This window comes from Elephas maximus, chromosome 21, assembly GCF_024166365.1.
Source record: "Elephas maximus indicus isolate mEleMax1 chromosome 21, mEleMax1 primary haplotype, whole genome shotgun sequence".
Classification (NCBI taxonomy): Eukaryota; Metazoa; Chordata; class Mammalia; order Proboscidea; family Elephantidae; genus Elephas; species Elephas maximus.
In genome coordinates this window covers 22,797,991-22,942,169 of record NC_064839.1, presented here as the reverse complement: position 1 = coordinate 22,942,169, position 144,179 = coordinate 22,797,991, and the positions used below count along the sequence as shown (strand labels likewise).

At 42.8% G+C, this 144,179-nt stretch overlaps 1 protein-coding gene and 1 pseudogene across 2 annotated transcripts; both read left to right on the top strand.

Moving 5' to 3' along the window:
• Positions 1–24,953: 24,953 nt before the first annotated feature.
• On the top strand, positions 24,954–51,079 carry CES5A (carboxylesterase 5A). 2 transcript variants are annotated; one of them, XM_049863830.1, is made up of 13 exons: positions 24,954–25,026; positions 26,616–26,820; positions 28,925–29,063; positions 31,022–31,155; positions 33,543–33,696; positions 35,717–35,821; positions 37,647–37,751; positions 39,459–39,599; positions 41,471–41,539; positions 45,950–46,097; positions 47,363–47,512; positions 50,697–50,769; positions 50,848–51,079. In XM_049863830.1, the coding sequence occupies exons 1-13, from the start codon at positions 24,954–24,956 to the stop codon at positions 51,077–51,079; spliced, it is 1,728 nt and encodes a 575-aa protein (XP_049719787.1). The 2 variants fall into 2 exon arrangements, with proteins under 2 accessions (XP_049719787.1, XP_049719788.1); XM_049863831.1 differs by lacking the exon at positions 47,363–47,512.
• Positions 51,080–77,421: 26,342 nt separating this feature from the next.
• On the top strand, positions 77,422–119,590 carry LOC126065082 (liver carboxylesterase 1-like; annotated as a pseudogene).
• The last annotated feature ends 24,589 nt before the right edge of the window (positions 119,591–144,179 follow it).

The following is a 144,179-nucleotide window of genomic DNA, read 5'->3' as shown; positions in this document are numbered from 1 at the left end:
GTTCATACACACTTTCTATATACACTTTATGAAGTCACATGTATACTTAGGTAGGACTCTTCTCGAATGGTTCTTTTCTAGTGAAAATCAGAGGCTTTACCTGGACTGATGACACAAGCTTGTGCTGCAGGCAGAGAGCTGTGCAGTTCCTGGAATGGCCCAGTGGGTTTTCAGGGCTGTGCTCTGATCTGGGAATTCAGCCACTGGGCATGAGTTATGAAAAGCTGACCAAATCCAATAGCTGGCATTTGGAACGTGTGTTCAAAAGGCAGATGTAGAAGTCAGCATTGTATTCTGCTTAGCCTGGGTGTGAGGGACAAATTAGAGCAGTAGTGATAGAGGCCTTGACTGTCGAGTGAGTACAGGAGTGGTCTTGACTCCAACACCCTGGGAATGATGGTCCCAGCAAAAGCCATCCTTAGAAATGAGACATCACTTATTTGCCTTTTGGCAAGTTACTAGAGTAGAATTCATCTAGAATAAAACAAACAAATATTAAGTGTACAGTTTCATAAATCTTTACATATGCTTATACCCGTGTGATCACCAGGTCAAGATACAGAACATTTGTATAATTACAAAAAGTTTCCTTGTGCCACTTTCTCCTTAACAATTCCCACCCTTGTAACTATTATTCTGACTTTTATCACTGTAGACTAGTTTTAGATTTTGGTGTCTAACTTCTTTCAATGACGACTGTTTCTGAGAATCATCATATTGTTGTGTGTTTTAGTAGCTGTTTTAAAGTTGTTTTGAGTAATATTTAGTTGCATGAATGCACCTCAATTTTTTTTATCCACTCTCTTGTTGATGAACATTTGTATGTCTCCAGTTTAAAGCTGTTATGAATAAAGTTGCTATGAACATCCTTGTACAATTCTTTCTGTGGACCTATGCATTGACTTCTCTTGGTTATCTATCTAGGGGTAGAATTGCTCAGTCATAAAGAAGGTTAATGTTTAACTTCATTAGAAACTGCTAAGCAGTTTTACCAAGTGGCTTTACCATTTTAAGTCCTACCAACAATTTATATTGCACATCCTTGCTGATATTCAACATAGTCAGTTTTTAGTTTTTAATTTTAGCCTTTCTGGTGGGTGCTTAGTGGTATCATCATGCTTTTAATCTCATTACCCCGATGACTAATGATACTGAGCACTTTTTCATGTACTTATTAGCCACTTGGACAGCTTTTTTTATAAAATGCCCCCTCAAGTCTTTTGCCCACTTTTAATTAGGTTGTTTGTCTTTTTATTACTGAGTTGTAGGAGCTCCAGATATAATTCCCTTGCTAGATGTATGTATTGCAAAAGGTTTTTTCCCAGTCTGTGGCTTGCTTTTTCAGTTTTTTAATGGTGCCTTCTAATTTTGATGAAGTCTAATTTATCATTTTTCTTTTCTAGTTAGTGTCTTTTGTACTCTGGCTTGGAAATTTTTGCCTACCCTAATATCAGGAAAATATTCTTTTATGTTTTCTTCTAGTTGCTTCATGGTTTTGCTTCCACACTTAAATCTATAATCTACCTTGAGTTAATTTTTGTGTACCTGTAAGGTAGGGCTCAAGGTACATTTATAGTAAGTCTTGATATCTGGCAGTGTCAGTCCTCCAAAAATTTTCAAGATCCTTTGCTTTTCCATATAAATTTTCAAATTTTCCATTTCTACCATAAAAGTCTTCTGGCGTTTTCATTTGGATTGCATTCATTTTATAGATTAATTTGAGTAGAATTGACATCTTAACAATATTGAGTCCTCAAATCCATGAACATAGTTTATCTTCCCATTTATTTAGGCCTTTGTTCATTTCACTTAGCAATCTTTTGTAGTTTCAATTGTCTTTCAAATCTTCTGTTAAACATATTCCTAGGTATTTGACATTTTTTGATGCTATCATAATTAATTAGCATTTAAGGTTTTTTTTTAAATTCTGATTTTTTGTTAGAAAAGAAATAATTTTTTTTTCTTTTCATTTTGAGAAATTGAGAATAAACAAGTTCTCACAAACTCTGTAACAGGCTGATTGTTCCATAGCCATGGTAACAAATAAAAGTAAAATCCACCATCAATTCATCAATGATAAATTGCTTCAGTGAACATGCTTTTGCAAATCAACAAATTGGTGTGAGCACCTTACTTCTGAAAATCAGGCAATCAGGAGCAAACTCACTTCTATAAACATGCCTCTGAGTGACAACAAATCAACGGCAGTTTCATCTGAGTAACCAGGCTTCTACAGATGATGTCAACCCACTTATGCATCTAAAATCTGTTGCCTAATTTCTCAGGTGATTTTTTTTCTTTGATTTTTTTATGGTAATTTGGAAATTTTTAAGCATTTGAACATTTTTTAATTACCATTTTGTTTTTACTTCTAGTTTATTTCTATTGTGGTCAGAATAGAAATACAGAATATAATCTGTATGATTTTAATTCTTTGCAATTTATACTGTCTATGTTGGCAAATGTTCCATGTGCACTTGAAAAGAATGTATAATCTGCAGTTGTTAGTGTAGTGTTCTATGTATGTTGGCTAGGTCAAATTGCTTCTGTTGTTAAAATTTATGTCTTTTTTTTTTTTATCCTGCTTATTCTATTAATTGGAAAGGAAGAGCTGAGTTAAAACTTTTAATTGAAGATTAATATCCTAGACATTAGTGAGCTGAGATGGACTGATATCGACCATTTTGAGTCAGACAATCATATGGTGTTCCATGCTGGGAATGACAAATTGAAGAGGAACAGCATAGCCTTCATCATCAAAAAGAACATTTCAAGGTTTATGCTAAAATACAAGGATGTCAGTGATAGGTTAATTTCTATACACCTACATGGAAGACCAGTTAATACAAATATTACTCAAATTTACACACTAACCACTAATGCCAAAGATGAAAAAATTGAAGATTTTTACCAACTTCTGCAGTCTGAAATTGATCAAACATGAAACTAAGATGCATTGATAATTACTGGTGATTGGAATTCAAAAACTTGGAAACAAAGAAGGATCAGTAGTTGGAAAATATGGCCTCAGTGATAAAAACAATGCCAGAGACTGCATGATAGAATTTTGCAACACTAACAGCTTATTCATTGGAAATATCTTTCTTCGACAATGTAAATGGCAACAATACACATAGACCTCACTGGGTGGAATACACAGGAATCAAATCTCAAATCGGTAATATCTGTGGAAAAAGACAATGAAGAAGCTTAATATCACCATTTAGAACAAGGCCAGAGGCCAACTGCCGAAGAGACTATCAATTGCTCACGTGCAAGTTCAAGCTGAAGCTGAAGAGGCATAAAACAAGTCCATGAGGGCCAAAGAACGACCTTGAGCAAATCTCACCTGAATTTAGAGGCCATCTCAAGAACAGATTTGATGCATTGAATACCAATGACTGAAAATTGGATGAGTTGTGGGATGACATCAAGGACATCATACATGAGAAAAGTAAAAGGTCATTTGAATCAGATGCATGAGACCAAATGGGCGGCTCCTGTTCAGAGGCAGAATGAGAAGGCAGGAAGGGACAGGAACTGGCTGAATGGACATAGGGAACCCTGGGGTGGAAAGGGGAAGTGTGCTGTCACATTGTGGGGATTGTAATTAATGTCACAAAACAATATGTGTATAAATTTTTTGTGAGAAATTAACTTGAGCTAAAAACTTTCACCTAAAGCACAATTTAAAAAAAAAAAAAAAGGAAAGAACAAAAAGGATGTCTGAAGAGACTCTGAAACTTGCTCTTGAAGTAGAGTAGCTACAGTGAAAAAGGCTGAGCAAGAGATTTTATAGGGTGGCTCGAGAAGACAAAGTAAAGTATGTATATAAAGTATAATGAAATGTGCAAAGACCTGGAGTTAGAAAACCAAAAGGGAAGAACATGCTCCACGTTTCTGAGCTGAAAGAATTGAAGAAAATATTCAAGCCTCGAGTTGCAATATTGAAGGATTCTAGCGGCAAAAAAATAAACGACACAGGAAGTATCAAAGAAGATGAAAGGAACACACAGAGTTACCGTACCAAAAAGAATTGGTCGACATTCAACTATTTCAGGAGGAACCATATGATCAAGAACTGATGGTACTGACAGAAGAAGTCCAAGCTGCACTGAAAGCATTGGCAAAAACAAGGCTCCAGGAATTGACTGAAATACCAATTGAGATGTTTCAACAAATGGATGTAATGCTGGAAGTGCTCACTCGTCTATGCCAAGAAATTTGTAAGACAGCTACCTGGCCAATCAACTATTCCCAAGGAAGATGATCCAATGTAAGTGGAAATTATCTAAATATCATTAATATCACATGCAAATAAAATTATGCTGAAGATAATTCAAACAACAGTATATCAACAGAGAACTGCCAGCAATTCAAGCCAGATTCAGAAGAGCATGTAGAACAAGGGATATCATGGTTGATATCAGGTGGCTCTTGGCTGAAAGCAGAGAATACCAGAAAGATGTTTACTTGTGTTTTATTGACTATGCAAAGGCACTCAACTGTGTGGATCATAACAAATTATGATAACATTGTAAAGAATGGGAATTCCAGAACATTTAATTTTGCTCATGAGAAACCTGTACATAGATAAAAAGGGAGTCATTCGAACAGAACAAGGGGATACTACATGGTTTAAAATAAGGAAGGGTATTCATTAGGGATGCAGTCTCACCATCCTTGCCTCTAAGGAGCATTCTGGCGAGACTGCGTCTTACATACTTTGGACATGTTGTCAGGAGGGATCAGTTCCTGGAGAAGGACATCATGCTTGGCAGAGTACAGGGTCAGTGGGAAAGAGGAAGACCCTCAACAAGGTGGATTGACACAGTGGCTGCAACAATGAGCTCAAGCATAACAATGATTGTAAGTATGGCTCAGGACGGGGCAGTGTTTCGTTCTGTTGCGCATAGGGTCGTTATGAGTCGGAACCAACTCGACAGCACCCAACAACAACAAATTCATTAGGGTTGTACCCTTTCACCACACTTATTCAATCTGTATGCTGAGTAAATAATCTGGGAATCTGTACTATATGAAGAAGAAAGTGGCATCAGGATTGGAGAAAGACTCATTAACAACCTGCGATATGCAGATGACACAACCTTGCTTGCTGAAAGTGAAGAGGACTTGAAGCATTTACTGATGAAGATCAAAGACTACAGTCTTCAGTATGGATTACACCTCAACATAAAGAAAACAAAAATCTTCACAACTAGACGAATAAGCTGCATCATGATAAACGGAGAAAATATTGAAGTTGTCAAGGATTTCATTTTACTTGGTTCCACAATCAGAAATCAAATGAAGTATTGCATTGGGGAAATCTGCTGCAAAAGACTTCTTTAAAATGTTCAGAAACGAAGATGTCACCTTGAGAACTAAGGTGCACCTGACCCAAGTCATAGTATTTTTGATCACCTCTTATGCATATGAAAGCTGGACAATGAATAACAAAGACTGAAGAAGAATTGATGCATTTGAATTTTGGAGTTGGTGAAGAATGTTGAATATACCATGGATTTCCAGAAGAACAAACAAATCTGTCTTGGAAGAAGTACATCCAGAATGCTCCTTAGAAGCAAGAATGGCGATACTTAGTTTGACTTACTTTGGACATGTTATCAGGAGGGACCAGTCTCTGGAGAAGGGGGACCCTCGAGGAGCTGGACTGACACAGTGGCTGCAACAAAGGGTTCAAACATAGCAATGATTGTGAAGATGGCACAGGACAGTGCAGTATTTTCATTCTCTTACACATACATAGGGTTGCTCTGGGTTGGAACCAACTAGATGGCACCTAACAACAACAACAACAACAACCATGATTCAGTTCTATGATTTCTATTTGCTTTCTTGTAGGGTTTCCACTTCTCTACTGAAATTCTCGATCTTTTCACCCATTTTTTTCTATTTTTCCTCCAAATTCTGTAATATATGTATACTAGTTATTTAAAAGTTATTATCTGTTAATTCCAGAATCTGGGTCATTCATGGTAATGCTTCCATTGGATTCATTTTTCTTTCAATTATGGATCACATTTTCTGTTTTTTCATGACTCAGAGTTTTAGTTATTTTATATCAGACATTGTGATTGTGGTTGATCTGATTGATTTAATCAGAAATTGAGCTGAGGCAGGATTGGGAGTTTGGTTAGCTACAATTGACTTTTGGTTTCAAATGTCTTGAAGGTGAATCAGATCCCTTCCTCCTGATGGCTTTTGTCATCCAAGCCCTGTGAAGACATGAGAAGTCTCTATTTTATAGCCTTTCCCCCGGCTTCTTGGTGCTGCTGCTTACTCAGCACAATTCCTGTGTGGGAGAGTTGGCAGACAGGGAGCACTAGCTCTGTGTTTGAAACTTTTCCAGATTTCAGTCTTCAAGGGTAGACCACATTTGGCTTGAGTGGGTTCTCCTTGTCTCTAAAATATTCTTTGCCTGTGGCAGGCTCACTCTTCTACCTATTTGTGATCTTGGCAACTTCTCCCAAAGATGGAACTGTCCTCATCTGTACTTATTTAGGAAGCATTTGTCCCTCTGTGGAATTTAGTTCGATAAAACTTCTTTGTGTCCACAGCTTTTTGATGTTTTTAAGAAAATATACAATTTTTTTTTTAGTTCATCCAGTATTTTCTTCTTGTTATAGCAGGAGTTAAAACTAGCTTCTATGTCCTAATCAGAATCCCGTGAAAGCTTTTATAAACAGAACTATGTTTTGAAAAAATATTTCAAAGTTGGAAAAACACAAAATAATAATTGCATATGTTTATGATACCATGCTAGAGCATTTTCTAATTTGGTGAATCACACTGATTGACTTTCGAATATTAAACCAAACTTGCATACCAGGAATAAACCTTGGTTGTGTTTATGCTTTTATATATCACTGAATTTGAATTGCTAATATTTTAAATGATTTCTAAAATGCGTGTTAATAAGAGATTTTAATATTTAATTTTTTTGTTTTCTCATAAGGTCCCTGGAAATTTGAAATCAAGGTTATGTAGACCTCATTTAAAAAGTTTGGAAGTGTTCCCTACGTTTTTATTCTCTAGAATAATTCCTGCAAGATTGGCATTAATTCATCCTTAAATCTGCGCCCAGAATTCTCTTCCACACTTAGCTCTTCAAATTCTACAAGCAGTCAACTGAAAAAAAAACCATTTAACCCAAGTCAGTGCCTGGAACATTATGGTGTCTCGAGCATCTGAGTGTTCTTTGAAATTTGAAATTAGGTGATCAGATTTTCATTTTATAAACTTGGTCTTTCCTACAGTCAAAAAGTTCAGGTTCTTTCTTTTTTTCATGCTGTCTATGATGCTGTTCAAAGCTTTCTGTCCCTTGCCCTCCTTTACCTTCCTGTAAATCTTCTCCCTTCTCATTTCAATGAAATATGTACAGAGGAGTCTCAGTCTACTCAAGTCCTTGTAGGACCCTCATAGACTCAGCTAACACTAATACCAGTGGCGCTCAAGCCAATTTCCTTTCAGTAAGTGGATTATACTCCATTCTTGGCTCCTCCATTCCTGCTCCATTCTCTGAACCATGACCTGTTCCATAGGTCCCTGTTACTTGGTTCTGAGATCTGGTTGGTAAGTTTAGTATGTAAGGAGCTTTTCTTTTAGAATAAGCCTTCCAAAATCCACTTCAGACTCTTTAGAGTCCTAGTAGGTTCCAGGATCAAATGTTTTCCTGGGTTTGGATTATCCCAAGCCATGTTTGAGTAAAGCTCTCCTTTATCTATCAAACTGGAGATAAACACATTCATAATTTTAATCTTAACATTTATCAACCTGCTCCTCAGTATTAGGCTCTGAGCTGATCGCTGAGGGCAGAAGGTGGGTCAGAAAATGTTCCTACCCTCATGTAGCCCATACTGTGGTGAAACAGACAGAATAGCACGGTGTTAAAAATCTAGAGTCAGATTCGAAGACCAGCTTCACCACTGACTATTTGTGTGACCTTCAACAAGTAACTTAGCCCCTCTGTGTCTTGGTTCCCTCATCTGTAAATAGAATAACAATAGAATCAACTCTATAGCATTTTGTAAGATTCTGTATGACAATGGTTGCAAAATGCTTAGCACAGTGACTGACACAACCAATAAATGGAAATGGGAGTCTTAGTTTGGGTTCCCCTGAAAGCAAAGCCTGAGACAAAGAGTTAGGTGCAGGTAATTTGCTAGGGACGTGATCCCAGGAAGCAGGAGTAAGGGAGCATGAGTAAGGGAGCATGAGATAGGACATGGAGGAAAATCCAGTATAAGAACATATTATTAAGATTTCTACTGTTGTCAGCAGGGTCTTGATGCCACTAAGACCTATTGTGAAATGAACAGAAGCTTCCTATAATCGTATACTTGAAAGATAGGAAGCTGGAGCATTTATCCATCGGCTTCTATGCCCCAATGGCTACAGATTGCTCCTGAGGGTGTTACTCACTTCTGGGCTACACTGTGCATGGGCCATACAGGCTTTCACAGCATCAGAGAAAACCCTGGGAGAGTAAGTGGAGAGTTGTCCCAACACATGCTTAAGGTGGAACTTGTCAACATGTGGTAAGCCTGTGCTCTCATTGAACAGTCTACTACAACTGCAGCTGAAACCAGAGGTATTCTAAGGGAATGTGATGTGGAGCTCCTGAGGCACCTGCTACAGTCCACCCCTTGCTTCACTCAGATCTGCTCATATACCACATTGTGTTTACACTGCCACGGAGATCCAATCTCTACAAAAGACCAAATACAGGAGATTTAGAGGGACGATCCCAGTACCAACTGCTGCAATAGGCCCCAAGGTCAAGTGTACCAGGTAAAGTGATCCAGACCCTCATCCCAGATGAATCTGAGCTCCTAGTCGACTTGACTTGCCATGCTGAATTTTCGGTAACTTGGAAGCACCCGGTGTACCATCATTATACAGCAGCAGTACAGTGGCTGTGACAATGGGCTTAAACATAGTAACAGTTGTAAGGCTGGCTCAGGACCAGGCAGTGTTTTGTTCTGTTGTACATAGGGTCACTATGAGTTGGAACCAACTCGACGGCACCCAACAACAGCAACGACAGCCTTAGTTCTTCATGATCATCAGTGTAGTAACTTGCAGTTAACACACTTGGCTGCTAACCAAAAGGTTGGAGGTTCGAGTCCACCCAGAGATGCCTCAGAAGAAAGTCCTGGTGGTCTACTTCCGAAAAATCAGCCCCTGAAAACCCTATGGAGCACAGTTCTACTCTGACACATGTGAAGTTGCCATGAGTCAGAATCGACTCAACAGCATGTGGTTTTCCTGGTTAACTCCTTTCTTTGCCTGCTAGTTCACTGTTATTAGGAGCCCAGAGTAACCAGGCAGTAGTTGTAGTTTCAGGTTCAGTGGAATCCTTACCGTGTGGACTGCTAGAAACATCTCTCCAGCCCTGGAAATCAGGACCTATAATTCCTTAGCCTCGCATGCATGCAAAAGCTGGATGGTGGATAAGGGAGACCGAAGAAGAGTTGATGCCTTTGAATTGTGGTGTTGGCGAAGAATACTTAATATACCGTGGACTGCCAAAAGAATGAACAAACCTGTCCTGGAAGAAGTACAACAAGAATGCTGCCTAGAACCAAGGATGCAGAGACTACATCTCACATACCTTGGACATGCTCTTGGGAGGAATCAGTTCCTAGAGAAGGACATCATGTTTGGTAAAGTACAGGGTCAGCAAAAAAGAGGAAGACCCTCAATGAGATGGATAGACACAGTGGCTGCAACAGTGGGCTCAAGCATAACAACAATTGTGAGGGTGGTGCAGGACCCAGCAGTGTTTTGTTCTGATGTACATAGTGTCGCTATGAGTTGGAACCAACTCGATGGCACCTAACAACAACAACAGTTCTGCTGAGCCTACAGTTTTGGGGAACAGGAAGTACATATTTTGCAAGTGAGTCATTAGAAGTATTGCTGACAAGAGTTTATATTCTTCTACCCCTTGATTCTTAGGCTGGTACTGGGACACATCATCACACCTCAGCCACTGTAGAACATATACCACCATATCCCGGAGTACAACACCCCAACCCTGCAGGGTGTCATGCCCAATTGGTGCCTTAGCTTATCTCTTCATAGACCATTCTATTATTTTACTGGGCTGATGCTCCCAGTTGATGCAGCATGTGGTAGAACCAGTGGATCCTGTGGCTCACTGTCTCATTCTTAAATGTAAAATGGATCTCTTTTGCTGAGGTGATGTTACATGAGATCCTATGTTAGTAAATTAGCCACTCTGTAAGTCCTTAGAGAGTGGTGCTGGCAAAGGCACAGTGGGGAGGGAAGGCTAACCCATATCCTGAGTAGACGCCAATTCTGGTACAGATGAATAACTGCCCCCTCTGGAGTAAAAGTGGTCTGACATAATCAATTTGTTACCAAATAGTTTTTGATACCACACTGAGCAGCTGTACCATACTGAGGGCTCACATTAGTCTCTAAAGCTGACTGTTGGACATTCAGCATCAGTATTACTTATATTAGCCTTGGTGAATGGGAGCTTCCATCTCTGTCACCATAGCTATTCTGCCCATTGCCCATTATGCAAGCGCCGCATATGAGGAGAGATGCTGATTGACATCCATTAGATGAGTTACCAGTCTAGCTTTGCTCATATTGCTTCGAAGGAGAAATGGCCAGATGCACGATTATATACTGATTCTGCTGCAGTCACTCTTTGGTGAGCATTCACACAAGACGCAAATATCTTCACATCTTTTGTTCATTCAGTGAGGTCTATCCACATACCTCTCCCCAGATCTCCTTGTCACAAACTTTCCAGTCACGTCCCTTCCAGGTCTCTGACCATCTAGCCAAACCATTAGCCATAGCCCATTAATTGGTATACAATCACATATCTGGCCATTTCTCCTTCCAAGGAAAATGAACAACCAGGTGCATAGCTTGAAGTTCTGATATTTCCATAGGATCTTGAATGACAAGCATGATTTCACCAGATGAAGAAGCAGTGATAGTATGCAGTGATGGGGATGGAGTGATGGGGATGTAGTGATGGGAATGCAGTAATGGGAATGCAGTGATGGGGATGTACTGATGGGAATACAGTGATGGGATGCAGTGATGGAACAAAGCAATGGGGATGCAGTTATGGGGAGAAGTGAGGCATTAGCATGATTCAAGGGCACAGCCTTAAAAATCATGTTAAATACTTTGGGTTTAACATGAATGCGAGGTGAGGTGGGTTTGAAGAAACAGATTATGAGAAGGAGGCTCTAAGGCCACCCTCCCTGGGCCCATGTGGGGTGAGAAGGATATTGCCATTGACCTGGCTCCATCCGTGAAGGAGTCTTCTTTGTTTTGTCCACCTTCAGGCTGCATTGCCATTGTGAGTCACCTGCTATTGCTGTGATGCCTTTAAGGAGCAAGCTTTGATCTTCCCTGCTGATAGGCATAGGTTTTAAGCCAAGCCTGGACTGAGGTCATTACTCTCACCGTGGTTTATCTCTCAGGGTTTCAGCAGAGAAATTTGGGAGAACAGGGAGAGAACTTCAAAGGTCTAAGACTCTCAGGAGCCATCCAGGCTACTGGTCTGTGCTACTGATGGTGACATCAAGGTCCAAGGAGGTGATGTCAAGTGGTTAATAAACTTCCTAGAAGATTAAGTAATTTTTCATAGCCCAAGAACTGTCTTAGTCATCTAGTGCTGCTGTAACAGAAATACCACAAGTGGATGGCTTTAATAGAGAGAAATTTATTTCCTCACAGTAAAGTAGGTAAAAGTCCAAATTTAAGGCACCAGCTCTAGGGGAAAGCTTTCTCTCTCTGTCGGCTCTGGAGGAAGGACCTTGTCCTGAACCTTCCCCTGGTTGAGGAGCTTCTTTGCACAGTGACCCCGGGTCCAAAGGACATACCGTGTTCCCAGCACTGCTTTCTTCGTGGTATGAGGTCCCCCTGTCTCTCTGCTTGCCTTTCTCTTTTACATCCCAAGAGATTGCCTCAAGACACAGTCCAATCTTGAAGATTGAGACCTGCCTCACTAACGCAACTGCCGCCCATCCTCCCTCGTTAACATCATAGAGGTAGGATTTACAACATACAGGAATATTACACAATACCAGGAATCATGGCCCAGCCAAACTGATACACACATTTTGAGGCGGGGGGACATAATTCAATCCATGACATAGCCCATCCTCCTCGATCTTCTTACTGCTGCTTATTTTCTACTCCCTCTTCCCCAAATGGCAAAACATGCAGTGTGGTGGCAAGAAACCTGGGCTCAAGTCCTAGTTGTAGTGCTTCTTAGTCTTGTGATTTTGGACAATTCATCCTACCTTGCAGTCTCAGTTTCCTCATCTGTATAATAGGGGGAACTCCATTAAATTAGGTGATGAAGGCAAAGCATTTAACTTAAGGTCTGTACCTAAAAGGTACTTACCATAAATGATAGCTAGTATCACTGTTATCTGACATATCAGTGTTTCCCAGAGTGTAGGTCCTGTACATCAGGGTGTGCCTGAGATAATTAGAGGTGGTACCTAGAAAGAACACCAAGTAGTAGATATAGAATTAGGAATCTTCTCTCCCTAGTTCTCTACTGATACCGATTTTATAGATAAGATGGATTCAGTTTGGTGGTAGTCTTTCATACATATCTAACACTTGTTAATCTCCTTTTTTTTTTTTTTTTTGGTTTTTTGAATAAGTTTTTATTCTTCAAATGACCATTTCATACTTAGTAATTAGGACTTTTTTTTTTTATTAACTTTTATTAAGCTTCAAGTGAACGTTTACAAATCCAATCAGTCTGTCACATATAAGTTTACATACATCTTACTTCATACTCCCACCTGCTCTTCCCCTATTGAGTCAGCCCTTTCAGTTTCTCCTTTCATGACAATTTTGCCAGCTTCCCTTTCTCTCTATCTTCCCATCCCCCCTCCAGACAGGAGATGCCAACACACTCTCAAGTGTCCACCTGATATAGTTAGCTCACTCTTCATCAGCATCTCTCTCCCACCCGCTGACCAGTCCCTTTCATGTCTGATGAGTTGTCTTCGGGGATGGTTCCTGTCCTGTGCCGACAGAAGGTCTGGGGAGCATGGCCGCCGGGATTCCTCTAGTCACAGTCAGACTGTTAAGTATGGTCTTTTTATGAGAATTTGGGGTCTGCATCCCACTGATCTCCTGTTCCCTCAGGAGTTCTCTGTTGTGCTCCCAGTCAGGGCAGTCATCAATTGTGGCCGGGCACCAACTAGTTCTTCTGGTCTCAGGGTGATGTAGGTCTCTGGTTCATGTGGCCCTTTCTGTCTCTTGGGCTCCTAGTTGTCGTGTGACCTTGGTGTTCTTCATTTTCCTTTACTCCAGGTGGGTTGAGACCAATTGATGCATCTTAGATGGCCGCTTGTTAACCTTTAAGACCCCAGACTCCACATTTCAAAGTGGGATGCAGAATGTTTTCATAATAGAATTATTTTGCCAATTGACATAGAAGTCCCCTCAAACCATTTTCCCCAGACCCCCGCCCCTGCTCCGCTGACCTTTGAAGCATTCATTTTATTCTGGAAACTTCTTTGCTTTTGGTCCAGTCCAATTGAGCTGACCTTCCATGTATTGAGTGTTGTCTTTCCCTTCACCCAAAGCAGTTCTTATCTACTGATTAATCAATAAAAAACCCTCTCCCTCCCTCCCTCCCTCCCTCCTTCGTAACCACAAAAGTATGTGTTCTTCTCAGTTTTTACTATTTCTCAAGATCTTATAATAGTGGTCTTATACAATATTTGTCCTTTTGCCTCTGACTAATTTCGCTCAGCATAATGCCTTCCAGGTTCCTCCATGTTATGAAATGTTTCACAGATTCGTCACTGTTCTTTATTGATGCGTAGTATTCCACTGTGTGAATATGCCACAATTTATTTACCCATTCATCCGTTGATGGACACCTTGGTTGCTTCCAACTTTTTGCTATTGTAAACAGAGCTGCAATAAACATGGGTGTGCATATATCTGTTTGTGTGAAGGCTCTTGTATCTCTAGGGTATATTCCGAGGAGTGGGATTTCTGGGTTGTATGGTAGTTCTATTTCTAACTGTTTAAGATAACGCCAGATGGATTTCCAAAGTGGTTGTACCATTTTACATTCCCACCAGCAGTGAATGAGAGTTCCAATCTCTCCGCAGCCTCTCCAACATTTATTATTTTGTGTGTTTTGGATTAATGCCAGCCTTGCTGGTGTGAGATGGAATCTCATCGTAGTTTTAATTTGCATTTCTCTAATGGCTAATGATCGAGAGCATTTTCTCATGTATCTGTTGGCTGCCTGAATATCTTCTTTAGTGAAATGTGTGTTCATATCCTTTGCCCACTTCTTGATTGGGTTGTTTGTCTTTTTGTGGTTGAGTTTTGACAGAATCATGTAGATTTTAGAGATCAGGCACTGGTCTGAGATGTCATAGCTGAAAATTCTTTCCCAGTCTGTAGGTGGTCTTTTTACTCTTTTGGTGAAGTCTTTAGATGAGCATAGATGTTTGATTTTTAGGAGCTCCCAGTTATCGGGTTGATCTTCATCATTTTTGGTAATGTTTTGTATTCTGTTTATGCCTTGTATTAGGGCTCCTAGGGTTGTCCCTATTTTTTCTTCCATGATCTTTATCGTTTTAGTCTTTATGTTTAGGTCTTTGATCCACTTGGAGTTAGTTTTTGTGCATGGTGTGAGGTATGGGTCCTGTTTCATTCTTTTGCAAATGGATATCCAGGTATGCCAGCACTATTTGTTAAAAAGACTATCTTTTCCCCAATTAACTGACACTGGTCCTTTGTCAAATATCAGCTGCTGATACTTGGATGGATTTATATCTGGGTTCTCAATTCTGTTCCATTGGTCTATGTGCCTGTTGTTGTACCAGTACCAGGCTGTTTTGACTACTGTAGCTGTATAATAGGTTCTGAAATCAGGTAGAGTGAGGCCTCCCACTTTCTTCTTCTTTTTCAGTAATGCTTTGCTTATCTGGGGCTTCTTTCCCTTCCATATGACATTGGTGATTTGTTTCTCTATCTCCTTAAAATATGACATTGGAATTTGGATCAGAAGCGCGTTATATGTATAGATGGCTTTTGGTAGAATAGACATTTTTACTATGCTAAGTCTTCCTATCCATGAGCAAGGTATGTTTTTCCACTTAAGTATGTCCTTTTGAATTTCTTGTAGTAGAGCTTTGTAGTTTTCTTTGTATAGGTCTTTTACATCCTTGGTAAGATTTATTCCTAAGTATTTTATCTTCTTGGGGGCTACTGTGAATGGTATTGATTTGGTTATTTCCTCTTCGGTGTTCTTTTTGTTGATGTAGAGGAATCCAAGTGATTTTTGTATGTTTATTTTATAACCTGAGACTCTGCCAAACTCTTCTATTAGTTTCAGTAGTTTTCTGGAGGATTCCTTAGGGTTTTCTGTGTATAAGATCATGTCATCTGCAAATAGTGATAGCTTTACTTCCTCCTTGCCAATCCGGATACCCTTTATTTCTTTGTCTAGCCTAATTGCCCTGGCTAGGACTTCAAGTACGATGTTGAATAAGAGCGGTGATAAAGGGCATCTTTGTCTGGTTCCCGTTCTCAAGGGAAATGCTTTCAGGTTCTCTCCATTTAGAGTGATATTGGCTGTTGGCTTTGCATAGATGCCCTTATTATGATGTTGAGGAATTTTCCTTCAATTCCTATTTTGGTAAGAGTTTTTATCATAAATGGGTGTTGAACTTTGTCAAATGCCTTTTCTGCATCAATTGACAAGATCATGTGGTTTTTATCTTTTGTTTTATTTATGTGATGGATTACATTAATGGTTTTTCTGATATTAAACCAGCCTTGCATACCTGGTATAAATCCCACTTGATCAGGGTGAATTATTTTTTTGATGTGTTGTTGGATTCTATTGGCTAGAATTTTGTTGAGGATTTTTGCATCTATGTTCATGAGGGATATAGGTCTGTAATTTTCTTTTTTTGTAATGTCTTTACCTGGTTTTGGTATCAGGGAGATGGTGGCTTCATAGAATGAGTTGGGTAGTATTCCCTCCTTTTCTATGCTTTGAAATACCTTTAGTAGTAGTGGTGTTAACTCTTCTCTGAAAGTTTGGTAGAGCTCTGCAGTGAAGCCGTCCAGGCCAGGGCTTTTTTTTGTTGGAAGTTTTTTGATTACCGTTTCAATCTCTTTTTTTGTTATGGGTCTATTTAGTTGTTCTACTTCTGAATGCGTTAGTTTAGGTAGGTAGTGTTTTTCCAAGAATTCATCCATTTCTTCTAGGTTTTCAAATTTGTTAGAGTACAATTTTTTGTAGTAATCTGAAATGATTCTTTTAATTTCATTTGGTTCTGTTGTGATGTGGTCCTTCTCGTTTCTTATTCGGGTGATTTGTTTTCTTTCCTCTATTTCTTTAGTCAGTCTGGCCAATGGTTTATCAATTTTGTTAATTTTTTCAAAGAACCAGCTTTTGGCTTTGTTAATTCTTTCAATTGTTTTTCTGCTCTCTAATTCATTTAGTTCAGCTCTAATTTTTATTATTTGTTTTCTTCTGGTGCCTGATGGGTTCTTTTGTTGCTCACTTTCTATTTGTTCAAGTTGTCGGGACAGTTCTCTGCTTTTGGCTCTTTCTTCTTTTTGTATGTGTGCATTTATTGATATAAATTGGCCTCTGAGCACTGCTTTTGCTGTGTCCCAGAGGTTTTGATAGGAAGTATTTTCATTCTCGTTGCATTCTATGAATTTCCTTATTCCCTCCTTGATGTCTTCTATAACCCAGTCTTTTTTCAGGAGGGTATTGTTCATTTTCCAAGTATTTGATTTCTTTTCCCTAGTTTTTCTGTTATTGATTTCTAGTTTTATTGCCTTGTGGTCTGAGAAGATGCTTTGTAATATTTCGATGTTTTGGACTCTGCAAAGGTTTGTTTTATGACCTAATATGTGGTCTATTCTAGAGAATGTTCCATGTGCGCTAGAAAAAAAAGTATACTTTGCAGCAGTTGGGTGGAGAGTTCTGTATAAGTCAATGAGGTCAAGTTGGTTGATTGTTGTAAGTAGGTCTTCCGTGTCTCTATGGAGCTTCTTACTGGATGTCCTGTCCTTCTCCGATAGTGGTGTGTTGAAGTCTCCTACTATAATTGTGGAGGTGTCTATCTCACTTTTCAATTCTGTTAAAATTTCATTTACGTATCTTGCAGCCCTGTCATTGGGTGCATAAATATTTAATATGGTTATGTCTTCCTGATCAATTGTCCCTTTTATCATTATATAGTGTCCTTCTTTATCCTTTGTGGTGGATTTAAGTCTAAAGTCTATTTTGTCAGAAATTAATATTGCTACTCCTCTTCTTTTTTGCTTATTGTTTGCTTGATATATTTTTTTCCATCCTTTGAGTTTTAGTTTGTTTGTGTCTCTAAGTCTAAGGTGTGTCTCTTGTAGGCAGCATATAGATGGATCGTGTTTCTTTATCCAGTCCGTGACTCTTTGTCTCTTTATTGGTGCATTTAGTCCATTTACATTCAGCGTAATTATAGATAAATAAGTTTTTAGTGTTGTCATTTTGATGCCTTTTCATGTGTGTTGTTGGCAATTTCATTTTTCCACATACTTTTTTGTGCTGAGACATTTTCCTTAGTTAATTGTGAGATCCTCATTTTCATAGTGTTTGACTTTATGTTAGTTGAGTCGTTACGTTTTTCTTGAGTTATGGAGTTGTTATACCTTTTTGTGGTTAGCTTATTATTTACCCCTATTTTTCTAAGTAAAAACCTAACTTGTATCGTTCTATATCGCCTTGTATCACTCTCCATCTGGCAGTTCAATGCTTCCTGTATTTAGTCCCTCTTTTTGATTATTATGATGTTTTACCTATTGACTTCCATGATTCCCTGTTATGTGTATTGTTATTTTTTTTTTAATTAATCTTAATTTGTTTGTTTTTGTGATTTTCCTATTTGAGTTGATATCAGGACATTCTGTTTTGTGACCTTGTATTGTGCTGGTATCTGATATTATTGGTTTTCTGACCAAACAATATCCTTTAGTATTTCTTGTAGCTTTGGTTTGGTTTTTGCAAATTCTCTAAACTTGTGTTTATCTGTAAATATCTTAATTTCGCCTTCATATTTCAGAGAGAGTTTTGTTGGATACATGATCCTTGGCTGGCAGTTTTTCTCCTTCAGTGCTCTGTATATGTCGTCCCATTCCTTTCTTGCCTGCATGGTTTCTGCTGAGTAGTCTGAACTTATTGATTCTCCCTTGAAGGAAACCTTTCTTTTCTCCCTGGCTGCTTTTAAAATTTTCTGTTTATCTTTGGTTTTGGCAAGTTTGATGATAATATGTCTTGGTGTTTTTCTTTTTGGATCAATCTGAAATGGGGTTCGATGAGCATCTTGGATAGATATCCTTTCGTCTTTCATGATGTCGGGGAAGTTTTCTGTCAGGAGTTCTTCAACTATTTTCTGTGTGTTTTCTGTCCCCCGTCCCTGTTCTGGGACTCCAATCACCTGCAAGTTATCCTTCTTGATAGAGTCCCACATGATTCTTAGGGTTTCTTCATTTTTTTAAATTCTTTTATCTGATTTTTTTTCAGCTATGTTGGTGTTGATTCCCTGGTCCTCCAGATGTCCCAGTCTGCATTCTAATTGCTCAAGTCTGCTCCTCTGACTTCCTATTGCATTGTCTAATTCTGTAATTTTATTGTTAATCTTTTGGATTTCTACATGCTGTCTCTCTATGGATTCTTGCAACTTATTAATTTTTCCACTATGTTCTTGAATAATCTTTTTGAGTTCTTCAACAGTTTTATCAGTGTGTTCCTTGGCTTTTTCTGCAGTTTGCCTTATTTCGTTTGTGATGTCTTGAAGCATTCTGTAAATTAGTTTTTTATATTCTGTATCTGATAATTCCAGGATTGTATCTTCATTTGGGAAAGATTTTGATTCTTTTGTTTGGGGGGTTGGAGAAGCTGTCGTGGTCTGCTTCTTTATGTGGTTTGATATGGACTGCTGTCTCCGCGCCACCACTGGGAAACTAGTTTTTCCAGAAAATCCGCTAAAAAAAAATGCAGTCAGATCCCTATCAGAATTCTCCCTCTAGCTCAGGCTATTCGGATGTTAATGAAGCCGCCTGGGGAGGGTGGGGGAGGGATCAGAGAGATAGGAGAGTAGCACCTCAGAATATAGCCAGAGTTGGTTGTCTTGCTTAGAATGACTATTATATCTGAGATTTCCGCAGGGCGTGTCACCTATGTGTGCTGTCTGTGTGGAGATTGCCCCCGGGGGGTCTGGCCCACTGGAGTCACGGTCAGATCTTCAGCTGCCAGCCTGGGGCGGTGCACTCCCGACTCCAAAATCAGTAGCTGCCTCCCGGGGACTTCCCATCCCGCCTACCGCGTCGCCGCGCCGCCTCCGCGAACCGGCTGGGCTCCCCCCTGGGGTCACCTCAGGCGAGCAGAGCAGCTCCCCGAGCCTACGCTGCGACCGCGCGTCCCGGCTGGGACACCACTCTCCCCACTCCAAGACTCGTCACTGTCTCCCGGGGCCTTCTCCCACCGGCTGCGTTGCCACGCTGCCCGCGCGAACCGGCTGGGCCCCCCCCGGGGTCAGTTCAGGGGGGTGGAGCTGCTCCCCGCGCTCGCGCCCTGCCAAAATCCCGGCGGGACGGCTCCCCGGCTGGGACACTGCTCTCCCTGCTCCAAGACCAGTCACTGCCTCCCAGGGACTTCTCCCACTGGCTGCGGTGCCACGCCGTCCGAGCGAACCGGCTGGGCCCCCTCCCGGAATTAGTTCTGTGGCCAGGGCTAGGCCCCTTGTTTGTGCCGTCTGTCCCCCTGGGCTTTGCCCCAAATCGGGCGCCGAAGGTCACCTGACTGGTACACTGGCTCCAGGCTCTGAAAACAATCGCTGCCTCTCCATATTTGTTCGTTCTCCGTCTCTAAATCTGTGTTTGTTGTTCAGGGTTCGTAGATTGTTATGTATGTGATCGATTCACTTGTTTTTCCGAGTCTTTGTTGCAAGAGGGATCCGCGGTAGCGTCCACCTAGTCTGCCATCTTGGCCCTGCCTCCCTAATCTCCCTTTTTAACAAAGGGAAAATACTCATTGACTCAGATTCAATATTCTATAATAATTCAAATTATTAATAAATTCAGTAATTTAAACAGGCCTTTTAAGTGGAGTTTTTTTTTAAGAAACAATCTTTTTCAAATAAATGCATAATTTTTTCAGATTTTCTCCCCATCCCACCCACCCACCCTCCTGTCTAAGATGGTGTCTGGCTGCATGAGTTGGAGGAAGTGTGAGTAGAAGAGCAGAGGGAGCCTGGAACGACTTGCAAAGGGCTTGGCATTATCATGGTCTCCATGGCAATGTCCATCTGCACTGGGTTCCTGGGAGAATGCTGAGCTCCAGAATGGTGGACTCATGGTCTGTTCTCTTATCTACATCAAAGTCCATTGATCCTCTGCTGCTGACTCTGTCCCACCTTGGCCTGGACCAGCACTGTGCTGCACCTCAGTTTCAGTTATGGTTCCACTTTGTTCTCAAACCAAGGAAGCACCTCTGAAACACTTAACCCTCTTGTCTCCCTCTGACACCTGCATCTAGCTCCCTAGCCAGACTCAATCACCTCCAAGTTCCCTTCAAGGCCACATGGTGATGTCTGAGCCCTTAAACCAGGATCCAAGGGAAATAGGGAGGACTATCTGAGATTTCTTTTTGTCCAACCACTTGCTCTATGCTGTCACTGCCCCCAAGTTGGGTCAGAGATGAGACACCCTTGTGGCAGCCTTTTCCTGGAAAACCACAGCTGCTTTCCACACCGCCTCCCCCCCCCCCCCCCCCCGTCTAGCACACTTCTCTACTTTGGGACTTAGGTCTAAAAGGGGAGCCACATTTTAGTGTCCTCTATTATCCCCCACATTCCCTCTCTGTGTTCTCTTTTCTTTCCAAAGACCCACAGTGCAGGAAGGGTAGGTTTTCCACATCATCTTTGTCCTCTACACATACCCTTCGCCTTCTCAAAGTATTGTTCCCCACAATGATTTCCAAGAATGGATATGGGGGAGGCAGAGCATGATTTTGTGAGTACAGAAATACAAAACGTACTGGTTTACTCTTTTCAAAACACTACCCCCATTGTACCAGATGTATCATGTTTCCTTTGACAATAGACACTTTATTTAATTTCAATTTAAAGAAAAAATCAAGTAAATGATATTCGTACTTGATATATATGATAGTCAAATAAATGTTAGTCAAGTTAGTCAAGTTGGTAGTGGGAATAAGACAAATTGTGAAGATGAATGGCCAATGACTGAGCTTTGGGAACAGAGTATACATGCAAGGAGCTGTAATGGATACATGCATAGAAAAGTCCTTGTTTGCGTCTGGCATCTTAAAAGTTTGTAAGCCATGATCTAAGATACTCCACTGGTCCCAACCCACCTGGAGCAGGGGAGAATGAGGAAAACCAAAGATGCAAGGGGGAAGATTAGTTCAAAGAACTAACGGACCACAACTACCACAGCCTCCACCAGACTGAGTCCAGCTACCACCACTGACTACTCTGATAGGGATCACAATAAAGGGTACAGGACAGAGCTGGAGAAAAATGTAAAACAAAATTCTAATTCACACAAAAAAAGAGCAGACTTACTGGTCTGACAGAGACTGGAAAAATGCTGAGAATATGGTCCCTGGACACTCTTTAAACTCAGTACTGAAGTCACTCCTGAAATTCACCCTTCGGCCAAAGATATAACAAAATGAGACTAAATAGGCACACCAGCCCAGGGGCAAGGACAAGAAGGCAGAAAGAGACAAGAAAGCTGCTAATGGGGAACCCAAGGTCAAGAAGGGAAGAGGGTTAACACATTGTGGGTTTGGCAACCAATGTCACAAAACAGCATATGTATGAGAAACGAACTTGCTCTGTAAACCTTCATCCAAAGAACAATATATTTAAAAAGAGAGAGAGAAAAAAGACCTCGGTGCATTCTCAAGGAGAAAGACAGTTATGTACACAACTAATCAGAGAACAAGAGACATTGGAAAAGCAAAGCACTAGAAGAATTCAGGAGAATTCAGGAAGGGTTTTTTTTTTTTTCTTGAAAGAGGTTGCAGTTGAACTGGGCTTTACAGGATAAGAAGCTAGAGATGAAAAACATCAAAAATCAGGGGAGGAAGTCAACAGGATAATACATGTGAAGGCATCTTGAAAACTGTTAAATGAATGTCGGAGTAGGGAATGAATATTATTTCAGATCAGAGGAAGGGACAGGGTTCTAGGGCAAGGAGAGTCTTTTTGGTGGCAACTAGGGAAGGCCAGGCGGGAAAGGTGGTCCAAGGAGCCCAGAGGTTGCCAACAGGACTGTAGTCAAAATGGACACGGAGGACTCTTGTTGAAAGGGACAGCTAGAGACATGATTTTGAGCTGGTAAAGTTTGTGTCTTCAGAGCCACTCACTTGTCCTGCCAACACTCTACTCTTCTAGGAAATGTCTCTGCTTCCTTTACCGTGCTCTGGGTTCTCTTGGCATCACAGGCAGGTCTGGAAACCTCATTCACACTTGGGTCTGTGGGACTTGTAATTCTAAAATGGGTGCCCAATTGTCATCATAAGATGGGGAGCCTAAGGCCGAAAGAAGAGAAAGAATTTGTTCAAGGACACACAGCAAGTCTTAGGGAGAACCAAGACAGGACCCAGGTCTCTGAACTCCAAGACATGGTGTGTTAGATTTATGCTTCCCAAACCTACTATTGCTGTTGTTAAATTCTAGGGGCCTGCCCCCAAATCTCTAGGATATGGGACAGAAAGCTACATTTTTTTTTCATAATTTTTATTGTGCTTTAAGTGAAAATTTACAAATCGAGTCAGTCTCTCACACAAAAACTTAGATACACCCTGCTACATACTCCCAATTACTCTCTCCTTAATGAGACAATCTGCTCTGTCCCTCCACTCTCTCCTTTCATGTCCATTTCACCAGCTTCTAACCCCTTCCACCCCCCCATCTCCCCTCCAGGTAGGAGATGGCAACATAGTCTCAACTGTCCACCTGATCCAAGAAGCTCACTCCTTACCTGCATCCCTCTCCAACCCATTGTCCAGCCCAATCCATGTCTGAAGAGTTGGCTTTGGGAATTTTTCCTGTCTTGGGCCAACAGAAGGTCTTTTTACAAGAATTTAGGGTCTGCATCCCACTGCTCTCCTGCTCCCTCAGGGGTTCTCTGTTGTGTTCCCTTCCAGGGCAGTCATCGGTTGTAGCCACGCACCATCTAGTTCTGGTCTCAGGATGATGTAGTCTCTGGTTCATGTGGCCCTTTCTGTCTCTTGGGCTCATAATTACCTCGTGTCCTTGGTGTTCTTCATTCTCCTTTGATCCAGGTGGGTTGAGACAAGTTAATGCATCTTAGATGGCTGCTTGCTAGTGTTTAAGACCCCAGACGCCACTCTTCAAAGTGGGATGCAGAATGTTTTCTGAATAGATTGACTTAGATGTCCTCTGAAACCATGGTCCCCAGACCCCTACCCCTGCTACGCTGGCCTTCGAAGCATTCAGTTTATTCAGGAAACTTCTTTGCTTTTGGTTTAGTCCAATAGTGCTGACCTCCCCTGTATTGTGTGCTGTCTTTCCCTTCACCTAAAGTAGTTCTGATCTCCCAACTAATTAGTGAATACCCCTTTCCCACCCTCTTACCCTCCCCCCTCTCGTAACCACAAAAGAATGTTTTCTTCTCAGTTTAAACTATTTCTCAAGTTCTTATAATAGTGGTCTTATACAATATTTGTCCTTTTGCAACTGACTAATTTCACTCAGCATAATGCCTTCCAGGTTCCTCCATGTTATGAAATGTTTCACAGATGCCTCACTGTTCTTTATCGATGTGTAGGATTCCATTGTGTTAATATACCATAATTTATTTATCCATTCATCTGTTGATGGGCACCTTGGTTTCTTCCAACTTTTTGCTGTTGTAAACAGTGCTGCAATAAACATGGGTGTGCATATATCTGTTTGTTTAAAAAGAAAGCTACATTTTTAACAAGTGCCCTGATAAGTCTGACTCTGCCAGTCTAGTCCTAAGCTTTTGGGAAGGTCTATCTTAGACCCTTTGCCCTAAGTGGGGCATGGGACCTACTGGGCTAAGGGTGGTGGTGGTGCTGATGGTCTTGGATCCTGATCTGGATTTCCCATGATCCATCAGCTGTGTCTCAGAACATGGCCCTATCATGGAAACAGCACTGTAGTGAGAGCCTAGAGAGCTAAGTACGGGTCCCAGAAGAACCACTTCTAGTAACTTTATTTCCCTCAGCCTGTTGTCTCATATTTCCACTGGAGATCATAGGTCTAGATCACAATAGCAGAGAGTTGGCCTGTGATATAATTCAATCCTGTAGAAATGTTTCGTTGGGTATACATGGCAATTTTTTTAAAAATTAAGGCCACTTCTGGCTTGGCCTACCTACATTGTCACAAGCCAAAAGTGGACTAGAGTTGAGAAGTCACAACTCCCTTTATATAGAGTACATGCTGTTTGGTTTCCTATAGTCCCCACCAGTCGCTGTTGAATTTCTTCTGGCCAACTTCAGTGCATGTTTGCTATCTTTCTAGCCCCTGTAGGTATTTGGGTTTGAGATCCGGGATTAGCATATCACAAATGTCCTATTTCTCCTAACCTATGAGTCCGAAGCCAACCAAACTGTCCCTCACCAGCTCAAAAGTTAATCATCAGCTTCTTCTTTAAGTAAATGAGAACAAGAAAGTCTTGCTTGGCCAATTTCCTCCAAAAACCTTGGTCTAATGCTAGTCTTCACTGACCCTGTGCCCTGTGTCTACCTGTTCAACATTTGCCTGCTAACAAGAAGCCCTTTCTTCCCCCTGATCGGAGGCCTCTGACACCAGCAGCAGCTTCAGAAGTCCAAAGAGTTCAGTCAGGGCAGCCAGATGAGCGGGAATTTGGTGCGCCCAGGCCAGACCCTGATCTGGACTGTTTGGGTTCTTGCAGCTGCCACCAAGGGTGAGATGCCTGGTGGGACAGGAGGATTCTCAGAAGACGGGGGAGGGGGAGTTCCTCTTGGGAGAATTTTCTACTGCTTACATATATTGACGAAAATGAATTTATTTCTCAGAGGTCTCTGAGGGCCCGTGGAGGGCACCTGACCAATGTCCTGGTGTTGGTGAGGGTCTCAGGGACACAGCCTCCTTCTTTGGCAAGTAGAGAATGGAAGAGTCTTGTCCTGCCTTTGGGCTGCTCGCATCCTGTGAGGGGCTTCCAGAGCACTCTGTCCTGGCACTGGGGAGGGGTGTGGAATGGAGCCTGTATCCCCTGCAGCTCTGGCTGCAAAGACATGACTTGCATCATTGAAATGATATTAGAACAGGTAGTGCCAGAACACCTGTGTCCTGCTAAGTAAATAGCTGGGCAATTTCCTTCTCAAGGTTCCATATTACATATGGAAACCGAGAAGCATGGGTGAGTTTAGTCTCCCGAAGTGTTGTCTTCACACCCCTAGAGGTGGATGAGATGATTTCAGGTGACATCTAGATAAGAATTTTTTGGTTTAATTAATGTATATTTACTCATGGAATCCCTGGGTGGTGCAAATGGTAAGCGCTAGACTACTAGCCAAAAGTTTGGCACTTTGAGCCCACCCAGAGGTGCCTCAGAAGACAGGCCTGGCGATCTGTGCTCGAAAGTTCACAGCCTTCAAAACCCTGTGGAGCTAATTGATCATAATGTCTCTGTACTAACCCTTAAAACAACCAATAAAATACCAATTAAGAAAAAAAAAAAAACTATGGAGCAGTTCTACTTGGCACACATGGGGGTGCCATGAGTCAGAATCACTTAACAGCTGACTAACAACAACAACATATTTATGCATGTAAATTTATTTTAATGTGTATTTAAAAGCATATATCCAACTTATCCAAATCACAGTTCCATACGTATTGCTTAGCATTCTTCTAGGTAAAAATTCAAAAAGAGGTTTTTAAAAATTTGATGTTAAGAAAAATTAAGAGTCAATAATCATATATCTGAGGCACAAATATGACAACAGTTGTGCTGGTGGGTATGAAATTGATGGACGTGTGGGAAATTATAGGCCAGATGAGTTTGTGGGGTCCTAAGATCCACAGGGAGCCCTGGTGGCCCAGTGGTTAAGAGCTCGGCTGTTAACCAAAAGGTTGGCAGTTCGAATCCACCAGCCGCTCCTTGGAAATCCTATGCAGCAGTTCTACTCCATCCTATGGGGTCGCTATGAGTCGGAATTGACAGCACCAGGTTTTTTGGTTTTTGGAAGATCTACAGAGCCTGGCACATATCAGTCCTGTAGAAAGGGAAAGCTGTATGCTGGAGATACTCAGCAGAAAGGAGGTGAGTTAGCTGGACAAACCTTTGTGGTTTGGTACTGGGCTCCTAGGAGAAACTAGGAGGTGACTTCTAAGGCAGTCTTGAAGGAAGCGGTGTGCATGGACTCACTGAGACAGTATCCATATACCTCCTGTTGTGTAGCCTCTGGGTGGAGCAAGAGCGCCCCCTACTGGGCTGACTCCCTGCCTCTTCCCAGCCAGCTCCTGACTCCTCCCCATGTGTTCCCTCAGGGCTAGCTGTTGATGCACCATCCAGAAACACCAGGCTCGGATGGGTTCGAGGAAAGCAAGTCACTGTGCTGGGAAGCCCCGTGCCTGTGAACGTGTTCCTTGGGGTCCCCTTTGCTGCACCCCCTCTAGGACCCCTGCGATTTGCTACTCCGCAGCCAGCACTCCCCTGGGAAGACTTCCGAGACGCCACCTCCTACCCTAACTTGTAAGACCAGGCTCAGTCCCATTGAAGCCTCCTGGGAGTCTGGAAAATGGGGGCAGAGCCCTGAGGGACAAGGGTCACGCTGCCCGATGAGAAAGAAGAGGAGGGGTGGGGGTCAGGTGGAGGTGGAGGGCTGCAGAAGTGGGTGAATGCTTCACTAATCGCATGATTCCCAAACGAGCTGATCCCTGGAATTGCTGGAGACACCGTTAAAAATATGCAGATTTCCTGCGCCCCTGTCCGGACTTCCTGAACCTGAACCTTCAGAGCTGGGCCCAGGAAATGGTATTATCTGAAAGTTCTCTAGGAATTCTGAGGACCAACTGGGTTTGGGCAGTACTGTGATGGAGTTATTGGGTTTTGGGGTTCGAAGCCACTCTCTAGGTGTTTCTGTGTGACCTCAGGCTTGTGCCTCTACTCTTGGACTGGCTAAGGATTCTAGAGAGAAGAACGGCACTATATGGATTTTAGCTCGAAATAAAGAACATTCTAGCAAGTCAAAACTGTGCCCAATACAATGCCTGGCCCATAGGGGAAACACCATAAATGTCTGTGGAATGTATGCATGAATGTGTCTCTGTGGCAGAGATGGCCTGGGAGGTAAGGAGCTTCCAGTTACTGGGCATTTTCAAGCTTAGGTGAGCAATTAGTTACTAGGTTAATTGTGGAGGGGCCTCAGGCATTGGGTAGAAGATGAAACTTGAAAATCCTCAAGAACCTCCCAACATTTTAGGTTCTGTGACACCCTCAAGTTGGCCCACCTCAGTTCCTGGCACTGGGATCCCAGGCAGGAGGACTATCCTGGGGGCAGTGAGCTCTCTAAGCCATAGGAGATGATGCCATGTGGCCCAGGCACTGATTACACTAAGTTGAAACTCATTTGTTCATTCATTCAGCCATTTGGTTAATTTATTTGTTCAAGTAATATTCATTAAGCGTCAACTCAATACTTGGCTCTCTATCAGGTCCTGGGGGACACCACAGTGAATTAATCAGGGCTCTCCTCAAGGAGCTTGCAGTTCAGTGATGGGGAGGGCATAAAAGATAATGGACAATTAAAATATAGGTTGACAAGGGCAAAACTTACGGGGTCAGAGAAGGGTGCTGGGATCAGAGAGAACCACCTACTTGCGTGGAGGTTGTGGATGGCTCCCTGACCTCAGTTTCTGATAAAACAAGATACAAAGGGGAAAGAGGCATAAGCCCCAGTCAGGCGTAGATTTGCAGTGATGGTTACCTGCTGCCCATACTGCAGACTATCCTATTAAACAAAACAACTAACATTAATTGAGCACTTAGTATGATAGAAATATGCACATACATAATCTCATTTAATCTTACTGTGTGTCAGGCTCTGTGTTTGGAGGTATGGGGCGCAGAGGTGACCAATTCAGAGTCCTGGACTTTAAGCTGCTCATAGTTGAGTTGAGGAGGTTGATAGCTCTCATTCACAAGCCTAGGAGAAGTTCTAGGAAAGAGTACAAGTTGTGTGTGTGTCTCCAAAGCAGAGCTATGCTCTAACTGGAGAAATCTCACCGGGCTTCTTGGAGGAGACACTTGGACCAGATTTGAAGGAAAGGGAATACCATGAACAAGCAGATAAGGGGAGAGACCAGTCCAGGCAGAGGAACAGCTTAAGCTGAGGCCCGGATGCAGGAGCCTCCCTGCAGGTCCTGGTAGGGAGGCCTAGAAATGTCCCTTTCCTCCCCTGGAGGCAGAAGAGGGAGCCATAGGAGCAAAGCCCTTGATACTCAACCAGTGTCCTTCCCTCTACAGTTTGGGGAGTAGTTGAGCCAGCTTAAGTCTTTATGTGTGTGTCCATATTACAGTGGTGGGTATGGGCATGGATATGTGGTGGGGGTTAATGGTATATTATTCAGCAAGTCGTAATTTCCTACCCAGAAGCCAGATCAAAGGGAATTACAGTTTTTTGTTTTTTTTTTTCGATTTTCAGCAACCACTGGGGTTGGGCATGAGTGAACTTTGTGGTAGTAGCTCTCCATATGCCTCGTCTGCTCAAGACAGAGGAGAGTGCTAGGCTTCCCCACTGTCATGAGAACTGGACTCTTGCAGGCAAGTTCACTGACCACAACTCTTCTTCCCCAAGGTGCCTCCAAAACCCAGAGTGGCTGATCTCAGATCAACGCTTGCTCAAGGTGCATTATCCTCAGTTCGGAGTGTCAGAAGACTGCCTGTACCTTAACATCTACGCACCAGCCCACGCAGTTACAGGCTCCAATCTCCCTGTAAGGCTGCCTGCGGCGTTTGGGCTCTGTCCATCAGGTTCTTGGCCCAGGATCCAGGCAGGGTTGCTGGGTGCTTGGAATCAGACCTAGCTCCCTGTTGGGTGAAACAGAGATATACTCACTGGACACATCAGTCACTCTTAAGAAAAACCATTATCATGATTAATTCAGTTTTTCCTTGTTTCTGATTGATTCTTCATTGCACTGTCTTGACCTTTGCTTTTTATTTGGATTTGTTTTTCCTCCTCTGTTGAGTATTTAATGATCTGAAAACGTTTAGAAAAGTCATTGCTTAGAAGGACTCTTTAAAATTTTTAGTTGTAGCAATTTTTTTTTTTTTAAATAGGATAATTGTGTCTTTCAAGTTCTGTTTGCAAGTTAGACAGTAAGGATATTAAGTATTTAATTTAAGAGTGTAAAAGATCCCTGTATAAGGGAGTGGGAGAGGACACATCTTAGAACCTATTCTTTAATCACATGCTCCCCTCATTCTCTGCCCCATGCCCCTACAATGGGAGACTCAATCGAATGTATCTTAACAGCAACATCTATGGACCATTTACTATGTGTCAGGCACACTGCGTTATCTCATTCAATCCCACATAACCCTGGGGAATAAAGATTAATGGACCCATCCTACATATAAGGAAGATGAGGCACAGGGAGAATGTAACTGACTTGCTCCATGTTATACACACAGTAAGTGGTAGATCCTGGTACCAAAGCCAGTGCTTTGCCAAGCTTCCCTTTTTCCTTGGTGGTTTCTTCTCTTTTCTTGCCCCAAGCATTGCAGTCTCTAATGCGACCTTTTAATAAAAACAACTAAACAGATTTGTTGTTAAGCATATAAATAGTGATAATACTATTTGAAGGAGCCCTGGCAGTGCAGTGGTTAAAGTACTTGGCGGAAGGTCGGCAGTTGGAACCCACCAGCCAGTCTGTGGGAGAAAGATGTGGTAGTCTGCTTCTGTACAGATTTATAGCCTTGGAAACCCTATGGGGCAGTTTTACTCTGTCCTGTAGGATCGCTATGAGTTGAAATCAACTCAGTGGCAATGGGTTTGGTTTTTGGTTTAATACTATTTGATAATGTTGTATGTTCCCTAGTCCTAATTTTTCTAATCAATATAGTAAAGTTTCTGCACTTTTCTCTCCTCTCCTCTGTCTCTAAAACAAAAACCAAAAAAAACCAAACCCGTTGCCTTTAAGTCAATTTCGACTCATAGCGATCCTATAGGACTGAGTAGAACTGCCCCATAGGGTTTCCAAGGAGTGGCTGATGGATTCAAACTGTTGACCTTTTGGTTAGCAGCTGTACCTCTTAACCACTGTGCCACCACGGCTCCCTTTTTTCTGTACCAAAAAAACAAACTCGCTGCCGTCAAGTTGATTCTGACTCATAGTGACCGTATAAGACAGAGTAGAACTCTCCAATAGGGCTTCCAAGGAGTGGCTGATGGATTTGAACTGCTGACCTCTTGGTTAGCAGTCATAGCTCTTAACCATTGTGCCATCAGGGCTATAGGTGAGAAAAATCTCCTATGTGACTTAAAATTACTTCCGTCGTCTTGTGGGTCAGAGGCTTATTGGACACTTAAAATGTTCTGGCATTTTTCTATGAACTTTAGATGTATAATCTGGTTTAAATCTCATGATAACCTCATAAAATAGATATTTTCATTATTCACATCTTGTAGATGAGAAAAACAAGCCTCGGAGAGGTTAAGTAATCTATGTAAGGTCACACAACTAGTCAGTGGCAGAGCTGGGAATCAAACCCAGGCATTTGGACACCAGAGTCCACATGCTGCCTCCTTCAAAAAAGAGAGCCTTCTGACCCTACTTGGAAAGGAAAGTGGGACTTTTACATTTCCCTGAAGGAAGAGTGTCCCAGCATACATAGGGAAGAGATGCGGCTGTCTGGTGGGCTGACTGGAGAATTCCTCTCTCCTCCTCAGGTCATGGTGTGGTTCCCTGGGGGAGCTTTCGAGACAGGCTCAGCCTCCGTCTTTGATGGATCTGCCTTGGCTGCTTATGAAGACGTGCTGGTCGTGACCACCCAGTACAGGCTAGGATTACTTGGCTTCTTCAAGTGAGTCTCCTCGAGTATCTGACATACCTGACCCCCAAAAGGCGGCTGTGCGGCAGCCATAGAGGATTCAGTGCCCAGCAACCTAAGGAAGAATAAGCCTTCAGTAACCTTGAAAAAAATTTCCCCAGGTTAGTTAATTTTAGCAGCCAGAACAGATAACTCATAAATCTTATCAGCTTAACAAAACATAAACATCTCTTTCTCACTCATGTAAAGCACAGCCAGGTGTTCCTGATTGACAGGTATTCTTCCCCATGGTCAATCAGGGGCCCAGATCCCTTCCATCTTGTGACTCTGCCCTCCTCTAGGATCAGGATCCTCTGCATTTAGCCAGCAGATGGAGAGAGAGCATGGAGCACCACGCAAGTGAGGATTTTCTGGGCCAGCGTGGAGATGGTGCTCGTCACTTCTGTTCACATACCATTGGCAGAATTCAGACACATCCAACTGCAAGAGAGAAGCTGTGTGCCTGGAACAGGAGGAAACAGGCTGTGCGAGCCGTTAGTAGTCTTTGCCATAGAGCCCACCCCAAGGCTCCAAAAATGCCTACTTGAGAATAATCACTGCATTACATCATTGACGTTCCTCCAATAATATCTGACATGTACTGGGTGCTCACTAGGCATTTTCCATGCATTATTTCAACTCAGCCTCAAAACAATCTTACAAGAAATGTACTGTTATTATCCCGATTTTACAGTTGAGAAAATTGAGGCATAGAGGGGCTAAGCAACTTCCCCAAGGTCACAAAACAGAGCTGGGTCTCTTGACCACATCCATTATCCTGCCTAAGATAGCAGAAGTCCCAAGACCTGGTGGCTAGGGCCCGATGTGACCAAACAGATGTAGTGGGAGGCGGAGCCACAGTAGTGTTTGGAGGACACTGTCAGAGACTGTGGGGAAGGCAGCATGACTGAAACATGAAACCTACTCTCAGGAGGCTCACAGTCAAGTGGGGGAGATCACACAAGGACATACACATCCATGCTGCCCGGTAAAAAAAAAAAAATAGGGCCATGGTTAATACTCTCAGACTGAGAGGCAACAGGCCATGGAACAAAGGAGAGAGCTGCAAGGAATCAGAATGGCTTCACGAGAGAGGTGGCCCTCTAGTGGCACCTTGGATTTGATTGGGCTTGGAGAGGAGAGGCCGGAGAGAGCATGCTAGGCAGAGGGTGCTGCCTAAGCAAAGGCTGGGAAGTTAGAAAGGAATATAGCAGCACTTGAGGCTGGAGCAATATTTGCAAACTATGCTTGGAGCCATTAGCCCTGGGAGGTGGTCCTGGGGCTGCTGTGAAGGCAAGAGAGGCCGAGAGGTGTGCCCTGGCTAGAGCAATTTCTACTTTAGGTGCTTTGCAAATTGAGAGTCTGCATAAGATTCTTTTGGCAGAAAGGTTTCCATAACTTTATTTGTAATGTCTGTGTTTAAGCACAGGAAGATAAGGATACAGCAGGAGATGGGTGTGGAAAGCCAGAAAGAGGCCTGATTGGGAAAGGCCTATGATCCCAGGCCACATGTAGAGTTTGAGCCTTATCCAAAAAAGACTGAGGAATCCAGGAGTGCCCTGCTCAGAACAGTGTAGCAAGAAGCTCACTCAAGAGCAGAGTGGAGGCTGGGCTTGGAGAGAAAAAAGGCAGGCTGCAAATGGGGAGTCCAGTGGGGAGGCTACTGCCATGGTCTTGATGCTCATCGGATCTTTGGCTCAGGCGGCTGAAGCAGGGAGTTGGTTGAATAACAAGCCCATCACCTAACATGTACACCGCCCTTATTGTGGGCCTGGTACTATCAATCTTCATGACAAACCTGGGAAACAGAGACTATTATTATCCTCCTTTAAGACATGAGAAAATTGATGCAAACACGTTAAGTGACTTGCTCAAAGCCACCCAGATACTAAGTGGCCAGGCTATACTGTGCCAAAGGCTGAGATCTTACCCATTAGACTATAGTGCTACTCTGGAGAAAAAGAAATAAATGCATAGGAGCCACGATGGGGGTCAAGTTGGTAGGAGGTCATGGAGGGAGAAGGCGGAGTCAGAGCCAGTCCAGGAGTCACTGACATAGAAAGGGAACCAAGTAAGGGGCAGTTGGGAGGACTGGCTTCTCAGTTTAGAGGAGACTATGAATATCCTGAAGTTGCACATACAATATTTATGTGCATTTTTCTTTCATGAGGGGTCATAGATTTCATTAGATTCTCAAAGAAACCAAAATCCCAGCAAAGGGCAAGGACTAAGCCCAGTTTTCCAGCTCCCCCAGGCCTGCAACTCCGAGCCCCTTCTCAGATGGCAGTGACACCTGCCCACAGTCTTTGCCTCGAACCCCCTGAGCTGCAGGCAGCAGATGGTGGCCAACTGAGAATTCTCATCCTGCTTCTTGTCCCCAGCACAGGGGACCAGCACGCTTGGGGGAACTGGGCCTTCAAGGACCAGGTGGCTGCGCTAACCTGGGTCCAGGAGAACATTAAGTTCTTTGGCGGGAATCCAGACTCTGTGACCATCTTTGGGGAGTCAGCGGGAGCGATCAGTGTTTCCAGCCTTGTGAGTTCTGGGCTTTGTGACGAATGAACCTTGGTGGGGGAGGTAACAAAAAGGAGGGCAATGAATCACTCATATTTGATAGGTGCTTTCGAGTTGAACAGGAGCTCTGGTGTTGCAGTGATTAAGAGCTTGCCTGCTAACCAAAAGGTCGATGTTTCGAATTCACCAGGCACTCCTTGGAAATTCTATGGAATGGTTCCACTTTATCCTATAGGGTCAATATGAGTCAGAATTGACTGGACAGCACCAGGTTTCATGTTGAACAAACACTTCTACACACATTGTCCCCCTTCAGCGTCACAAACACATCGTGAATTAGGGGCTCAGTCTCTTTTTATATAAAGACAAGGCCAGCTGTCATCGGGAGAGTTCAAATGAGTCATCTAAGATCACATAAAAAAAAAAAAAAATCACATAGGGACTAGTAACCTGAATAAAAACCCTTATATTTGTAGATCATGAGGATGGTGCAGGACAGCACAGTGTTTCCTTCTGTTGTACATATGGTTGCTATGAGTCAGAACCAACTTGATGGCATCTAAGAACAACAACATACCAGTAGAGTAGAAGCCCTTGGTATCCAATTACCAAGGCTGGTAATTACTTGTTTAATAGAATAACTTCAGTTAAAGCATTAAAGAACAAAGGATGCATATATATGTTTTATTTTAACTTAAGATATAAAATGTACATTCTCCACTGATGGTTTCATATAGGACCTTATCTTTTCAGAGTTGGCCTGTTGAGTCTAGGTCTATCTAACATGGGCTCTTTTGCGTAAACCACCTTCAGAATTCATCGCCCTCAGATTGCTGTTCCAGTTTGTTTACAGCAATCACGAACTTGTAAATACCAGCAAAACAGTATGGCAGCAGTACATGTCTGGAGCTTTATACTTTTCCCTCAAATATTTTATTCTTATCTTATCCACACCTAGTTTTGAAGCTTTTTTTTTTTTAGATACTTGTCTATAGCAAGTTTTTTTTTTCTGTAAATAGTTTTGTTTTCTTTTTGTACTCATAGTTTATTGATTCACATATTTCATTCAATTATGTCATTACAACAGCAAGTGCAACTGAAAAAAGAAGTTTGGAAGCAAATATACCTTTTTTTTTTTTTTTTCGGTAATGAACTGTTGGGAACAAAAGTTGGAGGTCCTAGAAAATGGCCTGCTGGCTCTGAGTGGTCAGCATTTCCTGAGCATCAGTTGACATGTTTTACAGAAGACAATGGAGAGTCTCAGTTAACCCCAGATGTCAGTTAGTGGAGGTGGGTTAAGAGAGCTTCTGCTGTACAGCACTTGACAATGTACAAGGTATTTTTATATCTTCAAAACAATCTATGAATAAGGTGGATTATATTAACCCAATTTTCCGTATATTATAATGGCCACCATTTCTGGAGCACTTAGTATTGACTATTGTTGTTGTTAGGTGCCGCTGAGTTGGTTCCGAATTATGGTGACCCGATGCACAACAGAACAAAACACTGCCCGGCCCTGCGCCATCCTCACAATCCTTGCTATGCTTTAGCCCATTGTTGCAGCCACTGTGTCAATCCATCTTGTTGAGGGTCTTCCTCTTTTTCGCTGATCCTCTACCTTGGTTTTATTATTGGCTAGGTGCTGTATAAAGCCTTCTGAGTTCGTTACTTCCCTTTCTTCTCACAATTGATATGGGCTCAATTATTATTCCAGTTTCACAGGTGTGTAAACTGATGCTTAGAAAAATTAAGCAACTTGACCGAGGTTACCCAGCTGGCAAGTGAAGGAGCTGGAACTCACATGCCAGAATGTTTGTCTGCCAAGTTTGTGAGGAACCTGGAGCTCAGAGAGGTTAATTAACTTGTCCAAGTCTTCACAGCTAGACCTTGCATGACAAACCAGAGATTCTTCCTCTAAGGTTAGGGCTCTTAAGGAGGTTTCTTGGGAAGGTTTGCTGAAAGATAGGTGTGTGGTATGTGTGTCGGGTGGGGAGTCCTCTAGATAAATTTTCCTGAGCTTCCTGTGTTCTCTCTCCAGGTTCTGTCCCCCATGGCCAACGGTTTATTCCACAAAGCCATCATGGAGAGTGGGGTGGCCATCATCCCTTTCATGAAAGCCTCTGATAATGAGAGGAACCAGGATGTAGGTATAGTGTTAACACCACCCAGGCTTCCCCTCCCTGGTCAGAAGAGAGCGTGGTCAGGAGTCAAGAGATTGTCTATCTCCTTTTCACCCCATGCTTGGCTGTACTCACTGACCATGCCCCAAGAGCCTAATGCTGGCCTGAGGTGAGCCTTGTTCCCCCATGGAAGGTCTGGTTCAACATGCAGTGGGTCCAGCTATACAGTGCAACACAGCTGGGATATGTGTGTGTGTATGTTATAGTTTTTCATCTTACCCATTATTTTTTTCTTGTGATATGCAGCTAATTTCCCTGTGTTTATATATATAGCCCATCTCCTGTGCCTACTCTACTCCACAAGGAATGGCTTCCTGGAGAGCCATGGCAAGAAAGATTCTGATGCTGTCACCAGCTCAGTGGGAAATAACACTGTGACTGATGACTGTTGGCTGGCGTGGCATAGCATGGGGGAGGTGGAGAATACGTTCCAGACGTTTGTTATCTATCATTTTGTCTTATCTTTCTACTAGATAGTGAGGATCTACTTAGTGTGTATTAGGCAACTATAAATGTTTGCTGAATGAATGAGTTAATGAATGAGCTGATTCATTCAGTGTACATTAATTAAACTCTGGGCTGTGTGGCCATCTCCTGCATATTATTAATTCTAGTGGTACATTTTCTTCCACACCTTATAGAAAAAAAACAACATGTACCAAGAGCAGAAACATAGATTTATAAAATTGTAAAAATACCTTTAATACACAGGGAACATTGATTATGGTAACATTATACATAAAGCTACTTTCAGTTTGTGCATATATTCATTCATTCACCACACACTTATTGAGTGCCTATTATTTTCCCAGGTCAATGTTAGGATCTGTGGGTTTATAAGAGGAGAAGGCAGATCCTAACCTCAAGGAGACTATAATCTTTTTGTTACAAGGGTTTTTAACCAGGAATCCATGGATAGGTTTGCGAAGTGGTCCTTGAACTCCTTATAACTGTATGCAGACTCTATGTGTTTGTACATTTTCCTAGTAAGAGGATCTTCTATAGCTTTCATTGAATTCTCAGAATGTTCAAGAATCACAGAAGATTAAGGACTGCCACTTTAGGGGGACAAGTCTACACATGGGGAAGTTTCAACTGTAGGGCAAGAAGGTGTTTAGTAAAAGCCTACTTTGGGGAAGGGGATCCCTGGGGTGATAGGACATTAGAGAAGCAAAGATTCCTGGGGACTATGATGGTCTGAAATGACATTCTGGAGGAGTTTGGATTTGAATCTTAAAGAATGCGTGGATTGCTATAGAGACAGAAAGAAGTGCCCAGGGCATTCCAGGCATGGGGTGGGCAAGGGGCTTGAGCAGAGCTGACAGATGAGAATCTGATCTGGAGTCATGCCTCGATGGCAGTTAAGGAACTAGCCAAGCTGCTTCTCACTCTCAGGGGTCTCTATGTATGACTCCATTTAACATCCAAGGTTGAACTGCTTAGCTCCATAGGGCCTAGTGCCAGTGGAGCCAAGGTCACAGGACTGGTCTTTCTGTGGCCCAGGAATCTTGACTCCATTCCGTGGCCACGGACTGACAGTCCTCAACCACCAGGTCTGGTGTTTGCTAACATCAGGCAAGAGAGTAAGGGTGATGCAGTGACAACCTGTCTTCGCTACCATTCCCTCAATATGTATGTTCCATTAAAGACACATGAGGATGGGGAGGGGCAGCAGATTGGACTTCATATATGAAGGATGAGCCTGTGGTCAGTTTAAGGACTCTTTCTAACTTTCCTTTTCTGGATGCTTTCAATGCCATGCTCTGACTTCATCTTTCTTTGGAATAGTTGCAGTTCCTTGCGAATGTCTGTGGTTGCAACGCGTCAGACTCTGTTGGCTTGCTGCAGTGCCTGAGGGCAAAATCCTCGGAGGAGCTACTAAGCCTCAGTCAGGTAAACAGGGAAGGGAGAGTTTTGGGGTAGGGCTGCCCTTTGAATGGAGTGGTGGGCTTTTTCCATTGGAAAAAAAATCTTACCATCGTGTTGCTTTCTTCGATCTGGGATTTGGAGAAGAGAAGGATTTGGGATTCCTGGTAATGGCTATATTAAAAAAAAAAAAAAAAAGTGAGATATAAAACCCTGATAGGCAATCTAAGGAACCTTGGCGGGGCAGGGGTGCTACTTATCCTGGAGAAATTCAGCAGAATGCAAGGGTTGTCTCTAAGCCATTGAAGCGATCCTTGGGAAGACAGATCACTCTTGTTCCACACGCCTATGTCAAGGTCGAACTGGAAGTTCTATTAGGAAGCCATTTTGGCTTGATATAACTGAGAACTTTCTAAAATCTAAGTTGTCTGAAAGAGGACTGGGCTTCTTTAGAAGGCTGTGAGATACCCACCTCTGCAGATATTCGAGCAAAGTCTAGACGACCACTGACAAAATCTCAATCACTGGGTGGTTAATTGGACTGCGTGTTCTTTTATGTCTCTGAATATACCATGGAAGACCAAAAGAATGAACAAATCTGTCTTGGAAAAAGTAACAACCCGAATGCTCTTTAAAAGTGAGGATGGCGAGACTTCATGTCACATAATTCGGACATCTTATCAGGAGGGATCAGTCCCTGGAGAAGGACATCGTGCTTGGTAAAGTAGAGGGTCAGTGAAAAAGAGGAAGAACATCAACAAGATGGATTGACACAGTGGCTGCAACAATGGGGTCAAGCACAGCAACGATTGTGAGGATGGCTCAGGACTAGGCAGTGTTTCCTTCCGTTGTACGCCGGGCCCCTATGAGTTGGAACTGACTTCAGGGCACCTAACGACAACAGTCTTGAGAGTCTTTTAGAGTCTTTGAAAAAGCTAGGCAATTCTCTGTCAGATTCCAACATTTATTAAACAGTTTTTTGGCATATAAAAAGAGTCTGCTATGAGCCAGACATGGTGCACAGTGCCAGAGTCCATGAAGATGGATAATGTGTCCTTGGTTTAATGTACAAAGCTCTTTGTATGCTCTATTCTATCCCCACACCCAAAACAGAAATCTAAAAAAAAAAAATTAGAGCCAAGTATTGCTTTCTGAGACTCAAGAAATACCCAGTCATGTTCAAGGCAAGGTATTCTCTGGAAGATATCTCAGGAGGGTGTTGACACCAATCCCTACTATTCTGGCCATCCCCTCCGCTATCACTTTGCCCATTGCATTTGGCTGGTTGTTCTCAAACTTGAGTGTGCATCAGAATCGCCTGGAGGGATTGTTAAAATAAATTTTCTGGGCTGCATCCCTAGAGTTTCTGATTCAGTAGGCCTGGAGTGGGGTCTGAGAATTTACATTTCTAGCAAGTTACCAGGTGATACTGATGCTGCTGGTCTGGGGGCCACATTTTGAGAACTACTGCTCTAGGCCACTATTTCTCTTTGGTAGATTATTATTGTTACCCATTCAGCAGATGAGTAAATAGGCCCATAAAAGTTGAGTCCCCTTGCCCAGGTAAGTGGTGGGGCTGGCCAGCCATTGATGAATTGGGCTGAGCCAAAAATGGTTTATTTTTCCTTTTCTAGTGAGTTTTTACTACTAGATTGAGTGGGCTTATTTTGGCTAGGACCTGGGGACAGCAGTTTTTGTGACATCTGCCGATTTTTCTTCTCTTCCCAATTTCAGAAAACAAAGTCTTTCACCTGGGTGATTGATGGTCGTTTCTTTCTTGACAATCCTCTAGACCTATTAATTCAAAAAGAATTTAATCCAGTTCCTTCCATCATTGGAGTCAATAACCACGAATGTGGTTACATGCTGCCCATGGTAAGAATCCGTGCCGCCCAGTAAGCTGTGACCATCTTTTCTGTTTCTGAAAGAGGGTAATTGAGGACTAGGGGTAGCAGCAGAGGGCATCTTCCCTGATCCTCACAGATTTATGGTGAAAGAAGCAACTACATAAAAAGGTAAAAGAAGATTTGCTGATAAAAAAATCCATTCCATTTTTATCAAAGATATTGCAAATGATTGTTGCAAATAAAAACAGTTATTACTTCAAAGATGAAATTCAGATAGGTTTGGGAAACATCAGTCCTTTAAACTTCCATGTCCAGCTACGGTCCTGATTTTTTGACTTCCAAGAATGTGCTCTAACTTTGTACAAGTTGCAAAATTACTAAATTATTTTATTCATTCAGCAAGTATTCCCTGAGCATTTACTATATGCTCTACACTCTTCTAGAAACCAAGAATTCAATAGTCCATGACACACATGCTTCCAGCTTTCTGTGAGTTACATCCTCAGGGCGAGAGACAGATGAAATGCATGGTGGAAAGTTGATCTCAGAGAGTGAGAAGCACTATGAAGGACATAAACTTGGAAAGCAGGCTTCTTTAGTAGGAGAAAGGAGGGCCGGGAAAGGCTCTTCTGATGAGAGACCATTTGAGTTAAGACCTGAATTCTGAGAAAAGCAAAAAACCAGTTGCCGTCAAGTCAACCTCGACTCATGGTGACCCCATTTGTGTCAGAGCAGAACTATGCTCCATAGTTGGGTGGACTTGCACCTCCAAATTTTTGGCTAGCAGCCGAATACGTTAGCCATTTGCACCACCCAGGGATTCTGAATGCTGAGAGGGAGCTGTGATTTCTTTTTTGTTTGTTTTTTAAGGCAAAGCATATTTTGACACAGTATTTTGTATTGAGATGCAATTCGCATACCATAAAATTCCCCCTTTGAAAATGTACACGTCAGTGGTTTTTAGTATCTTCACAAGGCTCTGGGATCCTCCAAACCAGTTGCTGTACACTCAGTTCTGTCTTGTGACAACTCCATGTGTGTCAGAGTAGAACTGTGGAGCCTTGAGTTCCTGACCCTAGGGTTTAGGAAGACCCTCCTCATTTGAAATAAACTTTTCATCTCTCCTCAGAAGAGTGGGGGATACAAATTCACAATACCATCAAAGCTCAGTTATCCAGACCAACCTCTTCATTTTACACTGGGGGAGGTAAGGTTAAGAAGTAGAGGTTTGACCTGGGGATCTTGTTGAAATGTGGATTCTGATTCGGTGTATCTGGGGTGGAAATGCAAATTCTCAGCATGGATTAGAACAGGAAAGAACTGGTTCAAACCCCCTATTTAGCTGCTGGGAGAGAGAAAAAAAAAGATGGGAAGATTGTAATGGTTATCATTTTTTTAATTCCACTGATCTTTAGCTCTGGGCCATAACCGAATCAAAGGCCCTTACTATAAAAAATATGCTCAGGTTTCTTGATGGCCGAAAAAAAAAAAAAGAGGTTTGTAAAGTTACAAGGAGTCCCTGTGTTCTCCATTACCAGCCTCACCACCTCACAGTCTGACGTTCCCACTGCTGGCTTCTCAGAGGCCCTCATTGGAAAGGTCTTAAGAAGGAGAACGACAAGCTTCTAGTTCCAAGATTTTCTGGTCTCTTCTTGAGCGTGGTGTCAAAGCCAAGATGGAGCCTTTCCACAGGATAGCCACTTGGGCTCCATAGACTATAGATACGACTGGGGACTGGGGCCTTTGATCAAATGTGAGAAACAGACCTACCTGCTGAGGATGCTCCTACAGCCTGGGGTGGAACAGGTTCCTGCTGCTTCCCACCCTCCCCTCTGAGAGATAGGCTTGCCTCCTGATAACCAGGTATGTTCACAAGGGATGTCCTGCTTCTCTCCACAGAAGGAGGTTCCTGAGATCTTCGGGGGCTCCAACAAGTCTCTCATATTCCGCTTGATACATACATTCTTGGTGAGTGAGTCTGGGCGAGTGCGATTCCCAGAGATTTACTCATTTAACAAACATCCCTGGGGCACACTCTGGGCGTATAGACATTCCTTCCCTCATTCATTCATTCAGTAGACCTGCACTAAGTTCAGGTCCGCAATGTACTAGCCACATTCCAAAATCTAAAGAGCTCTGAAAACCCAAAGATTTTCTTGTAACCCACGTGGCCACCAATTTGGTCTATATGGATATGTGGTCATTAGCCGTTCTTGTCTATCTATTTATCTCACTATTCATATTTCTCTGTGGACACATGAGAAGGGTGCTACCCTAGGCCCCACTGAGTGTGTTACATACTACGCAGCATCTGTGCTGAATGATCTACAAACTGAAAAGTTCTGAATTCTGAAGCACACCTGAGACTGGGGATTTCACTACGCACCAGCCACGTACCCTGTTGGGTGCTAGGAAGTCTGAGGGTCATCACTTACTTAAATCATTTATTTGTTCATTCACGGAATAAATATATCATTAGCAGGTTTTACTCTGCACAATCGGTTATGGAGGTGAGTTCCTTTCCTTCCTTTCTGCCCTGTTCCATAAACATTTAGTGTGTCCTCTGTGCCAGGTGCGTGTCCCTCATTTACTCATTAAGCAAGTGTTTATTGAGAGCCTGCATGTCCTTGCACTTCCCTAGGCCTTGGGGGTGCTATGATAAGCAGGTATTTTATTCTCCCCATGCTTGAGGAACTTGTAGACTGTTGGGGTGGACGGACAGGATGAGACACTTCAGTACAATATCAAATGAACCAGAGCAAAGTCCAAGCCCTGTGGGGCCCTAGGAGGGTGGAGGCAACTTCCCTGAGAAGAAATATCTTGGAGGATGAGTGCAGTTTGTCTCGAAGGTGGACGCGCACAGGTGAGAGGAGCCGGAGAAACCCAGAGGCTCAATTGGGAGCAAAGAGGTGTGAAGAGATCAGCTTAGAGGGTCAGCCACACAAGGGAGGATGCCTTGTAGCCATTATAAGCTATGGAATGAGCATAAACTTCATTCCAAGGGCTGGGAACTGATGGGAGGGTGATGTGACTAAGTGCCCATTTTAGAAAGAGCTTTCTGGCTGTAAAGTGGGCCAGAGTGGAGCCAGGGGACCCCTCGGGCCCTGAGGCTTAGGAGGGATGTTTGGTGCATCCTGGATGTCTGAGGAGACCTGAGAGTTGTTTCAGGTATAAGTCTGAGGGTGGACTCTCTCAGCCTGGATTGGAGATGGCTTCATGGAGGAGCTGGTCATTGATCTGGACCTTAGGGAAGGGGAATAGTTGAACAGGAGGGCATTTCAGGTGGCGAAGACATCTTGAGCCCAGTCCCGGGGTGGGAAATAGGCTTTGCAGGACAAGGGGTGGGGGAGGAGGGGAAAGGCAGCAGGTTCCCCTTGGGCCCTGATAACACTCCAGGAGCTGCTTTTCAAACGACGCACAGTTCCTGGATGCGGCAGGCAAGGTCTTGCTCCAGAACCCTAGGAGTCTGTGCTGTGACTGTTCTGTTGGGGCTCCCCAGAGACTTCACAGAGCTTTCTTACTCTCCCTGGCTCCTTCCAGCACCATGGGGTCTGCTGGTCACACAGCCAAGCAGCTGGGCCCTGGCACCATAGCCTGGGCCTACTGCAGAGCCCTCTCTCCTTTGTTCTGGGCCTGACTGAAAACCATCAACCTTCTGAGGACCTGGTAAGCGAGTCCAAGCAGTGCTCCCAGGTGTGGTAAATGCTGCCTCCAAGTTCCAAAGGAGCTACCAGGGGCTGGGCCTCCATCTTAGTGGTGGGGCTTGAGGGGCAGCAGTGAGCCCCAGCGTTCCATGGATCCCCAGACCCCTACTCATAAGGTTTTCACTGGCTAATGCTTTTCAGAAGTAGGCTACCATGTCCTTCTTCCTAGTCTGTCTTAGTCTGGAAGCTCAGCTGAAACCTGTCTGCCATGGGTGACCCTGCTGGCATCTGAATACTGGTGGCATAGGTTCCAGCATCATGGCAACAAGCAAGCCCCCACAGTACAACAAATTGACAGACAGCTACCTGGCCAACCGACTGAAGGAGATCCATATTTATGCCTATTCCCAAGGAAGGTGATCCAACCGAATGTGGAAATTATCAAACGATATCATTAATATCACATGTAAGTAAAATTATACCGAAGATCATTCAAAAGCTGCTGCAGCAGTAAATCAACAGAGAACTGCCAGAAATTCAGGCCGGATTCAGAAGAGAATGTGTAACCAGGGATATCATTGCTGATGTCAGGCGGATCCTGGCTGAAAGCAGAGAACACCAGAGAGATGTTTACCTGTGTCTTATTGACTATGCAAAGGCATTCAACTGTGTGGACCATAACAAATTATGGATAACATTGCAAAGAATGGGAATTCCAGAACACTTAATTGAGCTCATAAGGAAACTTTACATAGATCAAGAGGCAGTCGTTCGGACAGAACAAGGAGATACTGTGTGGTTTAAAGTCAGGAAAGGTTTGTGTCAGGGTTGTATCCTTTCACCATACCTATTCAGTCTGTATGCTCAGCAAATAATCTGAGAAGTTGGACTATACAAAGAAGAACAGGGCACCACAATTGGTGGAAGACTCATTAACAACCTGCTTTGTGCAGATGACACAACGTTACTTGCTGAAAGAGAAGAGGACTTGAAGCCCTTACTGTTGAAGATCAACAACTACAGCCTTCAGTATGGATTATACTTCAACATAAGGAAAACAAAAGTCCTCACAACTGAACCAGTAAGCAACATCATGATAAATGGAGAAAAGATTGACATTGTCAAGGATTTCATTTTACTTGGATCCACAATCAACATGCATGGAAGCAGCAGTCAAAAAATCAAAAGGCGCATTGCATTGGGCAAATCTGCTTCAAAAGACCTCTTTAAAGTGTTGAAAAGCAAAGATGTCACCTCGAAGACTAAGGTGCACCTGACCCAAGCCATGGCATTTTCAGTTGCATCATGCGCGTTCAAAAGCTGGACAATAAATAGGGAAGACAGAAGAACTGATGCCTTTGAGTAGTGATGTTGGTGAAGAATATTGAATATACCATGGACTGCCAAAAGAATGAGCAAATCTGTCTTGGAAGAAGTACAACCAGAATGCTCCTTAGAAGCAAGGATGGTGAGACTACATCTTACGTAGTTTGGACATGTTGTCAGAAGAGATCAGTCCCTGGAGAAGGACATCATGCCTGGTAAAGTACAGGGTCAACGAAAAAGAGGAAGACCCTCAACAAGATGGAATGACATAGTGGCTGCAACAATGGGCTCAAGCATAACAACAACTTGTGGGCATGACGCAGGACTGGGCAGTATTTTGTTCTGTTGTACATAGGGTCTCTCAATGGCATCTAACAACAACAACAACCAGACTCCTAAAAATGTCACTCAAGTGGCAGATGCCTGAACCTTCATGAGGTTTCCTTCCACCCGCTTTTATGCCTGGGGCAAGTTGAGAGAGGCAAGCCTGGGAGGAAGGCTGGTTCCAGGTTGAAGAAAGCATTGAATGCCCTGTTAAGGCACTTGGGGATGGGCCCCAGGAAGAACTGACAGAACTGAAGACCTGCTCTGTGCCAGGCAGCATGCCTTTCTCTTCACATCTCATGCAATCCTCTGAACAACCTATTTTTTTATAGATGAGGGAACTGAGGTTCCAACAGACCAACTACTAATTACCGTTGAGTCAATTCAGATTCATGGTGACCCTACGTGTTTCAGAATAGAACTGTACCCTATCAGGTGTTCAATGGCTGTGATCTTTTGGAAGCAGATCACCAGGTCTTTCTTCCAAGGTGCCTGTGGGTGGGTTAGAACCACCAACCTTTCTGTTAGTAGCCAAGCACTTAATGGTTTGTGCTACTCAGGGATTCCAAGAGACCAACTAGCTTAGGTAAAATAGCAAAGTGGTGGAGTTTGTGCTGGAATCCAGAAACAGGGCCAGCTTCATGTGTGTGAGACCTATGCTGTCACAAAGGGCTTCATACTCAGAAGTGTTCCCTGTTTGGTTTAATGCTCTTGAAAGTCTTATTAATTCTGAACAAGGGGCCCTGTGTTTTCACTTTGTCTTGGGCCCCACAGTTCTGTCCAGAAGTGACTGTTTCTGGAACACAATAGGGAGGCCGTGTGTGCTGTAATTAGGCGCATGAGATTTGAAGGCAAATAGACTAGTGAAGAATCATGGTTTCATCAGTCTGAACAAACCACTCTAAGCCTCAGTTTCCTCATCTGTGAAATGGGGTTAATCTTGATACCTGCACCATAGGGTTGCTGTGCAGATTAAAGGAGGCAACGCACACAAAGCCCTCAGAATCGTGGCCCGTGCTTACTGTGTTGGCTGCTGTGGTCGATCTAGATCTTCTGTGGCTATGATTTTTTTTTTTTTTTACAGCACATCCCCAGGCAGTATTTATACTTCCTGACTGAAGAATACTTCAGGAGGAAGGACTCTATGATTGAAATCTGGAATAGTTTTCTGGACTTGCTTGGCGATGTATTCTTTGTGGTCCCTGGGCTGGTCACAGCTCAGTATCACAGGGGTGAGTCTGAGCACCTCTACCAGGTCCCTGGGGAGGCTGGTGGCCACGTGGAGCCATGCTGTCTGTTGATCAGCCACCTGCTCTGCCCCTCTGCTCCCTGACTGAGGGAGATTCCCAAGGATATCTTGTCCAACACCTTGGCCCTAACCTAGTGATGTTGGCTTGCAGCTTGCCTGCCTTTCAGATTTGGAAGATGTTGATCAGTTCTTGTTCTTTCTGTTCTTTCCTCTTCTTCAGGACAGTGTAGAAAACTCCCACTTTCCCATAATTTTCTGGGGCCCAACCCTGTCTAATTACCTAGTGCGTCTGTAACAAAAAATACCACAAGTGGGTGGCTTTAAAGAACAGAAATCACAATTCTAGAGGCTAAAAGTCCAAATCAAAGTCTCCGCTGTGCTGATTCCTTCTGTGGGCCTCTCTCCTAGTTTCTAGTGTCTGCCAGCAATTCTTGGTATTCCTTTGCTAGTAGCCAGTCTTCACATGGCACTTGTTTTCCTCTCGTGTGTGTCTCTGTGTCCATTCGGCTCTTTTTATGAGACACCACTCGGAAGTGATCAGGTTTAGGACCCACCTTACCCTGGTATAACCTCATTAACATAACAAAAGAAAACCCCTATTTCCAAATAGGGTCATATTTACTGGTACAGGGGTTAGAATTGCAACGTCTCTTTTTGGGGAGTACAATTTAGTTAATAGTAATCCCCCAGATTCCTTTCTCTCTGGGGGTGTATTCACAGACATCTTCGCTGTAAGGAGCAGTGGAGGAATCAAGAAAAAGAAGGTGACTTGTGGAGACACAATCCTTGTTTTTTTCTTTCTCTTCCTCTCCCTTCCTCCCTCCCTCTGCTTTCTCTCTCTCTTTCTTTCCTTTCAAAGAACATTTATCAAGGGGCCACTATGTGCCTGGAACCATTCTAGGTTCTTTTTGCCTCCAGACAGTTGAACAGGGGCAGTGAGAAGAAGTCCTAAGGGGGCAGATCTGAGCTCAGTGTGAAGGCTTTTTTGAGCAATAGGACTATTGTCCCCGCAGGATGCCCTGAGAGGTAATGAGCTCCCTGTCACTAGGGGCATGAGGGCTGTTGTAGCAGCAAATTCCAGCCTCCAATGGGAAGGGAGAAATTAGCTTGGTTTAGGTCACCTCTTGCCTCTGAGCTGCCCTGGCCATGGATCTATGAGTCCAGGGCTAGATGAATGGGGATGCAGGACTGGCCCCAACCCAGCCCTGTATGCGTGCCTCACCCAGGCCCTCTCATGACTTTTGTCAGACGCTGGTGCCCCTGTCTACTTCTATGAGTTTCAGCACCGGCCCCAGTGCTTTAAAGACACGAAGCCAGCTTTCGTCAAAGCTGACCACGCTGACGAAATCCGCTTTGTCTTCGGAGGTGCCTTCCTGAACGGTGACGTTGTCATGTTTGGTAAGGAACTACCTTAGGAGGTCTTGCTCTTGTGGGAACATGGAACTTGGGAGGAGGTGAAAGGAGACAGATACCCCACTGTGAACAGGAAACCCTCCACGCAGCCCACCACTCTGCCTGAGCCCTGAGGACTGATAGGTTGGGTTTATCCTCCTCCTGTGGTTTATGGATACAACCTTTCTCTAGTAAAGGCTCCCACTCTTATTTTTAGAAGCCAAGATGAAACATGTCTGCCAACATTCCTTTGATGCGTGTTTCTTTTTTTACTGGAGTCTCTGGGGGTGGGCACTTTGAGGCATTCAAGCAATCTAACTTTTTTCCTAATGAGAACCACTCTCTTCCTTCTTGCTGACCACTGGTCTTACCCTCTCTGCCTTTCTCAGAACTCCTGAACGTTACCACATGGGGCTTAAATGGTGGGGTTCACATTTTCACAATTCCAGCCCAAAGTGATCTGGATCCAGATAAAACCCACACTTTTTGCCATTGAGTCCTACCATATAGGACAGAGTGGAACTGCCCCATAGGGTTCCCAAGGCTTTAATCTTTCTGGAAGCAAACTGCCACATCTTTCTCTCACGGAGTGCCTGGTGGGTTCAAACCACCAACGTTCTACTTGGAAGCTGGGCACTTTAACCACTGCACCACGAGCACTCTCACAAATTACTGATAAGACAAAAACACGTTGCCATCAAGTTGATTCCAACTCATAGCAGCTCTCTAGGACAGAGCAGAACTGCCCCTAGGGCTTCCAAGGCTGTACTCTTTACAGGAGCAGACTGCTACATCTTTCTCCTGAGGAGTGGCTGGTGGGTTCAAACAACTGACCTTCTAGTTAGCAGTTCAGTGCTTTAACCACTGCGTAACCAGGACTCCTTCCTGGATCTGGGTAATATAATGTAAATGCTGTGAACTGTTACTAGTGATGTTAGCTCATTTATTTCTGAATTTATGACATGTTCAATGCTTGAAATTATAAGGTGATCAAATGAGATTATCAACAGAAAAAAATTACAGGAACTACACACAGGAGATAGCACTAAAAATATTTAATTAAAAGCAATACACAATGCAGGTTCTTAGCTAATGGGCTCTCCACAACGAGGACAGTGCTTCCTATAGAGAGTGTGCTTGTGCATTGTGGTTTATTCATTACTTAGTTTATTCATGCTCATCTTTAAAATACAGACAATAACAGAACCAACCACCTCCCAGGTTGCCGTAAGGATTAAATGAAACAGTTCCCATAAGGCACAGGGTGAATGCCTAAAAAACGTTACTGTTATTACTGATCATCAACTATTACTGAATCTCCATTATGGGATGGGCACACGGCCTCTGCAAACTGGAAGAAAATTGCAACATATGTATCAAAGGGTTAATTTTCTTGATATCTAGACAGCTCCAAGAAATCAATGAGAAACCTAGTACAAAACTGGGTAACAGACCAAAAAAAAAAAAAACCTGTTGGCTGTCGAGTCAGGTAGAGTAGAACTGCCCCACAGAGTTTCCAAGGAGCGACTGGTGGATTCGAACTGCTGACCCAGCTGAGCTCTTAACCATTTGAAAAAGAAACACAAGTGGCTTTGAAACATGAGAAAATCCACTGAATCTCACTCAGAACAAGAGAATTGCAGACTAAACTAGGTTGAGGAATCGTTTTTCATCAATCAGATTGGGAAGAACTCAATACATTCCAGCAGGTGTGGGGAAATGGGCAGTCTCATACACTAATGGCAAACTCTATCAAAATTTAAAACACATGTAGTCTTTAACCTAGCAATTCCACTTCTAAGATTTGTTGCACAATTATACTTTCACATGTGCAAAATATATGTGCATATTAAAGCATGTATTTTACCAGCATAAGATTGGAAATCACCTAAAGACCCACCGACACAGTACTGGATAAATGACTTCTATAGTTACGTATTTATTATAAATATTTATATATAAACAAAAATATATTTATACTCATTTTTATTTATAGAATGGTAAATGTTAATAAATGGCAGCTTTAGAGGCGATAATGTGGAACTCTCTCCTAGGTACAATTTCAGTAAAAAGAGCAAGATGTCCAATATACTAACAAGTGTGTAAAAAAAAGGGTCCATTTATATACTTCCACAAAGATAAGCTATCTTTGAAAGGGTATTCAAGAAGCTGGTAATGATAGTTGCCTCTCAAGCTGGTAACTGAGTATCTGGAGGGAAGAGATGGAAGGGAAACTTACTTTCACTAGATACCTTTTCTGCAATTTGGATTTTGTGTTTTGAGCAGGTGCTACTGTAACTGACCGTGGGCTATTGTCCTGTCCTATCAGCCAATGGAAATTAAGGTGGATACCGCACCATTAGTTGCAAGGGAAACAGAAGGTGGAAATTTATTGTTTGTGCAAACAAGGAGCAATGTGGGGCCTAGCAGCTGAAAGACCACATGCACCCTGCTTGAGGAGAGCTGGGAGCTTTTATGTTCTTGAGCCCCTGAGGGGCAGGGATTGGCACCTGAAATTCAGGGGCTGAGTCATGCTGCAAAGGAAGGGATTTTCACTTTGCAAATGGTCTCGGGCACCGTGGTGTGCTGGAGAATATGTTCCTCTCCAGTGATATTCAGGTCTGGGGTCAAGGTCAGGGCCACAGTTCCTCAGGTCTTCCACGTGCGCCAAGATCCTGGTTCACACATGTGGGGGATTTTGTTGCCAAATTCAAGCCACGGTTAGGGCCGCACTGCCATAGGGCCAAGTCACTGTTAGAAATCTCCTCTTGGAGGGCTGCAAGAGGGAAGCAGGGTGAAGCAAGGGAAGCTTCAGCAGCAGCTTCACCACCTTTTCAAATAATGGAATACAATAGTTAATAGTTTTTAAAAGGAGAGAGACACACACAAAAAGGGTCGGGGGGATAGTCTCTGTCCCTGAGGAAACTGTACCCTCACTGGAGTGGTCGGTCTGAAAGTACATCAGGTAGTCAAAGAAAACATGTTCTGCCTCCACCATATGGAAGCCATGATTGCTTGGGTGAGTTCCTGTTGCCCTGAGCCTCAATATCCAAACTGAGGGTACAATGACTTTTTAGGCTTGTGTGGATCCAAGGGGAGGAGAGGTGTGAAATGATTTATCAACCCTAAGGCACTTTGGTCCTCTGGAGGATCACTGTGAACAGCTGAATTTTGTGATTATCTCCTTCAGAGGGAGCCACACAGGAGGAGAAACTGCTCAGCAGGAAGATGATGACATACTGGGCTAACTTTGCTCGCACTGGGTAAGTGAACCTTTGGGTCACCCCTTCACCAGCGTGTTTGAGGAGGAAAATCTCACCCATTTGCACTCTCACTTCCAGGAATCCCAATGGGGAAGGCTTGCCTCCTTGGCCAGCCTACACTCAGGCCGAGCAGTACCTGCAGCTGGACTTAAACATAAGGGTCGGGGAGAGACTGAAAGCACCAAAAGTGAAGTTGTGGATGAATACCCTGCCCCTGATAATGTCTGCTTCCGGAGCTCTCCTCAGTCCCCTTTCCTCCTTGATCTTCCTTTCTCTGTTCTTGCCTTTCCTTTTCTTTTTTGCTCCTTGAGAAGTTTCGTTCTGTGATTTTAGATTTCCTCCCTCTCCTGCAATTTCTCCCACAATCATTAGCTTCATTCTAAGTTTGGCTGCTTTCTATGAAGATCTTTGAAGAATAAGCTGCTTTAGCTGATGTTTCATAGACACAGGCATTATCCTTGTGGAATTCTTTTAACATAAAAAAATGCAATTTGGGTTGGAAGGCTACCAGGTTTCCTCAATAAGTCTGGAGGTGGATTAGTCTATTCATTGGCATAATAATGATCTTGTTACTCATTTGAAATAAAATCAGAATGTAAAATATGTACCGGGAACAGAATGTTCTGTGCTGAAAACTCTCCTTCCTCCTCCAGCATCCAGGATGAAGTAAACTTTCTACTGGAGAAGGTGTGTGTGTGAATGTTACCTAAAATATGAGTCCTCTGACCTCAATCTAGCACGGCTTCAACCATGTGTTGATGTCCTGAATGTGAATGTTCCTGGACTTGAACTGGGTCTCATCTCTGGCTCAGTGAGATATGTGGAGGTTGGGGATGCTGGGGAGCCTTCTCAGTAATGGACACCAGAAGTCATCCAAGGTTGAGAAACCGAAAGTCAAATGCCAGGCAGCAAGGGGCAGGTCAGAGACCCCCAAGGAGAAACGAGGCTTTCCAAATGCCTGTATCTCTGAGGTTGAGACTAATTTATCATTCAACAAATCTACGTTGGGTGCCTGATATGTACGAGGCCTATGCTGGGCCCTGGGGAAACAAGACATGACCTCCACCACGTAGAGAGCAAACACACAGGTGAATATCTTATGATGTGAATCTGATAAACGTTACTCAGGAAAATTAAGGGGTTTTAAGAAAATGAAACAGGGGAACCTAACTTAGATTGAAGTCTTAGGAGACTCTCTGGAGAAGTAGCATTCATACTAAGATGAATGAAAGTTAGCCAGATGACAGGTAGGAAGAATGCTGTACATAGCATCATTCAAAGGATGGCTCTTAAGCTTTCTCACAATATCCATGTTATTCATCAGGGTAATGAGTTTTTCTTTGTGTTTGTTTCAAGACTACACACTATGTGCATAGAATAGGAGGGTTTCTGAGACGTCAGTAACTTTGAGCTCATCTGGGTCAGAGATCTCCAACTCATGGCCTAAATCTGGCCCCAGAAGTGTTTTGTTCAGCTCGTGCAATGTTAGCAACGTTTTGGAATTCATTGACAGCTAATTTAAAAAACGGGGAAACTAAAAGCCATATTTTCAGCTTCTCAAAAAACAAACACCCCCTCCCCCTCAAAAAATTCCTCAGAAGCGGGGCTGCATTCCCATGTGGCAGCTAGCTCTTCTACCAGCACATAGAGCACTACTGAGCACATTAGGAGAAGGTGCCTGTCTTAATGACATTGTTCTATAATTTCCACATTCAGTTGGATCACCTTTCTTGGAAATAGGCATAAATATGGACCTCTTCCAGTCAGTTGGCCAGGAAGCTGTCTTCCATATTTCTCAGCATAGACAAGTGAGCACCTCCAGTGCTACATCTGTTTGTTGAAACATCTCAGTTGATATTCCATCAATTCCCAGAGCCTTGATTTTCGCCAATGCCATCAGAGCAGCTTGGACTTCTTCCTTCAGTACCATTGGTTCCTGATCATATGCCACGTCTTGAAATGGTTGAACATCGACTAATTCTTTTTGGTATAATGACTCTGTGTATTCCTTCCATCTTCTTTTGATGCTTCCTGCATCGTTTAATATTTTCCCCATGGAATCCTTCACTATTGCAACCTGGGGCTTGAATTTTTTCTTCAATTCTTTCAGCTTGAGAAATGCCGAGCATGTTCTTCCGTTTTGGTTTTCCATCTCCAGCTCTTTGCACATGTCATCATAATACTTTGTCTTCTGGAGACACCCTTTGAAATCTTCTGTTCCATTCTTTTACTTCATCAATTCTTCCTTTTGCTTTAGCTGTTCAATGTTCGAGAGCAAGTTTCAGAGTCTCCTCTGACATCCATCTTGGTCTTTTCTTTCTTTCCAGTCTTTTCAATGACCTCTTGCTTTCTTCATGGATGATGTCCTTGATGTCATTCCACAACTCGTCTGGTCTTCGGTCACTAGTGTTCAATGCATCAAATCTGTTCTTCAGATGGTCTCTAAATTCAGGTGGGATATACTCAAGGTCATATTTTGGCTCTCGTGGACTTGCTCTGATTTTCTTCAGTTTCACCTTGAACTTGCATATGAGCAATTGATGGTCTGGCCTTGTTCTGACTGATGATATTGAGCTTTCCATCTTCTCTTTCCACAGATGTAGTCAGTTTGATTTCTGTGTGTCCCATCTGGTGAGGTCCATGTGTATAGTCGCCGTTTATGTTGGTAAAAGAATGTATTTGCAATGAAGAAGTCATTGGTCTTGCAAAATTCTATCATTCGATCTCCAGCATTGTTTCTATCACCAAGGCCATATTTTCCAACTACTGATCCTTCTTATTTGTTTCCAACTTTCACATTCCAATTGCCAGTAATTACCAATGCATCTTGATTGCATGTTCGATCAATTTCAGACTGCAGCAGCTGATAAAAATCTTCTATTTCTTTTATCTTTGGCTCTAGTGGTTGGTGCGTAAATTTGAATAATAGTCGTATTAACTGGTCTTCCTTGTAGGCGTGTGGATATTATCCTATCACTGACAGCATTATACTTCAGGATACATCTTGAAATGTTCTTTTTGACTATGAATGCAACACCATTCCTCTTCAAGTTGTCATTCCCAGCATAGTAGACTGTATGATTGTCCGACTCAAAATGGCCAATACCAGTTCCATTTCAGTTCACTAATGCCTAGGATATCGATGTTTATGCGTTCCATTTCATTTTTTACAATTTCCAATTTTTCTAGATTCATCCTTCATACATTCCAGGTTCCAATTATTAATGGATGTTTGCAGCTGTTTCTTCTCATTTTGAGTTGTCCCACATCAGCAAATGAAGGTCCTGAAAGCTTTACTCCATCCACGTCATTAAGGTCGACTCTACTTTGTGGAGGCAGCTCTTCCCCAGTCATCTTCTGAGTGCCTTCCAACCTGGTGGGCTCATCTCCCAGCACTATATCAGACAATGTTCCGCTGCTATTCATAAGGTTTTCACTGGCTAATGCTTTTCAGAAGCAGACTGCCAGGTCCTTCTTCCTAGTCTGTCTTAGTCTGGAAGCTCAGCTGAAACCTGTCCTCCATGGGTGACCCTGCTGGTATCTGAATACCGGTGGCATAGCTCCCAGCTTCACAGCAACACATAAGCCCCCAAGAAAGGTGAACAACCAAACACGGAAATTATAGAACAATATCATTAATATTATATGCAAGCAAAATTTTGCTGAAGATCACTCAAAAACGGCTGCAGCAGTATATCAACAGGAAACTGCCAGAAATTCAGGTCAGTTTCAGAAGAGGACGTGGAACCAGGGATATCATTGCTGATGTCAGACGGATCCTGGCTGAAAACAGAGAATATCAGAAGGATGTTTACCTGTGTTTTATTGTCTATGCAAAGGCATTTGACTGTGTAGATCATATCAAACTATGGATAACATTCTGAAGAATGGGAATTCCAGAACACTTAATGGTGCTCATGAGGAACTTTTACATAGATCGGGAGGTGGTTGTTCATACAGAACAAGGGGATACTGATTGGTTTAAAGTCAGGAAAGGTGTGCGTCAGGGTTGTATTCTTTCACCATACCTATTCAATCTGTATGGTGAACAAATAATCTGAGAAGCTGGACTATATGAAGAAGAACGGGGCACCAAGATTGGAGGAAGACTCATTAACAACCTGCATTATGCAGATGACACAACCTTGCTTGCTGAAAGTGAAGAGGACTTGAAGCACTTACTAATGAAGATCAAAGACCACAGCCTTCAGTATGGATTGCACCTCAACATACAGAAAACAAAAATCCTCACAACTGGACCAATGAGCAACATCATGATAAACAGAGAAAAGACTGAGGTTGTCAAGGATTTCATTTTACTTGGATCCACAATCAACAGCCATGGAAGCAGCAGTCAAGAAATCAAAAGATGCATTGCACTGGGTAAATCTGCTGCAAAGGACCTTTTTAAAGTTTTCAAAAGCAAAGATGTCACCTTGAAGACTAAGGTGTGCCTGACCCAAGCCATGGTCTTTTCAATTGCATCATATGCATGTGAAAGCTGGACAATGAATAAGGAAGACCGAAGAAGAATTGACGCCTTTGAATTGTGGTGTTGGCGAAGAATATTGAATATACCATGGACTGCCAAAAGAACGAACAAATCTGTCTTAGAAGAAGCACAACCAGAATGCTCTTTAGAAGCAAGGATGGCGAGACTGTGTCTTACATACTTTGGACATGTTGTTAGGAGGCATCAGTCCCTGCAGAAGAACATCATGCTTGGCAAAGTACAGGGTCAGAGGAAAAGAGGAAGACCCTCAACGAGGTGGATTGACACAGTGGCTGTAACAATGAACTCAAGCACAACAACGATTGTAAGGATGGCACAGGACTGGGCAGTGTTTCGTTCTGTTGTGCATAGGGTCGCTATTGAATAGGAACCAACTTGACGGCACCTAACAAGAACAACAATAACCTGTCGTAGGCTGGGTTGTCTAGAGAAGCAAAACCAGTAAAGCATATAAATATATACAGAAAGAAATTTATGTTAAGGAAATGGATTGTGCAGTTGTAGAGGCTGAAACATGGATCAGGCTGGAGGCGTTTCCACATTCACCTAGCTGCAGGGGCTGGCGAACCCAAGATCGGCAAGTCAAACAGCAGGACCCTGGCTCACAGGCTGCAAACACCAACGAATCCCAAGATCGCCACTCAAGACCACAAGTAAGCTGCTAGCTCAAGTCCCAAGAACCGGAGGTCAGACAAACAGGAGCCAGCTGCAGGATCGAGTGCAAGCAAAAACCCGAGAGCCTTCCCAGAATGTTCCTCTTGGATGGGACCTGGAAATCTCTATTTTCATTTTTCAGCATTCTGATGCATACCCCTGATTAACAACCAAAAAAAAAAAACAAAAAAACGTGTTGCCATCGAGCCGATTCCGACTCATAGCAACCCTGTCGGACAGAGTGGAACTGCCCCGTTGAGCTTCCACAGAGCACCTGGTGGATTTGAACTGCCAATCTTTTGGTTAGCAGCCGTAGCACTTAACCACTCCACTATGTCTTAATAGTACATCGAACGTGTTTTCCAAGGTTACAGAGAGTCTCCAAAAAATGTCATTAAATATCTGCCTGATGCGGCTGCGTGATAACCACCACCAGTCTAATCCTGGAGGTTTGGCAGCATAATTGGATGAGCAACTTTGGGAATGAATACTTTGATTTTTTAAATTACTTCCTGGAAATGTGGATTTTTAGGAGGAGATGCCATTTTTTAATTGGACTTTTTATCATACAAATTCACTTTCTTAAAGGGTCACATCACTTTGCATACTTACCAGCAACGTGGGTATATATCATATCTCACCATCACTTCGGCTTCTCCAACATAGTAAAAACATACAATACTTAATCATTTTCTCACTTTAAATAAAACTTTTTACTTTTTTACAGATTAGATTTCTTTTTCTCCAACAATCTTGCACCTGATTCATTAGGTCAAACCAAACTAAAACGGCAGGGACAAATCAAATCGGTCTTTGCCTGTGAGTTTCCTAGTTTCCAGCAGAGGGCAGCATTTTAATAGGGAAAAAGGCTTCTCTCCACCCTGAGAGGTTTTCCAGAGTGGTGGTGAGGAGCTAGTGTAGAAGAACTGGAAAGGGGAAGAAAACCATACAAATTAATTTAATTACAATTCAATATCATATATTCTTTCCCCTTTTCTCTGTCTGTAACATTTGGAAATGGGGAAAGGTATGGCCCATTACCTGAAAAGTCTGGTTGAAATGACAAAACTCACGGGCAGCCCATAGGTTGGGACCAGCAGTTTTTGTTTGGTTTTTCTTATATTTTTGTGTTTTCTCATCAAGCTCCCAGGAGCCCACCTCAGCTGAGTGTAAGGAAGCCTTCCTCTAAGTTTCCCTGTGCCTTCTCTGCCTTCCTCAAGGACCCTTTAGACTCTGCATCTTTCTTACCTAAAGCCCAATCCTCCTCCCTCTCAGCCTCTGGCCCTGGCTGTAAGTTACCCACTATCCTCCGGTTTCCCCCTGGGCAGAGGTGGGGCACAGAGTAAGAGGGGTGCTCAGGCCCCGAATCTGGCAAGTCCTTCCTGGTGCTGCCCCAGGAAGTGTCTACAAACCGAACCTCTCCCCCCACAGCTGAGACAGACCCCCTTCAGTCATAACCCTTGGGCTTGTGTTAAGAGTGTCTCCTTTTATTCCCTGGGGAGGGAGGGATGGGGAAGGCAGAAACTTACCTTGCCACATGATTGTGTGAAAACATAAGAAAATTCAGAGGCAAAGAGTTGACTGTACTCCTTGCATGGACTGGAGCTCAAGTTGGGACTTAAAGGATGGGGAGGAAGGAAAGGAAAAGCTGGCAGCAGCAGTAGATACATGGACACAGACTGTGTGGTGGTGAGAAAGAGGCCAGCCCAGTGGGCAGCATGACTGATGCTTGCAAGTTTGTTGAGGCACACGTTGGATGCCAAGAGGAATAGGTTTTATACCTTGACCTGTAGGAAACAGAAGTAGATGTGAAGCAGGGGATATCGTTGCTGATGTCAGATGGATCTTGGCTTGGGTCAGGCCCACCTTAGTCCTCTAAATGACATCTTTGCTTTTTAACACTTTAAAGAGGTCTTTTGCAGCAGATTTACCCAATGTAATATGTCCCTTGATTTCTTGACTACTGCTTCCGTGGACGTTGATTGTAGATCCAAGTAAAATGAAATCTTTGACAACTTCAATCTTTTCTCCATTTATCATGTTGCTTATCAGTTCAGTTACGAGGATTTTTGTTTTCTTTATGTTGTGGTGTAATCCATACTGAAGGCTGTGGTCTTTGATCTTCGTCAGTAAGTGCTTCAACTCCTCTTCACTTCCAGCAGGCAAGATTGTGTCATCCGCATATTGCAGGTTGTTAATGAGGCTTCCTCCGATCCTGAGGGTCTTGGATTATTTGCTCAGCACACAGATTGAATAAGTACGGTGAAAGGATACAACCCTGATGCACACATTTCCTGATTTTAAACCATGCAGTATCCCTTTGTTCTGTTTGAATGACTGCTTCTTGTTTGTGTACAGGCTCTTCATGAGCACAATTAAGTGCTCTGGAATCCCCATTCTTCGAAACGCTATCCGTAATTTGTTATGATCCACACAGTCAATAAAACCCAAGTAAAGATCTTTCTGGTATCCTCTGCTTGCAGTCAAGATCCATCTAACATGAGCAATGATGTCCCTCGCTTCACATCCTCTTCTGAATCTGGCTTGAATTTCTGGCAGTTCCCTGTCAACGTACTGCTGCAACTGCTTTTGAACAACCTTCAGCAAAAATTTACTTGTGTGTGATATTACTGGTATTGTTTGATAATTTCCACATCCTGTTGGATCACCTTTCTTTGGAACGGGCAAAAATTTGGAAGTCTTCCAGTCAGTTGACCAGGTAGCTGTCTTCCAAATTTCTTGGCATAGACAAGTGAGCACTTCCAGGGTTGCATCTGTTTGTTGAAACATCTCAATTGGTGTTCCTTCAAATTCCCAGGGTCTTGTTTTTTGCCAATGTCTTCAGTGAAGCTTGGGCATCTTCCTTCAGTGCCATTTGTTCTTGATCATATGCTACCACCTGAAATGGTTGAAGGTTAACCAATTCTTGTTGGTACAGTGACTCTGTGTATTTTTTCCATCTTCTTTTGATACCTCCTTTCTTGTTTAATATTTTTCTGTAGAATCCTTCAATACTGCAACTTGAGGCTCGGATTTTTAATTCAGTTCTTTCATCTTGAGAAATGCTGAGCGTGTTCTTCTCTTTTGGTTTTCTAACTGTTGGTCTTTGCACATTTCATTGTACTTTGGCTTCTCCAACAGCCCTTTGAAATCTGTTCAGCTCTTTTTCTTCATGATTTCTTCCTTTCCCTTTAGCTATTCTGTGTTCAAGAGCAAGTTTCAGAGTCTCTTCTGACACCTATTTTGGTCTTTTCTTTCTTTTCTGTCTTCTTAATGACCTCTTGCTTTCTTCATGGATGATGCCCTTGATGTCATTCCACAACTCGTCTGGTCTTTGGTCATTAGTGTTCAATGCTTCAAATCTATTCTTGAGATGGTCTCTAAATTCAGGTAGAATATACTCAAGGTCGTACTTTGGCTCCTGTGGACTTGTTCTAATTTTCTTCAGCTTCTACTCAGACTTGCATATGTGCAATTGGTGGTCTGTTCCATGGTCGGCCCTGGCCTTCTTCTGACTGATGATATTGAGCTTTTCCATTATCTCTTTCCACAGATGTAGTCAATTTGATTCCTGTGTATTCCATCTGGCAAGGCCCACGTATATAGTTGCAGTTTATGTTGTTGAAAAAGGGTAATTGCAAAGAAGAAGCCGTTGGTCTTGCAAAATTCTATCATGCTATCTGCGGGATCGTTTCTATTATTACCAAGACCTTATTTTGCAGCTACTGTTCCTTTTCTTTGTTTCCAACTTCTGCATTTCAATCACCAGTAATTATCAATGCATCTTGATTGCATGTTTGATCAATTTCAGACTGCAGAAGTTGATAAAAATCTTCGATTACTTCATCTTTGGCCTCAGTGGTTCGTGCATAAATTTGAATAATAGTGGTATTAACTGGTCTTTCTTTTAGGCGTATGGATGTTATTCTCTCACTGACAGTGTTGTACTTCAGGATAGATCTTGAAACGTTCTTTTTGATGATGAATGCAACACAATTCCTTTTTCAAGTCATCATGTCCATCATAGTATATGATTGTCCGATTCAGAATGGCCAATACCAGTCTATTTCGGCTGACTAATGCCTAGGATATCAATGTTTATGCGTTCCATTTCATTTTTGATGATTTTCACTTCTCCTAGATTCATACTTCGTGCATTCCACATTCCTATTATTAATGGATGTATGCAGCTGAGTGCTACTTTAGGAAGCATCTCTTCCTCATTCATATTTTGAGTGCCTTCCAACCTGAGAGGTTCCGATTATTAATGGATGTCTGCAACTGTTTCTTCTCATTTTGAGTCTTGCCAAATCAGCAAGTGAAGGTCCCGAAAGCTTGACTCCATCCACGTCATTAAGGTCGACTCTATTTTGAGGAGGCAGCTCTTCCCCAGTCATCTTTTGAGTGCCTTCCAACCTGGGTGGGCTCATCTTCCGGCACTATAGCAGACAGTGTTCCGCTGCTATTCATAAGGTTTTTACTGGCTAGTGCTTTTCAGAAGTAGACTGCCGGGCCCTTCTTCCTAGTCTGTCTTAGTCTGGAAGCTCAGCTGAAACCTGTCCTCCATGGGTGACCCTGCTGGTATTTGAATCCTGGTGGCATAGCTTCCAGCATCACAGCAACACACAAGCCCCCACAGTACGACAAACTGACAGACACGTGGGGGTAATAAATATTACAGCCCTGGAAACCCTTTGGAGCAGTTCTATCCCGTCCTATAGTATCACTGAGTCGAAATCCACTTGTTGGCAATGAGTATGGAATTGTTGTTGTGCATTTGGGTATCTTCCAGTTTAAGGCTATTATGGATAGTGTTGCCATCAATACTCTAGAACATGTCTTTTAGTGACTATGTGCATACATTTCTTATTGGAAGTATGTACCTAGAAGTAGCTTTTCTGAGTCATGGGGTTGCTTGTGTCAACTTTACTTGTTGTTAGATGCCATCAAGTCGATTTTGACTATAGCAACCCCATGTGACAGAGTAGACCTTCCCCATAGGGTTTTCTAGGCTATAATCTTTACAGGAACAGATCTTTCTCCTGCAGAGTCACTAGGTGTGTTTGAACCACCAACCTTTTGGTTAGCAGCCAAGTACTTAACTGTTGTGCCACCAGATAGTAGACACCTCAAAAAGTTTTCCAAAGTGGTTGTACCAATTTGTCCTCTTGCCTCTGCTGAGAGTATGATATTTCCAGCTGCTCCATATTCTTGTCAATACTTGGTAGTTTCTGAAGGACTATACATGGCTTCATTCTTATTTGTTACTGGGTATTCCCTTGCTTAGTTTTAGTGTATGAAACAACTGATTTACTAAAGTGCATTCCTGAAAATAAGTTGCTCAGTGGGTAGGGACAGTCTTGTCCACTCTCATGACCACTAGTTAAGTGACAAAGATTGGCTTCATCAAGAGTCATAGCTGCTTCAGCAATTTCCTTGAGCTTCAGGGAACTTCTTCCTTTTGATGTTCAGATCATTGGGTAGAAATTGTATTAAGTTCATACCTGCTCAGGCCTTCCTGATGCTCTGCTATAATTAGGTGATTGGACTCCCCCGGTTCAATCCAGTTCTGAGACTGGCCAAAGCAGAGTGCTCATAGGAAACTTTAGTCTGAGAGTAGGTCTTGGAGTGGAGAGCTGCACTCCCTATGGATGTGATTCCTGCACCCGTTTCACAAGTACCAGGTACCCAGGGACCTGTCAACATTAACTTACTACCCACTGCCTTCAAGTCAATTCTGACTCATTAGTGACCCTGTAGGACATAGTAGAACAGTTCCATAGGGTTTCCAAGGCTGTAATCTTTATGGGAGCAGACTGTCACATCTTTCTCCCCCAGAGTGGCTGGTGATTTGAAACTGCCGACCTTTCGGTTAGCAACCAAGCACTTAACCACTGTGCCAACTGGGCTCCTACTGTCAACATTACACAGGTGACATCTAGTATGTCCATCTTTGGGCTCACTCAGAATTTATTTCTAGATATAGAATGGCTGAGGCAAAGGAGATGCACCCTTTTAAGTATTTGGATGGAGTTCGCCAAATTGCCCTAGAAAGTTTGTACTAATATATCTCCACATCAGTAGTGAAAGTTTCTGTCTCTCCACAATCTTGCCAATACTTGGCACTACCACTAAAAAGAGTTGTGGTTGACATCCTTGCCAATTTGATAGGTGGAAACTGGGCACTGGTTTTAATTTGCGTGTCTTGGAGTGCATACTTGTTGGTGTGTTAAAGTGACAGCTGTGTATGCATGTCAATGGAAGCTCCTGGTAGCGCCAGTGGTGAAGGGGGCCTGGAAAAGGGATCGATCGACTGACTTATCCTTCCCCAACCCCATCTGTGCCACCCCTGTTGTGCTCCTGGTCTGCTTCCATAGAAGAACAAGTAGGCACAGAATAGACATGGTTTTGGAAATCCTGGAAGAACTCCAACTTCCCCCAGCAATCAAACAGCCCACCAGGTATGCTAAGGATTTCATGTTCCCGAGTGACCATTTCAACAGAGTGCTGAGACCAGGGTCAATAGACCGTGGGATTTGGGGAGACTTTTGGTGCAGTCTGTCTCATGGAGAAGCTTATGTCATTTATTCTTGCTGAGACCTGTGCAAGCCCAAAAGGCCAAGCTTTCACATGCAGATGGCTTAGCTGTCTCCTTCCACCCCTTGGTGAGTGTTTAGGAGGCTCTTTTTCAGGGTAATCCTCTTGGTCCCTCTAAATGGCTTGCCTGCTTCTGCCAGATTCTACTTTCAGAAATGCCCTTTTCATCTCCTAATTCTCAGGATTAAAGCCTTTCAGTGGATAGTGCTGCAATGAACATTGGTGTGCATATGTCTGCTTGCATCACTGCTTTCAAGAAATAGGTAAATCACAGTGGGACAAATAGTGTATGATCTCACATGAAATATCTAGAATAGGCAAAGGTCTAGAGACCAGAGTTTATTAGTGGTTCCCAGGGCTGGGAGGGAGGGGAAAAAAAGGAGTCATTGTCTAGGAAGCAGTGAGCTTCTGTTTATGGTGATAGAAACTTGGGCAACTGTTATTGGTAGTGTTGCACAGCATGATCAATATAATCGGTGTCACTAAATTGTACACATGAATAAAGTTGGAATGGTAAATGTTGTGTTATATTTATTTGTATAATAATAAAAAAGTTAAAATTAGAAATACACCTCCAAAAACAAAAAAACCTTTCAATGACTCCCGATGATCCGAGGATGAAGTCTGTTCTCCTTGGTTTGGCATTTAAGCCCTTTGTCCTCTACAGACTCTTCCAGCCCCTGGCCTCCCCAAGAAGCTCCCAGTCTCCTTTGCACTACTGCTAATATCCTCTCTTCTCTGCCTGCCCCCCCACCCCCCAACTCCCAGCAAATCCTGCTCAAGTCTCAATGCCCAGTATACTCATGAGGTCACTGATGGTTTGTAACTGGGCATTAAAAAAAAAAAAAAATTTTTTTTTTTTTTTTTTTTTTTTACAATACTGAGAATTTTAAAGGTAAGAAAACACAAAGCATGTCTCTGTTTTGAGGTCACTGTATTCACCCAAAGGTCCTTAATACAATCCATAAAAATAATTTGGGTTGGCTGAGCTCTTTCCAGGTTATAACTCAATCTTATCTTTTCTGGATCTAACTTCTGTGTGCCTTTTTGAATCACTCCTTTTCTTTTTTGCATTCTTAAAAGATTGTACGGAGGAGCCCTAGCAAACAGGGACTAGTCTTACAATCAGGCTGTTGTGATTTGAATCAAAGAAATATGCAAGATCATTTTAAATGGTGTACAAACAAACTTTAAAGCATTTATAATGGTTGCGTATTTATTTTGATTTGTTTTAGGAAAAAAAACCTAGCATCAAATCTACAATTTAAAGATAATAATTGTTGCAGAGATTGCTAGATCTCCATTGAAATCTGTCCTACTTTCCTTGGCACACAGTCAGACCTCATTTCCCAGTCTTCCTTGTAATTACTAGATTAGCTGTGTGACTAAGTTTTCTCCAATGAAACATGAGTGGAAGTGAAGAGTGGCTCATCTAGAGCTGACCCAATAAACCTGCCATCTTTACTCCCCATATGGAGCTCTGGTGGCTCAGTGATTAAGTGCTCAGCTGCTAACTGAAAGGCTGGTGGTTCAAACCTACCAGATACTCTACGGGAGAAAGATGTGGCAGTCTGCTTCTGTAAAGATTACAGCCTTGAAAACCCTATGGGGCAGTTCTACTCTGTCCTGTAGGGTCGCTATGAGTCGGAATTGACTCAAAGACAATAGGTTTGGGGTTTGTTTTTTTGTGTGTGTGTGTGTGTTTTTGCTCCTCCACACTCCCTTCCATTAGAAACTGTGGGTTATAGACAGCAAAGCTGCCATGGTCTAGATCAGGGGTCAGAAAACTTCAGCCCATGGGTCAAAACTAGCTTGCTACCTGTTTTTAAAAATAAAGTTCTATTGGAACACAGTCACATCCATTTGTTTATAGATTGCCTATGGCTGGTTTTACTGTAACAGCAGAGCTAAGTTGTTATCACAGAGACCGAATGGCCCTTTGCATAAAAGGTTTATCCTTCATTTTAATTTTTAAAAAATTAGTGAGGAGGAAGGGCCAAGACGGTGGAATAGTCAGACAATTCCTGTGATCCCTCTTACAACAAAGACCCCACCTCAAAAAAACAAATGAATCGATATATATGGCAATCTAGGAGCCCTGAACATCAAAGACAAAACTGAGGAGTCAACTGAGTGGCAGAGGGAGGGACAGACACTACAGAGGCAGTGAGGAAGTACCAGTCCTGACATGGCTGGCACCCTGCATGCTGGAGCAGCTGGTTCACATGGGCTGAGGCAAGTGGTAGCGTCTGGATGCATTTTCCGCATTGGGAGAAACCTAACTGCATAGAGTCTGCACAGGCCTCTGGAGCCGGGGGAAGCAGCACTGGATTTGTGAAAGTTAAGTGCAGGCATCTAACCTACTGAGAGGGATCAAAATAACCCTCCCCCCTCTGGGAAGTGCCTCTATTCCCTTCAACCACTCCCTCCCCACTCTGCTCTGGTACCAGTCTGGTCTTGGTCTGGCAGCGTCCAGTGATTGCCATGCCTCCTAGGCTGGAAGTGGGACCCTTCAAGCCCGAGCCAGTCTCCTGGCTTTGGGGAGGGAACAAATAAACAGGAAAAAAAGAAACCACCAGCTCCCCTAAGCCAGGAACTCAGGGCAGACATTGTCCCTTTGCCCAGGCACAGGCATAAGGGGTTCACAAACTTCTAATGCCTTTTACTCCTGCCTAGACCTGTGTGGGAAACCCTGGTGGTGTAGTGGTTAAATGTTACAGCTGCTAACCAAGAGGTTGGCAGTTTGAATCCACCAGGAGCTCCTTGGAAACTCGATGGGACAGTTCTACTTTGTCCTATAGGGTTGCTATGAGTCAGAATCAACTTGATGGCAGTGGCTTTGGTTTTTTTGTTGGTTTAGACCTGTGTGGACACTTTCAACAACGTAGGCCCTCATTAGTGTAGTATAACAGGGTATATACCTGAAACCTCTTTTCAACTCCAACAGCTAAGGGGAAGTGGCAGACTTGCGACATTTGACACTGCCCCACCCATTAAGCAGGGTCTTCACCTACTCACATCAGGGGCCCAAGAAGTGGTGGCTCCACCCAATCCACCTAGCTACAAACAAGATGGGTCTGAGAATAAGTGGTGCCTCCCAGTCCTTACAGCCAACAGCATTAGGTGCCTGAAGTCTGGCTGCGAAACCTACCCACCTATGTGCTCTGGAGGACAGAGACATGCCTTTCACCTAGGCACTCAGGGGCAGCTGTCAGCCCCTACCTTGCTCAGCACATAACCCCCTACTGCAACCAGATACCTGTGCCTGCTCCAATCACCCCTATGTTGGCCTGCTTATCTAGGACTGTAGGTGAGAGCCTGCACTACACACTCAGTGACCGACAACCTGGACACCTGAGCTGAATCCACATAAGAAAAGTAAATGGACTTCTGGGCACACATATCTAGTAGCAGCTCTAACCACCTGGTGACAGCACTTGAGCTTCAAAGACCCCAATAATCAAAGCAGCTCAAATGTCCGGCCTACTTGAGCATATCAAAACAAAACAAGAAACTAGGACACAGTAAGCAAACATACAATAAATAAAGTAATGCTGATGACTTGGAAACAACAGTCAACATCAAATCACATAAAGAGACAGACCATGATGGTTCCAGCAAGTGACCAAAACAATGAATCAGGAAACCTCCTGAAGGATGAGAAGGTCTTGGAATTACCAGAGGTATAATTCAAAAGATTAGTATACAGAGCTCTTGAAGAAATCAGGCAAAACTCAGACCAATCCAGGAACACACAGACAAAGCAATACAGGAATTTAGGAAAAATATACAAGAGGAAAATGACAAATTTAACAGGCTACTAGAATCCATAGAAAAACAGCAAATAGAAATTCAAAAGATTAACAATAGAATCTCAGAATTCGACAACTCAATAGAAAGTTATAGGAACAGAATTGAGGCAATGGAAGTCAGAATTAGTGAGATTCAAGATAAAGCACTTGACACAAATTTATCTGAGGAAAAATCAGATTAAAAAAAAAATTTTTTTTTTTAAATGAAGAAACCCTAAGAATTATGTGGGACTCTATCAAGAGGAATGACCTATGAGTGATTGGAGTATCAGAACAGGGGTGGATAACAGAAAATACAGAGAGAATTGTTGAAGATTTGTTGGGAGAAAACTTCCCTGATATTGTGAAAGACAAGAAGATATCTACCCAAGAAGCTCATTGAACCCTATCCAGGGTAGATCCCAAAAGAAAGTCACCAAGACCTATTATAATCAAACTTACCAAAACAAAAGATAGGGAATTTTAAGAGTAGCTAGGGATAAACAAAAAGTCACCTACAAAAGAGAATCAACAAGACTAAGCTCTGACTACTCAGCAGAAGCCTTGCAGGCAAGAAGACAATAGGATGACATATATAAAGCCTTGAAGAAAAAAATATGCCAGTCAAGAATTATATATCCAGCAAAATTGTCTCTCAAATATAAAGGTGAAATTAGGGCATTTCCAGACAAACAGAAGTTAAGGAAATTGGTAAAAACCAAACCAAAATTATGAGAAATACTGAAGTGTGTCCTCCAGATAGAGAATCAATAATATCAGATCACAACCCAAGACTAGAACACAGGACAGAACAACCACATATCAACCCAGACATGGAAGTCACAAAAACAGGTCAAAGTCAAAACACTGAAAATAGGGAAACAGAGGCATCAGTACATAAAAAATGACAACATTAAAACAAAAAAGAGGGACTAAATAGTTTAGTCATAGAACTTTCATATGGAGAGGAAGTTAAGGTGATATCAAGTAATAAAGATTGGTTTAAACTTAAAAAAAGAGAGGTAAATTTTAAGGTAACCACAAAGGAAACTAACATACCTACACATCAAAATAAAAAAGAAGAAAAACATAAACACTCAGCAAATACAAAATCAACAACAGTAGAAAAGATTAACAGAACATACATAAAGAAAAAAGCTCAGCACAGAACATTAAGTGGAACAAAGAAACTGTCAACACCTCAAAAATAATACATCAAAATGACAGCACTAAAATCATACCTATTAATAATTATACTTAATGTAAATGGACAAAATGCACCAATAAAGAGACAGGGAGTGGCAGAATGGATAAAAAACACCATCTGTCTATATGCTGCCTACAAGAGACACACCTTAGACTTAAAAACACAAACTAAAACTCAGAGGATGGAAAAAAATGTATCAAGCAAACAACAACCAAAAAAGAGCAGAAGTGGAAATATTAATCTCCAGAAAAATAGACTTTAAAACAAAATCCACTGCAAAAGATAAGGAAGGACACTGTGTAATCATTAAAGTGTCAATACACCAGGAGGACATAACCATAATAAATATTTACTCACCCAACGAAAGGGCTCCAAAATACATTAAAATAAACTCAGTGCTGAAAAGAGAAATAGCTCCACAATAGTAGTAGAAGACTTCAACACACTACTTTCAGTGAAGGACAGAACATCTAGAAAGAAACTCAATAAAGATACAGAAGATCTAAATTCCACAATCAACCAACTTGATCTCATATACATACACATATACAGAACACTCCACCCAACAGCAGCCAAGTATGCTTTCTTTCCAACACACATGGAACATTCTCCAGAATAGACCACATGTTAGGTCACAAAGCAAGTCTTAACAGAATCCAAAACATCAAAATATTACAAAGCATCTTTTCTAACTATAAAGCCATAAAAGTAGAAATCAATAACAGAAAAAGCAAGGGGGGAAAAAAAAACCAAAAAACAAATACATGGAAACTGAACAACACCTTTTTCAAAAACTACTGGGTTAAAAGAGAAATCAAGAACAGAATAAAGAAATTTATACAATCAAATGAGGATGAAAACTCATCCTACCAAAACCTCTGGGACACAGCAAAAACAGTGCTCAGAGGTCAATTTATAGCAATAAACGCACACATCCAAAAAGAAGAAAGGCAAAATCAAAATGTTAACCCTACAACTCAAACAAATAGAAGAGAGCAGCAAAAGAAGCCCTGAGGCACCAGAAATTAGGAAATAATACAAATTAGAGCAGAAATAAATGAAATAGAGAATAGAAAAACAATTCAGAGTCAACAAGACCAAAAGCTGGTTCTTTGAAAAGATCAACAAAATCAATAAACTATTGGCCAAACTGACAAAACAAAAAAAAAACAGGAGAGGAAGCAAGTAACCTGAATAAGAAATAAGATGGGCAATATGACAACAGACCCAACTAAAATGAAAAGAATCGCAGCAGAATACTGTGAAAAATTGTACTCCAACAAATTTGAAAACCTAGAGGAAATTGACAAATTTCTAGAAACATACTATCAACTTAAACTAATACAAACCAAGGCAGAAAAATGAAATTAACCAGTAACAAAAGAAGAGATTGAAGAGGTAATTAAAAAAAAAAAAAAAAAAACTCCCAACAAAAAAAAGCCCTGGCCCTGACAGCTTCATTGGAGAATTCTACCAAACTTTCAGAGAAGAGTTAACTCCACTACTACTAAAGGTATTTCAGAGCATAGAAAAGGATGGAATGCTCTCTAACTCATTCTATGAAGCCAGCATAACCCCAATACCAAAGCCAGGTAAAGACACAACAAAAAGGAAAATTACAGACCAGTATCCCTTTTTTTTTTTTTTAGGAACATAGATGCAAAAATCCTCAACAAAATTCTAGCCAATAGAATTCAACAATGTAAAAAAAAAAAAAAATCCATCATGACCAAGAGGGATTCATACAAGGTAAGCAGGGATGGTTCATCATTAGAGGAACAATCAATGTAATCCATCATATAAATAAAACAAAAGATAAGAACCACATGATCTCATCTATCAATGCAGAAAAGGCATTTGACAAAGTCCAACACCCATTCATGATAAAAACTCTCAGCAAAATAGGAAGAGAAGGGAAATTCCTTAATATAATAAAGGGCATTTATGCAAAGCCAACAGCCAACATCATCCTAAATGGAGAAAGTCTGAAAGCATTTTCCTGGAGAATAGGAACAGACAAGAGTGCCCTTTATCACCACTCTTATTCAACATTGTGTTGGAGGTCCTAGCCAGAGCAATAAGGCAAGAAAAAGAAAGAGCATCCAAATTGATATAGAAGAAGTAAAGGTGTCCCTACTCTCAGACAATATCATATTATGCACGGAAAACCCCCAAAGAATCTCCAGGAAAACTACTGGATCTAATAGGATATTTCAGCAAAGTATCAGGACACAAGATAAACATACAAAAATCAGCTGGATTCCTCTACACCAACAAAGAGAACTTTGAAAAGGAAATCAGGAAATCATTTACAATAGCCCCCAAGAAGATAAAATACTTAGTGATAAACCTAACCAGAGACATAAAAGACCTACACAAAGAAAACTACAAGACACTATTGCAAGAAACAAAAACAGACCTACGTAAGTAGAAAAACATGCCATGCTCGTGGATAGGAAGACTTGACATTGTGAAAATGTCAGTTCTGCCCAAAGTGATCTACAGGTACAATGCTATCCCAGTCAAAATTCCAAGGACATTTTTAATGAGATAGAGAAACAAATCACCAACTTCACTTGGAAAGAGAAGAGGCCCCAGATAAGTAAAGCATTACTGAAGAAGAAGAATAAAGTGGGAGGCCTCACACTACCTGATTTTAGAACCTATTATACTGCCACGGTAGTCAAAACAGCATGGTACTGGTTCAACAACAGATACATAGACCAATGGAACAGAATTGAGAATCCAGACATAAATTCATCCACCTATGAGCAGCTGATATATGGCAAAGGCATAAAGTCTGTTAAATGGGAAAAAGATTGTCTCTTTAACAAGTGGTGCTGGCATAACTGGAATCCATCTGCAAAAAAAAAAAAAAAAATGAAACAAGAGCCATACCTCACATCATGTGCAAAAACTAACTCAAAATGCATCCAAGACCTAAATATAAAATCGAAAATGATAAAGATCATGGAAGAAAAAATAGAGACAATGCTAGAAGCCCTAAAACATGGCATAAATAGTATACAAACAGTAACTAACAAAGCACAGACAGCAGAAGAGAAACTAGATAACTGAGAGCTACTAAAAATCAAGCATTTATGCTCGTCGAAAGACTTCACCAAAAGAATAAAAAAACAGCCTACAGAGTGGGGAAAAATTTTGGCTATGACATATCCGATAAGGGTCTAATCTCTAAAATCTACAAGACATTTGCAACACTTCAACAACAAAAAGTCAAATAACCCAATTAAAAAATGGGCAAAGGATTTGATCAGACACTTCACCAAAGAAGACATTCGGGCAGCTAACAGATACATGAGGAAATGAAATGCTTAAGATTATTAGCAGTTAGAGAAATGCAAATCAAAACTACAATGAGATACCATCTCACTCCGACAAGGCTAGCACTAATCCAAAAAACACAAAATAATAAATGTTGGAGAGGTTATGGAGAGACTAGAACAGTAATGCACTGCTGGTAGGAATGTAAAATGGTATAATCACTTTGGAAATCAATTTGATGCTTCCTTAAAAAGCCAGAGATACGATTCAACAATCCTACCCCTTGGAATATATCCTAGAGAAATGAAAGCCATTACACAAATAGATACATGCACATATATGCACACCCAACTTCATTGCAGCACTGTTCACAATAGCAAAACATAGAAACAACAACCTAGGTGCCCATCGACAGACGAATGGGTAAACAAATTATGGTATATTCACACAATGGAATACTACGCAACAATAAAGAACAATGATGAATCCTTGAAACATGTCACAACATGGATGAATCAGGGGGACATTATGCTGAGTGAAATTAGTCAGTCACAAAAGGACAAATATTGTATAAGACCACTATTATAAGAACTCAAGAACATGTTGAAACACAGAAGAAAACATTCTTTGACGGTTATGAGGGTGGGGACAGAGGGAGAGAATTCACCAACTAGTTAGTAGATAAGAATCGTCTTAGGTGAAGGGAAGGACAACACACAATACAGTGGAAGTCAGCACAACTGGACTAAACCAAAAACTAAGAAGTTTCCTAAACACAACCAAACACTTGGAGGGGCAGAGTAGCAGGGGCTTGGGTCTGGGGACCATGCTTTCAGGGGACATCTAAGTCAATTGGCATAACAAAGTTTATTAAGAAAATGTCCTGCATCCCACTTTGATGTGTGGCGTCTGGGGTCTTAAAAGCTTGCAAACGGCCATCTAAGATGCATGAGTTGGTCCCATCCCACTTGGAACAAAGGAGAACGAAGAAAACAAAAGACACAAGAAAACAGTAGCTGAAGAGACAAAAGGTCCACATAAACCAGAGACTCAATTAGCCTGAGACCAGAAGAACTAGATGGTGCCCAGCTACCGCCAATGACCACCCTGACAGGGAACACAACAGAGAGTACCTGAGGGGACAGGAGAAAAGTGTGGAACAGAGCTCAAATTCACATAAAAAGATGAGACTTAATGGTCTGACTGAAACTGGAGGAACCTTCAAAGCCATGGCTCCTGGATGCTCTTGTAACCCTTCATGAAACCATTCCTGAAGCCCACTGTCCAGACAAAGATTAGACTGGACTATAAAACACAAAATAACACTCGTGAAGAGTGCGCTTCTTGGTTCAAGCAGATACACGAGAACAAATGAGTAGCTTCTGTCTGGGGGCAGGATGAGAAGGCAGGAAGGGACAGGAGCTGGTTGGATGGACATGGGAAACCAGGGTTAGAAAGCGCGAGTGTGCTGTTACATTGTAGGAATTGCAACTATTGTCACATAACAATATGTGTATAAATTTTTGTATGAGAAATTAACTTGAACTGTAAACTTTCACCTAAAGCACAATAAATAAATACATAAAGAGGAGTTAAAAAATTAGTGATAAGTTTCTCATGCATAGCATTAATTTATGGCAAGTTATCCATACCTCCCTTTTAGGAAATGATGTCAGATGTCCTTTTGAGTGAGTATATTAAAGTCAAAAGGAGTTAATCCATCTAAAGAAAATTGCTGATAATACTACAGATGTTATGCTAACATGGCAAAAAAAAAAAAAAGTGACATCGATATGGGAATAGCTGGGGTTTCAGAAACACAGCACATGTCGAAGCTACACTGGAAAACATCATAGAATTCTAGATTCACAGAGCACTGGGCCAGGGGGCTTGGTGCACCAAAGATCATCCCACCTATAGCCAGCCCCTGCCAATCACCCCCTCTCTTTCCAGAAAGGCAAACCAGATGTCACCCAGTGGGTTCCCAGACCTCTGCTCTCCCAGAGCAGTGTTTTCCACCACAAAGGCTGCAGCAGAATAATAAGAGGCAAGGTGGAGTGAACAACATGGGCTCCTACTTGCCCAGTGCTGTTCTAGAATGTGCTCTCCATGTGTCTGTTCAGTAAATTGGTGAAGATGGAAAGGTTATGGGGGATAATATGGAGCTCCTAGAGGTGTCTTCTCTCTCAAGTCCTGCCACTTGCTTAGGAGTTGAGGCAATTTCTAAGGATTTTACCTTCCAGACTGTATAGGTCCACATGGGACAAGATAAGAGTTTCCCCAAGGAACAAGCCATAGTACGTAATCACCTGCCATTTAAACAAGAAAAGATGTCTGGCTTCCAGCTAAAATAACACAGAGAAATTTCACCCAACAAGAGAGACTGAGGTCTGGCTTGAGGCTTGGTATTCTCCAGCCTCACCCATCATTTCTGCAACATCATCATGAGCAGGAATGGGCTTTAGAGGCTCCGCCAGGCATCAGGCAAGAGCTGGGAGAAGCTGCCTGTGTTTGCAGTATTGATTGGTGTCACCAGCAGGCATGGGCTTGAACACCGTGGGATTGGGAGAGTAATTCAGCCCTACCTTGTATATTTTGCTAGGCCAGCATTCTACAGTCTTCATAGGCTGAGAGCCAGGCTGTTTCCCAGGTTGCAAAGATAAGATGGATAGGGCAAAAGGTCATGCCTTAACAGCTCAGTGTGCATGCGTGTGTATGTGTGTGTGTCTGTCTGTCTGTCTGTGTGTGAATGGTGTGCTAAGTGATCGAAAATGGCCTGACTATCTCTTTTGGAGGACCACTCAGACTATCCCCTGTGGACAGAGTTGGGGTGCTCTTTACTGGGAAAAAAACAGTTGCCATAGAATTGACTCCTATTCATGATGAGCTCATGTGTGGCAGAGTAGAACTGCGCTGCACAGGGTTTTCAATGGCTGATTTTTTGGAAGTAGATTGCCAGGCCTTTCTTCTAAGGTGCCTCGGCTTGGACTCAAGTGCCATCCTTTCAGTTAGCAACTGAGGATATTAACTGTTTGTACCACCCAAGAATGCCAGTCTTTATTAGGGTGCTTTTTCTGACCAGGAGTCCCTGGGTCATAAATTCCAGAATTTTTCCTTTTCAAATAAAGATATATATATATTTTATGAAAATTTTCTTTATTTAATTGAAATATAATTCGCATGCCTAAAATCCACCCTTTTAAAGTGTACAGTTTGGTAGGTTTCGGTATATTAACAAAGTTGTACATCACCACTAATTCCAGGGCGTTTACATCACCCTAAAAAGACACCCCAAACCCAATAGCAGTTATTCCCTCCTTGCCCCTTTAAACTCCCTAGCAACCTCTAATCTACTTTCCGCCTCTATGGATTTGCATATTTTGGACATTTCGTATAAATGGAATTCTATAATATGTGGCCTTTTGTGGCTGGCTTCTCTCACAGCATAATGTTTTCAAGGTTCACCCGTGTCATAGCACGCATCCGAATTTCATTTCTCTTGATGGTTGAATAACATTCCATGGTCTGGAGAGACCACATTTGCCTTATCCATTCTTCTGTTTGTGGACATTTGGGTTGTTCCACCTTTTGGCTATATGTGTAATGCTGCTCTGGACGTTCATGTGAAGTTGTGTGAAACTATGTTTACGATTCTCTTGGGTACACACCTAGGAGTGGAATTTCAGACTTATAGATAGTAACTCTGTTTAACTTTCTGAGAAACCACCGAATTGTTTTCCAAAGCAGCCAGAACTGTTTTACAACATTTTTCCCCTTCACAATAGAACATAACCGTCTGTCTCTGTCAATGAGTTGAGCTCTACATCACTAGTTTGAGTAAGTGCATACTACTTGTTGGCCAGCTGTGGTGTTGTTGTCGTAAGGTGCTGACTCATAGTGACCCTGTGTACAACAGAAGGAAACACTGCTGGCCCTGTACCGTCTTCACATTCGTTGTCATGCTTGAGCCCATCGTTACAGCCACTGTGTTAATCCGTCTCACCGAGGGTCTTCCTCATGACTGTCTCTTGATCTACGTACAGGTTTCTCATGAGCACGTTTAAGTGTCCTGGAATTCCCATTCCGTGCAAAGTTACCCGTCCTTTGTTATGATCCACACAATTAAATGCATTTGTATAGTCAAGAAAACACAAATAAACATCTCTCTGTTATTTGCTGCTTTCAGCCAGGATCCATCTGACATGAGCAATGATGTCCCTCCCTCCATGTCCTCCTCTGAATCCAGCTTGAATTTCTAGCAGTTCCTGTCAATGTACAGCTGCAACCACTTTTGAATGACCTTCAGTAAAATTTTACCTATGTGTGATATTAATAATATTGGTTGATAATTTACGCATTCTGTTGGATCACCTTTCTTTGGAAGAGGAATAAATATGGATCTCTTCCAGCCAGCTGGCCAGGTAGCTGTCTTCCAAATTTCTTGGCATAGACAAGTGAACACTTCCAGGGCTGCTTCGTTTTGTTGGAACATCTCAACTGGTATTCCATCAATTCCTGGGGCCTTGTTTTCCACCAATGCCTTCAGTGCAGCTTGGGCCTCTTCCTTCGGTACCATCAGTTCCTGACCATATGTTACTCTTGAAATGGTTGAACATCGATTAATTCATTTTAGTATAGTGACTCTGTGTTTTCTTTCCACCTTTTTTTGATGCTTCCTGTGTCATTTAATATTTGCCCCATATAATCCTTCAATATTGTAACACAAGGCTTGAATTTTTCCATCATTTCTTTCAACTTGACAAATGCCAAGCATGTTCTTTTCTTTTGCTTTTCTATCTACAGATCTTTGCACATTTCATTATAATACTTTACTGTGTCTTCTTGAGCCATCCTTTGAAATATTCTGTTCAGCTCTTTTACTTCATCATTTCTTCCATTTAAGAGCAAGTTTCAGAGTTTCTTCTGACATCTGTTTTGTTTTTTTCCTGTCTTTATAATGACCTCTTGCTTTCTTCATGTATGATGTATGATGTCCTTGATGTCATGCCACAACTCATCTGGTCCTCAGTCATTAGTGTTCAATGAGTCAAATCTATTCTTAAGATGGTCTCTAAATTCAGGTGGGATATACTCAAGGTCATTCTTTGGCTTTCTTGGATTTGTTCTAATATTCTTCAGCTTCAACTTAAACTTACATGTGAGCAATTAATGGTCTGTTCCACAGTCGGCCCCTGGCCTTGTTCTGACTGATAATATTGAGCTTTTCCATCACCTCTTTCTACACATGTAGTTGATTTGATTCCTGTGTATTCCACCTGGCGAGGTCCACACGTACAAAAACTCGTAAACCCATTGGTGTCCACTCGACTCCAACTGATACTGACACTATAGGACAGAGTAGAAGTGCCCCATAGGTTTCCCAAGGAGTGCCTGGTTGATTTGAACTGCCATCCTTTTGGTTAGCAGCCAAACTCTTAACCATTACACCACCAGGCTTTCCAATCCACGTGTATATTCGCCATTTATGTTGTTGAAAAAAGGTATCTACAAAGAAGAAGTCATTGGTCTTGCAAAATTCTATCATTCAATCTCCAGCATCGTTTTTATCACCAAGGCCATATTTCCCAACTGTACCACAGTGCATTTAACTAATCTCTATTTGGGGACATTTAATGCTTCTATGAAAGAGGCTTTGAGCATCTTTCTTGTGTCCCCAGCATGTTACCCAGGTGTACCCAGGTATACCAGCACTCTGTATCCACCTATTTTGATGCTTTCATATTGGCTGTAATTTCTCCCCCACGTCTGTGTTGTACACTACACGGTGAACACCTGGAAAAGATGGGATGTGTTTTGAATTCATCTTCATATCCATAGCACCTAGCAAAGTGCCAGGCATGCAGTAAATGTTTGAGGAATGAATGAATAAAGTATGGATGGATGACTACAGCCAGGGGCAAGGGGGAGATGGATATCCTTCAGTGTAAGAATAGTCTGTCCCAAGACCTCTGCCTTGAGAGGTATGCAGTTCTCTGTCTCAGGAGTGTTTAACAGTAGGCTGGGTCATCTGGCAAAAATATTGTGAAGTTAATCGAGGCATCACATGGGGGACTGGATGAAATTTAAGATGTCTTCCAAATTTAAAAGCCTAGAAACCTAGGAAATTTAAGCCCAGGGAAGCTAAGAGATTTGTCCTAAATTACCCAGCAGTTCTGGGGATGGGAGTTTCTCTAACAATTTTAAAGTTTGTTTTGAGTTTCCAAGATCAAAGCTTCATCTTGCTCCTGGGCTTCTGCCTGCTTGCCTTTGGGAAATTCACAGGGCACTGAGATCAAGGTCTAGCAAAAGTGGCAACCCTTATGTAACAAGTTGTTTAATAAGTTTGTAACTTTTGGAATTAGTTTGTTCAGGCTGCTTAGATAAGAGGTCATATTCCGGGTGGGCGTGGCTTAGCACCCTCCCCCGCCCCGCCCCCGAGATCCTTACAAGAGGGATAGCTTTTCAAGATATCTTCTGTTAAGGCTAACCAGGGTCCTGGCCAGGAGCTTGGGCACTGGGGAGGGACCGGCGAAGCACCTCGACCTGCGAAGCACCTTGCAGAGCGCGGAGACCTCGCTGGCTGCAGATACAGTAACCCTTCCACGATGCGGTTCTTTGCTCTGGTCCTGGCCTCTCTCGCTGCTGCCATGGTTCGGGGTGAGTCATTCTGAAATACAAATATTGGGGGACACAACTGGAAATCCTTGTTTTGGGAGAATTGGATGGAGTTGTATTCAGGGCAAAGAAGAAGTCTCATTCAGTTAACGGGGCGTGCCTTACCAATTGGAGAAACCGGCCAGCCCAACCTGGGTCTTGGAGGTGGTGCAAGAGGGGATAAACACTGGGCACCCACCGCCCTACCTGCAGGGCAGCAAAGAGCTCACCTCATGCCTCACAGATGAGGTCTTTTATTAGTCAAGATATGGCCAAGTCACGGGAAATGGCTTAGCAGAGAATTAAAAGCATGAACTCTAAAGCCAGAGTGCTTGGGTTTGAATCCAGCTCGGCACTTACTAGCTGTGTGCTCTCCTTAACTTTTCCGTGCCTCTGTTTTTCCATCTCTGAAATGGGAATGATAATAGTAACTACCTCACTGGGCTGTTGTGAGGATGAAATAGGTTATCATTTCCAAAGCACTTAAGAGTGTAAAATACAGAAAACCATAAACCAAATGCAAACCCTTTGCCATGGAGTTGATTCCCACTCATAGCAACCCTCTAAGACAGAGTAGAACTGCTCCAGAGTAGAACTGCACCACACAGTTTCCAAGGAGTGGCTGGTGGACTCGAACTGCCAAGCTCTTAACCACTGTGCCACCAGGGCTCCTCCTGATATAGAGGAAGCATGAAAAAGGAGTCAATACATAAAGGGGTACAGCCAGGGACCTCAGAATGCATCTGTACCATTTTAGAGAAGGAGAAACTGAGGTGCAGAGAGGGAAAGTACTTGCCCAAGGTCAACCAGACAATCATGCCCTGGGATGCATCACTGGCTTTGGAAACCAGGCCAGCACTCCCCCTGTTGATATGCTGACAGCCCAGACCCCACCTGGATTCTGTCTTCTTTCTGGAACAAAAAGAGTTGGTGGCTGTGACACTGTGAGAGGCTGGGACTGAGTGTGAGGGCACAGTGAGAAAGGAACCGAATTTGGAGTGTGATACATTTCCTTATGCTGATTACTGCATCCAGTCTCCATCTTTACAAAGTCCACACTGGCTGCTTTCACAGCCTCAGTTTACTTCTTTGTAAAATGGGTGTATTAACACCTACCTAGCACGGCTGTTTTGAGGCTTAATTTAAACGAGCTGGAGTCATTTTTTTTTTTTTTTTAGGAGTCATAACGTAAGTGGCAACCACTGTTATTACCATTATTGTTTATGCCCCCATTCTATTCACCCACTTTTTAAACCTGGGGAATCTGACTCCTGTTCATGGTTGAAGGTTATCATTGAGCTAATAAAGGCCAAGCCTAGTGCATTCTTCTCAATTTCTTCTCCTTAACATCTTTGAAGCACTCTCTTCACTTGTTCAGCCCCTCTTCCTCTTTCCCCGTTGGCTACCATGATGCTGTCGCCCCACCACCCCACTGTGACCCCTACCACCCCTCTGAGGGAGTTTCTCAGGCTCAGCTGTAGCTGTCCCCTGTTTCTTATCCTTAGCTCTCTCTCTTTCCTCTCACACTGGCCTCCTCAGTGAAGCCTCACGCACCCATGGCCTCACCCTGCCCCTTTCAAGTCTTGAAGTGCTCACTTCCTGTGGCACCTTTCTCACCTGGTTATCTGGCTGAACCTCAGCGAAATGAGTCTGAAACAAAATCCAGGACCACAAGCTAGCCTCTTGGTCTTCTTCCTTTCCCTTCCATGTCCCCCACATCTGGTCAGGTGCCAGGTCCTATCAATACCATCTTCAAAAGTCCTTATATACATTAACTGTATTTCTTCATATTTTTTCCTTCTAATTATAAAAAGAAATCCATGCTAAGTGCAGAAATCTTGAAAAGCACACACACAAAAAAAATGTCACCTGTAATGACATCACCCACTGGCATTTCGATATATGTATACTCAAGAGAGTCCATCTCACTGTCATTTGTGACAAATTGGCAGCAACAACAAAAGAAAGCAATCTGAATGTCCACACTATGGGACTGACTGTTAACAGTATCCGACATGGATACTGCTTTGTAACCTACATTTGCGTGAAGAGTGTCCCATATCATTAGATATTCTTCCATAAGGCCGTATCTATGTTATTCTTTTCTGTTCTGGGCCCGTGCTTTCAGGAGATGTTGACATTTTGTCTGTACCCAAAGGGAAGCAAGTGGGAGGACAGGAGGCTAGAAATAACTTCGTATAAAGGAATGTTTAAACACAAGAAGGCTATTGTGGCTGGAAAAGAGAAGGCTTGAGGGATGGGCATGGTTAAGTGTCTGAAAAGCAGATAGGTTAGTTCAGTGCATTCCCAGAGCAGGTAGAACCAGGACTGATGGTGGAAGCTGCAGGGAGGTGAATATTAGCTCAAGAGGGAAGACTTGTCTGCTCTACAAGGATGGAGTTGGAACAGACAAGAATCTGACCCCCAGACTCTCTCCCCGCTGGGTGCACCGGCTCAGAGCCACCAGAAGAATCTTCTTCCAGCTGCCAGGCCACTTTCCCTTATTCCAGAACTGTCCTGTGCTGCTCATTATTCCACTGACTGAAGCCCAAACCCTTAGGCTGGCATTGGAGGCCCTCCCTGGCATGCACCTCTCCCATTCCAGGGTGACCAACCCCTCTTAGATTCCACCTGGCCCAAGTAGGCCACTCGTCCTTCCCTGGGCAGATTTTGCGCTTTGCCGTCTCAGAGCCTCAGCCTATTCTGTCTGCTTTATGGTTTATAGGCCCTCTTCTATCTCCTCTGGTTCAAATCCTCCCCTCCTGCCAGTTCCAGCTCCAGTGCCACCTCCTTCACAATGCCACCAACCAGAAGGCATCACTCCACTTCTAACTCCTGTAGCACCTCACTGGTACCTCTCCCAGGACACTGACCACGTTCTTCCCACATTAGGGTCAGATATATCCGGGCCTCACTTTTCCTGCAAGGTTCACAACTGTTGAGAATCAGGGCCACCTCTTGCTCATCTTCTCATCTAGCATACAGCTCAGCATCTACTGGGTGAAATGCTTCCAGAGACTTCTAAGAGAGGAAACCAAATGTCATAGTCAATCCTAGCAGCCTCCTTTGTGCATTTATTTAGGTTTATTTTTAATAATCTATTGAGGTGAAATTCACATAACATAACATCAACCATCTTAAAGTAACAATCCCGTGGCATTCAGTGCATTCACAGTGCTGTGCTGCCACCGCCTCTATCTGGTTCCCACACATTCCCATCACTCCAAACTAACGCCCCTTACCAGTGAGCTGTTGCTCCCCACTGTCTTCTTTCCCACTCCCCGGCAACCACCAGTCTACTCTGTCTCTATGGATTTCTCAGTCAAGTAGGAATAGAAGGGAAATTGCTCAACATGATAAAAGGTATTTCTGAAAAACCCACAGCAAACATCACACTCGGGTAGCCCCTAGAGAGGTCAGAAGAGTCAACTACAATGTTCTGAATCAGATCTGCTTTGTTCCTCTGGAACCAGGCACCAGGGTCCCACACTTGGAACGCAGCTGCTGGTCTTTAAGATGGTACTTAGCCAGGGACAGGGTGGGGTAAAGGCCAATCAAAGCACCATAAAGTATTTCTAAAGCATTTTTGAGTTGCTCTTTTTGATCTCTGATGTGTCTTCGTGTCCTCTCGACGTCCAGCAGGGCACCCATTCTCGCCACCTGTGGTGGACACCGTCCATGGCAAAGTCCTGGGGAAGTTTGTCAGCTTAGAAGGATTTGCACAGCCTGTGGCTGTTTTCCTGGGAATCCCCTTTGCCAAGCCCCCTCTTGGATCCCTGAGATTCGCTCCTCCACAGCCTGCGGAGTCCTGGAGCTTCGTGAAGAATGCCACCTCTTACCCTCCAATGTAAGCCGCTGGGATGTGGCTTCGACATCTTTCAGTAGGGATGACGGCCTCGAAGTGACGCAGAGAAGAGCCAAGGCAATCGTCTGGCTGGCTTCTAATTTGTTCTGGGATTCATTAAGTGAACAAAACAACAACTTCTCTGTTCATTGCACTTGCATTCTAGCAGGGGGAGACAGATAAAAAGATAAAACCAAAACCAAACCCACAGCCATCAAGTCGATTCTGACTCATAGCGACCCTATACGACAGAGTAGAACTTCCCCATGGAGTTTCAAAGGAGCACCTAGTGGATTTGAACTGCTGACCTCTTGGTTAGCAGCCGTACCACTTAACCCCTACACTACCAGGGTTTCCCTGAAAAAATATGTATATTACTTAATAAATTATGTAATATGTTTAGAAAACGAAAACCAAACCCATTGCCTCCGAGTTGACTCCAACGCATGTCGACCCCCAGTGTTACAGGGCTGACATTTTCTGTAGACTTTTTGGCCATACTTTTGAAGGAAGCAGCTCACCAGGACTTTCTTCCGTGGAATGGCTGGGTGGATCTGAACCTCCAACCATTAGGTTAGCAGCTGATTGCAAACTACTTGCTGTGCCGCCCGGGTACCTATGACAGAGTAGAATTGACTCCAAGTTGTTGTTGTTGTTATTAGGTGCCATCGAGTCCTTTTCCACTCATAGCAACCCTATAGGACAGAGTAGAAGTGCCCCATAGGGTTTCCAAGGAGCAGCTGGTGAATTTGAAGAGCAACCTTTTGGTTCGCAGCCTGAGCTCTTACCCGTTGTACCACCAGGGCTCCAGAATCGCCCCATAGGGTTATGTTATATGTTAGATTATGATAAATGCTTTGGGAAAAATAAACAATTGACTGGGAGAAGGGATCAGAAGTAATAACCCTATTTATTCTCCTGCCTTGAAGCCTGGCGTGGTTGGGGAGTGGGCAGGTGAGGAGGTGAGGGAGTGTGACGACTAGGTGAGTTACCACCTCCCAGGTATGTCCAGCTGATCCTTCATGAGCAGAGAATGGTTCATGGGTCCCCATCCTCCTGGCCAAGCTGGGCAAAAGGTCAAAGCTTTCCTGGCTGGCCTGTACCTCCCGTTGGGGATCTGGGGCACCTGCCTCCACCCATTCAGACCTTATTCTCCACAGCAAGACATTTTTCGGGGCTTCCAAAGCCCAGACTTTTGCTGCTTTCCTTTTTTTTTTTTTTTAAATACACTACTCACAGTTTTCATTTCTCGATTACACATGTAATATTATTCATTACAGAAAAGTTAAAAAGAAAACACAGATGTAAGAGCATTAAAATCATACACAATGCTACCACCCATAGAGAACGGCTGTGAATATTTCAGAATTTTTTTTAGTTCTTTTTTTTTCCTTCCTATAGTATAACTATACTTTCTCCTTTTGAGATGGAATCATACTCTACAGATAGTTTGGCTGCCTGTTTTGTTCGCTTAGAAGTATATCCTGAACATTGTCCTATGCCACTAAATATCATAATCTGACATTTCATAGCTGCATTGCATTGGGTGCTTAAACCATAATTTATTTATCCAGTCTTCTATTTCGGTTACTAAGCTTTTAAAAAATTTTTTTGATAATATAAATAACACTATGGTGAACACCCTGTAGCTAAACCTTTGTGCAGAGCCATCAACATTTCTTTAGGGTTAAGTTCCAAGAAATGACATTCTGAGTGGGATACCTTAGTGAGTCCCAGCTTCCCCACCTCTGGCCCCTCTTAGGTCCCCTCCACCCCCAGGTAACCCCTTACCGTTCCAATGTGTTGGCGTCTGATAGTAAAGACTCCACTCAGAGGCTTAATCCTCTCAATCCACGTCCTGTCCCAACCCCTGGAGACACTGCCTCCCTCGCTTAGACCTGGTTGAAGCTCAGCAGTTCTTTCTTCCCTCTGTCCCCAGGTGCTCCCAAGATGCATTTTCAGAAGAGATGACCTGGGACTTCATTACCAACAGAAATGAGACCATTCCTCACAAGTTTTCTGAAGACTGCCTCTACCTAAACATCTACACCCCCGCTGACTTGAGGAGGAAAAGCAGACTACCGGTGAGTAGTGGGAACCATAGGTCATGGCTTGTGAGATCTAGCTGTCTAGGGTTTTCTGGCAGAGACAAGGAGGGGGTGAAGGCAGCTTTGGTGAGAGCCTCAGGGGTCAAGGCTGTTATTTCAGGGGTCCCAGGGCTTCTTTTGAAATGGTTACCGAATGCTAGAAGGTGGGCCCTTGGGTCCAGCTTGCTCAGACTTGCCGATTATCCGAACACCCATCTTTGAGAAAGAGAATGTATCTCTATTGCAACGCACAGAGCAAGGAGCTAGGAGGCAGTTCCTCAGATCTGGCTCCCTGAGTGACAGGGAAGCAGGGCTTATATGTAATTTGGGTAGTAAGATGGCAGCCGCACAGGTGTACTGGGGAGGGAAAATTCGAGAAGGTGGTAAGGAAACAGGAGGTGATGTGATTCTTGTCAGACCTCTTGCTTTAGAATAGGGTCTGGGTGATGATTGTCCTTCTGATTCCTTCCTCCTGTCGCTATGTCCTCTGTTGAGGTCAATTAGTGATCACAGTTGGCCCTTCTGTGCATGGGGGGTGGGCCAGATCTGGCTTGGGCTAGTTTAAGGACTCCTGGAAATTCACTGTTTTTTTTTGTAGGGTCAGATTACAGAGTCTCTGAATGGTGCAAATGGTTAACACACTTGGCTGATAACTGAAAGGTTGAAGGTTTGAATCCCCTTAGAAACACCTTGGGAGGAAGGGCTGGCAACCTACTTCAGAAAAAATCAGCCACAGATGGAGGGAAGATGAGAGGGCAGAGGGGGTCAGAAGCGGGTGGAATGGACATGAAACAGAGAGTGGAGGGAAAGAGCGGGTTGTCTCATTAGGCTGAGAGCAATTAGGAGTATATAGCAAGGTGTACATAAATTTTTGTATGAGAGACTCACTTGACTTGTAAATTTTCACTTAAAGCACAATAAAAAAAATAATAATAATAGTAGTAAAAAATCAGCCACAGAAAACAATGGAACACAGTTCTACTCTGATACACATGGGTCACCATGAATTGGGAGTCGATTCCGTAACAACTGGGGTTTCTTTACCCAACAGGCTCAGAGAGCGTGACCGTGGGAAACCCAACAAGTTTTCCAGTATCTCAGTTTCCTCCTGGTGACACAGGGCATCTGGGGGAGTTTGCTGTACAACTGTCATGCACATTGTCATTTTTCCAAGTTCTCGCCTGCTGATAGACAGACAAGACTGATCACTCTTGGTTGCTGCATTAGGAATCTGATACCCAGAGCAGCTCAGACATCGTTTCAGATAAACCTAGAGCTGGAAGGAAACTTAGAGATAAGTGAAGATTCTAACACTTCCTTTACAGACAGGGAAACTGAGGTCCAGGGATGGGAAGGGAGGTCATGCAGCGAGTTGGCAGGCAAGAACACGGGTCTCCTGGTTTTCAGAACAGTACATGTGGAGCAGTGGTTAAGCATTCAGCTACTAAACAAAAGGGATAGGTGGTTCTAGCCTACCCACCGCTCGATGGGTAACAAACGTGGCAATCTGCTTCCATAAAGATTTACCAGGTTTTTTTTTAGGGGAAGGCTCTTTGACCTAGACTAGGACATAGAGCATGTGTGTGGTCTTTCCTCAGCCCATGAACACCTGTCTGCAACAACTCTCAGTGCCTCATACAGAGAAGAGGGTTTGGGGGTGTAGGGCATGGGACAGTCCAAAAAGTGCTTTCCTTTGCCCTTGGCCTGCTTTCTGGGATTTTCTTGTAGCTGATTTGCTTGGCTAAGTCTTTTTGGCACAGGCTGTTGGGCCAGTGAGTCAGCATTTCTGGAATAAACAGAGGCCCAGAGGTGGGGCACGCTGCCAGACACAGGCTGGAGCGGGGAGGGGCTGATGCTGCTGGGGGCCCAGATTACAAGGACTACTTTGGGCACGGAGGTGACCCCTGGGATGGAGGAGGGAGGAGTCTTAGCACCCAGCCACCCTCCCAGAAGCACCCCGGTCATGGTCTCAGGTGTGGGGGAGGGTGTCTGTGAACTTGTGCCTGGAAGTTGACCCCACGTGGGCTTTGTAAGGCCCAAGGAGGTGGGGGGAAAGCCTCTCCCATTCATTCTTTTATTATGAACCTATGGAGTCCTGAATGGTGCAAGTGATTAACGTGCTCGGCTGCTAACCAAAGGTTAGAGATTAGAGTCCACCCAGGGATGCCTCAGAGGAAGGGCCTGGTGCTCTATTTTCAGAAAAAAACCAGCCATTAAAACCCTGTGGGGCACAGTTCTCCTCTGATACACATAGGGTCCCCATGAGTTGGAGTGGACTCAACAGCAACTGGTTGGTTGGCCCTCCATATGCGTACTACCGCGTGGGGGTTGGGGGAAGGAAGGACATAAAAGCACTACCATCCAGCCCCTACCTTCAAGGACCTTACCATCTGGGCTGGGCAGACGTATACTTCTTCAGCAAATTATTGCTGGCGCTCAGTCTTCCCTCAGAGATGACTGTAAATTCAGTCCCTAACCCCGGAGGGGAGCAGTGACCAGAGGTGTGGGAGAAACAGGGGCTCTGGGAACCTGAAGGCGGTAAAGGCTCTAGTTACAGACACAGGTTCTGGAGCCACAGGATCTGGGTTCAAATCCTAGTTCTGTCTCTTACTAGCTGAGAGACTTGGCAATTACTTAATTTCTCTAAGCCTCAGTTTCCTCCAAATGGGAATAATCACATATTGTTGTTGTTGTTGTTAGGTGTCATCGAGTCAGGTCTGACTCATAGCAACCCTATGCACAACAGAACGAAACACTACCCAGTCCTGAGCCATACTTACAATCGTTGTTATGCTGGAGCTCATTGTTTTAGCCACCGCATCAATCCACCTCGTTGAGGATCTTCCTCTTTTCTGCTGACCCTGCACCCTGCCAAGCATGATGTCCTTCTCTAGGGACTCATCCCTCCTGACAACATGTCCAAAGTATGTAAGACGCAGTCTCGCCATCCTTGCTTCTAAGGAGCATTCTGATTGTACTTCTGCCAAGGCAGATCTGTTTGTTCTTTTGGCAGTCCATATTCAATATTCTTTGCCAACACCACAATTCAAAGGGGTCAATTATTCTTTGGTCTTCCTTATTCATTGTCCAGCTTTCACATGCTATGATGTGATTGAAAATACCATGGCTTGGGTCAGGCACACCTTAGTCTTCAAGGTGACTTCTTTGCTCTCAAACAATTTGAAGAGGTCTTTTACCAAACGCAATGCATCTTTTGATTTCTTGACTGCTGCTTCCATAGCTGTTGATTGTGGATCCAAGTAAAATGAAATCCTTGACAACTTCAGTCTTTTCTCCATTTATCATGATGTTGCTCATTGGTCTAGTTGTGAGGACTTTTGTTTTCTTTATGTTGAGGTGCAATCCAGACTGAAGGCTGTGGTCTTTGATCTTCATTAGTAAGTGCTTCAAGTCCTCTTCACTTTGAGCAAGCAAGGTTGTGTCATCTGCATGACACAGGTTGTTAACGAGTCTTCTTCCAATCCCGATACCTCGTTCTTCTTCATATAGTCCAGCTTCTCAGATTCTTTGTTCAGCATACAGATTGAATAGGTATGGTGAAAGAATACAACCCTGATGCACACCTTTCCTGACTTTAAACCAATCAGTATTCCCTTGTTCTCTCCGAACAACTGCCTCTTGATCTATGTAAAGGTTCCTCAAGAGCACAATTAAGTGTTCTGGAATTCCCATTCTTTGCAATATTATACACAATTTGTTATGATCCACGCAGTCAAATGCCTTTCCATAGTCAATAAAATACAGGTAACCATCCTTCTGGTATTCTGTGCTTCCAGCCAGGATCCACCTGACATCAGCAATGATATCCCTGGTTCCACGTCCTCTTCTGAAACCGGCGTGAATTTTTGGCAGTTCCCTGTCGATATACTGCTGCAGCAGTTTTTGAATGATCTTCAGCAGAATTTTGCTTGCGTGTGATATTAATGATATTGTTCTATAATTTCCACATTCGGTTGGATCACCTTGCTTGGGAATAGGCATAAATATGGATCTCTTCCAGTCAGCTGGCCAGGAAGCTGTCTTCCATATTTCTTGGCATAGACGAGCGAGCACTTCCAGTGGTGCATCTGTTTGTTTGAAACATCTCGATTGATATTCCATCAATTCCTGGAGCCTTGTTTTTCCCCAAACTTTAGTGCATCTTGGACTTCTTCCTTCAGTACCATTGGTTCCTGACCATATGCTACCTCTTGAAATGGTTGAACATCAAGTAATTCTTTTTGGTATGATGACTGTGTATTCCTTCCATCTTCTTTTGATGCTTCCTGCATCGTTTAGTATTTTCCCCATAAAATCCTTCACTATGGCAACTCAAGGGTTGAATTTTTTTTTTCAGTTCTTTCAGTTTGAGTAATGCTGAGCGTGTTCTTCCCTTTTGGTTTTCCATCTCCAGCTCTTTGCACATGTCATTATAATACTTTACTGTGTCTTCTCGAGACGCCCTTGAAATCTTCTGTTCCATTCTTTTACTTCATCAATTCTTCATTTTGCTTTAGCTGCTCGACATTCGAGAGCAAGTTTCAGAGTCTCCTCTGACATCCATTTGGGCTTTTCTTTCTTTCCTGTCTTTTCGATGACCTCTTGTTTTCTTCATGGCTGATGTCCTTGATGTCATTCCACAACTCATCTGGTCTTCGGTCACTAGTGCACAATGCATCAAATCTTTTCTTCAGATGGCCTCTAAATTCAGGTGGGATATACCCAAGGTCATATTTTGGTTCTCGTGGACTTGCTCTGATTTTCTTCAGTTTCAGCTTGAACTTGTATAAGAGCAATTGATGGTCTCTTCCACAGTCGGCCCCTGGCCTTGTTCTGACTGATGATATTGAGCTTTTCCATCGTCTCTTTCCACAGATGTAGTCAATTTGATTTCTATGTGTTCCATCTGGCGAGGTCCATGTGTATAGTCGCCGTTTATGCTGGCAAAAGAAGGTATTTGCAATGAAGAAGTCGTTGGTCTTGCAAAATTCTGTCATTCAATCTCTGGTATTGTTTCTATCACCAAGGCCTTATTTTCGAACTACTGATCCTTCATCTTTGTTTCCAATTTTTGCATTCCAATTGCCAGTAATTATCAATGCATCTTGATTGCATGTTCCATCAATTTCAGAGTGCAGCGGCTGATAAAAATCTTTTGTTTCGTCAGCTTTGGCCCTAGTGGTTGGTGCATAAATTTAAATAATAGTCATATTATCATATTAACTGGTCTTCCTTATAAAAGCTGGTCTTCCTTATAGGCGTATGTATATTATCTTATCACTGACAGCGTAGTACTTCAGGATAGATCTTGAAATGCTCTTTTTGACGATGAATGCAACATCATTCCTCTTCAAGTTGTCATTCCCAGCAGAGTAGACTATATGATTGTTTGATTCAAAATGGCCAATACCGTCCATTTCAACTCACCAATGCCTAGGATATCAATGTTTATGCGTTCCATTTCATTTTTGATGATTTCCAATTTTCCTAGATTCATCCTTCATACATTCCAGGTTCCGATTATTAATGGATGTTTGCAGCTGTTTCTTCTCATTTGGAGTCATGCCACATCAGCAAATGAAGGTCCTGAAAGGTTTACTCCATCCACGAGGGGGAAATAATCACACAGGAATATTAAATGACCCACATACAGCCTTTATCTCAGCATCAGGCTAAGAACACAAAGCAAGTGCTCATTAAACATCAGTTAGAGTTGAAAGGAAGATCTCACTCCTATCCAAACAGTGGGCTTACTGCACCGTGGTCATTGGCTACATTGTACTGGGGAGCTCAGCATCTGAACTCTGGAGCCAGACTGCCTCAGGTCAAGTCCTGCTTCTGTCACTTACTAGCTGTGTGACATTGAACAAGTTACATGTCTCAGTTTTCCTGTCTGTTAAATGGGATAATATTAGTACCTACCTCATGGATGGCTTTTTTTTTTTTTAATTTTTCTTGTGCTTTAAGTGAAAGTTTACAAATCAAGTCAGTCTCTCATACAAAAATTTATACACACCTTGCTATATACTCCTAATTGCTCTCCCCCTAATGAGACAGTACACTTTTTCCCTCCACTCTCTCTTTTCTAGTCCATTCGGCCAGCTTCTGACCCCTTCCGCCCTCCCATCTCCCCTCCAGACAGGAGATACCAACATAGTCTCTTTTGTCTACTTGATCCAAGAAGCTCACTCTTCACCACTATCATTTTCTATCCCATTGTCCAGTCCAATCCCTGTCTGAAGAGCTGGCTTTGGGAATGGTTCCTGTCTTGGGCTAACAGAAGGTCTGGGGTCCATGACCTCTGGGGTCCCTCTAGTCTCAGTCACACCATTAAGTCTGGTCTTTTTATGAGAATTTGAGGTCTGCATCCCACTGCTTTCCTGCTCCCTCAGGGGTTCTCTGTTGTGTTCCCTGTCAGAGCAGTCATCGGTTGTAGCCGGACACTATCAAGTTCTTCTGGTCTCAGGCTGATGTAGTCTCTGGTTTATGTGGCCCTTTCTGTCTCTTGGGCTCGTAATTACCTTGTGTCTTTGGTGTTCTTCATTCTCCTCTGTTCCTGGTGGGTTGAGACTAATTGACGCCACTTAGATGGCCACTTGCTAGCATTTAAGACCCCAGATGCCACTCTCCTAAGTGGGATGCAGAATGTTATCTTAATAGATTTATTTTGCCAATTGATTTAGATATCCCCTGAAACCATGGCCCCCAAACCTCTGCCCCTGCTACACTGGCCTTTGAAGAGTTCAGTTTATTCAAGAGACTTCTTTGCTTTTGGTTTAGTCCAGTTGTGCCGACTTCTCCTGTATTGTGTGTTGTCTTTCCATTTACCTAAAATAGTTCTTATCTACTATCTAATTAGTAAAATCCCCTCTCCCTCCCTCCCCCCTCTAGAACCATCAGAGAATATTTTCTTCTCTGTTTAAACTATTTCTTGAGTTCTTATAATAGTGGTCTTATACAATATTTGTCCTTTTGCAACTGACTGATTTCACTCAGCATCATGCCTTCCAGATTCCTCCATGTTTAGGAAATGTTTCGTGGATTCATCATTGTTCTCCATCAATGCGTAGTATTCCATTGTGTGAATATACCGTAATTTATTTATCCGTTCACTCATTGATGAGCACCTTGGCTGCTCCCATCTTTTTACTATTCTAAACAGAGCTGCAGTGAACATGGGTATGTATATATCTGTTCGTGTAGAGGCTCTTATTTCTCTAGGATATATTCTGAGGAGTGGGATTGCTGGTAGTTCTATTTCTAGCTTTTCAAGGAAGCGCCAAATTGATTTCCAAAGTGGTTGTACCATTTTACATTCCCACCAGCAGTGTATAAGTGTACAGTCTCTCCACAGCCTCTCCAACATTTATTATTTTGTGTTTTTTGGATTAATGCCAGCCTTGTTAGAGTGAGATGGAATCTCATTGTAGTTTTGATTTGCATTTCTCTAATGGCTAATGATCGTCAGCATTTCCTCGTGTTTCTGTTTGCCACCTGAATGTCTTCCTTAGTGAAGTGACTGTTCATATCCTTTGCCCATTTTTTAATTGGTTTGTCTTTTTGTAGTTGAGTTTTTGCAGTATCATGTAGATTTTAGAGATCAGGCGCTGATCGGAAATGTCATAGCTAAAAACTTTTTCCCGGTCCGTAGGCAATCTTTTTACTCTTTTGGTGAAGTCTTTGGATGAGCTTAGGTGTTTGATTTTTAGGAGCTCCCAGTTTTCTAGTTTCTCTCCAGTATTGTTATAATGTTTTGTATAATGTTTGTGCCATGTGTTAGGGCTCCTGGCATTGTCCCTCTTTTTTCTTCCATAATCTTTATTGTTTTAGATTTTATATTTAGGCCTTTGATCCATTTAGAATTAGTTTTTGTGGATGGTGTGAGTCATGGGTCTTGTTTCATTTTTTTGCAGAAGGATGTCCAGTTATGCCAGCACCATTTGTTAAAGGGACTGTCTTTTCCCCATTTAACTGACTTTGGGCCTTTGTCAAATATCAGGTGCTCATATGTGGATGGATTTATGTCTGGAATCTCAATTCTGTTCCATTGGTCCATGTATATGTTGTTGTACCAGTACCAGGATGTTTTGACTACTGTGGTAGTGTAATAGGTTGTAAAATCAGGTAGAGTGAGGCCTCCCACTTTGTTCTTCTTTTTCAGTAATACTTTACTCATTCGGGGCCTCTTTCCTTTCCATATGAAGTTGGCGATTTGTTTCTCCATCTCATTAAAAAATGTCGTTGGAATTTGTATGGGAATTGCATTGTATCTATAGATCGTTTTTGGTAGAATAGACATTTTTATAATGTTAAGTCTTCCTATCCATAAACAAGGTATGTTTTTCCAGTTATGTAGGTCTCTTTTGGTTTCTTGCATTAGTGTCTTGTACTTTTACTTCTCGGGTAAGATTTATTCCTAAGTGTTTTATCTTCTTGGGAGCTATTGTAAATGGTATTGATTTGATGATTTCCTCCTATATGTTCTTTTTGTTGGTGTAGAGGAATCCAACCGATTTTTGGATGTCTATCTTATATCCTGATACTCTGCTGAACTCTTCTATTACTTTCAGTAGTTTTCTTGAGGATTCTTTAGGGTTTTCTGTGTATGAGATCATGTCATCTGCAAATAGAGATACTTCTTCCCTGCCAATCTGGTTGCCCTTTAATTTCTTCATCTAGCCTGATTGCTCTGACTAGGACGTCCAGCACAATGTTGAATAAGAGTGGTGATAAGGGCATCCCTGTGTGGTTCCCAAACTCCAGGGGAATGCTTTCAGACTCTCTTCATTCAGGATGACATTGGCTGTTGGCTTTGTATAAATGTCCTTTATTATCTTGAGGAATTTTCCTTCTATTCCTCTTTTACAAAGAGTTTCAATGTTGAACTTTGTCAAATTACTTTTCTGCATTGAGTGATAAAATCATGTGATTCTTGTCTTTTGTTTTATTTATATGATGGATTACATCATTTGTTTTTCTAATGTTGAACCATCCCTGTATACCTGATATGAATCCCACTTGATCATGGTGATAAGTTGTTGAATTCTATTGGCTAGAATTTTGTTGAGGATTTTTGCATTTAAGTTCATGATGGGTACAGGTCTACAATTCTCTTTTTTTGTGGTGTCTTTACCTCGTTTTGGTGTCAGGGTTATGCTGGCTTCATAGAATGAGTTTGGGGGTATTCTATCCTTTTCTATGTTCTGAAATACCTTTAGTAGTAATGGTGTTAATTCTTCCCTGAAAGTTTGGTAGAACTCTGCAGTGAAACCATCCAGGTCAAGGCTTTTTTTTGTTGGGAGTTTTTTGATTACCTTTTCAATCTCTTCTTTTGTTATGAGTCTGTTTAGTTGATCTACCTCTGTTTGTGTTAGTTTAGGTAGGTAGTGTGTTTCTAGGAATTCATTCGTTTCATCTTGGTTTTCCAATTTGTTAGAGTACAATTTTTCCTTGTAATTTGATATGATTCTTTTCATTTCACTTGAGTCTGTTGTAATATCGCCCATCTCATTTCTTGTTTTGTTTACTTGCTTCCTCTTCTGTTTCTCTTTTGTCAGTTTGGCCAATCGTTTATCAATTTTGTTAATTTTTTCAAAGAACCAGCTTTTGGTCTTGTTAACTCTTTTAGTTGTTTTTCTGTTTTCTATTTCATTTAGTTCTGCTCTAATTTTTTATTGTTTGCTTTCTTCTTGTGCCTGAAGGTTTCTTTTGATGATCTCTTTCTATCTGTTCAAGTTGTTGGGATAATTCTTTGATTTGGGCCATTTTTTCTTTTTGTACATGTGCATTTATTGATATAAATTGACCTCTGAGCACTGCTTTCGCTGTGTCCCAAAGGTTCTGACAGGAAGTATTTTCATTCTCATTGGATTCTATGAATTTCTTTATTCCATCCTTAACGTCTTCTATAACCTAGTCTTTCTGAGCAGGGTATTGTTCAGTTTTCAAGGGTTTGATTTTTTTTTCCCCCCGCTTTTTCTGTTATTGTTTTCTACTTTTATGGCCTTATGGTCAGAGAAGATGCTTTGTAATATTTCGATGTTTTGGATTCTGCTAAGGCTTGTTTATGACCTCATATATGGTCTATTCTAGTGAAATGCTCCATGTGCACTAGGAAACAAAGTATACTTGGCTGCTGTTGGGAGGAGTGTTCTGTATATGTCTATAAGTTCGTGTTGATTGCTTGTCATATTTAGATCTTCTGTGTCTTTATTGAGCTTCTTTCTGGATGTCCTGTCCTTCACCAAAAGTGGTGTGTTGAAGTCTCCTTCTATAATTGTGGAGCTATCTATCTCACTTTTCAATGCTCATAGAGTTTGTTTTATGTATCTTGGAGCCCTGTCATTGGGAGTGTAGATATTTAATATGGTTATATTCTCCTGGTATGTTGTCCCTTTAATCATTATATAGTGTCCTGTCTTATCCTTTGTGGTGGATTTAACCTTAAAGACTATTTTGTCAGAAATTAATATTGTCACTCCTGCTCTTTTTTGGTTATTGTTTGCTTGATATATTTTTTTCCATCCTTTGAGTTTTAGTTTGTTTGTGTCTCTAAGCCTAAGGTGTGTCTCTTGTAGGCAACATATAGACAGGTCATGTTTTTTTATCCATTCTGCCACTCTGTCTCTTTATTGGTGCATTTAGTCCGTTAACATTCAGAATAATTATGTATAGGTATGAGTTTAGGTCTGTCATTTTGACGTCTTTTTTGTGTGTTGTTGACAGATTCTATTTCCCACTTAATTTTTTGTGGTGAGCAGTTTTTACACTGCCCTTTCCTCTTCTTCATTGTTGCTTTTTTTTTCTGCCAAGTCTGTATTTTTTTCTTGTATTTTATTTTGATGAGTAGGATAGTTAGTCTCCTCTGTGGTTACCTTAATATTTACCCCTATTTTTCTAAGTTTAAACCTATCTTTTATTTCTTTATATTGCCTTGTCTTCCTCTCCATATGAAAGACCTATGACTACATTTCTTAGTCCCTCTTTGTTATTTTAATGTTGTCTTTTTTTACATAATGACATCACTGTTTCCCTGTCTTGAGTGGTTTTTTTTTTTTTTTTTTTTTTTTTGTCTTGATTTGTTTTTGTGATTTCCCTTTCTGGGTTAACATCTGATTGCTCTGTCCAGTGTTCTAGCCTTGGAATGATACTGCTATTATTGATTTTCTAACCAAAAAACTCCCTTTAGTATTTCTTGTAGATTTGATTTTCTTTTTATAAATTCCCTAAACTTCTGTTTATCTGGAAATGTCCTAATTTCACCTTCATATTTGAGAGATAGTTTTGCTGAATATATGATTCTTGGCTGGCAATTTTTTTCCCTCTATGCTTTATATAGGCCATCCCATTGCCTTCTTGCCTGCATGGGTTCTGCCGAGTAGTCTGAGCTTATTCCTATCGACTGTCCTTTGTAGGTGATTCTTCATTTATCACTAGCTGCTCTTGAAATTCTCTTTATCTTTGGTTTTGGCAAATTTGACTATAATATGCCTTGGTGACTTTCTTTTAACATCTACCTTATATGGAGTTCGATAAGCATCTTGGATTGATATCTTTTCATCTTTCACGATATCAGGGAAGTTTACTGACAACAATTATTCAACAATTCTCTCTGTATTTTCTGTTATCCTTCCCTGTTCTGGCATTCCAATCACTCGTAGGTTATTTCTCTTGATAGAGTCCCTCATGATTCCTATGTTTCCTTCATTTAAAAAAAATTCTTTTATCTGAATTTTCTTCAAATATATTGGTGCCAAGTGCTTTATCTTCAAGGTCACCAATTCTGCCTTCCACTTGCTTGATCCTGCTCCTCTGACTTTCTATTGAATTGTCTAATTCTGTAATTTTATTGTTAATCTTCTGAATTTCTGATTGCTGTCTCTCTGTGGATTCTTGCAGCTTATTAAATTTTTCATGTTCTCGAATAACCTTTTTAATTTCTTCAACTCTTTTATCTGTATGGTCCTTGGCTTGTTCTGCATATTGCCTGATCTCCTTCCTAATGTCTTCAAGAGTTCTGTATATTAATCTTTTGAATTCTGCATCCAGTAATTCCAGGAAGCCACCTTCATCCAGAAGATCCTTTGATTCTCTGTTTTGAGAGTTAGTTGAAGCAATCATGGTCTGTTTCCTTACGTGATTTGGTATTGACTGTTGTCTCTGCGCCATCTGTAAGTTATTGTGTTTATTTTTTGTTTGCGTACTCTATCATAGTTTCTTGGTTTGTTTTCTTTTGTTTCAATATGCCCAAATGGGTTGCTTGAGTGATCTAGCGTGATTATTTTCACCTTTGGAGCTCTGACGTCCTGTCACCAGATGGCTAGAGCTGTTATCAGGTATATGAGCTTATGAGTCCACTCACTTGTGTGGATTCAGCTCAGGTGTCCAGGTAGCTGGTTATCAATGTGTGTTACAGTTTCTGTCCTACAGCCTTAGAGAGGCAGGTGTGTCTGGTGCAGGTACCAGTATCTGGTTGCAGCAGGGGATCACACTCTGAACAGGGCAGGGGGTTGAGAATTTTCCCCTGAGTGTCTCTGAGGAAAGCACGTTCCCTAGATCATAGAGGTGGGTGGGTTCTGCAGACAGACCATGGGCACACAAGGCTTTTCGTTGTAAGATCTGGGAAGTACCAGTTATTCTTGGACCTCTGTTGTGAATGGCTGGGTGACCTGAGTGGAGCCACCAGTCCTTAGGCCCCTGATGTGGGTATGTGAGGAGCCTGCTTAATAGGCAAAGCAGTGTCAAATATCAAACATGCACCTCTCCACCACACAGCTTAAACAGTTGCAGTCCACCAGGAAGGTCCTATTCTCCTGAAATAGGCCCACAGAGGTCCATGCAGGGGGGGAAGTTATTCAAAGTCCATGGACTGTTTATGCCTGGACAGGAGCTGCTTTTGTCCTGATCTCCCCATGTTAGTGGAGCTGGCAAATTATCTTTTCCCCTGGTGTGAATGTATTCCTTCTCCAAGCCCAGGAGCATGGCTTGGGGTGCTCAAATGGGCCTGTCTCAGGCCTAGGGAAATCAGCAGCCCTGAAGCTGGCTTGGGCTCCGGGGGCGTGGTTAAATATACCCAAATTCTTAGCTTTTGCCAAGGGTGCTGTTCTTCTCTGGGTCTAGAGGTGTTAGTAGGCTGTGCAGCTGGCTGCTTCTCCCTAAGGAAGCTGCGGCTGGATGCTACCACCAGCCCGCCACATCCTCTCCTGTGAGTTGTGCCTGAGGGATTCCAGTGATTCAACTCCAGGAAGTCTTCTCCACTTCTGAACCATCTCTTTCTCCCCATGCTACTCAGTCCGTTTTCTAACTTTGCCATTGATGTTCAGGGCTCCTAGCTTGTCATAAAAACAATTGTTTCATTTGATTTTTCAGGTCTTTGTTGTAAGCTGGATAGCTGGAATCACCTGGCTATTCAGGCATCTTGGCCCCACCTCATGGGTGGTTTAATGAACATGAAATGATTTGAAGTGCTTAGAACAGTACCTGGCACATAGTGTGTGTTATAAAAGTGTGTCTTCTTTTTATGGACAATAGTATTATTTTAGCCACTCCCACTTCTCCCCAGTTATGTGAATTCTTTTAATTCAAGAACCATGAGCTGTGAATGGTTATGTCCACTTTCATCCTCAATTCTTAGCACAGTCCCTGGCACATGGCAGGGTCTCAGCTTGAAAGAGGCTGATTTTGGGCTGGGCTTTGGAGGGTTGCTGGGGTTTGGGGATTCAGAGGATGCAGAGGGAAGGAGGCAAGGCATGTTAGGAAGAGATATCATCAGGGACATGTGCTACTCTTGGGATAATCATTTGCTCTGGGGGAGAAGTTCCATTCCTCACAGAAGAGCTAAGTCAGGCAAAGCTGAAATACAAAAGCTGCTCCGTGCAGTGTCTGCTGAGCTGGTTGTGAGGTCCAGGCATGAGGACAATGAAAGTGTTGGGGAAAACATGACACCCTTGGCCTGTGCTGCTCCCACTGAAAGCATGAGGAGCCTTGGAGTTCAGGTGAGACTTGATGTGCTAACGAGGACAGTGGGGGCAGCCAGGATACACTGAGTGGGGTGGTGGCTTCAGCTTCATTGGGAGAATGGGAGATAAGGCTCCAGCCTTGCTGGGGACTGCGGGCTTTGAGCAATGGCCTCCTTTGTTTGTGACCAAGAGGTTGATGGCCAAAGCAAACAACCTCTAGAGGTTCCTTCTAGTTCTGCTTCCTATAACCAACATGGTTGCTTCCTCCTGTCTAGGTAATGGTATGGATCCATGGAGGTGGTCTGATGGTGGGCGGGGCATCAATGTACGATGGGCTAGCCTTGTCTGCCCATGAAGACGTGGTGGTGGTGACCATTCAGTATCGCCTGGGGATCTGGGGATTCTTCAGGTAAGAGATTGGATTCTCCCATCTGCACACTGGTCCTCAAATAAGGGTGCTAGGACCTAGCTCTGACGAGGTCAGCCTCCAAGGAGACCTTTGCTAAGCTCCTTAGTGAGACATTCAAGTTCCTCCTCCCTTCACCTTCTCATTCCTTGGAGCCACATATGCTGTCCTCTCTGCCTAGAGCACCTACTATACCTACCAAGTTCCTGTTCATCCTATAAGAGCCACCCCAAATGTTACCTCCTCTTAAATATTCATCTCAGTACTTTGTGCATTCCTCTATTATGACAGTTAACCTGCAGCACAGCAGTTAAGGGTTGACAAATAAATGTTTGCCAAATGGATAAATGTGGAGTCCTAAACGGAACAATGTGACAGAAGGGGAAGGTGGTTAAAGACCCCTGTGTCAGGGATGTGGAAGCCCAGTCTTATACTGGAAGGCCCAGCTGGAGCCCCCCACCCCATCTACAGTCCTGAGAGCCTTTGCTGTGACATCTCTGTCCCCGCCCCCACCCTCTTCTCTCACTCACAGCACTGGGGATGAGCACAGCCCAGGGAACTGGGGTCTCTTGGACCAGGTGGCTGCACTGCACTGGGTCCAGGAGAACATTGCCAACTTTGGAGGGAACCCAGGCTCAGTGACCATCTTTGGAGAGTCTGCAGGAGGTGCAAGTGTCTCTGTTCTTGTAAGTGACCCCAGCACCAGGCCTGACACCCAGCCGTGATGCTCATGAGTCCCTTGGAAACCAGCCAGTTGAGTCAAGGCCACCTTTTATTAAAGCCTGGATTCAGAGCTAACCCTACTCACTGCCAAACATCATAGGGTAAAGAGCTAATATGTAAACTCTCCTCAGCCTCGAGGGAGCTTAAAGGTCAGCTTTGCACACTGGGACCATATGAGTAAATCTCCAGATGAAGCCTATAGCCATGACATTCTCTTTGTCTAGCCTGGTCGAGCTCTTTCTCTCTTTCCCAACCATTGTAATGTTAAGGCTTGCCTCACTTTTCTTGGGAAGCGGTGGTGAGTATAAATTATGCATAAGAGGAGGCGAGGACAAGAGTAAGGTGGAGTTTCACCGTTTGGCTTGAAACAGATCCACATACACATCAAGAGGAAGCAGAGCTAGAAAGGGTGGAACCTCCTCTGAGATGGTCTGATGGCTTTACCATGCCAGAAAGGGTGGACAACTGTCTCTGGTCTGAGGGATGGAAGTGTGCTGGGGGAGGAAACCTGGGGGAGGTGGGCAAGAGAGACAAGGGATGTGAAGAGGAAACAGGGTGGGATTGGCCAAGGTTGTGAGACATAGACAGAATCTAGGCTGGGCTATCTGAATCAACTTGGCTGGGCTATGATTTTCAGTGTTTTGGCAGTTGAATAATGTTGTGATCACTTCCTTATTGAGGTTTGATACATGATCACCTCCATGATGGAATCTGCTGTGAGTAGCCTATCAGCTGAAAGGGAGCTTCCTTGAGCTGTGTCCTGCATCGAATATAAGTGGACATTCTGGCAAGGCTTGGGTGCTTTTTGCTCATGCTGGATCCTGTAGCTGGCTAGTGTTCATCTGACCTCTGGTTCTTGGGACATGAGCTAGTAGTTTACCTGTAGTTTTGCCTGCTGATCTTGGGATTCATCCATCTTCACAGCCAGGGAGCAAGAGCCCTGTCCTCTTACCTGCCGATCTTGGGTTCTCCAGCCCCTGCGGCTACATGAATTAGGAGAAGCCTCTATCTTGGCACATGGACTTGGGACACTCCAGCCTCAACAACCTCATGAGCCATTTCCTTGACATAAATCTCTGTATATACATTTATACACTTTACTCGTTTTGTTTCTCTGGAGAACCCAGCCTGAGACATTTGGTACTGAGAGTGAGTCTAGGGAAACAAAATTGAAAGGAAGAGTTTTCTAAATTGATTCTCAAGTCTGGTTAGTTGTAAAGATGTTGATGACTCTGTTTCCAGTAGTAAAGAGGGCACTACTAATCCACGGCATAAGGTGGCAATCCAAATATGCAATCCAAATAGATCAGATATCAGTGAAAGATGAGGCTCTGAGTGATTGTGTGTGTGACACCTTTCTACAATTTAGTCAGAATGAGAAGTATAAGGAAGCTAGTTGGTTGGTCCTACTTTCACTAGGCATACTGGCGAAAGAGATGCTATCAGGGCATCAGATCCACAGCTCAAGTGCTGCATAAATGACCTGAAAGTTTTCACTTGTGCTTTGAAAGAAACTCTTATTTCTTGTAGTAACAGAGCTGATATTGATGAAAACCAAACCCACAGTCTTATTGTAAGAATGGCTGAATTACAACACCAGCTCAACTGCCAACCTCGAGAAGTGTCTAAAGTTAAAGTGAGGGCACTGATTGGGAAGCAATGGGATCCTGAAACTTGGGATGGGTACATATCTGCAGATAATCAGCAAGCTGGAGACATCGATCCCCTAAATTCTGTCAAATCACTCCCGACAACAGAACCAGCCCTGTCACTCTTTTCTGAAGAGATTACTACATGTTTGTCTGCTGAACCGCCTTGCCCAGTAAAACCATTAGCCCCTCCACTCTGATCTAATGATATTAGCTCAGCTGCCTCTAAAGAGCCGTGATCTGAGTCATTGCCTGGGCACATGCTTTACAAAATGATTCTGAATGTCCTCAAAACACTTCCCACTACCAATTTTGGCTTCTGGACATATACTAGACTTAAGTCCCAGTGAGCCTTAAAAGGTGAAGTAAGAAGTGTGACCCAGGAGGAGGTACGCTACACTCCAAAAGAACTGCTGGACTTTTCTAATATGTACAAACAGAGACCTGGGTAATATGTGTGGGAATGGGTAACAAGGGTGTAGTATAATTGTGGAAGGAACGTGAAGATGGATCAGTCTGAGTTTATTGATTTGGGTCCACTAAGCACAATATTTCAACTCAAGAAGTTAGGAAAGTATCTAATAGTTTATTTGGCTGGGTTGCTGAAGCATGGATTACGTGGCGGCCTACAATAAATCAGCTTGAAGTACCACACCTGTCTTGGTATACTAATGGACAATGAATTCAGTCAGAGTAGTCTGACTTATACGGACTTATCATGTTGACTACTTAGTCATGGTGTTCCTAGGAGTGAAATAGATAGGAAATCTACTAAATATTTATTTGACCTGTATAAACAGATGAATTCTAGGTCGGGTGAACACCAGTCTAACTTGAATCACCCGAAAGAGAGTCAGGGTCCCTCAATCAATTCCCAGACATGCGTGAATTTAAAGACCCACAACCCCTTGAATGAAAGGGAGGCCAGGTCCCCTTGAGGAAGGACTCCAATACACTGCCAAAAATTTATACTCTCAGTCTCTCTCCCAGCCTTCCAAAGGGATCTATGACCTTTCACAAGAGTGACTGTTCATTGGGGAAAAGAAAATATTCAGACTTTTTGGGGATTACTGGATATAGACACTAATTCCAGGAAACCCAAAACATCACTGTGGCCCACCAGTCGGTGTGGGGGCATGTGGAAGTCAGGTTGTTAATGGAGTCTTGGCTCACATCCATCTCACAGTAGGTCCAGCGTGTCCCTGAACCCATCCCATAGTGATTTCCCAAGTTCCAGAATGCACAATTGGAATAGATATACTCGGCAACTGGCTGAATCCCCACATTGGATCCCTGACAAATGGAGTAAGGGTTACAATGGTGGGAAAAGCCAAGTGGAAGCCATTAGAACTGCCCTTACCTAGGAAAACAGTAAACTGAAAGCAATACTGCATCCCTGGAGGGATTGCAGAGATTACTGCCACCATGAAGGACTTGAAGGATGCAAAGCTGGTGATTCCTACCACACCCCCATTCAACTCACCTATTTGGCCTGTACAAAAAACAGATGGATCTTGGAGAATGACAGTGGATTATCGAAAACCTAACCAGGTAGTGACTCCAATTGCAGCTGCTGCTCCAGATTAATTTTCTCATGGCTTGAGCAAATAAATGCATCTCCTGGTACCTGGTATGCAGCTATTGATCTGGCTAATGCCTTTTTCTCCATACTTGCTTTTGAGGGACCATTAGAAGCAGTTGGCCTTCAGCTGGCAAAGCCAGCAATACACCTTCAGTTGCCTACCTCAGGGTTGCATTGCCTCTCCTGCCTTATGTCATAATTTAGTCTGAAGGGACCTTGAGTGCCTTTCCCTTCCACAAGACATCACACTGGTCCATTACATTGATGACAGTATGCTGATTCAACCTATTCAGGAAGAAGTGTCAAAGACTCTGGACTTACTGGTAAAACATTTGCCTGCTAGATTGTGGGAAATTAATCCCACAAAGATTCAGGCACTTTCCACCTCAGTGAAGTTTCTAGGGGTCCAGTGGTGTGAAGCATGTCAAGATATTCCTTCTAAAGTGAAGGATATGTTATTGCATCTGGCTCCTCCCACAACTAAAAGGAGGTGCAACACCTAGTGGACCTCTTTGGATTTCAGAGGCAGCATATTCCTAATTTGAGTGTGCTACTCTGGCCTATATGTCAAGTGAATTGAAAAATTGCTAGTTTTGAGTGGGGTCCAGAACAAAGAAGGCTCTACGAAAAGTTCAGGCTGCTGTGCAGGCCGCTCTGCCACTTGGACCATATGACCCACCTGATCCAATGGTGCTTAAAGTGTCAGTGGCAGATAGTGCCATTCATTGAAGTGATCATCCAGGAACCTAGTGGCCGTTGATTACATTGGACCACTTCAGTTATAGAAAGTGTAGTGTTTTGTTCTTACTAAAATAGACACTTACTCTGGATATGGATTTGCCTTCCCTGCAAACAATGCTTCTTCCAAAACTACAAGCCATGGACTTAAAAATGCCTTGTCCACTGTCATGTTATCCCACACAGCATTGCCTTGGATTAAGGGACTCACTTCACAGCAAAAGAAGTGTGACAGTGGGTCTGTGCTCATGGAATTCAGTGGTCCGACTATGTTCCCCATCACCTTGAAGCAGCTGACTTGATAGAATGATGGATTGGCCTTCTAAAGACGCAGTTATGGTTCCAGCTAGGTGGCAATACCTTGCAAGGTTGGGGCAGTGTTCTCCAGGAGGCTGTATATGGTCTAAACCAGCATCCAATATATGGTGCTGTTTCTCCCATAGCCAGATTCATAGGTCCAGGAATCAAGGGGTAGAAATGGGAATGACACCACTCGCTATTACCCTAGTGACCCATTCACAAGATTTTTGCTTCCTGTTCCCCGACCTTATGCTCTGCAGGACTAGTGGTCTTAGTTCCAAAAGGAGGAATGCTCCCACCTAGAGACACATCATTGATTCCATTGAACTGGAAGCTAAGAATGCCACCTGGCCACTTTGAGCTCCTTATGACTCTGGTCCAACAGGCAAAGAAGTTACCATACTGGCTGGTGTAATTGATCTTGATTGCCAAGAGGAAATTGGGTGGGTATTAGGTAATGGAGGTAAAGAAGAGTATGTCTGGAATGCAGGAGATCCCTTAGGGTGTCTGTCGGTACTACCATGTCCTGTGATTTTAAAGTCAATGGAAAACTACAGCAACTGAATTCTGACATGACTACTAATAGCCCAGACCATTCAGGAATGAAGGTTTGGGTCACCCCACCAAGCACAGAAGCACAACCAGCTAGGGTGCTTGCTGAGGCCAAGGGAATACAGGATGGGTGATGGAAGACGGAAGTTCTAAGTATCAGTTACAGCCACATGACCAGTTGCAGAAATGAGGACTGTAATTGTTATGAGTATTTCTGCTTTGTATATGTGCACCAAATATTTTTGTTTTCTTCACTTTTAAAATATAAGATGTAAACAGGGCCAGTGCATTTTTGGGTGTATGTGTGTTCATTGTATTATCTTAGGTGCAAATATGACTTTATAATTGTCTTTATTCATAGATTATGTATGGTTTAAGGAGATGTGTACAGGTGTCATGGTGACAAGGGGTTGAATGTGATGTTAAGATTGTGTGTCAACTTGGCTGGGCCATGATTCTCAATGTTTGGGGACTTGCATAATGTTGTGATCACTTCCCTGTTGAGATGTGATATGTGGTCACCCCCATGATAGGATCTGCTGTGAGTAACCAATCAGTTGAAAGGGAGTTTCCTTGAGCCTGTGGCCTGCATCGAATATAAGTGGACATCCTGGCAAGGCTTGGGGGCTTTTTGGCCATGCTGGATCCTGCCACTGGCTCCTGTTCATGTGACCTCCTGTTCTGGGGACTTGAGCTAGCAGCTTACCTGTGGTTTTGCCTGCCGATCTTGGGATTCATCGATCTTCGCAGACTGTGAGCAGGAGCCCTGCTCTCTGAAATGCTGATCTTGGATTTTCCAGTCCCTGTGGCTGTGTGGATCAGGAGAAGCCTCTATCTTGGCACATGGACTTGGGACATCCAGTCTCTACATGGTGTGAGGCATTTCCTTGATATAAATCTGTCTGTAATATATATTTATACACTTTACTGGTTTTGCTTCTCTAGAGAGCCCACCCTAAGACACAAGGTGTCTGCTGGTGTGGGAATACGGCTGGGGAGACACTGAGAGAAGCTAAGGTGGAAAACTAGATCAGAAGGTGCTGGGAGCTGTGAGAAACCTTCCAGCTGCCTGACAGTTGAGCAGAGGGTCAGTGCTATTACCATGTTTTTAAAATGTGCATTGGCTTCATACAGTGAGGGAAATCTTTATATTTTTAAAGTGGAGAAAAAGGAAAAGTATAAGTAAGCCCAAAGAAGGAAAAAGACATCCACAGTTGCACTACCCAGGGATACTCAACATTAACATTTTGACATGTATTTTTCTAGTATTTTCTCCATGATTCATTTAATCAGTCGATCAATCTGTCTGTCTGTCTATCTATCTATCCATCTGCCTATCTATCTAAAAGAGTCCCTGGAGTACACAAACAGGTAACGTGCTTGATTGCTATCTGAAAGGTTGGCAGTTTGAGTGAGTCCACTCAGAGTTACCTCAGAAGACAGGCCTGGTGATCTACTTTTGAAAAATCAACCACTGAAAACCCTACAGAGGACAGTTCTACTCTGACACACGTGGGATCTCCATGAGTCAGAACTGACTTGGTGGCAACTGGTACTGTTGTCTGTCAAAAAACCTTCCTTAACATGTCAATATAAGTACCTCCCTAAGCATTAAATATTCCACCATAATGTTATTCTTAAGGAGCCCTGGTGACACAGTGGCTAAGCACTTGGCTGCTAACTGAAAGGTCAGTGGTTCGAACCCGCCAGCCGTGCTGTGGGAGAAAGATGTGGTCATCTGCTTTGGTAAAGATCACAGCCTTGGAAACCCTGTGGGACAATTCTATTCTGTTCTATAGGATCACTATGAGTCAGAATCAACTTGACGGCACACAAAAACAGCATTAAATATTCTTCCACAATAACGTTTTTGTGTTTGCATAGTCATTCATGGTAATAATGCAAATTAACTTACTTAACCAATGTCATAATATTGGACACTTGGGTTATTTCCAATGTTGGGTAAAAATATCCTCATACAACTTTTTATGCCTCCTTGATCAATTAGCTTAAGATAAATTCTGAGTTAGGGAAATGCTAACTAAGAAATGTGTATTTAAAGTTTGTTGGGGATATGCCAAGGTGTTCTTCAGAGTACTTTTGGTTGTTGATAATAAAGATGTACCATACACTTCCTATTCCAGCCCTCATCCTGTGTTCCTGATCCACCCCGCTAAGCTTGTCTTGTGGAAGCCAGGCCCCTGGGTCAGTCTAGGAGAAGAGCCCAGGGCAGATGAGGAGCTATTATGCCCACCGAGTCCTCTAACATGCTCCTGAAGTCCTCGAGTTGTCCCCAGAGGAATGTGCCAGGGCAGAGCTGTGAATAGAGGTAGCTCTGGAAGAACAGATGTGTCATTGACCCCTTCCTGTGAGCATAAACTCTCCTCCTCTCCACTCCCCTCACAGGTTTTATCTCCTCTGGCCAAGAACCTCTTCCACCGGGCCATTTCTGAGAGTGGCGTGGCCCTCTCTATTGGTTTGGTCAAGAATGAAAGCAGGTCGGCAGCTGAGGTAGGTCTCACTTTGGACATCTGCCTGAACCTGCCTGGTCTCCTGGAATCTCAGGGGTCTTTCTTGCCAAGGACTCAACTTACGTTGTCGAAGAATTATGGAAGCAAGAATGGCTAAGTAGGACAGACAACAAGACACCTTGCTCAAGGTATTAGTTTGCTAGTGCTGCCTTCACAAAAAATGCCACAAGCCGGTGATATTAAAGAACAAGCATTTACTGTCTGACAGCTTTGGAGACCAGAAGTCTGAATTCAGGGCATTAGCAGGGCCAGTTGTTCTCTGCCAAGTCTAAGGGAAGATTCTTGTCTCTTTTTGCTTTGGTAGATCCTTGACATTCCTGGGCTTGGACATGCAGCTATCTCTGTTGTCATCCTCTCTTTGTCATCTACTTCTCCCTGTGCCATTTAACTTATTCCATAACAGATCCATACTGAGTGCTGAGTATGTACCAGGCACTGTACCAGGCTCTGGGGAGCCAGTGCACACTCACCATGGCCCCACTATCATGGAGTCCGCCTTCTATCCATCTCCTTCTTCTCCTCTGGTTACATTTTGCTTCCAGTTCACATGACCACTCCACCTGCTCCTGAGTTTTAAGAATTTCCTTTTGATTTCAGCAAGTAGTCAGGCTTTCTCCTCTGCTTTAGAGCTTTTATCATTTTCATACTAGAAGTGCTCAGCCCCAATTCCAGCTCATTTACGAAAGAAATTCTCTGTCCCAGGTTTGCTTGGATGCCTATTCTTGGTCCCATTCATTGTAGTTAGGAGGGTGGGCAACTTATACGAACGTGGCTTTCAGGAGCTATTATGGGAGCTCCGTGGCCCAGAAGAAGGAACCATTCTCAGAAAAGTTGGGGGCAAAGGTGTGCTGGATAGACCAGTCCAACTCGAAGATAGGCTGAAGCAAGTCTCTCCTTTAGCGGAATCTTTTTTTTACCTTTTTTTACTTTTGAAGAGGGAAAAAGCTCCTGGTCTTGTGTCACTAGCTCTCCAAGCAGTGATCTGAGCCCCTCAGCTTGTCTTAGAATCTTGCCCATTGTTTGTTTATTTTTTATGACGCATGAGCTAAGAATGATTTTTATATTTTTAAGTAATTGAAAAAAATCAAAAGAACAGTATTTCACAACCTGTGAAAATTATATGAAATTCAAATTTCAGTGTCCATAAATAAAGTTTTGTTGGAATACTGCCACACCCATTCATTTGCATATTGTCTTGTTTAACTTTGAAGCAACATCTGCTATGCATTGGGACAGATGCCAGGCTATTTTCCTTTAGGCCTCAGAGTTAAATGATATTCTGTAGTTTCTGAAGTGCCTTCATGTGAGTCTTCTTAACTGGACCTCCCGTAGTTCTGCACATGTTTTAATATGTGTTGGTGCCCTTCTGAGCCCTTTCAGGTATTAAGATAGGCCAGTCATTATCCCCATCTATGGGTGGAGAAGCTGAGGAGCCTTCGTGGCACATAGGTTAAGTGCTTGGCTGCTAACTGAAAGGTCGTCACTTTGAACCCACCAGCCACTCCATCAACAAAGACCTGGGAATCTGCTCCCATAAAGATTACAGCCTAAAAAACCTTATAGGGCAGTTCTACTCTGTCATGGAAGGCCACTATGTGTCAAAATCAGCTGAATGTCACACAACAACAACCACACCATAGTTGTAGAAACTGACAACAGAGAAGTTAAGTGACTTGTCCAAGGTCAAATGTAAGTCAAATGCAAGTGGCAGAGCTGAAATAGGAATTCAGGCAATATTATTGAGAGTTGATGCTCTTAACCACCACTCCACACTGACTCTCTTTAGACATTCAGCTTTGAGATCATTATGCCCTTTTAAACAGACATAAGGTAACTGAGGAGCTCCTGGGTGGTGAAAACGGTTAAGCACTCAGAAGAAGGCCTGGAGATCTCCTTTTGAAAGATCACAGCCATTGAAAACCCTATGAAGCACAGCCTTACTCTGAAACACATGGAGTTGCCATGAGTTGTAATTGGCTTGAGGACAACTGGTTCTGGTTAAGGTAACAGACAGAGAGAATGTGTAATTGGCTCAAATCACAAATCAAATTAATAACAGAGGCAAGACTAGGACCCAGGGCCCACACCGTCTGGGTTTTTTCTACTATCATATGCTATCTTAAGAAATAGGGTAAAACGTTCTGTCTACATTGTTTGAGGGAAGGGATATCACTCTTGAATTCTGCTGTAACCTGTTATCGCCACAGAAATTTGCTATCTTGGCTGGGTGTAAAAGCACCACCTCTGCTGTCATGGTTCACTGCCTGCGCCAGAAGACAGAGGAGGAACTCTTGGAGACATCACTGAAGATGGTAGGTGCATTCATTCTAGTGGCCACACAAGTCCCACCCTTTAAACTTGGCCTCAGGCTTTATCATTTCAGCTGCCACCTTTACCTGAAAAATCTACCTGGACAGTTTCTTTTCTCTCGGGAGCAGCGTTAGCCTAAGGATCTCAATAAGTAATTTCTTCTATCCTTTTTTATTGTGAAATATATCAAATGTCAGAAAAGTAAAATAATATTAATGAAGAATTCTGTGTAAATCCCCCAGTTCTATCAAAACTTGTTATTTTGCCATCCTCGTTTTCAGATATATTTTTAAGAAATTAACCATTACAGATTTGGCTGAAAATCCCTGGACATCCCTTTCTAGTTCCATTCTCCTCCTTCCTTCTCAGAGGAAACCACCATCCTGAACTTTAGGGGCAAGGTTATTAAGAACAAAGGTTGCCACAATTTATCTTGGTTAATTTAGAAACTACCTAAATTATAACTCAGTAGTAGCCCAGTTTTCTAGATTTCCTGAGACCCTGCCTCAACTGTGATTCTAGGGTAGCCATCCATCCACCCACCCATCTGTCCATTTATCATTTTACCATCTATCTACTCAACTACAAATCTATCCAATCCATCAATATCGCTTCACCAATCTAATATCAGTCAATCCACTAATCCATCAATAACATTACATCCGTCTATTATCAATCCATCCAGCATCCATTCATCATCCATCCACCATAAATCTTCACTCCAAAAACCAATGATTCCTCTGTCTGCCAGTTACTGTCCTTCTATCCAGTCATTTGTTCAACTCATCCATACTCCATGGATTGACCAACCCCTTCCATCCATTCATGCATCCATCCATTCATCTATCCATCCACGCATCCATCCATCCATTCATCTATCCATCCATGCTAACTATATGGGGGGTGTCAGAGTCGATGATGCAGACAAGGAACTGTCCAAGGAAAAACACACCCATCTTTAACTGTGGTGGGAGTACAGAGGGGGAAGCCTTCATTTTAACTAGCAGGGATGCTTCACATAGAAGGTGGCATTTGCAGATTGGTGGATGGCTATGGCATCTGTCATCTCAGAGAAGCTACAGCAGAGCATACACCTCAGAGAATACAGGACTTAAAGCCAAGCTATTCCCCTTGTGGTGAGCTCCAAAGTAGCCTGAGCCTTTGGACTTTCAGTCTGGACCCTGGCCTCCTGTGGATACTCCCGGGATTTCCCAGGGGCAGGCATAGAGCCCTGGACTCTGCATATATCCCCATGGGTTGAGCCCAGTGTGGTTTCTGGGCTTGGATCCTGGTGTCTCAACCCCTAATAAGGTGACCAAAGGGTTCAAAGAATTAACACACAAGTATTTTCTCATGCCTGGAAAGAGACAAATATTGTAACAATTCTTCATGAGGCACAAAGGACCCTGCTTATAAGGGGAGAGTTGGTGACTTTGGGAAAACCCAGAGAACCTAAGAGTCTTAAAATCTCCTTTTGGGACTTTCTGTGATCATTTGGAAGTGCTTTCCGTGATTATTCACTATCCCCAATATAAACACACACACACACACCTGGCTGCTGGAGCTACAACTCAGAATGGAGAGACCCTTACTGGTCACTTCCTGCATACTTGTCAGGCATATTTGCTGCAGTGTAATGTAACATTCAGTGCAATTTTGATGACCACACACCAAAGATAACGGGGGGGTGGGGGGGTTTCAGTGAGCTTGTATGAGTGAGGAATTTTTAGTGCAAGGTGAGAAAACTCATCTCAAACTGTCTCAAGCCAAAAAAAAGGGAACGTGTTGTAACAGAATCTTCAGGTAACTGAGAGGAGTAGGTAGTTTCAGACACAGCTGGATCCTGGTGCTCAAATGATATTACGGGGAGTCTCTCTGTCTCTGGAGGTGCAGTGGTTGAGAGTTCAGCTGCTAACCAAAAAGGACTGCAGTTCAAATCCACCAGCCACTTCTTGGAAACTTATGGGACAATTCTTCTCTGTCCTATAGGGTCACTACGAGTCAGAATCACCTCAACGACAGTGGGTTTTGTTTGTTTTTTTTTTTATCTGTCTCTACCTCTCAGCTTCCTATGCTCAGTGCTGGCTTCACTCTGAGGCAGTTTTGTCCCCTGGGAGATTAAAGAAAACAATGGCACTCTAAACGTACACTTTAGCAGTTTAGAAACCCTACTGGAAAGAGATGACCATTTCCCAATAATTCCCTCAGAAGTTTTGGGGTAAAATGACATGAGCAAGTACCATTCCTGAAATAATCATTGTGATCAGGGAGACAGAGCACCTCAGGTCAAATATGCATTTCTGACCAAAGGGGTGAGAGTGGGGAAGAGGAAAATTGGGGTGCTAGATAGTAAACCGTGGTGGCACAGTTGTTAAGAACTACAACTGCTAACCAAAAGGTCAGCAATTCAAATCCACCAGTCACTCCTTGGAAACCTTATAGGGCAGTTTTACTCTGTCCTATACGGTGAGTATGGGTCAGAAATGACTCGACTGCAACAGGTTTGGTTTTGGTCTCCAAGAGAAGGGGAAATAGATGCAGGGCAGGGTGGCACAAACAAGAGATGTCCAGCGACTCTAGATTGGGGACCCCAGAAGTTGTGCTTGCCTTGTTCCTGCCATCCCCTCCCCCTGTCCTATACCAGGGGAGCCAGGGTCCAGCCCACTTCCTCATGGCCCAGCCAGGGTGGCACCTGGAAGGAAGCCCTTTACCTCCAGGGCTGAGCTAACAAAAGATCAGCTTCTTTCCCAGGAAGGCTTCTCATTCACAGCCTCTGCCTTTGTCTTCACAGAAATTCCTCAGTCTTGATTTACTTGGAGACCCCAGAGAGGTAAGGGCCTTCGTTTTTTTAATTACAACTTTCAAGCCTTGCACTTTAAGCTCCAGTGAAATGTAGATGAAAGAATCCTCCTTTTTGTGGAATCACAGTAACTCCTTGTGTTTATATTACCAAGGCCCAGAGAGGGGCAGTGACTGGCCTGGGTAACACAGCCAGGAGGGCCAGAGGCAGGACTGGAGCCCATTTCCCAGACTCCCAGTGCAGTGCTCCTAGTCATCCGTTCTGTGCCATATGGACCAGTCTAACCTTCTCTTGGTTATATTTCCTGCTCCCCAAAATGCCCCTTTGGGTGGAGGCTGAGCTAGAATCTTCCTCCACGGGGTGGCAGAGATGTTACCTGGATAAAGAGTTTCTTCAGGAACCTTCACTGAGGAGCCCAAATCTTCTCCTGAGAGGCCAGGGTTGGTTGGCTATGCAAGCTGCACTCTTTACAGGGCCTCAGGGAGGGAGCCAAGGGTCTCAGTCCTGGGTGCACCCTCCTCCCAGCCACACAGCCTGGATACTTTAGCCACATCCTCCCCATCTCCTTCTTCATCTGCCACCTTTCAACAGGTTACCAGCTTCTGGTGACATTGCCTCTGTACCATCTTACAATCCTGTTCTCTCTGCCCCCTCCCTGGGAAGTGATGTCCTGAAGAATCAGTTGGATTTATTCAGTCTCTCAGTGATTATTTAATAAGCACTTACTATGTGCCAGGATCTGATTTAGAAACTGGGGCCAGAGCACCAAAACAGACCAAAAAAGACAAAATTCCCTACTCTCTTAGAACCTAACATTCTGGTTGGGGGGATTACAATAAACAAGGTATGTGGTGTGTTTGATGGAAGTCAGTGTTATGGAGAAAAATAAAACAAGAAATTGGGGTAGAACCTGCCAGTGCATATGTCCCTGGTTTGCATTTTAAGTAGAAGGATCAGGGAATGGCTCATTGAGAAGGTGATATTTGAGCCAAGTTCTGGAGGAGGTGAGGAAGCCAGTTCTCAGGAAAACTGGAGGAGCAGTGCTCAAGGCACAGGGAATAGCTTCTGCAAAGGCCCAGGGCACAAGGTCAGTGTAACTTGAGTGGATCAGAGAGGGGACAGACTAGGCTTCAAGATAAAGAGGTAATGGGAGGCGGGGGCATGGCCATTTAAAAGATTTAGATTTTGATTCAAATCAAGATGAGAACCCATTGGAGGGTTTTGAACAGAGGGGTAACATAACCTTAGATTTCACAAAGGGTCTCTTTGGCTGCTATGCTGAAAATAAACTGTAGGGAAGGGACACGGGCAGATGAGGTGAGCCCAAATCGAGGCTGTTACATTGCTGTACATAATCCAAGCAAGACAAGATGGCGGCTTGACCTAGGGTAGTAGTAGTGCAGTGTGGTAAGAAGGGATGGGAGTGTGGATATTTTTGAAGGAATAGCATACAGGATTTGCTGACAGACTGAATGTAGGTGTGAGAAAAAGAGGAGTGCCCCTGAGCTTGTTTGTTTATTTTAACCTGAGCAAGGCAATGCACATAACCCACACAACACAACCACGTGTACCCACTCTGGGCAGCAGTAATTACGTCGTCCTAACAGAAGCTGAGGTTGGTCACCCCCTCTCCACCACTGACTGTGCCCAGCTCTGGTCTCACTACTCTGTTCTCTTCCAGAGCTATCCCTTCCTGCCCATTGTGGTTGATGGGATGCTGTTGCCAAAGACACCTGAAGAGATTATGGCAGAAAAGAAATTCAACACCGTCCCCTACATTATTGGAATCAACAAGCAAGAGTTTGGCTGGATTATTCCAAAAGTGAGAAAGCGGACACATGTTAGACTCTAACCCACCACCATCTCAAGTTAGGATGAGCTCTTCATTCTCCAAGGCCCTCTTTGAGTCGAGGCTGCTGGTTGCCTTCGGCATGAGTTGATGTTTCCATGAAAATCTTCTCTGAGATGGTCAAATGGGTGGTGCTGCCCATGGGAACCCCTCCCCCAAACACTGTGTCCTTCCAATCAATGAACCCTGAAACCTCGATGCTGGGATGGCCTGTAGAGATAATAATGGTTCATGTGGGAAAACCAAAGCCTGGAATGGGGATGGAGCTCGGGAGTTAAGAAGAGCTAAGCCTCAGGCCCAGGGCCCCCACCTAAGGCTTGGTGCTTTCATATTTTCTCTGTAAGTCTCTGCACATGCTCTTAGTAATCTAATTGGAAAGATTCAGAGAAAACTGCTGTCTTGTGAGTTAAAATTGACTTCTAAAAGGGAAGAAGGACTTTCCCCTCAGAGGGATTTCAGAGGTTATCCCAAAGGACCAAAGCCCTAAAGGCAGGAGTCGGGGCTTCCTCAGACATCTGAGGCAGGCCTGTGTCATCTGCCCCACAGCCCTCTACTTCAACACTACCTGGCTTCAGCCTTCCCTTCTGACTCACTGAGCACTGGGGGGATTCTAGCCTGATAAATGTCACAGTAGGCTGCAAAGAATTGGGGCAACTTCTGCAAAACATTTTTCATCCTCCTGTACTCCTTGAGTTCCTGAACATAAGTCCATTTGATTCATTGATTTTGTCCAACTTATCGAAGCCCATGCTCATCAAAGCATGGCAAAGTAAGAGCCTCTTCAGTCTGTGTTGGTTTCCTTGGTTGTTTCTTCCTATTAATTCTCAATGATTCACAGCTGTGTAATCATTTTTTTTTTTAACAGTTGATGGGCTACCCACTCTCTGAAGGTAAACTGGACCAGAAGACAGCTGCATCGCTCTTGTGGAAGTCCTACCCCCTTGTTGTAAGAGTCCAGTGAATCATGGGAAGTGGCTGAGACCCCAAAAGGGGAAGGAACTTGCCAAAACCATATAGCACTTAAATGGCAGATCAAAGACTAAGACCTGAGGGTTCTGCCCCCATTTTCCTGCCTTTCCCACCTTGCTGCCCTGGATGAGAGCTGCAAAGAGCTTGATTGGTGTCCTATTAATGCAAGCTTTCCTCACTGGGTGGAGAAGCCACGTCGGCTCACCTGGGGGTGGGCAGCTGGTGGTCACTTTTCACTCTTGATCCATTCAGGCCATCCCTGAGGAACTGACTCCGGTGATCACTGAGAAGTACTTAGGTGGGACAGATGACCCTGTCAAAAAGAAAGACCTGTTCCTGGACATGCTTGGAGATGCAGCATTTGGTGTCCCATCTGTGATTGTGGCACGTCGTCACAGGGGTGAGTGCCAGAGGCTGGACAGGAGAGGGAATGCTGTCCACCTCCAGATCCTTTGTCTGTCCTTCCCAGCCCCCGCACCCCCAGCATAGACAGATATGTTGCAACTGCCGAGAGTTCAATCTCAATGTTTGATTCCATTTGACCTGGAGTGAGGTACTGTTCTGTTTTGGTTTCTGCCAGAAGCCAACTCTAAGAAAAGAATCTGAGTGCTAGTAGTTTATGTGAGAGGTGATCCCAGATAACACCAGTAGAAATGTGAGGAGGTGACCCAGGAGAAAGAAGGAAGCCAATCAATGATGCATTGTTCAGCAGTATCCACTGTGGACAACTGGCACTGGGAACTCTGGGAAACAAGAAGAGGACTTGCCTTAGGGTCATCCAATCTCAGCAGCAAGGGAGCTTGGGTACTTACTACAAACTCCCACTAGCCATTGGTTGTTCCCAATGGGTTTTTAATTTCCTGGCACTTTGACCTGTTGCATGAAGGGACAGAGTAGTCTCCAGTGGCCAAAGACCCCAGGCAAATAGTTATGGATGCTAGAGGTAGATGTCAGGCTGGCATGTCCAGAAATGGAGGATATGGGTGGGAGTACTGACAGCATCTGCTCCGGGTGTTCCTTACTAGAAGTCATGATGATATGGGAGCTGTAGAGCAACTATTGGAAGGTACATCTTGGTCAGAACTACCTGCAAACTACTTTGTTAATTGATGGAGCTGGGGGAAGATTGGGAGCCAAGCGTAGGGTCAAGGAGGTTGTCAGAGACCAAGAAAACCAAAAGGAATGAGCAGTGTGATGTGTGGGAGGAGGCAGTCTGCAGGATGTCAGTATCAGTGGCAGGATTTTGTCCATCCCAGCATGTGCCTGTGACAAGCTGAGGGCCAGGGTAGGGTCCTCCATGGTATCTTCCAACCTCACCTTCCCCAAAGCTGAGTAGGTGGGATGTGAGGTTAACGATGGAGGAGCTCACCTAGGTAGTAGATGGATGTTTCCTCCTAGATGCCATTTTGAGGTCCTTACTGGACTTCGCCTTTTCTACAAACTCCAGTAACTCATTCTCCTCATGTGCAAGCTAACAAATGTTTCCTTGGTCCCTCTTTCTCTAACCCTGCTGGAAGGGTTTTTCAATTCAGGACTTTATGAGCATGATCAAAACTACCTATAGCATGGAATAGGCTACCTAATACTGAACTACTTTGTGCCCAAGCACACCTCACAGCCATAATGTACAGGTGCTAATTACCTACCCTTTCTTCCTCACTAGGGTCCTGATGAAACCCTTTAGCTGGGGGCCACCTGGAATCAAATCTGTTTTTTTCATAAATTTGGTTTAGCCTCCTGCAACTTGTCTGACCTGTGGTGTCCCCTTCTGCATCTTCTGCTAGTCTCATCCATCCCAGGATATTACATGACATTGAGTTTAGGGGCTTTTTATTATTTCATTCCTATATTTATGTCACTTCTTAATTAAAGTCCTTTAAGTAAAAAGAACTTTTTTGAATACAAATTAATTTGTTACAATTGTAAAAAGTTTTGAAAAGACAGGAACACACATAGAAGAAATGAGGTATCACTCATAGTTCTTCTGCCTGCAGACTTTGCTGTCAATCTTTTTGGTTTTTGTTTTCCTAATAATTGTTTCATGTCTTACCTATAATTAAAAGATCAATGTTACGATTTTTTTTAATACTATATTATAGGCATTTCCCAATGTCATTGAAAATCCATTGAAAAACATATATTTCATTGGCTGCATATGCTTCTGTGGAATGAATACATTATAACTGGCTTTAACATCCTTTCTTACTGGCTACTTAGGCTGGTTGCTCCTTTTTTGACGCCACAAATAATATTATACTCATTCTTATTGCATAAATCTTTGACCACATCTCTAATAATTTTCTTAGGACTGCTTTTTAGAAGTGAAATTACTGGGCTGAACTGTAAGAGTGTTTTAAAGCTCTTGACACTTATTGCAAAATTGCTATTCAGTGTATAAGACTGTGGATTTCTTAACTCTCTTGCACACTTGGGATACTGAGATTAGAAAATATTGCCAATTTCATAAGTTACCCCAACTGAAGAAAAAAAAGAGAGAGAGAACAGCACGCTCTGTTTTAATTTGCAAATATTTGATTATCAGTCTCTGTGTCTTTTGTTCGTAATTGCTGTTACCCAAATCTGTGCCCTGCTTTCCTCTGTAGACCTGTGTTGTAATCATAGGAGTGTTATATATCCTGTGCAGTAACTTTGAAAAAAAAAAAAAAAGAATTTCTTTTGGGCAAGATACTGCTTAAAATAAGTTCTCTCGTTCACAAAAGGCCTTTCCTCTATGGCTGGGGTCTGTTTCTTTTCTAAAACTTTTGAGTGGCAGGGGAAAGGCTAAACCACCTCCTTCAGCAGATTCAGCTTGGCCTTGAAGCACTTGTTTAACAAGTAGATTTCAGAGCCACAGAAGGACTGATTGTTCCAAACAGCACTTCTTTTTTTTTAATCCAAGGGCACGATGATGAAGTGAGGGGAAGGATTAAATGAATTGTGCTGAGTCCTCATGTTTTCAGGTTAATAGTTGCCGTCAAGTTGACTGTAACTCATGGCAACCGCATGTGTGTCAGAGTATAACTGTGCTCTCTAGGGTTTTCAGCGGCTGATTTTTCAGAAGTAGATTCCCAGGCCTGTCTTCTCAGGTACCTCTGGTTAGATTTGAACCTCCAACCTCTCAGTTGGCAGCTGAGCACATTAACCATTTGTACAGCACAGAGACAAATCCTCGTGTTGGGATGACATTTATTGTTAAATCTTTTTGTGGATGATATTTAATGGTGTGAAGAAATGATTATAGTATATTCCAAAATAGTAAATATGATATTATCTCAATTTTATGTATATTTTTAAAGGCATATGTGCTAAATTACCAAAAAAGGCTTTCTCTGAGTGGTGGGATTGTAAGTGATCTTTTTGTTCATTTTTCTGCATTTTGTAAATTTCTTACTATGCTAGGGAGGAAAAGTTGTAAAATTTCTATACCAGTGGAAATGTTCAAAACTAGGGAAAATTGAAGACACCTATTGGACTGTAGATATTCTCCAAAGGAATGAAAACTAGTCTTTTATCAATGAAATACAGTAGCGTACACTGGATGTATATAGATTTTTGTGTGTATGAAGGCATCGGTAGGCAAAGGGGTTTATATGAATTGACCTAGGGCCCTATGAGGATAGTCATTTTGAATGGATTGATGTAGGAATTTCAACATTCATTCATTCATTCAACAAATACTAGGCCCAAATCCCTGCCCCAACTCAATCAACTATGAAGTCTTAAGTGAGTTAATGAGCTTTCCTGAACCTCCATTTCTGAATTGAGATGATAACCAGGGGCTTCCTGCAGAGCCACACAGTTCCCAACACACAGTTGGCACTCACAAAGCTCAGCCACTATTAATATTGTTGGTGTTGTGTACTCAGTACCCAGATGTGTGACCAATTCCTTGAATGTTCAGGGCCCCCTGGAGACTTTGATATCATCCAGGTATGCATCTTATAAAATGAACTGAGCATGAATTCTTGTATCTCAGATGCTGGAGGCCCCACCTACATGTACGAATTTCAGCATCGCCCAAGCTTCTCACCAGAGATGAAACCCAAGACGGTGATAGGAGATCACGGGGACGAGCTCTTCTCGGTCTTCGGGACCCCATTTTTAAAAGGTGATGGCTCTTTGCTGGCTATGAGCTTGTAGTTAGGAGACCTGGGCTCAAGTCTCGGTTTGGTGGCCTTAAGCAATTTCCTCCTTCTTTCCTGGCCTTAGTTTCCTGAATTCACCATAATAGGGTTGAACTACATTGGGCAGTTCCCAGCCTTTCTCCTGCTCTAACATGCATGATGGGGGATGCGCATTCACATGCTCTCAGCTGTGGTCACTCTCAGAATCCGGACCTGTGGCATCAATAAGACAGGTAGTAGGTCGCCTGTAGGGCTAGAATGCCATCCCTACATTTCCCACTCCTAAGAGCATAACAGAATGCGAGTGAGAGTAAGGCTAGACTTGGTGTGAACTTTGAATCACTTCTTATGTGTGTGTGTGTCTCTCTAACTTGTCTGTTCCTCTATTATCTAGCATCTATTTTTTTTTATCTCTCTACCATCTATCTATGTGGTATATAACTACCATCTATTTTAACATTTATCTAAAACTCACATCTTTTAAAATCTGATCTATTTAATAACACAATATTTTAAAGAAAATCCTTCACCAATGCCTACAATACCTAACCACTAAGTGTTACAGATAACTTGTGACCCACCTTTTGGTTCTCTCTGACACACCAATGCCTCTGGGCATCTCCCGGTTGTATAACCCCATAGGACCATTTCAGCTCTGTTTTTTTGAGACTATCAAAATGGGGGTGGGTGAAGGAGATTGAGAAAATACCCAAGGGAGAGCAGTCCTGGAGTTGGAGCTCCTGTGAAGGCAGCTATGGGGTGTGACATTGTGATTCTGAAGGGGAAGGAGGGTCATGTGGGCACAAAAAGATAAATGCAGCCAGCTCACAGATTGACTAGAGGCCCATCACTAACTCCCAGATCAGTAATTCTCAAACCTAAAGTGAACACAAATTACCCAGGATCTTGTTAAAATGCAGGTTTAGAATCAGTAGGTCTGGGATAAGGACCAACATTCTGCATTTCTAATGAGCCCCCAATTAATTCTGATGCTGCTGGTCCATGAAGCATACTTTGAGTATCAAAGGCTTTTTTTCTTTTCCCTTCTCCACAGAAAGTGGCACAGAAGAGGAGGTCAAACTCAGCAAGATGGTGATGAAGCTGTGGGCCAACTTTGCTCGGAATGGGTGAGATTGGTGGCAGAGAGGAGCAGAGTTGGGGACGGGGTAATAGGGTATACCTATTTGGGAAGTTTAAGTGGTAAAGCTCTTGACTCTATGACCAAAGTACTCTAACAATGGGAGCTTTTTAAAAGGGAACAAGCTCCCCCCAGAGATGGTGAGCTCCCTGTCTTGGAGGCAAGTGAGCCTCTTGGCAGAGATGAAACCAATGGGTCCATGCATGTTTCAGAAGGTTGCTTCAGACCACACAGTAACTTTGGGAATTTCTATTTGATTCTGTTCCCAGGGACCCCAATGGAGAGGGGCTGCCCCATTGGCCAGCATATGACCAGAAGGAAGGGTACCTGGAGATTGGCACCACCACTAAGGCAGCCCAGAAGCTGAAAGACAAGGAGGTGGCTTTCTGGACTGAGGTCCTGGCCAAGAAAGGAGCAGAGAAGCCAGCGCAGACAGAGCACATTGAGCTATGAACAGAGGGCCAACTGGGTACTCTACATGGGCATTCTACAGAAGGCACTTATAGCTCAAAGAGGCTTCTTATTGTGGAGGCTGAAGAATTGTCTGGTGGGATGGAGAATTTTGTACCGATTGCCTCAAATTTGGGAATAAATGTTTTGGAGATGAAGCCAGTGTCTGTGTCTTGGTCTGGAGATTAAACTTTCCTCCTTAGAGAGAATGAGGTCCCTGGATGGTGCAAATGGTTTGTGCTTGACTACTAATTGAAAGGTTGGCAGTTCAAACCCACCCACCTTTCTTGCTGCTGAAGAAAGAAGAATGGCGTGGTGATCTGCTTCCGTAAATATTACAGTCAAGAAAACCCTATAGAGCTTGGGCCTACACTGTAACAAATGAGGTCCCCATGAGTTGGAGTCAAAGGCAATGGGTTTGTTTTGAGTTTTTCCCTTAGAATGACTGCACCATGAGCAGGAAGGTGCTCTACTGGGGATGGCTGGACCTCTGGGCAAACAGGAAGCAGCAGGCTGAGTTCTGGGAGCTGCTGAGGGGGCCCTAGGTCTGCACCATCTCTCTGGGTCCTCAACAACTTCCAACAGCTGGATTTGGGATGGTCAGAGAGGAGCACCCCTCTTTTCAGTGTGGAGCTACCCATGGAGGTGGAGGTGACATAGGCTGAGTGTGTCCCTGGAGTGCGGTGGGAGGAAGAGGTGGCGTGGCGACCCTGTGGCACTGCTGCATGGCCTGACTGACCATTCCACAGGCCTATGCCACCTTCAATATGCACAGTACTCTCCCAGGCCCTCCCCAAGGCTACCTCCTCCAGCAGCTGGTCTATAGCCTCTGTAGCCTGGACTACTTCTTGGGTGGTGACCACCTTGGAGTAAGTCCCTCAAGCATCATCCTAAAACTGCCTTAGAGGTTAGTTTTGCCTTCTGCTCTGAGGCAGAAAGCTATAAGAGGTGTCATTCTTATCCCAACTGGAGGAAAACACTGGATTTTTCTCAAAATTATAACTTTTCCTTAACACACCAAAAAGCTGGGGTTGAAATCCAAACAAACAGCCTTAAAGACAGATGACAGGCACTTTGGAGGAGAGATGGGATGTGAACACTGGCTCACCTGTGGCAGAAGCCAGGGGGCAGACGGGGCCACCATACAGTGAGTGAGAAGCATGAATCTACAATTTGTGATGACATGCGGAAGGCCAAGTGTATGCTAGTGTGAGAGCGTAAAACTACGGGGAGGCCAGACCCAGAAATTCTTTGGTGACTGGAGACTTGTGGTAACAATGTGAGGAAGTGTGAGGAAAGGTAAAGTCGGCCAGACCTTGTGGAGACCTGAATGTCGTCTGGGGGCAATGGGCCCAAGAGAGCTACAGCAACGGGGCCATTTTTGTCAACCTCCTGCTTTTCACCACTCTCTTTTTTCCTGCATAGGTGTCCCCTATCCACTAAGCTGGGTATCCACCTTTATTGGCACTCAGATCCTCTCAGCCTCTGCAGTCCCGGCTCCTGCCAAGACCCTATCAGTCGGTTTACTCAGGGTTTCTGCTCACTGTCATCTCTCGTTCTCCTCTATCCCCTCTCCTGTGCTCTGGCTTTCTCTGTAGTTTCAAACTTCCTAAAAGAGGTTTGGTTGGTTGTCTGAGTCACCCTCCAGTACAGATCACCACTGACCAGGGTGTGATACCCCAGCCACTAGGCACCCTGGGGCTGAATGCCCACTGGACTGTTAGCTGTGATCAAGAAGGCAGGCCCGCAGGGTGCGAGCATAGCGACCGCCTTCTCCCCCTTCACAAGGGCCTTGTGGGAATGCAGTCTTCTGAGTGGGAACCACCCAGCTGGCAAGCATGTCCAGAGCTTCACCTGGCAAGTATAGAGGTGAGTGGCTGAAGGCAGGTGTGAACAATTAGCCCAGGATCTGCACACCTGGCCCTGTGAATTGGATGTGACATCTCAGTTCACAAACACAGAAGGTAAAAAAATGGACTTCATTTTTTTTAGAAACAATTGAATTTAATTTGCATCTGGAGCCCACTTCTGCTGGTGACATTTCAGGATCTCTCACCCACGTTCCTGGTCTACTAAGTTGTAGGAACCCTACCAGTGATGATTCATTGGGGTGTGTGGCAGGTGGGGGAGCAACGGGCTATCAGCATAGTCATCTGGCCCCACTGGTGTCTCCTGAGGCCTCCAGGTCCCCAACTGGCCCTCAGATGTGGGTTTGGGATGGCTACCAGACTATGGCAGGGGCTGACAAACTTCTTCTGTAAAGGGCCAGAGATTAAATATTTTCAGCTCTGTAACTACTCAACTCTGTCTTTGTAGCAAGAAAGCAGCTATAGACAACATGTAAATAAATGAGTGTGATTGTGTTCCAATAAAACTTGATTTACTTGCATTGGCAGAGGGGCTAGAGTAAGCCCATGTTTCCCCATGAACTTGGAGTCCTTCTGCCCTGAGGGGGCAACTCCTCCTGGATGAAATTCATGTTAGACTCTCACAGATGTGTCAGCTCGGCTGCCAGGAAAGAGCCTCCTTCCCTTGCCACAGCCCAACCTTCTTCCATCATTGAGAGAATGTGAGCAGGGGGGTGGAAGGGGCCCTTCTAGAGCTCCCACCTGGTTGTGACCATCATGCCCATAGCCCCTGTGTAATGGATAAAGCATGTCCAAGGCCAGCATTTCCTCTCAATCTTCCAACAACCCTGGAATAGGGGGATGGTTATTTTTATTAGGCTGAGACTCAGTGAGAGGAACACTGTGTCCAAGGTCACACAGCTGCCTTACCAATTCAGGACTGCTTGGCCATCCGTCCTCGTGGCCATGGCTCCTTCATGTTCATCCGTACATTGAAACTGGGGATAAAATTGAAGCCAGGTTAGCTGGTGACCAGAGGCTTTCCCGTTAGACTATCACTTCACTTAGTCCTGGGGTCACGGCTAAGATCGGATTCATTATTGTGGCCCCCTAGCAAGTCCCTGTGTGGTACAAATGGTTACCACGCTTGGCTGCTAATTGAAAAGGATGGGGGTTAGAGTTCACGCAGAGGCAACTGATAAGAAAGCCCTGGGGATCTACCTCCAAAACATCTGCCATTGAAAACTCTATGGAGCACAGTTCTCTGACACTCATGGGGTTGCCATGAGTTGGAATCACCTCAAAGGAGCTCTCACTGGTACGTAAGTGCTTGGTCATAAAGCAAGATGGGTGGGCTGATAGACAGACAGACCTTTACAAGGAAGACATGGGCATGGGCCTTCAGTGATTATGTTCGTTATTTGCTTGAACCCTAATAATAGTAGTAGCTAAGGATTATGGAATATTTATTTTGTGTTCTATGCACTTTTCATATTAATTCAAATAATCTGCACAGCAACCCTATGAGGTGAATACTTGGTATTAACCAAGTGAAGGCTAACACAAGATCGAACCATATTGTTGTTAGGTGCCGTCGAGTCGGTTCCGATTCGTAGCAACCCTATCCAGAACAGAACGAAACACTGCCAGGTCCCCCGCCATCCCTACAATCGTTGCTATACTTGAGCTCATTGTTGCAGCCACTGTGTCAATCCACCTCGTTGAGGGTCTTCCTCTTTTCCACTGACCCTGTACTCTGCCAAGCATGATGTCCTTCTCCAGGGACTCATCCCTCCTGACAACATGTCCAAAGTATGTAAGAGGCAGTCTCTCCATCCTTGCTTCTAAGGAGCATTCTGGCCGCACTTCTTCCAAGGCAGACTTGTTCATTCTTTTGGCAGTCCATGGTATATTCAGTATTCTTCGCCAACACCACAACTCAAAGGCGTCAACTCTTCTTCAGTCTTCCTTATTCATTGTTCAGCTTTCACATGCATATGATGCGATTGAAAATACCATGGCTTGGGTCAGGCGCACCATAGTCTTCAGGGTGACATCTTTGCTCTTCAACGCATTGAAGAGGTCCTTTGCAGAAGATTTGCCCAATGTGATGCGTCTTTTGATTTCTTGACTGCTGCTTCCACGGCTGTTGATTGTGGATCCAAGTAAAATGAAATCCTTGACAACTTCAGTCTTTTCTCCATTTATCATGATGTTGCTCATTGGTCCAGTTGTGAGGAATTTGTTTTCTTTATGTTGAGGTGCAATCCATACTGAAGGCTGTGGTCTTTGATCTTCATTAGTAAGTGCTTCAAGTCCCCTTCACTTTCAGCAACAAAGGTTGTGTCATCTGCATAACGCAGGTTATTAATGAGTCTTCCTCCAATCCTGATGCCCCGTTCTTCTTCATAAAGTCCAGCTTCTCGTGTTATTTGCTCAGCATACAGATTAAATAGGTATGGTGAAAGAATACAACGCTTACGCACACCTTTCCTGAATTTAAACCAATCACTATCCCCTTGTTCTGTCCAAACAAGCATAGTCAACTAGTAAGTGACAGAAAGGACAAGCTACATAATTTGCAGGGCCTGGTACAAAATTAAAATGTGGGACCCTTGTTAAAAATTAGTCAGAATTTCCAGACAGCTACAGCAGAGGATTAATGCAAGTATGGGGTCTTTCTTCTGAGAGCAGGGTCCCATGTGACTGCACAGGTCACACGCTCAGGAAGCTGGCCCTGGTGATAGAGCTGGGACATGAATCTCGGCAGTTTGACGCCAGAGCCTGCGTCCTTAAGTGCAAAGCAATCCTGCCTTTTACCTAGGAAATGGTTTTAAAATCCTTAACCTGGGCTTGACCTGATCTCTAACTTCAGACAAATCTGGTCACTTGATTTTGACCAAGGGCAACCATTCTAGCTGATGGTTCTCTGCTGCCCTCTTGTGGTTTGCATCCATATACCAGAAGACTTACTGATGAAAATCAAAGACTATAGCCTTCAGTATGGATTACACCTCTGGAAGCCCCTCTTGCCTAGCCTTTCTCTGCAATGATATATCATTTGTCTCTCACGTGGGCTGGTCTCACAGACTCCCGCCTGGCCTGCCTGTCACCTTCCTCACCCTACAGGGCCAGAGGGATCCACCTGAACGGCCACAATTTTCCTCACCTCTCTATATCCATGCCCTTTGCCATGTGACTTTGTGGCTCCACTCATTCAATCTGGGCTGGTGTCCTAACTCGCTTTAAGAATAAAATGAGGCAGGAGTGACAGTGTTCCAGTTCCCAGCCCAGGCCTCAAAAAGCCTTGTACATCCTCACGCATTCTCTTTAAAACATGTGATCGCTGTGTGAACTGTCCCAGGCTGGTCTGCTGGATACTGAGACACCACATGGAGGGGAGCCACCTCAGTGAGGCTGTTCAGAACCAGCCAGCAGCTGCTGACCCACCAGCTGACTGCAGAGCCATGAGGGAGCCCAGTGGAGATCAGCTGAGCCCGGTCCCGAATAGCAGAACTTTGTGTGTGGCCCACAGATTCATGAGCTAAATACCTAGTGGTTGTTTTAAGCTTTGGGGTAATTTGTTACCCACCAATCGCTCACTGATACACCATCTAACACCCACGAATACACTTCACCAATCTAAAACTCTTCAATGGCTCCCTATTACCCTCCAGAAAAAGTTCCACTGCCTTATCCCAGCACAGCGGCCCCTCATTTTCTGGATTTTGCTCTTCTCCAGCTCCTCCACTTGCATCTTGCACAGTTTTGCAGACCCTCGTACTCCATGTGCTGCTTCAGGCCTCTGTGCTGTCCCTTTTGCTAGTCTCATGTTCTGGAATTTCCTTCAAGGCTCAGCTCAAGTGTCTCCTATTTGGGGGAACCCTCTCTGATCTCTGTAGATGGGATCCAGGGCCTGATTTCCCTGCCAGGTTGTGAGATGGGCCTTGATTCACTCGTCTCTGTAAGCCCACACATCCATGGAGCACCTCACCCCACCATCCACTGAGCACCCTCCCAACCATCCACTGAGCACCCCACCCCCACCCACCTACTGAGAACCCTACCCCACCCATCCACTGAGAACCCTACTGTGTGCTACACACTTGTCTAAGCACTGGGGACACACATACAAGTATGGTGTAGTTGCTGCCTCTTATCCCAAAACTTACTTGTCCCTTAAAAGATCATCTGAATAAATGCTGACAAGTGCAATGATTTGGGTAGGTCAAGAAAGGCTTTTTTTTAGGAGGTGACACCTTCAGAGACATAGAGGAGGTAGCCAGTTTCAGAAAGATGGAGAAAGACGAGGGTAAGGCCCAGGGCATAGGGGTGTGCTGGGGAACTGCAGCTAGTCTAGCACGGTTAGAGCAGAGAGGTAGGGTGGGATGAGGACAGGAAGGCTGAGAACCTTGGTTTTAGCTTGAAGCTAATGGGGAGTCACTAAAAGGGTTTTAAATGAGCGTTCAGTAGGTGCTTAATAAATGTTTCTTTATCAGTACATTATCTGCTTCCCCCTTGAGACTTTGAGTTACTTGAGGAGAGGTTATTCATTCTTTGTATTCTCTAGTTCCTTCTTGGTACATAGCAGGACTGGGTATGATGCTGATGAATGAATCCTTCCAAGAAATACAACAAAAAACCAAATGGATCTTTTCATCTAGACCAGGACCACTTTTCACTCCTCTGGCTTAGGGAGGTGTTGAGGCTCTAAGAAGGGTCCAGAGAACAAAGGTCCTCCATCCTCTCTTCCTCAGCCCCTGCTTAGCAGCAGAAGTCTGTGTTGGTGCCACCTGGTGGCCACAGTGCCCATGTTATATTTTAATCAGCTTCCTTCATTGCGAAGGTGCCTTATCAGCCACGGAAGTGGAGAGGGAACCTGGAGTGGGCAGAACGCATTACTCAGCAGACACGTTCACTTGCCAGCTCAGAGATGCCTCTATGAATGGTGACCCCAAGGTTGTCTGCCTTCAGCCTGCAAGACCTGAGGCTTGAGTCCACATAACTTGGACTCAAGAGAAATTTTATTCTAGACCACAGGATGGAATCCAGGGTGAGGAAGCCACAGAAGGGAAGCAATGGCCCGTGTCGAACCAATATTCTTCTCACCCTCTTCCTAACAGCATTGTATCCTGTTAAAAATGTCTCACCTCGGCAGACAACCTGACATGAACTTAGGAGAGACCTGGGGATGGCTCTTGCTGGGGAGCAGGCAGTAGGCAGCAGGCAGGTGCCTATTGTAGGACCTTCAAGTCCACAACAGGCCTACTGTGGCCAGAGGCTTGGGCTTATTCAGACCTCTGCTTCTGACTCTGATCTGCCCATCCTTGACTGTGACTCTTGAGCTACAGAGGAGATAGACTGAGGCTGCCCAGGCGGAGGCTGCCACACTCAATAGCCATTCTCTGCTGCTGAGACAATGGATACTCAGCTTCGGAGTGTGTCCAGGCCAAATCCGTGGTGGGGCCTTCTCTGGGGACAGGGGTGTCTTTCCTGGTTTCCTGTAGCCCACCCCTTCCTCTCATGCCCTGATAGTCTGACCCAGCTCAGCCCTCCCAACACTTTGGACCAACAAAGCTTTTAGCTGATAAGCACATCCCCAGACTCCTGTTAGTTACTAGCTCTTTGAGGAGTTGTCTGGCCACTATGTAGTTGTCTCCCCACCCCCTCTGGTTCACAGCTGAGGTCACACAGAGCATCTCCTTTGACAGCAGTCCATGTGGGCTAACAGTGAAGGGTTTTCAGGACAACTGGGTCCTCAGGTGGTTGGATGTTGCCTGGCACAGAAAATTAAGTGGAACAAAGAAACTGTCAGCACCAAACACACACACACAAATACATCAAAATGACAGCACTATAATCCTACCCATTAATAATTACACTGAATGTAAACGGACTAAATGCAACAATAAAGAGACAGAGAGTGGCAGAATGCATAAAAAATGCAATCAGTCCATATGTTGCCTACAAGAGACATGCCTTAGACTTAAAGACACAAACTAAACTTCAAATGATGGAAGAAAATATATCAAGCAAAGAACAACCAAAAAAGAGCAGGAGTGGCAATATTAATCCCTGACAAAATAAACTTGAAAGCAAAATCCACCACAAAAGATAAGGAAAGACACTATATAATGAATAAGTATCAGTACGGCAGAAAGACGTAACCAGAGTAAATATATACACACCCAATGACAGGGCTCCAAAATACATAAAACATATTCTCACAGCATTGAAAAGAGAAATAGATAGCTCCACAATAAGAGTAGGAGACCTCAATATACCACTTTCAGTGAAGGACAGAATATCTAGCAAGAAACTCAATAAAGACATGGAAGATCTAAATGCCACGATCAACCAACTTGACCTCATAGATATATACAGAACACTCCACCCAACAGCAGCCAAGTACACATTCTTTTCCCACACACATGGAACATTCTCCAGAAGAGACCACATTTTAGACCACAAAGCAAGCCTTAACAGAATCCAAAACATCAAAATATTACAAAGCATCTTTTCTAACCATAAAACTATAAAAGTAGAAATCGGTAACAGAAACACCAAGGAAAAAAGTCAAATACATGGAAGCTAGAGAACACTTTACTCAAAAGCCTCTGGGTTATAGAAGAAATCAAGGACGGAATAAAGAAATTCATAGACTCAAGTGAGAAAGAAAACACATTCTGGCAGAACTTTTGGGAGACAGCAAAACCAGAGCTCAGAGGTCAATTTATAGCAATAAATGCACTCATTCGAAAGGAGAAAGGACCAACATCAAAACATTAAGCCTACAGCTCAAAGAAATAAGGAACAACAAAGAAGCTGAAGGCACCAGAAGAAAAGAAATAATAGGGTTTAGAGCAGAAATAAATGAAATAGAGAAAAGAAAAACAGTTGGGTCAACAAGACCAAAAGTTGATTCTTTGAAAAGATCAACAAAGTCAACAAAACACTGGTCAAACTGACAAAAGAAAATCATGAGAGGAAGCAGATAACTTCAATATGATATGAGATGAGTGGTATCACAACAGATGCAACTGAAATAAAAGGATCGTAGCAGAATACTATGAAAAATTACACTTCAACACATGAAAACCTAGAGGAAATGGAAAAATTTGTAGAAACACTTTATCTACCTAAACTAACATGAAACAAGGTAGAAAAATGAAATTAACCCATAACAAAAGAACAGATGGAAAAGGTAATTAGATTAAAAAAACTCCCAACAAAAAAGACCCTGGCCCTGAGAGCTTCACTGGAGAATTCAACCAAATTTTCAGAGAAGAGTTAGCATTAGCACTACTAAAGGTATTTCAGAGCATAGAAAAAGAAGGAATACTCCCAAACTCATTCTTTGAAGCCAGCATAACCCTGATACGAAGTCATGTAAAGACACCACAAAAAAAGAAAATTACAGACCCATGTCCCTCAGGAACATAGACACAGAAATCATCAACAAAATTCTAGGCAGTAGAATTTAACAGCATCTCAAAAAAAATAATAATAATTCATCCTCACCAACTGGGATTCATCCCAGCTATGCAGGGAGGTTTCAACATTAGAAAATCATTCAATGTAACCCATCACATAAATAAAACAAAAGATAAGAACCACAGGATCTTATCAATTGATGCAGAAAGGGCATTTGACTAAGTCCAACACCCATTGCTGATAAAAACTCTCAGCAAAATAGGAATAGAAGGGAAATTTCTTGACATAATAAAGGGCATTTACACAAAGCCAACAGCCAATATCACCCTAAATGGAGAGAGACTGAAAGCATTCCTCCTGAGGATGGAAACCAGACAAGGATGCCCTTTATCACCACTCTTATTCAACGTTGTGCTGAAGGTCCTAGTCAGAGCGATAAGGCAAGAAAAAGAAATAAAAGGAATCCAAATTGGTAAGGAAGAAGTAAAAAGTATCCCTATTCCCAGAAGATACAATCTTATGCCTAGAAAACCCCAAAGAATCCACAAGGAAACTACTGGAACTAAGAGAGGATTTCAGCAAAGTATTAGGATACAAGATAAGCATAGAAAAACCAGTTGGGTTCCTCTACACTAACGAAGAGAACTTTGAAAAGCAAATCAATAACATGTACAATATTCCCAACATAATAAAGTACTTATGACTAAGTCTAACCTGACACATAAAAGACCTATACAAAGAAAAAAAAACTACAAAACATTACTGCAAGAAAACAAAAGAGGCCTACATAAGTGGAAAGACATACCATGCTCATGGATAGGAAGACTCAACATTGTGAAAATGTCAGTTCTATCCAAAGCGATCTACACATAGAATGCAATCCAGATCCAAATTCCACGGTATTTTTTAACAAGATAGAGAAACAAATCACCTACTTCATATGGAAAGAAAAGAGTCCTCGGATAAAGAAAGCATTAGTAAAGAAGAAAAACAAAGTGGGAGGCCTCACACTACCTGATTTTAGAAACTATTATACTGCCAAGGTAGTCAAAACAGCCTGGTACTGGTACAACAACACATACATAGACCAAAGGAACAGAGTTGAGAACCCGGATGTACCAGATCGCCTATGAGCAGCTGATATTTGACAAAGGCCAGATGTCCATTAAATGGGGAAAAGACAGTCTCTTTAACAAATGGTGCTGGCATAACTGCATATCCATCTGCAAAAAATTGAAACAGGATCCATATCTCACGCCATAGGCAAAAACCCACTCAAAATGGATCAGAGACCTAAATCTAAAATCTAAAATGATAAAGATCATGGAAGAAAAAATAGGGACAATGCTAGAAGCGTTGGCATAAACGTATACAAACCATAGCTAACAATGCACAAACACCAGAAGAGAAACTAGATAACTGGGAACTCCTAAAAATCAAACACTTATGCTCATCAAAAGACTTCATTAAAAGAGTAAAAAGAGAAACTACAGACTGGGACAAAATGTTTGGGGTCTAATCTCTAAAATCTACAAGAAAATGCAACATCTCGACAACAAAAAGACAAATAATCCAATTAAAAACTAAGCAGACACTTCACCAAAGAAGACATTCAGGTAGCTAACAGACATTTGAAGAAATGCTCACAGTCATGAGCCATTAGAGAAATGCAAATCAAAACTACAATGAGATAGAGCCAGGGGCCAAGATGGCTGACTAAGTGGAAGCTACCTCGGAACCTTCTTGCAACAAAGACTCGGAAAAACAAGTGAATCGATCACATACATGACAATCTATGAACCCTGACCATCAAACACAGATCTAAAGAGTTGACCTGAGTGACAGAGATGAGAACGAACAACTACGGAGAAGCAGCAACTGTTTTCAGAGCCTGGAGCCAGCGTCCCAGTCAGGAGACTTTGGCGCCGGGCTTTGGACTGGGTGAAGGGGAGCTGAGCACGGCATCCTGAGGTGGCGCGAACACGGGGCGCAGCCCTAGCCCCCTGAACTGACCTCGAAGGAAGCACAGCCAGTGCATGCAGGCAGCGCAGTGACGCGGCTGACAGGAGGAGAAGTCACCGGTAGGCAGCTACTGGTTTTGGAGGTGGGAGTGCGGCGTCCCAGCCTGGGAACCTTGACGCTGGGCTTTGGACTGGGAGCGGAGGAACTAACCGTGGCTTCTGAGACAGCACAAGCATGGCACGCGGGCCTGACCCTCGGGGGCAATCTATACCCAGGAAGCACACACAGTCGACGCGCCCCTTGGGAATCTCAGATAAAACAGTCATCTGAAGCAAGGTAAGTAACTTTGTCTATATTCCGGGTTGCTACTCTCTCCTATTTATCTGAACCCTCCCCTTGCCTTCCCAGGCAGCTTCATTAACATTGGAATTTCCTGAGCCAGAGGGTGAACTGCACTGTGGTTTTTCTTTCTTTGGTCTTTTCCTAACCCATTTTCCTGGCCTGAGAGAAGCAGCTACAAAAAACCCAGGGACCAAAAATCTTTCCCTAATTGGACTAAAAACACAGAACCTGTTCCAGCCAAGCATATGTGATCCACAGTCTTGGGCTTTCATCCCCACAGGGAACAAGGTGGCTATTATAATGCAAAGGCATTCCTGATAGGGATCTGACTGTAATTGTTTTAGCAGATTACTGGAAAGACAAGTTTCCCAGGTCTGATATCTCTGCATATTCAACAGAGCCCTCACTGACCCACAACAGGGAATTGAGGGCTGAAGCTCCCCCCAGACCACCTACCCTCTTGCCTTAGGGGTCTAAGGAGGGTGACACCTACCAATCTGTAGAGGTACTTGCATTGGGGGCCTAAGGTGCAGCTGCAGAGCCCACCCACCAAGGTGTTTTAGGAATAGAGACACAGCTACCTCACTGACTCTTGGGGGAAGCCTGTCAGCATCCTGCCCCCCCGGAGTGTGACCCCCTGCTGCTACTAGAATCTGGTGCTCACAAATATCACCACTACTTCTGTAGGTGGATAGGTGACAGTCAGCACCACACACTTGATGACCCAAAATCAGATTCTACTCAATAGTGAATGGACTCAGGCTTATATAACTGGTAACAGCTCAAACCAGCATGTAATAGGACATAAATGATTCAAGGGCTACAACAATCAAGACAGCACAATCTAGTAGCCCATCTACGTATATTGAAAGAAAACAAAACAAGATAAGACTCAGTGAGCAAATATAGAATAAATCGCTACAATATCTTAGTGATGGCTCGGAGACAGCAGTCAATATCAAACCACATAAAGAAGCACACCATGATTGCTTCTACAACTCCCCAAATTAAAGAATCAAAATCTTTCCCAAATGAAGATACAATCCTGGAATTGCCAGATAAAGATTATAAAAAACTAATTTACAGAATGCTTGAAGACATCGGGGATGAGCTCAGAAATGAAATAGGGCAATGTACAGAAAAAGCCAAGGAACACACTGATAAAGCAGTTGAAGAACTCAAAAAGATTATTCAAGAACATAGTGGAAAAATTAATAAGTTGCAAGAATCCATAGAGAGACAGCATTCAGAAATCCAAAAGATTAACATTAAAATTACAGAATTAAACAATGTAATAGGAAGTCAGAAAAGCAGACTCGAGCAGTTAGAATGCAGAGTGGGAGATCTGGAGGACCAGGGAATTGACACCAATATAGCTGAAAAAAAATCAGATAAAAGAATTAAAAAAAACGAAGAATCCCTAAGAATCAGGTGGGATTCTATCAAGAAGAACAACTTGCATTTAACTGGAGTCCCAGAACAGGGAGGGATATCAGAAAACAAGGAGAGAACAGTTGAAGATCTGTTGGCAGAAAACTTCCCTGACATCATGAAAGACCAAAGGATATCTCTCCAAGATGCTCATCGAACCCCTTTTAAGATTGATCCAAAAAGAAAATCACCAAGACATGTTCTCATCAAATTTGCCAAAACCAAAGACAAAGAGAAAATTTTAAAAGCAGCCAGAGATAAAGGAAAGGTCTCTTACAAAGGAGAATCAATAAGAATAAGTTCAGACTACTCAGCAGAAACCATGCAGGCAACAAGGCAATAGGATGACATATATAGAGCACTAAAGGTGAAAAACTGCCAGCCAAGGATCATATATCCAGCAAAACTCTCTCTGAAGCATGAAGGCGAAATTAAGACATTTACAGATAAACACAAGCTTAGAGAATGTGAAAACGAAACCAAAGCTACAAGAAATACTAAAGGAAATTGGTCAGAAAACCAATAATATCAGATACCAGCACAACACAAGTTCACAGAACAGAGCATCCTGATATCAACTCAAATAGGGAAATCACAAAAACAAATTCAGATTAATTAAAAAAAAATGCTCAAAACAGGGAATCATTGAAGTCAATATGTAAAAGATTCCAATAATCAAAAAGAGGGACTAAATACAGGTGGCATAGAACTGCCATATGGAGAGGGATACAAGGTGATATAGGACAATACAAGTTAGGTTTTTACTTAGAAATATAGGGTTAAATATTCAGGTAACCACATAACTCAAAATAAAAACCAAGAAAAACATAATGACTCAGCAAACATAAAGTCAAATACTATGAAAATGAGGAACACACAATCTACAAAGAAAAACATCTCAGCACAAAAAAGTAAGTGGAAAAATGAAATTGTCAACAACACACATAAAAAGGCATCAAAATGACAACACTAAACACATGCTTATCTATAATTACGCTGAATGTAAATGCACTAAACGCACCAATAAAGAGACAGAGAGTCTCAGACTGGATAAAGAAACACGATCCGTCTATATGCTGCCGACCAGAGACACACCTTAAGCTTAGAGACACAAACAAAGTAAAACTCAAAGGATGGAAAAAAAATATAACAAGCAAACAATAAGCAAAAAAGAGCAGGAGTAGCAATATTAATTTCTGACAAAATAGACTTTAAAGTTAAATCCACCACGAAGGATAAAGAAGGACACTACATAATGATTAAAGGGACAATTGACCAGGAAGATATAAGCATATTAAATATTTACACACCCAATGACAGGGCTGCAAGATACATAAAACAAACTTTACCAGAATTGAAAAGTGAGATAGACACCTCCACAATTAGAGTAGGAGACTTCGACACACCACTTTCGGAGAAGGACAGGACATCCAGTAAGAAGCTCAATAGAGAGAGACACGGAATTGCTACAATCAACCAACTTGACCTCATTGACTTATACAGAACACTCCACCCAACAGCTGCAAAGTATACTTTTTTTCTAGCGCACATGGAACATTCTCCAGAATAGTCCACATATTAGGTCATAAAACAAACCTTTGCAGAATCCAAAACATCGAAATATTACAAAGCATCTTCTCAGAACACAAGGCCATAAAAGTGGAAATCAATAACAGAAAAGTCAGGGAAAAGAAATCAAATACTTGGAAACTGAACAATACCCTGCTGAAAAAAGATTGGGTTATAGAAGACATTAAGGAGGGAATAAAGAAATTCATAGAATTCAACGAGAATGAAAATACTTCCTATCAAAAACTCTGGGACACAGCAAAAGCAGTGCTCAGAGGTCAATTTATATCAATAAATGCACACATACAAAAAGAAGAAAGCCAAAATCTGAGAACTGTCCCTACAACTTGAACAAATAGAGAGCGAGCAACAAAAGAACCCATCAGGCACCAGAAGAAAACAAATAATAAAAATTAGAGCTGAACTAAATGAATTAGAAAACGGAAAAACAATTGAAAGAATTAACAAAGCCAAAAGCTGGTCCTTTGAAAAAATTAACAAAATTGATAAACCATTGGCCAGACTGATTAAAGAAATACAGGAAAGGAAACAAATCACCCGAATAAGAAACGAGATGGGCCACATCACAACACACCCAACTGAAATTGAAAGAATCATATCAGATTATTACGAAAAATTGTACTCTAACAAATTTGCAAACCTAGAAGAAATGGATGAATTCCTAGAAAAACACTACCTACCTAAACTAACACAATCAGAAGTAGAACAACTAAATAGACCCATAACAAAAAAGGAAATTGAAACGGTAAACAAAAAACTCCCGACAAAAAAAAAAACCCTGGCCCGGATGGCTTTACTGCAGAGTTCTACCAAACTTTCAGAGAAGAGTTAACACCACTACTACTAACGGTATTTCAAAGCATAGAAAATGATGGAATACTGCCTAACTCATTCTATGAAGCCACCATATCCCTGATACCAAAACCAGGTAAAGACATCACAAAAAAAGAAAATTACAGACCTATATTCCTCATGAACATAGATGCAAAAATCCTCCTGAAAATTCTAGCCAATAGAATTCAACAACATATCAAAAAAATAATCCACCACGACCAAGTGGGATTTATACCAAGTATGCAAGGCTGGTTTAATATTAGAAAAACCATTAATGTAATCCACCATAGAAATAAAACAAAAGACACAAACCACATGATCTGATCAATTGATGTAGAAAAGGCATTTGACAAAGTCCAACACCCGTTTATGATAAAAACTCTCAGCAAAATAGGAATTGAAGGAAAATTCCTCAACATAATAAAGGACATCTATGCAAAGCCAACAGCCAACATCACTCTAATGGAGAGAACCTGAAAGCATTTCCCTTGAGAACGGGAACCAGACAAGGATGCCCTTTATCACCGCTCTTATTCAACATTGTGCTAGAGATCCTAGCCAGAGCACTTAGGCTAGACAAAGAAATAAAGGGCATCCGGATTGGCAAGGAGGAAGTAAAATTATCTCTATTTGCAGATGACAGGATCTTACACACAGAAAACCCGAAGGAATCCTCCAGAAAACTAATGAAACTAATAGAAGAGTTTGGCAGAGTCTCAGGTTATAAGATAAACATACAAAAATCACTTGGATTCCTCTACATCAACAAAAAGAACATTAAAGAGGAAATATCCAATTCAATTCCATTCACATTAACCCCCAAGAAGATAAAATACTTAGGAATAAATCTTACCAAAGATGTAAAAGACCTATATAAAGAAAACTACAAAGTACACTACAAGCAACTAAAAAGGACCTACTTAAGTGGAAAAACATAGCTTGCTCATGGATAGGAAGACTTAACATAGTAAAAATGTCAATTCTACCAAAAGCCATCTATACATACAATGCACTTCCGATCCAAATTCCAACGACATTTTTTAATGTGATTTTTTAATGTGATGGAGAAACAAATCACCAACTTCATATGGAAGGGGAAGAAGCCTCGGATAAGTAAAGCATTACTGAAAAAGAAGAAGAAAGTGGGAGGCCTCACTCTACTTGATTTTACAACCTATTATACAGCCACAGTAGTCAAAACAGCCTGGTACTGGTACGACAACAGGCACATAGACCAATGGAACAGAATTGAGAACCCAGGTACAAATCCATCCACATATGAGCAGCTGATATTTGACAGAGGCCCAGTGTCAGTTAATTGGGGAAAAGATAGTCTTTTTAAATAATGGTGCTGGCATAACTGGATATCCATTTGCAAACAAGTCCCATACCTCACACCATGCACAAAAACTAACTCCAAGTGGATCAAAGACCTAAACATAAAGACCAAAGCGATAAAGATCATGGAAGAAAAAATAGAGACAACATTAGGAGCCCTAATACAAGGCATAAACAGAATACAAAACGTTACCAAAAATGATGAAGAGAAACCAGATAACTGGGAGCTCCTAAAAATCAAACACCTATGCTCATCTAAAGACTTCACCAAAAGAGTAAAAAGACCACCTACAGATTGGAAAAGAATTTTCAGCTATGACATCTCTGACCAGTGCCTGATCTCTAAAATCTATATGATTCTGTTAAAACTCAACCACAAAAAGACAAACAACCCAATTAAAAAGTAGGCAAAGGATATGATCACGCACTTCACTAGAGAAGATATTCAGGCGGCTAACAGATACACGAGAAAATGCTCTCGATCATTAGCCATCAGAGAAATGCAAATTAAAACTACGATGAGATTCCATCTCACTCCAACAAGGCTGGCATTAATCCAAAAAACACAAAATAATAAATGCTGGAGAGGCTGCGGAGAGATTGGAACTCTTATACACTGCTGGTGGGAAAGTAAAATGGTACAACCACTTCGAAAATCTATCTGGCGTTTTCTTAGAAAGATAGAAATAGAGCTACCATACAACCCAGAAATCCCACTCCTCAGAATATGCCCTAGAGAAATAAGAGCCTTCACACGAACAGATATATGCACACCCATGTTTACTGCCACCCTGTTTACAATAGCAAAAGCTGGAAGCAACCAAGGTGTCCATCAACGGATGAATGGTTATATAAATTATGGTATATTCACACAATGGAATACTACGCATCGATAAAGAACAGTGAGGAATCTGTGAAACATTTCATAACATGGAGGAACCTGGAAGGCATTATGCTGAGTGAAATTAGTCAGATGCAAAAGGACCAAGACAAATATTGTATGAGACCACTATTACAAGATCTTGAGAAATAGTATAAACTGAGAAGAACACATACTTTTGTGGTTACGAGGGGGGGAGGGAGGGAGGGAGGGTGGGAGAGGGTTATTTACTGATTAGTTAGTTGATAAGAACTACTTTAGGTGAAGGGAAGGACAATACTCAATACAGGGAAGGTCAGCTCAACTGGACTGGACCAAAAGCAAAGAAGTTTCCAGGATAAAGTCAATGCTTCAAAGATCAGAGGAGCAAGGGTGGGGGTTTGGGGACTATGGCTTAAGGGGACTTCTAAGTCAACTGGCAAAATAATTCTATTATGAAAACATTCTGCATCCCACTTTGAAATGTGGCGTCTGGGGTCTTAAATGCTAACAAGTGGCCATCTAAGATGCATCAGTTGGTCTCAACCCACCTGGATCAAAGGAGAATGAAGAACACCCAGGTCACACGATAACTATGAGCCCAAGAGAAAAGAGAAAGGGCCACAGGAACCAGAGACTTACATCATCCTGAGAGCAGAAGAACTAGATGGTGTCCGGCCACAACCCATGACTGCCCTGACAGGGAGCACAACAGAGAACCCCCAAGGGAGCAGGAGATCAGTGGGATGCAGACCCCAAACTCTCATAAAAAGACCAGACTTAATGGTCTGACTCAGACTAGAGGAATTCCGGTGGTCATGGTCCCCAAACGTTCTGTTGGCCCAGGACAGGAACCATTCTCAAAGACAACTCATCAGACATGGAAGGGACTGAACAATGGGTTGGAGAGAGAAGCTGATGAAGAGTGAGCTACTTGTATCAGGAGAACACTTGAGACTGTGTTGGCATCTCTTGTCTGGAGGGGAGATAGGAGGGTAGAGAGGGTTAGAAACTGGCAAAATTGTCACAAAAGGAGAGACTGGAAGGGCTGACTCATTAGGGGGAGAATAAGCGAGAGTATGGAGTGAGGTGTATATAAGCTTATATGTGACGGACTGACTTGATTTGTAAATGTTCACTTAAAGCTCAGTAAAAATTATTTAAAAAAAAAAAGAAAAAAATAGCTAAATAAAAGCACTGTTGTCAAAAAAAAAAAAAAAAAAGAAGAAGAAGATGGAGGCCAAGATGGCTGACTAGGTAGAAGCTACCACGGATCCCTCTTGCAACAAAGACTTGGAAAAACAAGTGAATCGATCACATCCATGACAATCTCTGAACCCTGACCATGAAACACAGATCTAAAGAGTTGACCTGAGTGACAGGGGAGCGAAAAGCTGAGCCCTGAAGCAGCGACTGCTTCTGGAACCGGTGTCCTGCTCCACAGCCTTGAGCCCTCTCGGTTCCCTGGTGCCGAGTGGTGGGGCTGATTGTGGCTTGCTGAGGCTGGGCAGGCAGGGGACACAGCCGTAACTCCTAGCCCCCTGGGGTAACCTCGGTAACGACTCACCCAGCCCAAGCAGGCTGCAATGACATGGCTAACGAGGGAACGAGCAACCGTGGGGAAGCAGCAACTGTTTTCCGAGCCTGGAGCCAGTGACCCAGACAGAAAACCTTGGCACCAGGCTTTGGACTGGGCGCAGGTGGGGTGAACATGGCTTCTTGAGGTGGCGCAAGCATGGGACGCAGCCCTAGCCCCCCGAAGTGACCTTGGGGGAAACCCAGCCAGCTCACAGAGGCAGCACAATGACGTCACTGACAGGAGGAGAAATCACCTGGAAGCGGCGACTGGTTTTGGAGCCTGGAGGGTAGCGTCCCAGACAGAAAACCTTGGCGCTGGGCTTTGGACTGGGAATGGAGGATGTGACCACAGTTTCTGAGATAGCACAAGGACGGGACGTGGGCCTGACCCTCAGGGACAATCTCGACCCAGCCAGCCCACACAGGTTACATGCCCCTCGGGAATCTCAGATAAAACAGTCATCACCAAGCAAGATAAGTAACTTCGTCTATATTGCTGGGTGCTACTCTCTCCTATCTATCAGATCCCTCCCCTCCCTGCCCCAGGCAGCTTCATTAACATTGGAACTTCCTGGGCCAGGGAGTGAAGTGCCCTGCGGTTTTTTGTTTTTTTCGACCTAACGCATTCTCCCGGCCTGAGAGAAGCAGCTACTAACAACCCAGGGACGAAAAATCCTTCCCTGACTTCCCTAAACTGAAATAAAAATACAGAACCAGCTCCAGCCAAGCATATGAGATCCACAGTCTTTGGCTTTCATCCCTACAGAGAACAAGGTGGCTATTATCATGCAAAGGCAATTCTGATAGAGATCTGACTGTAATTCTTTTAGCGGATCACTGGAAAGACAGGTTTTCCAGGTCTGATATCTCTACGTATTAAACAGAGCCCTCCCTGATCCGCAATGGGGAACTGAGGGCTGAAGCTCCACCCAAACCACCTAGCCACCTGCCAAAGGGGTCTGAGGATACTGACGCCTACCAATCTTTAGAGGTACAAGCATTGGGGGCCTAAGGTACAGCTGCAGAGCCCACCCACCAAAGTGCTTTAGGAATATAGACACACCTACCTCACTGGCACATGGGGAAGCTGTCAGCATCCTGCCCCCCCTGGAGTGTGACCCCCTACCACTACTAGAATCTGGTGCACACAACTATCACCACTACTCCTCTAAGTTAATAGGTGACAGTCTACACCACACACTTGGTGACCCAAAATCAGAACACCTAAGCTGATTCTATTCAAGAATAGTGAATGGACTCTTAGGCTTATATATCTGGTAACAGCCCAAACCAGCTGGTAACAGGACATAAGTGATTCAAAGGCTACAACAATCAAGACAGCACAATCTAGTAGCCCATCTGGGTACACTGAAAGAAAACAAAGCAAAATAAGACTCAGTGAGCAAATATAAAATAAATCATTACAATATCTAATAGATGGCTTGGAGACAGCAGTCAATATCAAACCACATAAACAAGCAGACCATGATTGCTTCTACAACCCTCCAAATTAAAGAATCAAAATCTTTCCCACATGAATATACAATCCTGGAATTGCCAGATGCAGAATATAAAAAAACTAATACAGAATGCTTCAAGACATCCAGGATGACCTCAGAAATGAAATAAGGGAATCGACAGAAAAAAAACAAGGAACACACTGATAAAGCAGTTGAAGAACTCAAAAAGATTATTCAAGAACATAGTGGGAAAATTAATAAGCTGCAAGAAGCCATAGAGAGACAGCATTCAGAAATTCAAAAGATTAACAGTAAAATTACAGAATTAGACAACTCAATAGGAAGTCAGAAGAGCAGAATTGACTAATTGGAATGCAGAGTGGGGGAGCTGGAGGACAAGGCAATTGACACCAATATCGTTGAAGAAAAATCAGATAAAAGAATTAAAAAAAAATGAAGAAACCCTAAGAATCATGTGGGACTCTATCAAGAAGAATAACTTGCATGTGATTGGAGTTCCAGAACAGGGAGGGATAACAGAAAATACAGAGAGAATCGTTGAAAATCTGTTGGCAGAAAACTTCCCTGGCACCATGAAAGACGAAAGGATATCTATCCAAGATGCTCATCGAACCCCATATAAGACTGATCCAAAAAGAAAATCACCAAGGCATATTATCATCAAACTTGTCAAAACCAAAGGTAAAGAGAAAATTTTAAAAACAGCCAGGGATAAAAGAAAACTCACCTACAAAGGAGAATCAATAAGAATAAGTTCAGATTACTCAGCAGAAACCATGCAGGCAAGAAGGCAATGGGATGATGTATATAGAGCACTGAAGGAGAAAAACCCCCAGCCAAGGATCATATATCCAGAAAAACTCTCATATGAAGGTGAAATTAAAACATTTACAGATAAACATGAGCTTAGGGAATTTACAAAAACCAAACCAAAACTATAAGAATTACTAAAGGAAATTGTGTGGTCAGAAAATCAATAATATCAGTTACCAACACAACACAAGGTCACAGAACAGAACATCCTGATATCAACTCAAATAGGGAAATCATAAAAACAAAATAAGATTAATTTTAAAAAGAAAAAAATGCTCAAAAGAGGGAATCACTGAAGTCCTTATGTAAAAGATCACAATAATCAAAAAGAGGGACTAAATACAGGAGGCATAGATCTTCCATAAAGAGAGGGAAACAAGGTGATATAAGACGATACAAGTTAGGTTTTCACTTAGAAAATAGGGGTAGATATTAAGGTAACCACAAAGAGGTCTAACAATTTGATAATTCAAAATAAAAACCAAGAAAAACATAATGACTCAGCAAACATAAATTCTACTACTACCATAATGAGGAACACACAATTTACAAGGAAAAACTTCTCAGCACAAAAAAGTAACTGGAAAAATGAAATTGTCAACAACACACACAAAAAGGCATCAAAATGACAGCACTAAACTCACACTTATCTATAATTACGCTGAACGTAAACGGACTAAAGGCACCAATAAAGAGACAGACAGTCTCTCAGACTGGGTAAAGAAACACTATCTGTCTATATGCTGCCTACAAGAGACACACCTTAGGCTTAGAGATACAAACAAACTAAAACTCAAAGGATGGAAAAAAATATATCAAGCAAACAACAATCAAAAAAGAGCAGGAGTGGCAATATTAATTCCTGACAAAATAGCCCTTAAAGTTAAATCCACCACAAAGGATAAAGAAGGACACTACATAATGGTTAAAAGGACAATTTACCAGAATGATATAACCATATTAAATATTTATGCACCCAATGACAGGGCTGCAAGATACATAAAGCAAACTTTAACAGAATTGAAAAGTGAGATAGATACCTCCACAATTATAGTAGGAGACTTCAACAAACCACTTTCGGAGAAGAATAGGACTTCCAGCAAGAAGCTCAATACAGACACGTAAGATCTAATACCTACAATCAACCAACTTGACCTCATAGACTTATACAGGGCACTCCACCCAACAGCTGCAAAGTATACTTTTTTTTCCAGTGCACATGGAACATTCTCTAGAATAGATCACATATCAGGTCATAAAACAAACCTTTGCAGAATCCAAAACATCGAAATATTACAAAGCATCTTCTCAGACCACAAGGCCATAAAAGTAGAAATCAATAACAGAAAAACTAGGGAAAAGAAATCAAATACTTGGAAACTGAACAACACCCTGCTCAAAAAAGACTGGGTTATAGAAGACATTAAGGAGGGAATAAAGAAATTCATAGAATGCAACGAGTATGAAAACGCTTCCTATCAAAACCTCTGGGACACAGTGCTCAGAAGTCAATTTATATCAATAAATGCACACATACATAAAGAAGAAAGAGCCAAAAATCAGAGAACTGTCTCTACACCTTGAACAAATGGAAAGTGAGCAAGAAAAGAATCCATCAGCAACCAGAAGAAAACAAATAATAAAAATTAGAGCTGAACTAAATGAATTAGAGAACGGAAAAACAACTGAAAGAATTAACAAAGCCAAAAGCTGGTTCTTTGAAAAAATTAACAAAATTGATAAACCATTGGCCAGACTGACTAAAGAAATACAGGAAAGGAAACAAATAACCTGAATAAGAAATGAGATGGGCCATAACACAACAGATCCAACTGAAATTAAACGAATCATATCAGATTATGACAAAAAATTGTACTCTAACAAATTTCCAAAACTAGAAGAAATGGATGAATTCCTAGAAAAACACTACCTACCTAAACTAACACATTCAGAAGTAGAACAACTAAATAGACCCATAACAAAAAAAGAGATTGAAACGGTAATCAAAAAACTCCCAACAAAAAAACCCCTGGCCCAGACGGCTTCACTGCAGGGTTCTACCAAACTTTCAGAGAAGAGTTAACACCACTACTACTAAAGGTATTTCAAAGCATAGAAAATGGTGGAATTCTACTTAACTCCTATGAAGTCACCATATCCCTAATACCAAAACCAGGTAAAGACACCACAAAAAAAGAAAATGACAGACCTATATCCCTCATGAACAGAGATGCAAAAATCCTCCACAAAATTCTAGTCCATAGAATTCAACAACATATCAAAAAAATAATCCACCACGACCAAGTGGGATTTATACCAGGTATCAAGGTTGGTTCAATATTAGAAAAACCATTAATGTAATCCACCACAGAAATGAAACAAAAGACAAAAACCACATGATCTTATCAATTGATGTAGAAAAGGCATTTGACAAAGTCCAACACCCATTTATGATAAAAACTCTCAGCAAAATACGAATTGAAGGAAAATTCCTCAACATTATAAAGGGCATCTATACAAAGTCACTATGAGTCCGAATAGACTCGATGGCACTGAGTTTTTTTGGGGGATACAAAGCCAACAGCCAACATCATTCTAAATGGAGAGAGCCTGAAAGCATTTCCCTTGAGAACAGGAACCAGACAATGGTGCCCTTTATCACTGCTGTTATTCAACGTTGTGCTAGAGGTCCTAGCCAGAGCAACTGGGCTACACAACGAAATAAAGGGCACCTGGATTGGCAAGGAAGAAGTAAAATTATCTCTATTTGCAGATGACATGATCTTATACACAGAAAACCCTAAGGAATCCTCCAGAAAACTAATGAAACTAATAGAAGAGTTCGGCAGAGTCTCAGGTTACAAGAGAAACATACAAAAATCACTTTGATTCCGCTACATCAATAAAAAGAACATCGAAGAGGCAATCACCAAATCAATACCATTCACAGCAGCCCCCAAGAAGATAAAATACTTAGGAATAAATCTCACCAAAGATATAAAAGACCTATATAAAGAAAACTACAAAGTACTAGTGCAAGAAACTAAAAGGGAACTACATAAGTGGAAAAACATACCTTGCTTATGGATAGGAAGACTTAACATAGTAAAAATGTCTATTCTACTAAAAGCCACCTATATATACAATGCACTTCTGATCCAAATTCCAACGACATTTTTTAATGTGATGG

Excerpts from the sequence above, each read along its gene's own strand:
- CES5A (XM_049863830.1), top strand. The coding sequence starts at position 24,954 with ATGAGCGGGAATTTGGTGCGCCCAGGCCAGACCCTGATCTGGACTGTT. Across the intron at positions 31,156-33,542 it reads GGATTACTTGGCTTCTTCAA|CACAGGGGACCAGCACGCTT; the intron begins GTGAGTCTCCTC and ends TCTTGTCCCCAG. Across the intron at positions 41,540-45,949 it reads GCTTGATACATACATTCTTG|CACATCCCCAGGCAGTATTT; the intron begins GTGAGTGAGTCT and ends TTTTTTTTACAG.